This window comes from Salvelinus alpinus, chromosome 6 (assembly GCF_045679555.1).
Source record: "Salvelinus alpinus chromosome 6, SLU_Salpinus.1, whole genome shotgun sequence".
NCBI lineage: Eukaryota > Metazoa > Chordata > Actinopteri > Salmoniformes > Salmonidae > Salvelinus > Salvelinus alpinus.
The window spans coordinates 39,914,255-40,048,675 of record NC_092091.1 but is presented as its reverse complement, the minus strand read 5'-3'; the positions used below and the strand labels follow the sequence as shown (position 1 = coordinate 40,048,675).

The window sequence follows — 134,421 nt, the reverse complement described above, 5'->3', positions numbered from 1 at the left end:
ATAGTTCTTTCCCGGCTGTATGTAATAACATGAAAACATTTCTGGGTTAACAATGTAAGAAATAATACATTAAAAAAACAAAATACTGCAAAGTTTCCCAAGAGCTAGAAGCGAGGCAGCCCTCTCTGTCAGCACCATCATCATCACTCAGTGGCACCTTCAAGGGTCACTCAGATCTTCTGGGAGAAAAGTATCTGGCACTGAACTTGGTAGTAGTAGTTGTGTGTATGTTTAAAGCTAAGGATCCCATCATCTCCTGTTTCCAGACATTTCACTAGATTACATGGGTTGGTTTAACACTAAACAATTTCTTGTCAGCACAAGGCATGTGCAAAATCTAGTAAAATGATACATGCATACATACATTTCTACTGGTGTCAACCTTAGTTATCTATGTTTTCTTTATTATTTAGGTTAGTTCAGGGTGTGACTAGGGTGGGTATGCTAGTTTTCCCTGTCTAGGGTTTTTGTATATCTAGGGTTTTTTGTAGGTCTAGGTATATATATGTCAATGGTGGCCTGATATGGTTCCCAATCAGAGGCAGCTGTTTATCGTTGTCTCTGATTGGGGACCATATTTAGGTAGCCATTTTCCCTTGGGTATTTGTGGGTTCTTGTTTATGTGTAGTTGCCTGTCAGCACTCATTTGTATAGCTTCACGTTTTGTTATTTTGTTAGTTTTGTTCAGTGTTCATTCTTGTAATAAAGAAGAATGTACGTATACCACGCTGCGCCTTGGTCTCCTCCTTTTGACGACCGTGACAACTGGTATCATTTTTAAATTAAGAAAATAAAGATCAACAATATGTAAACAATGTGTGAGTTAAGCTATTCTCTGCTTCAGATGCACAATTCAAGGGGTGCATTGGAAATGTCCATAACGCTAATGTCATCACACTATAGGCCCGTAGTTCCCAACTACGGTCCCTGAGTACCACAAACAGGACACATTCTTATTGTAGCCCAGGACAAGCACACCTGATTCAACTTGTTAACTAATCATCAGCCCCTCAATGAGTTGAATTAGGTATGTTTGTCTGGGTCTGTAACGCTCGTCGTTAGGTGAAAGAGAGGAGGACCAAAGCGCAGCGTGGTAAGTGTTCATGTCTTTTTAATAAGCAACACGGAACACTTGAACAAAACAATAAACGAAGAATAACGAACAGTACCGTCAGTGTTTGGCGAACAAACACTGACACGGCAACAAACACCCACAAACCAAAAGTGAAACCCCGGCTGCCTAAGTATGATTCTCAGCTGCCTCTGATTGAGAATCATACCAGGCCGAACACAAAACCCCAACATAGAAAAACACACATAGACAGCCCACCCCAACTCACGCCCTGACCATACTAAATAAAGACAAAACAAAGGAAATAAAGGTCAGAACGTGACAGGGTCTACAACAAAAATATGTGTTGCGGAGGTACTTGAGGACCGGAGTTGGGAACCACTGCTGTAAGCCTATGTTTGCATACAATTATCATCAGGTGCAAAATGGGTTCACTGTATTTTTGTTTACAACATTTGCTAACATAGGTAAACATATAACCCATGATATACAAGAATGTACCCTTATTCTCTTGGGGCATTAATTGGTACCTCTTCATCTTCAGACAGGGTTTCACAGCTCTCTGTATCTGAGGACAGAAAACATCACAAAGAAACAGGCTTTATTATACTCAAATTAGACACCACTGATTCTTATGTTGCTATATCTCTCTGTCCTCAGTTTTTCTCACTAGGGACTAGAACTGGAGAATCTGTCCTCCCACAAAGTATACCTGCCCTATCCAGAGTAGCCTACTCTGTCCCTTCTCTGACAGCTGGAGCTGCTAACGTTAATCCTTCCTCCCTCTTCCATGGCTGCTAGCTACAAATGCATTTTGAGTTTAGGTTTTTATTTTACAATGATAAATACATCAAGATAGCTAACATTACGTTAGCAGCTCATTTAAGTTAGCCTGCACACTAAGTTCCTGTAGCAAACTAGCTAGCTAATATTACATCGCTCTTTTTATCATTTTCAAAATATATTAACTTACTTGAATAGGTTCTCCCACTGCCTCTGTTTTCTGGGTCTTTAGAAAAACAAAATAATGGGCAATCTTCCCAATGTTCCTAGTGTAAAAAAGCACAGACAGCCATGTGGCTGTAATTTGATGTAGGCTATTACTCTAATCTCATGTCATTATCATGTCACAGCTATTTTACTCCCTTGTTTCTCCGCAATTTGACTGATGTGATTTGGTACACCCAGCACATATAAAAGAATGAAACTTGTTTACACGTAGAATCAATGCCAGTTTCAGTTTATTTGTTATACTTTCTAGCAGAGCTCCATCAGAACACATAGCGTATGTACAGCCTACACCAGTGGAGGCTGGTGGGAGGAGGAGCTATAGGAGGACGGGCTCATTGTAATGGCACTGCACACTGTCACTTTCCTTGCACTATAACACCAGCGGCTATTTACTTTGTGTGTTTGGGATCAGCTTGAATGTGATATCGTACTATATACATCCTATTAGTACAGTAAACAGGCACAGTTTATTCCTTTTTGGTAGTTTATTCCATCATTGCGCTGGGCATGACCTGCAGGGTGTCATTATAACCCTTTAGATGGCAGAAGGTGTGACTCAATACTGCCCTCTGCAGGAAGATAAGTGACACTGTCCAGTAGGACAGTGTCACAAGGCTACATAGACATAGGTCTACACTTCGCTACTTGAGGGAATGCACAGCCATTCTTGATTGTGGGCTAGAATTAAATGCTGAATTAAATTTGTGCATCACACAAGGTAAATAACGGTTTTCCGTCAATGGAATCAATGTAGGGAGGTAAGATGATATCAAAAGGGAATCGCTTAGACCGCACTTTCCAGTAGGACTAGTTATCTCACGTGCTCTGGCAGAGAAGTAGCCTATGTGAGAGCTTTACTAGTAGCCTAAACGTACAGTTAAAGTATCCATCACCAATGAATGAATTAACTTCAGAGATAATAGGCTGGTTTATGCTCATAGTGAACAACATGCTTTTATTAGCCTACTAGAATCTCCTACAAAGAGGTTTCTGATAGGCTTTCAATGGAAAGGTTTAACTTGTTACAGCCTACAGTTCACAATAACAGGAAAAATACATTTCATCACCAAAATAAAATGAATATATCATAAACTTCATGACACTTCATTTAATCTTTGAAGTGTTGGCTAATGTTTTGCTGAAACATATTGAAGCTGTCCTTTGTTTCAATAGCACCAATGACAACAACCTATTAATTTGATGATAATGCGAAGCAAAAAAAGATTGATTTGAAAGCATCCCCGAGGAAGTCCACTGGAGACCGAGGAGTTGAGACATAAAAAGGGGAAGTTAGAAAGGTAAACTTCTCCTCTATTACATTAAAATAATGTCTCAATGTGTTTCGGTGTGCGATTCTGTTGGACCAAATCTCAAACGCAAATAGCGATTTGAAACTGCTCGTCAGAGAGGAAGAAGTGATTTCTCATCTTTGTTGTCGTGAAAGGCAGGGGGACGTGTGTGTGTGTGTGTGTGTGTGTGTGTGTGTGTGTGTGTGTGTGTGTGTGTGTGTGTGTGTGTGTGTGTGTGTGTGTGTGTGTGTGTGTGTGTGTGTGTGTGTGTGTGAGAGTGAGAGTGAGAGTGAGAGAGAGAGAGAGAGAGAGAGAGATTTGGAAGGTGCACACAGCACAGAACAAGCGAAGGAGACGAGACCGAAAAGACAACATGAGAACAAGCGGACATAAACACTCATAAAACCGAAAAATATAAATAAACTCGAATCGTGCGATAAAGGCATTTGGAATATCACGCTAAAACATACATTTGAATTATTCTAATTAATTTGATATATCGCCCAGCCCTAGCTGGAAGAGGGAGAGGAGGGGGATATTCATATAATCTTAGTGTGGTGGGGGGGGGGGACTGAGAGGACCAGCGAGACAGGTTTACACCTCAGTCACACACAGTCAAGGCCAGACAAGGACAGATGACATATACCAACACAGCTACAGCAGCATCTCTTCTACACACCCTCTCTCTCCATCCACCTCATCTGTCTATGTATTGCTTTACGTGCTGTCTATTTCTTGCCTTACATTACACACACACCTCAGGTTTTAGGACTATCTTTTCCTCACAGACAGAACCTTTGACAGTCCCCAATTTCCATGGCAACAGAGGTGGTGAGGTGCTCCCTTACCTGATTCCCAATAACCATGGTTGTGTCCCAAATGGCATCTTATTTCCCACATAGTGCACTACTTATAGGGTTCTGGTCAAAAGTAGTACACAATATAGGGATTAGAGTGCCATTAGGGATGAAAGCCATCCCTCACTGTCTGTCACTCACTGGAACTGTGTGGCATAGACCAAGACTCTCATGGCAGGTGTTTTAATGCAGGGAAACTGAAATCTGTTTTACTTCATTTTTACCAGCATGTTACCTGTGCAACTAAAGGCGACAAAACTCTACTCTACCTTTACACCACACACAGAAATGCATACAAGACCTTCCCTCGCTCTCCCTTTAAAAATCAGACCATAGATCTATCCTCCTGCTTCCTTATTACAAGCAAAAACTCAAACAGGAGGTATCAGTAACGCGCTCAATACAGAAGTGGTCCGATGAAGCGGAAGCTAAGCTACAGGACGTTCACTAGCACAGACTGGAATATGTTCCAGGATTCATCCGATAACATTGAGGAGTTTACAATATCAGTCACCGGCTTCATTAATAAATGCATCGATGACGTCGTCCCCACAGTGAATGTAGTACAGTACCAGTCAAAAGTTTGGACACACCTACTCATTCAAGGGTTTTTCTTTATTTTCACTAATTTCTACATTGTAGAATAGTAGTGAAGACATCAACACTATGAAATAACACATATAGAATCACGTAGTAACCAAAAAAGTGTTAAACAAATCCAAATATATTTTATACTTGAGATTTTTCAAAGTAGCCACCTTTTGCCTTGATGACAGCTTTGCACACTTTTGACATTCTCTCAACCAGCTTCATGAGGTAGTCACCTGTAATGCATTTAAATTAACAGGTGTGCCTTGTTAAAAGTTAATTTGTGGAATTTCTTTCCTTCCTAATGTGTTTGGGCCAATCAGTTGTTTTGTGACAAGGTAGGGGTGGTATAAAGAAGATAGCCCTATTTGGTAAAAGACCAAGTCCATATTATGTCAAGAAGAGCTAAAATAAGCAAAGAAAAACGACTGTCCATCATTACTTTAAGACATGAAGGTCAGTCAATCTGGAAAATTTCAAGAACTTTGAAAGTTTATTCAAGTGCAGTCGCAAAAACCATCAAGCGCTATGATGGAACTGGCTCTCATTAGGACTGCCACAGGAAGGAAGACCCATAGTTACCTCTGTGGCACAGGATAAGTTCATTCGAGTTACCAGCCTCAAAAATTGCAGCACAAATAAATGGTTCACAGAGTTCAAGTAATAGACATATCTCAACATCAACTGTTCAGAGGAGACTGCGTGAATCAGGCCTTCATGGTCAAATTGCTGCAAAGAAACGACTACTAAAGGACACCAATAAGAAGAAGAGACTTGCTTGTGCCAAGAAACATGAGCAATGGACATTAGACTGGTGGAAATATGTTCTTTGGTCTGAGTCCAAATTTTTGAATTTTGGTTCCATACGCTGTGTCTTTGTGAGACGCAGAGTAGGTGACCAGATGATCTCCACATGTGTGGTTCCCACCGTGAAGCATGGAGGAGGGAGTGTTCCTCTGGGTTTGACACGTGAGCTTGTGTGACCTATCACTTCGCGGCTGAGCCGAATCCTACATGTTTCCACTTCACAATAACAGCACTTACAGTTTACCGGGCAGCTATAGCAGAACAGACATTTGACTAACTGAGTAGTTGGAAAGATGGCATCCTATGATAGTGCCATGTTGAAAGTCACTGAGCTCTTCAGTAAGGCTATTTTACTGTCAATGTTTGTCTATGGAGATTTCATGCTTGTGTGCTCGATTTTATACACCTGTCAGCAATGGGTGTGGCTGAAATAGCCGAATCCACCAAAATGCTTTTGTATATATAGTGTATATTTAATCTCCCTCCTCCACTGGTATCCAAACACTGTTAGCGGAATTTGCGTATATTTTCCCTCCACTGGTATCAAAACAGTGTTAGTGCAATTAGTCTTGTGTTAGCTACCGCCCTAAATGCACACTTCTCCATTTGCAAACCTAATAGCTGACACACACACACACACAAACCAAAGTGTGGCTTGAGAATTGTGTTAGGGCCCTAAAGCTGACACCCACACCTCTACTCTCTCTCCACTCAGAGCACAACACACAGCCACACTCTCTTTTTCTCCCCTTCTCTCTATCGCTCCACCTCTATCCATCTCCTCTAAACAAAACATACATGAGATTGACCTGTCACTTCAAATCTCTCTCTCTCTCTCTCTGTCTCTGTCTCTGGGCAATTCTAAGGTAATGGGATTGCGCGGAGACTCCGATACTTTACTTAAAAATGTATGCCACTTGGTTCCTATACTTTGGAATTGTTAAAAAGAAGGATAATTTAAACAGGGTTCCATTGTCAATCCACCAGAAATTGTGTTTTTTAATCTGTATAACAGCAAGCAAGGATATGCATATTCTTGTTACCATTTGAAAGGAAACAGTTTGAAGTTTGTGGAAATGTGAATTGAATGTAGGAGAATATAACACAATAGATCTGGTAGAAGAAAATACGAAGAAAAAAACAACTGTTTTTTTACCACCATCTTTGAAATGCAACAGAAAAGGTACCAGTTCCAGCCATCACTCAGGTTGTAATTCCGATGGTGTCCACAAGATGGCAGCAGTGTATGTGCAAAGTTTCAGACGGATAACTTAGTATGAGCGAACTACATGACATTTAGTGGGAAGTCACCCAGGTACATTTGGGCAAATCGTGAAGGAGACATTTGCATTCATATTACATTTTTCTTCAAGAATATCGTCAATTCTGTATACTTGGACTTTGATTTAACTTTTACAGTATTAGTAGCCATATTATAAGTTCAACATTTGCAAAACAACCAGTTTTCATAACTTCATAACTATGAATATTCTTAAAATTTTTGTCCAAAAGGAAAAGGCATGCTGTCGTGCAAGGTTAGTAGCTACATTTTATGACAGATACAGGGTTTCCCAGCTCATTGGCTATCTAGCTAGCGTTGTTTGACCTCGATTCGTGCTTATTTGACAAAGTTTTTATTTGATTTGTATTTATTTATTTTAATTTTAAAATATATATATATTTACAAATATCAACAGACAAAAGAGGAATAGTCACATGCAAACAAGCATACATACAAACTATTTACATTGCCAGGAATCCTAAACAAACAAATCGGATTCATTAAAAATACACCAAGTTTTAATTGCCTTTTTGTTTTTCATTTTAGTTTAAGTAGTGCCATATTGTTTAAATTAATTTATAAAGTGACAAAAGTTAGGTTTTGAATTAGACCATTTGCATTTGTGAATATTAAATTTACAATTGACAGGTGCAACAAACACTAAACAGAAAATAACCACCCACAACTAACAGTGGGAAAACAGGCTACCTAAGTATGGTTCTCAATCAGAGACAACGATAGACAGCTGCCTCTGATTGGGAACCCTAACAAGCCAAAACATAGAAATACAAAACCTAGACATACAAACATAGAATGCCCACCCACATCACACCCTGACCAAACAAAAAATAGAAACATACAAAGCAATCTACGGTCAGGGCGTGATCATACAGCTGGTGCTATTTTTTTTATAACAAAATTCTGTATGTCAATCCAAAAAAAATCTACTATAAATTCAGGCAGAAAACAAATGCTAAATGGTCTCCTTCTCCATTCCACAGAAATCACATTTATAGTCAATATTCAGCTTAAATTGTAGTATCACAAACAATATTTCTAATCTGTTTATTACTATTCTTTCAGGGTTATTGGAATTTTAAACTTGTCAAGAAATTCCCCATATGAGAGTAGATATCCATCCTTATTCAGTATCTGACCAACCAAAATAATTTTATTCTCAAACCAGTTACGAAAAAAAAGAGACTTCTTTTTATATTGTATATCTTTGTTGTTCCATATAAAGTGTCTGTGAGGGAAAAAATTGTGTTTATACGCTAACATCCAAGCTAAAATTGCCTGCTTCTGGAATTTGGACAACTTTACTGGGATTTTATCAACATCAAAATTACATCGAAGCAAAAATTCTAAACCACCAACAGAGTCAAAAAAATACTTAGGGAAGACATTCCAAATACTGTTCTGGTTCTTAATATACTTCAGAATCCAATTTATTTTAAAAGTATTATTTAGAGTATTGAAATCTAAAACCTCAAGACCTCCTTGTCTTGGGTATTAGTGATAATATCTTTCCGTAGATAGTGAGGCTTGTTCCTCCAAATAAAATTATAAAGAATCTTATCTAAGTACTTTACAATTTTAGGGGATAATTCAAGTGATAACGAGACATAAAACGATCTGGATAACCCTTCAGCTTTGGACAATAAAACCCGACCGTATAACGAAATATCTCTCAGCAAACAGAGGTTCAATTTCTTCTTTGTTTTCTCAATAATGGGGTTAAAGTTTAATTCACTCTTTTGTTTTTCATCCTTGCATATAGCAATTCCAAGATAAATAACCTTATCTTTAATTGGGATACCATATACTTCCTGTAAAACACAATCCTTGAGTGGAAATAAGATTGACTTATTGATATTAATTTTCAAACCCGAAACGAAGGAAGTCTTCAATACAGGAAACTGCTTTAGAAACCTCATTCCTGTCTCTCGAAAAAATATGGTGGTGTCATCAGCCAGTTGACATAGTTTAAATGTATTGCCAAGTGCTGAAACACCTTGAAAATTCCCCCTCTCGATATGAAGAGCCATAATTTAAGTAACCAATAAAAATACAAATTGACTAATTGGGCAGCCCTGCCTAATGCCATGGCCAATGTCAAATCTTTGGGATGTCCCGTGAGCTAATTTTACAGAGCTAGTACAACCACTATATAAAGTTTGGACATCTTTCAAAAAAAAGACACCAAAAAACGTATTGCTTTGAACATAAACTCATGTTCTACAGTGTCGAAAGCTTTATAAAAATCAACAAACATAAGACTATAAAACTATGATCAAGGATGAGGTCATTATAGTCAATCATATCTAAGATCAACCTGATGTTAATACTAATGTGTCGACCATGCATAAAACCAGATTGTTCTTTATCAATTACATGATGCAAGCCTTGTTTCAACCTCTTAGCAAATACAAGGGCAAATCATTTCCCATCATTATTCAACAGGCTAATGGGTCTCCAGTTGTCTATATAAAGAGTATCCTTATTAGGTTTGGAAATCAAAGTAATTACACCTTGCTTTAAGGAACCCGCTAATTCCCCTTTTTCTATTGATTCTTGAAACATAGCAAGAAAGAAATTAATCAATTTATAATTGAATGCTTTATAAAACTCGCTTATTAAACCATAATTTCCAAGGGATCTATTGTCCTTAAAGCTTTTAATACAGTCTTTTATCTCAATTTCAGATAACTCATCACAAAAATCTCTGAAATCATTATCTATCTTCTTAGCAATGTTTGCTACATTGTCTAAGAAAAGATCCATATTGGAAGTTGACTTGGCTGATGTATACAGATTCTGATAAAACTGGGCAACATGCTGAGAGATTTCTTTTGGATTTTCATTGGGAGTATTATTCATCATTAATTTACATATGGAAGTCTTTTCGCCTGCCCTTTTTTCTAAATTAAATAAATATTTTATATTTTTCTCTCCCTCTTCCATCCATTTTTGTCTTGATCTTACAAACACTCCCCGGGCCTTTTCCTCATAGATACAGTCTAACTGCATTTGCAATGATGATAGCTCCAGTAATTCCTGATTAGTTAGTTCAGATTTTTTTGTATAATCCATTATTCCCTTTATGATGTCCTACTCTTTCTCTCTCTTTGCACAAGCAATTTCTTTCCCCATTGAAATAGCTAAAAGCCTTATACCAAATTTCATTTGCTCCCAGTAACTTCCAAACGTATTCATAACACAGGCACAATTCCAGTATTTATCAATAATTCCTGCTACTTCCTTCTTAAATACTTAATTCTCTAGTAAAGTCTTGTTAATTTTCCAGTAACATTTACTAACTTTTTTTGTTGACAAACCATGCATATTTATCGTTATTGAGATCCCTTTGTGGTCTGTTAAAATCAATGGTTCAATCGAGACTGTATCAACCTTGTCAGCCATATTGTCACGCCCTGACCATAGTTTGCTGTGTATGTTTCTAGGTTTTGTTTGGTCAGGGTGTGATCTGAGTGGGCATTCTATGTTGTTTGTCTAGTTTGTCTATTTCTATGTGTTTGGCCTGATATGGTTCTCAATCAGAGGCAGGTTTGTCGTTGTCTCTGATTGGGAGCCATATTTAGGTAGCCTGTTTTGTATTGTGGGTTGTGGGTGATTGTTCCTGTTTCTGTGTTTGTTCACCATACGGGACTGTTTCGTGTTCGTTAGTTAATTCGTTATTTTGTTTCAAGTATTCTAAATAAATATGAATACTCACCACGCTGCGTATTGGTCCGATATCTCCTACTCCTCCTCAGACGAGGAGGACGAAGACAGCCGTTACACATATCTTCAGATATCAACCAGAAATCAATACGGGATTGTAAAGATAAATCTTTGGAACTCAATGTAAACATAATCTTATCTGGGTTCTAATGTCTCCAAATATCTAGGACACCACAAACAGAATTGCTATCCTTAGGAGGCCATACTAGTTGTAAATAAAACCAGTTCTTTGCACCTCGCAAGTAGTTGACCTAAATTATATATTTTTTTATACAATTGCAAATAATATTGTACCATAGATTGGTAAAACGAATAGCCATTAAGCTAACATTAAGTGTCAGTGCGAATTTCCCTGCCATAAAAAAAAATATAATAAAAAAATTGGCTTATACAAACAATGCTATTTCCTAAAGAAATATACAGTTTTATCAGATGAAAATAAAACTCAGTCCTGCACAACTCACTTGATAAATCCAGCAGTCAACAAGCTAGGCGTCAGCGTGAATTTCCCTTTCATTACAAAAGCCTTGGCTCCTGCAATGTATGCACTTTTCCCTTCCTTCCTTGCTCTCTCAATCATTGGCCACAGACGATTTCGAGCTTCTTGGTCAAATGCTGTCAGATCCTCCTTGAACTTCAGGTTGTTCTTCTTTAAATAGTCACTTTTCTTTGCACTTTTCCATGCCATATCCCTCGCTGTCCTGGATATGAATCTCATGATCACAGGTCTTGGTGGATGGTTGTTTTACCCATTTCTCAGCCTACCCAGGCGGTGCACTACATCCAGAGAACCTGCAACAACATTGCGCTCCTCCTCCTGGACTATTGCCCTGCAAATGTCTTTCACTCTTGCTTTGATGTTCTCGTCAGATTTTTCTGCCATTCCATAAATTCGAAGATTCCATCGACGACCATTCCGGTCATTCTCGTTTACCTTTGACTCCATTTCAGTGAGTTTCTTCTCCTGCTTTGCAACCTGAATTTTCAATGTTGCGTTATGCTGCTTCAGCTTTTACTTCCTCAGCATTGAAATCAATCGCTTTCTTCAGGGTAACGATACTGATAGTGTTCTTTTTCACCAAATCCATGATGTCATCTGCGCTCTCTTTGATTTTAGCCGTGAGGATGCGGACGATGTTGTCCTGTAGCTGGCTCATTGATGGTTCACTTCTCAGCTTCTTTGGAAGTTGCTCCATGGTTGTGGTATTCGGGTTTGAATCAAATTCTCTCCCCTTTTTTACACTGCAAGCATATGAGTGAGTTTCAACAATGCCTCTTTTCTCCTTGGAAGTTTCAACATTCATTATCTCAGCAACAGTTTGGTCATGTCCTGATTCCATGCTACTAGCTATGAAGACATTAGCAAGCTAACTTAACTACACACGCTGAAACTTTTCGATAGCTAGCTTGTTCGTTGGAAATCGTCAAAAATATCTTTCAATGGTTTGATTAAATACAAAATTATACAAAATAGCTACATTGTATGGGCAGATATAATTTTCTTGTGAAAAAACAAATTGCTACTGCAGCCTAAAACTATAAACTTTGTGAGAAAATCAAAAAATTGTTCCTCAGCTAGAAATGTTACACACTCTCATGCCGCCATCTTGAGCTCCCCCCCATTTGACAAAGTGAGAGTCGCTCAAGTGATGATCGCCCACGTCATCGGCATGCCATGAAGGCGTCGCTCTCTGACCAAATATGGTGTCCTATAGGATATACTACACCCCTAATGATATAGTGAAGTCTGGTTACGTTCTAGGATCTCTGAGGAATACATACGAACTTGATATGACTGTATGAAACAACGTTTAGGGTTAGATTTTCACAGATTCCTTTCTTTGCAAATTGAACGAGTGGAAATACAAAATCGATCGTGCATGCTATATGGACCTTTTTAGGAAATGAAAAGGGATTTTATCTAACAAAACAACACTTCATGTTATCTCTGGGACCCTTTGGATGATAAATCAGAGCAAAATTTCAGAATGTAAGTTGTGCTGCCATTCTGTTAGAAGGTAACAGATTATTTTATTACAATGGTTAAGATGGATTTTCATTGTGTTCCATCGTGTTATTCACACCCTAGTGGAGCTTTCTGGTACTTAGAAAGACTGTACACAAACAGGAAGTAGAGAATTCGTTCTGCACGCATAGAAGCAGCTAAAAACAACGCTAGGTCTTTCAGTGTAGTTATTTCTTGTCACGCTTCAGCCTCGGAAAATATTTGTTTGTAAGTTCGATTCAAGCATTTAGCTAGTGATGATAATCTTGTTATTGATAGAGTTGCTTACATATCAATGTTGGTTGGTTGCATTTACTCACAAAAATTGCAATGCCTTTCATGTATGCCGTCAGCTTTATTACTTTGCTCGTGCGTCATGCAAACAAATTGTAAAATATACAATACTGTAGTTTTGTTACTGTTTCTAGTGTAATATGCTTTGTTATTCTACAGAGATGGTTGTACATTATTAGAGTAATTAAAGGAGTTAGCCAATTACCATATGAGTAACAATTCATCATATATTGTCCCTAAAATCTTTACTCCCTAGAAACAGTTGTGGGATACATAGACACTCATACACACTCAACTCCTTTCCCCCACAAACAACCATAAACTCCAATGCTCAACAGTTGTTCCATCCCAGAGCTCAACTTATGATAGGACTTGATTTACGAATGCATATACAGTTGCAGCTGTATGAGAAGGCCTGCAAAATTGAGGGAAAAAAACTGGCAAAAAATGGGGAAATTTGATTAACCATTGTCAAGTTCCCTGAAACACACACACGCTGGTCACCCGTTGTGACCATATTCCCAAGCATCTCTGTGCAGTCAGAGCTTTAATGATTTTGTGCCACCAGGGCCACAATAATATGCCCCATCTCTGAATGTCCGAGTGTGACCCCGTCCCCATGGGTTACTGCAGCTAGTACCTGGGTGGGGATCTCCGCCAGAATCCCCACCGACTAGGTACAAGGTCGTCAAGGTTCTCATTAGCAGCTTTCAGAATTTCCTTGTAGATTATGCTCTCCCATCAGGGGGCTTTGGCTGTGTAGGACCAACCCTGCCAGGCAGGCTCACAATCTTGAGGGGGCGGTGCTGCTTTAGTAGGTCTCTGACCACATTCATCTTTCTGATTTGGCTGCGTATAGGCTACTTACAGTAGGCCCATAAAACAGATAAGGACTTCTCCTTAGTGTATGGGTCGCACAGGTGGGTATCAGGGTTGGGAACCATTCCATTATGATAGAACAGTAAATAAATCAACTATATTAATCATTTATTTTAAAATGTATATCCCATATCTGCACAATTGAAAGCTCTCCCCTGCTCACAAACACACATGGGCTCTGGGATTTGCAACACCCATCCTTTTTCACACACTTAAATCCACACTTTTCCAAACACAAAAACACACCCCCCCACCTTCCATCACAATACATCCGCACATAATCAAAATATATATCATTTATCAACCCTACAAGCAAAAAAAGACTTATGGTGGGAGATTATAATACGGTTTTAAATACCTCTATGGACCGAAAAGGAAATCACACTTGTACAAGCTATCACCATCATGCCCTTAAGGAAATCATGAATGTCATGGATATATTGGAGTTAGTGGATATATGGAGGCTTACATATCCTGACCTAGTGAGATATACATGGCGGAGGCTCAATCAAGCTAGTGTCTTGATTACTTTCTTATGTCATTCTCTCTGGCACCAAAAGTATTTTAAAAAAAGTTTAAAAAAAAAGAGTTGATAGGGGACAGAATGAGGTCGGACCATCAGGTAATTGGCATATACATTACTCTTACATAATTCCCACGTGGGCAAGGATATTGGAAATGTAATCAAAGCCTATTGGATGATAACTTGTTTTTAACTAGGACAATAATTTAACTGATCTTTTTCAACATAATAGGTACAGCAGATCCCCTTATTGTATGGGGCACTTAAATGTGCATTTAGAGGCCGTGCAATTCAGTACTCATCTCCAAAACAAAAGCAATTTAGGTCAAAAGAGTCCATGTTGACAAAGGAAATGGAAGGACTAACAGTACAGATAGCAATAAACTGTACCATAAAGGCTCAGAAAAAATTATAGGAAAAACAAAAAGAATAGAGGAACTTATTCAAGAAAGATCCAGTGTAATACAGTATATTATAAAAAATAAAGCAAACTGGATGGAATATGGGGAAAAATGCACAAAATAATTTTTTTATCTTCAACATAGAAATGCTACCAAAAATAATTTACTGAAACTTGTTACAAATGGAGTCACCCATTATATTTTCAGAGAGGAACTAAAGTACTTTAAGCGTATGTTTTTGTTTCAGTCTCCTCCATTTCCACTAACCGAAGCTAATTGTATGGATTAACAGCTGTACAGAAAGACTCATGTGAAGACCAAATTACAGAGGATGAACTTATTGATGCCTTAAGTCTGGGAAAACTCCAGGGCTGGATAGCATACTAGTGGAGGTATACCAAACCTTTTTTTATATACTCAGAGGACCGTTATTAGCATGTTTTAACCACTCCTTTATAAATGGTAGATTATCGGGCACTCAACAAGGTGGTCTGATTTCATTATTACTGAAACAGGATCCAAGTGGAAAATATAAAGATCCAGTCCATCTAAGATCCAGGCCTCTTACAGTTCAGTGTTGTGATGCAAAAATTGTAGCAAAATGCTTAGCGCATAGAATTAAAAAGGTATTGTCTGATATTATTCATCCTAATCAGACAGTGTTTTTACATGGATGATACATTGGAGATAATAAATAATACTGGAAACAATAGAAAACTATGAAATATCTGGGAAACCAGGCCTGGTATTCATAGCGGACTTTGGAAAGGCCTTTAATAAAGTACAATTAGAGTTTATATATAAATGCCTGGAGTTTCAATTTTGAAGAATCTCTTATAAAATGGGTTAAAGTTATGTATAGTAACCCTAGGTGTAAAATATTAAATAATGGCTACTTCTCAGAAAGTAAAACTGTCAAGAAGAGTAAAACAAGGTTGTCCACTATCGGCATATTTATTATTGCCATCGAAATGTTAGCTGTTAAAATCAGATCCAACAATAATCCAGGGTTAAGAAACAAAAGGTGTCATTGTACGCATGTTCTTTTAAATCCACAATTAGAATCCCTCCACAGCTTGATAGAGGACATGGATACTTTTTCTAACCTCTCTGGTTTAAAACCAAATGATGATAAGTGTACTATATTACATATTGGCTCACAATTTTTTTTTTACTTTTACATTACCGTGTAGTTTACTAATAAAGTGGTCTGACGGGGATGTGGACATACTCGGTATATATATCCCGAAAGAAAAATCTCACTCCAATACATTTTAATAGAAAGTTAGCAAAAATAGATAAGATCTTGCTACGATGGAAAGGAAAATACGTGTCTATTTGTGGAAAAATAGCGTCCACTTTAAATTATATGAGCAGAAAAAGATTAAAAATTATTTGGAATGGCAAGCCAGGCAAAATTTATGAATATGAATTGAGGGCAGAAATGATTAAATATTAAAGCATTAGACCTCTCACTAAAGGCGTCAGTCATACAAAAGTTACACTTAAAACCGAACTGGTTTTCTAGCAAATTAGTAAGAATGTCTCAACCCATGTTCAAGAATGTCCGCTCACTTTCGGTTATTTGAAAACGAAATCTCAAATAGCATTATTTAAAAAACAACAAGCCATAGAAAGTTGGTTGCAATTTCAGTTTAATCCACCAGAAAAGATTGAACAAATACAAATTGTGGTTAAACTCAAAAATACTAAATTGATAAAAAAATATATTTTTTCAATAAAATTAAAAGGTATAATCTTAATAAATGATATCATAAATAGGACTGGTGGAGTTGTCACACATGCAGCTAACACAAATATATGGAAATGTCTGCTCTACCCAAAATGACAGCAAAAATGGAAGAGGCAAGTGGAAGGGGGAAAAGTAAGGAAGTTGTCTGTCGGCCCTGCATTACAGACCAAAAATGGTTAAAGAAAATTGTGATGAAAAAAAAATATATATATACCAGTTTCATTTAAGGACCAAAAAATTGACAGCTGTGCCATATAGATTGCAAAATAGTTGGGAAGAGACTTGCGATGTACCGATTCCATGGCACATAGTTTATATTTTGATACGCAAAATGACACCAGATTCAAAAATTTGAATTTTTCAACTTAAATTATACAAAATTCTTGCAACCAATAGAATGTTATATTTATGGGGGATATAACTTTCCCAGTACTGCAGATTTTGCTGTGAGGAGGCAGAGTCATTAGAGTCATCAGCCATTAGGTACAGGAATGGCTGAAGAATTGCAACATTTACCTGGAGCTAATGCTGCAGATAGCAATACTGGGGGATTTGAAAAGTCATAGTCAATCGATCAACAATATAATACTTTTAGCAAAAATGTTTCTTTAATTTACAATCTGTAGAAACTATGAGAATAGAAAGGTTCACGTTTGTGAAGCATCACAGCTGAAAAAAATACATGGCAAATAGAAATCCAATATGGATGGTGTTAAGAGATAGATGGGAGGGGTTGAATGGAGCTGAAGGGTGGGACTAATAGCAAGATAACAAATGTAAACTATACTGTGTCTGTAAATTGTAGATAGGTTCAGAACTTATGTGAAATAGAACAGTTAAAAATATATGGCAAACTGGATGGATATCAGAAATAGATGGGGGAGGTGGAGGTTAGAGGAAGGCCAGGACTAAAAAACAAACTATAACTACAGTAAAATAGATTGTATCCGTAAAATGTATATAGAAAGTATAAGCTGGAAGTAGAAGCCTAAGTGTTGTTGTTTATTTGTTTACTCAAATTAGGGGAGGGGTGGTAGGGTTTGAGGGAAATAATAAAGGAAAATATATTTTTTAAAGATATGTATTGTCACGAACAGGCTCGTAGCCTTTAACAAAGAGGGAGACAACGTGGCGATAAACGAATAACAAAATGAAATGTATTAAATAAAGTAACTATATACAATTAACAATGGTGTGTGTAGTCAGTAGTGTGAGTGGAAGCGTGCATAGATGGTGATAATGAGGGGTGTTGAGAGGTGCCAAAACAAACAAGCTACAACCCAAAATACAGTGTGTCTGCGTGGAGTCTCCTCAATGAGTGGAGGAAAGGTGTACAGTATATATCCCCGGGACAGACCCGAGCCCAGGTGTGTTCCATTTCACAACTACCACCCCCCCCCCCGCCCATAAAACCAGGGAACACCAAGGACCAGGGAACACCACACCACACCAACCAAACAAACAAAATACTGCCCTGTTAAACGCTAACCCACGGCCCCAGCAAACCTTGTCCTCCCCCATACCTCAGCAACCTTTGAGCACAGGAAGCAACCTTTAAGAGGAAAGAAAAAACAATGACAACCATGAACAGAAGACAGAAGAGACAGGACAACACAAAATAAAGTCACGTGGACGACACGCATACACTCGGGGACAACGCGTATGAGAAAATAGGACCAGACGTGTTGAGGAACTGTCCCCACGAGAGAGCGCGTCAGCAATGACATTATCAGTCCCCCTGATGTGCCGCGCATCGAGATGGAATGCCTGTAAAAACAAACACCATTTCATTATCCTCTGGTTAGGACACATCATAGACATCAAGAAGGTGAGAGGATTATACACTGCTCAAAAAAATAAAGGGAACACTTAAACAACACAATGTAACTCCAAGTCAATCACACTTCTGTGAAATCAAACTGTCCACTTAGGAAGCAACACTGATTGACAATAAATTGCACATGCTGTTGTGCAAATGGAATAGACAAAAGGTGGAAATTATAGGCAATTAGCAAGACACCCCCAAAAAAGGAGTGATTCTGCAGGTGGTGACCACAGACCACTTCTCAGTTCCTATGCTTCCTGGCTGATGTTTTGGTCACTTTTGAATGCTGGCGTTGCTCTCACTCTAGCGGTAGCATGAGACGGAGTCTACAACCCACACAAGTGGCTCAGGTAGTGCAGTTCATCCAGGATGGCACATCAATGCGAGCTGTGGTAAAAAGGTTTGCTGTGTCTGTCAGCGTAGTGTCCAGAGCATGGAGGCGCTACCAGGACAGGCCAGTACATCAGGAGACGTGGAGGAGGCCGTAGGAGGGCAACAACCCAGCAGCAGGACCGCTACCTCCGCCTTTGTGCAAGGAGGTGCACTGCCAGAGCCCTGCAAAATGACCTCCAGCAGGCCACAAATGTGCATGTGTCAGCATATGGTCTCACAAGGGGTCTGAGGATCTCATCTCGGTACCTAATGGCAGTCAGGCTACCTCTGGCGAGCACATGGGGGGCTGTGCGGCATTTCTTTGTGGGGCCGCACAGCCCCCCATAAATTTTCAGAGTTTGCTGCTTCAGTGTCTTTAGATATTCTTGTCAGATGTTACTATGGAATATTGAAGTATAATTACTTGCATTTCATAAGTGGCAAAGGCTTTTATTGACAATTACATGAAGTTGATGCAAAGAGTCAATATCTGCAGTGTTGACCCTTCTTTTTCAAGACCTCTGCAATCCGCCCTGGCATGCTGTCAATTAACTTCTGGGCCACATCCTGACTGATGGCAGCCCATTCTTGCATAATCAATGCTTGGAGTTTGTCAGAATATGTGGATTTTTGTTTGTCCACCCACCTCTTGAGGATTGACCACAAGTTCTCAATGGGATTAAGGACTGGGGAGTTTCCTGGCCATGGACCCACAATGTTGTTCCCCGAGTCACTTAGTTATCACTTTGCCAAGGTGCTCCATCATGCTGGAAAAGGCATTGTTCATCACCAAACTGTTCCTGGATGGTTGGGAAAAGTTGCTCTCGGAGGATGTGTTGGTACCATTCTTTATTCATGGCTGTGTTCTTCGGCAAAACTGTGAGTGAGCCCACTCCCTTGGCTGAGAAGCAACCCCACACATGAATGGTCTCAGGATGCTTTACTGTTGGCACGACACAGGACTGATGGTAGTGCTCACCGTGTCTTCTTCGGAAAAGCTTTTTTCCAGATTCCCCAAACAATCGGAAAGGGGATTCATCAGAGAAAATGACTTGAACCCAGTCCACTCCCTGTACCTTTTGCAGAATATCAGTCGGTCCCTGATGTCTTCCTGGAGAGAAGTGGCTTCTTTGCTGCCCTTCTTGACACCAGGCCATCCTCCAAAAGGCTTCGCCTCACTGTGCGTGCAGATGCACTCACACCTGCCTACTGCCATTCCTGAGCAAGCTCTGTACTGGTGGTGCCCCGATTCCGCAGCTGAATCAACTTTAAGAGACGGTCCTGGAGCTTGCTGCAATGCAAATAGTCTGGGTAGCTGTTCAGGAGTCTTATAGCTTGGGGGTAGAAGCTGTTTAGAAGCCTCTTGGACCTAGACTTGCCGCTCTGGAACTCCCACTCTTTGGCCGCCGAGGAATGTGCGAAATAGGGTTTTAGCAGATTTACGTGGCATAGTTGGAGCACTTTCCTGAGTTCAGGAGTGGCAACTAGATTTTTCTCAGCGCGAAACTGTATATGGACCTTGAAACGGAGAACCAACAATTGGCTTCGCCGGAAATCACACACGTAAGATAACAGGGACTGAAGTGACTCGGGAGACTTCCAGTCATCCTGGAGCACCGCTAGAAGCCCACGCACACTATGTCGGAACACTAGGTCATTTGGACTGAAACCTTTGCTCTCCTGTGAAACCTCCCTGGCAGCTAACAGTAACCATGGCAACCCCTCTTCCAAATCCTTATCCATCTCCATACAATATGCTCTCAACAAAGATTTGTGTTTGATGAAATGTTCCAGCACTCCTTGACTCTGTGCGTGATAGGAGCTAGCCAAATTGTGTTTAATATCGAGCTGGTGCTAGAACCTGACCATTCTTAGAGTGAGGCCGAGGGCCAACACTCAATCAGATACTCAAAAGGTTGGCTGAGTGTGGGAATAGGAACCAGCGGTACCGGCTTAATAGCTTGATTAGATTCACTCGTTAATTGACAGGTTTTGATGACTGCAGAAACATCCCTCATTAACCTAGGCCAAAATAAATGTCTCCGTATGCGATTGTAGCTTTTCCTCACGCCCAGATGTCCAGCAACATTATCATGGGAGGTTTAACACCAACTTACGAAACCTAACTGGTACAACAACCTGTCTAATAGCCTCCCCCACAAAACAACTATGAGGCACCCACTTTCTCATCAGGACATCATCCTGGAGAAAATAGCCATGGGCGACATGTTCCACATGTTCCACAGGCACAATTTGGTCACACAACTCTTCTAATGAGTCACCCCGTTGCTCCTTGATTAGATCAGAGTGGGGCACAGATAACGGGATAACAGAGAAAGTAGTGACAGATTTCTTTGTAACATCATTAGCCGGCGCAGTGACCAGGTCGCCACGACTCATGGACCGCATCACCGTGCACGCAGAGAACACCTCTGGGAAACTCTGCTCGCTCTCAACGGGAATCCCTACAAATGACGGCTTAGCGGAAACCACCAGAGATGGAGACATGACAGGCCACACGCTCACCAGCCAAGTTATACCCCGAATCAGTCTGAGCAGAGAAGAGTAAAACAGACTAACACAAACGACTCAGAGGCACCTGTGTCCGTCAGGATCTTCACTGGAACTCGGTTGTTACCGAACACGATCATGCTCCAGTTTAGCTTGTTCATGCTCTAGCTGTAACAGAAGCAGTTTTTTCTGCTGTTCAAAAGGACGACTACTACGGCTAACACGCGGAGTGGCAATTGTAACGAAACAGCGAGTCCTCGACAGAGGCTGCCCAAGTGTTAACGTCAAGTATACCACTCTCCATCAGATTGGCCTTCAATATCAACCTAACAATGTTTTTAGATGTTTAGCACTATTTCAACCTTGTAGTGTTCAGCGATCTTCAACAGCTGTTCTTTAGTACATAATTCTAACAGTTCCTCTGATGAAACGCAAATTAAGTTGTCTACATTACACGCGATAGTCACAAGTAACTGCTAAAAAATAATCATGCTCTTCCCCTCTGCTGAGCACACCAGACCGGACCACAACAAGAGAAACGCCAATCACACTAGGCACCACAGGAGATGATACATAAGGAGCTTCCCCAAATCATACAATAACTCAACCCTAGTCTTCGTGCAGATTCGCAGTGGGTAATTACACACTGTAGCCCACTGGCATGGAAAAATCCCCCAGCATTCACCCCAAGCCATGAATGTGACCCTGAGACAACTGCTCAGTCCACGGACACAAAAACAAATAAAATAACCATGCCCAACGTACTCCGAAGTGGAACACGTCACTCAGCCGAACAGGGGAAAAGAAAGGCTATAGCTCTGGGTAGCAAATAGCACTACGCTTCTCAAATCTCCCACTGAGGTACACAACCGATTGTACTCACCTCCTCCAATGTTCCAACAGCAAGTAGATCAAGAGTTTCTAGCCTGGGCAGGGGCCTGAAAACTAGCCAATGTTACCCTCTCCAACGCAGCACACAATCAACTTACGGCTCATAGCCCGTAATAAAAAGGGAGATAAAAGGAGATAACAGAATAACAAAAATATATTTATTAAATAAAGTAAACTTGGGAAAAGTATGTGAACCCCTAGGCTAATGACTTTTCCAAAAGCTAATTGGAGTCAGCTAACCTGGAGTCCAATCAATGAGATGAGATTGGAAATGTTTGTTAGAGCTGCCTTGCCCTATAACAAAAAACACTTTTTTCAACAAATTTGAGACTCCGGGATGCTGGCCTTCTAAGCAGAATTCTTCTGTCCATTGTCTGTGTTCTTTTGCCCATCTTAATCTTTTCTTTTAATTGGCCAGTCTGAGATATGGATTTTTCCTTGCAACTCTGCCTAGAAGGCCAGCATCCCGAAGTCGCCTCTTCACTGTTGACGTTGAGACTGGTGTTTTGGGGGTACTATTTAATGAAGCTGCCAGTTGAGGACTTGTGAGGCGTCTGTTTCTCAAACTAGACACTCTAATGTACTTGTCCTCTTGCTCAGTTGTGCACCGGGGCCTCCCACTCCTCTTTCTATTCTGGTTAGAGCCAGTTTGCACTGTTCTGTGAAGGGAGTAGTACACAGCGTTGTATGAGATATTCAGTTTCTTGGCAATTTCTCGCATGGAATAGCCTTCATTTCTCAGAAAAATAGACTGATGAGTTTCAGAAGAAAGGTCTTTGTTTCTGGCCATTTTGAGCCTGTAATCGAACACACAAATGCTGATGCTCCAGATACTCAACTAGTCTAAAAAAGGCCAGTTGTATTGCATCTTTAATCAGGACAACAGTTTTCAGCTGTGCTAACATAATTGCAAAAGGGTTTTCTAATGATCAATTAGCCTTTTAAAATGATAAACTCGGATAGGCTAACACAATGTGCCATTGGAACACAGGCGTGATGGTTGCTGATAATAGGACTCTGTATGCCCATGTAGATGTCATTAAAAAAAGTGCCATTTCCAGCTACAAGTCATTTACAACATCCACACTGTATTTCTGATCAATTTGCTGTTATTTTAAAATGGACAAAAAAAAATTGTGCTCATCTTTCAAAACAAGGACATTTCTATGTGACCCCAAACTTTTGAACGGTAGTGTACATAATTTCATCTGACAGTTCCATGAACACACACCCACATGGTGACCACTTGACACACACCATCTCATACATGCCATGCAGGCAAAAAACACAGAAAGACAGATTTAAAAAAGCAACAGCACTTGGTATTTCTGTTCATCAATGAATTTCCCTTTGTTCTTAAAACGGTCTAATAAAAAGTGATAACATAAACATGATCCTCTGCAATAACACACACAGACTGACACACTGCATCAATAGAAATGGAGTAGTTGCTGTCATAACCCCTACTCCAACCCTAACCCAGTCATCCTGAAGGCACAGACACACCAATGAACAAATATAGTCAGAAGTAAAGTACGACCAGGCTTCAGAACCACTCAAACTGACCATAAGAGTTCATGTATTATCAGGTAGGTTATTGAGAACACATTCTCTTTTACAATGAACAGGCAATAAGATGCAGCAGGTAGGAGTGAATCTGTAGACAAAGACAATAACAAATAGCTAAACACTGCCCTCTACTGCCAGCGCACAGACCTGATTTAAAAAAGCATTTGCAATTCATCTATGGTCGGATATGAACCTCCCACATTTTATATATAATCTATACATATGATAAAAGTACCATCTGACAACAACCACCAAGATATAATGCATTGATATTGGATGAAGATGCCTATGCAAAGGGAAAAGGAATCATTGTGCTTGAGATACCGGACTACATGTCATAATTGTGATTTATTTGTTAAAACATGGTTGTCATTTCATGCAATAACACAAATCCAGAGTGGAAGCCTAGGGAGTGTGGGGTATTGTCAGCACAGTGTGTTTTCTATAGCATACATTACATTCACAAAACTGGGGTGTATTCTTTAGGAACCAAATAGAAGCAGATGGCTGAAACGAAGAGCGACGAACCTGAAATTGTCCAATAAGAAGCGCTCGTTTTTGTTGCAAAACGTTAACTGTTGCTAAATGTTTTGCCCTAATGAATACACCCCTGAGCACACCCATCCAGCACTAGAGTCTGGTCTGTGTAGACTGCACTATGGCTCAGCCAGGGGAAGTCAGGGCTCATTGTTGTGGCGTGCCAGTGCAGGGGGCAGGGTGGTCCCACAGGGGCCCTGGAAGTGGAACCTGCAACACACAGAGACACAGGTGTTAAAGGATGCCAAAGGGAATCATTAGTATGAGGCGACAGCAATGTTTCCCAATCGTGGTCCTGGGGTCCCAAAGTGGTGCACATTTCCCCCCCTAACACACCTGATTCAAGTGAGCCAAGGCTTGATTAGTTGATTCAAGTGTGTTATTGCTAGGCAAACAAAGCACCGCTTTGGGTCCCCGGGACTAGGAGAAACTGGACTACAGTATGTGTATAACCTGAAGCGCATGGTGGCGGGTGTTTCCTCCATGTTAAATTCAGCTACAGGTATTCCTCTAGCCGCCACCTGGGGAGCAAACATGGCTGCTGGGTACACTATGGAGGACGTACCTACCTAAAACACACGAGGAAGACGCACATATCATCTTGTGATTATTATTATTTATTTTACATTGAGGAGAAATCTCTTCAGGGTCTCAAAAAAAATGATCACGCATTAAAATGACACAAAGACAGAATGGACAGACACACACACACACGCACTCACCACTAGGCAGAGGTCACAGAGGTCTAGTTCCTCTTCAACGCGAGTCAGGATGTCTGAGTCCAGAGTCTCCCCGAACCAGACCACATTAGGTCTGAGCAGACCACTACAGCCACCATGCTCACACCTGGTGAGGCACAGACACACCACTTAAACGTGTTTCCTACATGACGATCTACAACAATTCATATGATTGTGATCAACTGCCATCTAAAAAGTGAAGATAAGAACAAACTCAAGTCAAGAAATCATAACATTTCTAATGAAGTGATAATGCCAGAGAAGCCTCTGTTTGGAGGATATATCGGCACGGGTGTGGCAAACTGTGCCAATATATCCTCCAAACACCGGCTTTCGAGGGCATTATCACTTTTATACAACGGGTTACCAACATATGTCAATCATTATTTGAGTATTTTAATTAAAAACGTCATTTTGATTAATTTATTCATACTACTTCATCCTTCTACAAGATATAATCCCAAAACAAAGCTAGGGTTGCTAGAGATCTTTTTGTTCAGTATCTATGGATGCGACCCAGTCGTTCGTTCTAAATGTGCTCACTTGTCAGGACACCGTAGCTAGCCAACAACACAGCTACAGTAACACAATCACTTCCATCTGAAGCTGGAAAGACTGCATATTAGCTGCGTTTCGTTTGACCTTTGTTCAATTGAAATTAGTTTGTATATATCCATACAAATGATAGCAGCTGATTCATGATTTCGACTGGCCAACAAATGCTGCCTGCCTGTCTGTCTCGTCACATTCATTACTATGGGACAGCAGAAGATCGAATTTGAATATTGAATTTTTTTTGCAAATGTCAGAGAGACAGACAGCAAGGTTTATACAAATCGCCGCTGTTGAAAACGCAATGTTAGTCGAAAAGAAGTGTGAGAATGTCTAGATGCTTTTTATAGTGGAGATCCAAGTTTATAAATGGCCTGGCTGGGCTGATGAGACAGTGGATTGCGCAGTCAGATGGAACAGAGTAAATAGGTATTTTAATGTCATAGATTTAGCCGGTGGCAACTGGTGGAATAGACACCGGCTGGAATGCAGTTTTAACCAATCACCATTCAGGATTAGACCCACCCGTTGTATAAACAAGATGTAAGCGAGTTTGTCCCACCCATAGATATCCTATTAAGTTATTATTACTAAGTATTCTAATTCAAAATGCCATGGTCCCACCTGGGTAAGTCATGAGGAGGGATCTGAGCATCACTGGTGTTGGGGTCTGGAGCACTAGAGAGAGAGATAGCAATAAATACTGTTACTGTATAGTTACATGTAACAACACCAAGGGATTGCTGACCTGAGTTTGACTGACTTACCCTTTGCCCTCCAGGGCAGCACAGATGGGGCTCTTGTGGTTCACGCCAACATGACCACAGCTCATACAGCGGGTTTTAAACAAACTGCCTGTGGTCACACAGCGAGAGAGTAGGAAATAAAACATGACCACAACTCATATAGCCTGGTCACAAAGACAAAAGAGGAGAGCTTACGTGGCTTTTTGTCGAGCAAAACGATGTACGCGGTTTGTACAATACGTCGAGATGTAGCTTATTAAAGAATGTGAAACATTCCCGCGTCTGTTCACTGCTTTTCATTAAACCACGTATGGACATTTTTTAGGCTACGGCCTAAAATATTAGTTCATATGGGCATAAAATGATATATATCCTACAGAAATTTGATCAGGTATAGAAACATAGGCTACAGTATATGCAAAAATATTCAGATATAGTAAAAAGGCAGACATTTGATCACTACTATAGATATGGAAACAATTGAGATTTTAGAAACACAAAGTAACAATTACTGGGCTCTCATTCTTCACATCAAGTCACATGCACAATTATCAGCTTTTTTTTTATGAGCTGTCATCAAGGCAAAAGGTGGCTACTTTGAAGAATCTCAAATATAAAACATATTGATTTGTTTAACACTTTTTTTGGTTACTACATGATTCCATATATGTTATTCATTGTTGATGTCTTCACTATTATTCTACAATACAGAAAAGAGTAAAAAAAGAAAAACCCTTGAATGAATAGGTGTGTCCAAACTTTTGACTGGTAATGTGTGTGTATATAATAGAACACGTACTCAAATATGAAATATGGCTGACCCCATTTAGTTGACTGGTCGATTGTTTGTTCGATAGGCTGTTGGTCGACCGAGATCTCTTTAGGTCGCAATTTTTTTCTTCTTCATGGTACACAAGACACCTGTCTGATTCGCGCCTGCCTCAGTGGACTAATCCATTGCAGAGGCCACGGGGATGGCACAGTCCATCACTCCAAGATGTGATACTGAAATTGTATATGGTTATATTATGTAAAAAATAATGGTAAAACACTAATAAATCAAATTATTTTATAACAAATGCGCTTTCTCCCGCGATGGATATGGTTGCTGTCCGCGGTTCTGAAACAATCTTCAGTTCGCCGTAGAATTGGAGCCTTTCCCTATGTTGCTATGTGCATAATAGCAAAATGAACCAGCATAATGGGATTGAGAACAATGCGGCGGCGGCAGCAGACGAGGAGACAGCCCTTAATAAGTAATGTTATCATTAGTGGTCTTTGTACAGTAGCCTTGTATAACCACCATCGAACTGTAGGCTTAAGAGTCCTGTTTAGTCTTCATACCGTAACTTATTTAGGCCTATATTTACATATATAGGCTACCGCATCAATCAATCATTCATTCGTTCATGCCATCGCACAGCATACGAGACAGTCATGCTTTGAAATGCAATCAAACATTTCAGTTTTTAAATAAAATATAAAGGGAGCTTTGAATAATTAGCCTAAACAATAAATAAACCGCAATTCACAAATGCATGCAACGGTTTCTAGTCCGCTGTATTAAAGGCTTTATAGATATTTTTTCCCCCGTTAGAACAGACTTCAGCAATATACTTTCACTTATTTAGTGTTGTTTACACTGTTCCAAATGGTTAGAAAATAATATTGTGATCTAACAGCAACTGTTTGGCACACAATACTCACGCAGTGCTTGCTCCTACACCCTCCTTTTTCTTGATCGCCAGTAGTTTCCTCAACTACTTTAAGTCAAATGTCTTCCACGAATCTGACTACAACTTTCCCTCCTGAGAAACCAGTAAACATTTGCCCGTTTCTCAAGATAAGTTTTCACGTCCTCCGTATCCATTTTGCTGTAGACATCACTGTGTTTGGAGTTTGTTATTACCAATTTATTGATGTGTTTATGATAGGCTATAGGTCAGGCCTTATTGGTCACATGCATGCAATGCTTATGTTTTACATAAAGAGAGCAAAGGTTGAGGGAATAGGGATGTTTTTCCTAAACAAATTAAAATAACTTTTTCCAGTTAGAAACTAAATAGCTGAAATTGTGTTACAGCTTCAGCATGGAGAGAGCAATAAACACTTGCTGTGCTGTGGTGCATTTTCACTGCAGTAGGGAGGAGAGCGAGACAACGTAAGCCAGTCACACAGGCACTCGCTGTCATTTTTTTTTTTAACACAGTGTGACCATTGTGCTCCGAGTTATTTGTGTGTCTTAATTATTTAATCAAACAGGTGTGCTTAAAGAATCACACAAGCTCTGTGCATATGTAGTTGCTTCTATTCAAACACATAGGGTGTGGCTCTATATATGGAAAAATAAGTTTAAACATTTCGACCAAGTGATTGGTCGAAAGAACAGAGGGCGACTCTCGGTCGACCAAGATTTTTTTTTTGTCAAAGACAGCCGCAGTCTGACAGCTTGTATGGTATATCTAGAGCCCAGTCTGAGTACCCAAGATGGACCGACTATTACACGGTGGAGTGAAACTGGCCTTCAACAATCTTCTTTAAATCTACACTTTAATAACAACATGAGTTCCCCAATACCACTACTCGCTAGTCAGACACAGATTCCGTCCCAAATGGCATCCTATTCCCTATAGTGAACTAGAAGATGACACCATCTGTAGTGCTTTGGTCAAAAGTAGTGCACTACACAGGGGATAGGGTGCCATTTGGGACACAAGCACAGTGAAAGTGCCATTGCATTATTACCGTGGATCTACTAGCTAACTAGTCAGGACAGTGAAAGTCAGTCTGGGTGACATCGCCATGGTTAGAGTACCGTGTATCTCCAAGACGTTGGTGGATCCGGCTCGGCGATGTAGCTCATCGATGTTCTGTGTGATGACGGTGACACGGCGCCCCTGTTTCTGCAGCCTGGCCTCACACTCTGCTATGGCCACATGAGCCGAGTTGGGGCTCTTCGTCAGCATCACCTCCCTGCGGTAGTGGTAGAACTCCCATACCCTGGACGGGTTCTGACTGAACGCACCAGGGTTGGCCAGGTCCTGATTTGGGGGAGGGGGGGGACAAAGTGAGGATGAAAAACAGAGTGATAGAGAAGAGGGGGGAGTGAGAAACAAAGAGAGAGGGGCGGGACAGGAGGAGGAGAGGGTGGAGGGAGACAAAGGGGAAGAGCAGTGCACTATAAAGGGAATAGGGTGCCATTTAGGATGCATCCTTGGGGTGTTTACCTGGGCTTGCCATTTCCTCCAGAAGCCTCCTTCTCCTCTGAAGGTTGGGACCCCACTCTCAGCACTAACCCCTGCTCCCGTCAAGATGGCGACGTGTTTGGCTTTCGAGAACACCTCTCGGAACGCTGCTAGGTCTGAAAACACACAGACAGACAAAAATATTAAGACAAAAAAGTAACACACATACAAATACAGCAACAAAACTGCAGACCATGTGTGTGGTCTTGTTCTTCCATCCTTATGGGGACCTGAAATTCCTAAAACTCCCCGCAATGATAGTCAAATAAGGAAAATTCTCCCACGTGGAGACAATTTCAGTGATGGAAAAAGTACCCAAATGTCATACTTGAGTAAAAGTAAAGATATCTAAATAGAAAATTACTCAAGTAGAGGTGAAAGTAACCCAGTAAAATACTAATTGAGTAAAAGTATTTGGTTTTAAATCTACTTAAGTATCAAAAGTAAATGTAAGTGCTCAAATATACTTACAGTTGAAGTCGGAAGTTTACATACACTTAGGTTGGAGTCATTAAAAAACTTGTTGTTCAACCACTCCACACATTTCTTGTTAACAAAGTATAGTTTTGGCAAGTCGGTTAAGAAATCTACTTTGTGAATGACAAGTAATTTTTCCAACAATTGTTTACAGACAGATTATTTCACTGTATCACAATCCCAGTGGGTCAGAAGATTACATACACTAAGTTGACTATGCCTTAGGCTAATTGACATCATTTGAGTCAATTGGAGGTGTACCTGTGGATGTATTTCAAGGCCTACCTTCAAACTCAGTGCCTCTTTGCTTGACATCATGGGGAAATCAATCAGCCAAGACCTCAAAACAAAAAAAACTTGTAGACCTCCACAAGTCTGGTTCATCCTTGTGAGCAATTTCCAAACGGCGGAAGGTACCACGTTCATCTGTACAAACAATAGTACGCAAGTACAAACACCATGGGACCACGCAGCCGTCATACCGCTCAGGAAGGAGACACGTTCTGTCTCCCAGAGACGAACGTACTTTAGTGCGAAAAGTGCAAATCAATCCCAGAACAGCAAAGGACCTTGTGAAGATGCTGGAGGAAACAGGTACAAAAGTATCTATATCCACAGTAAAACGAGTCCTATATTGACATAACCTGAAAGGCTGCTCAGCAAGGAAGAAGCCACTGCTCCAAAACCGCCATAAAAAAAGCCATACTACGGTTTGCAACTGCACATGGGGACAAAGATCGTACTTTTTGGAGAAATGTCCTCTGGTCTGATGAAACAAAAAAAGAACTGTTTGGCCATAATGACCATTGTTATGTTTGGAGGAAAAAGGGGGATGCTTGCAAGCCGAAGAACACCATCCCAACCGTGACGCACGGGGGTGGCAGCATCATGTTGTGGGGGTGCTTTGCTGCAGGAGGGACTGGTGCACTTCACAAAATAGATGGCTTCATGAGGAGGAAAAGTATGTGGATATATTGAAGCAACATCAGTCAGGAAGTTAAAGCTTGGTTGCAAATGGATCTTCCAAATGGACAATGACCCCAAGCATACTTCCAAAGTTGTGGCAAAATGGCTTAAGGACAACAAAGTCAAGGTATTGGAGTGGCCATCACAAAGCCCTGACCTCAATCCTATAGAACATTTGTGGGCAGACCTGAAAATGTGTGTGCGAGCAAGGAGGCCTACAAACTTGAATCAGTTACACCAGCTCTGTCAGGTGGAATGGGCCAAAATTCACCCAACTTATTGTGGGAAGCTTGTGGAAGGCTCCCCAAAACGTTTGACCCAAGTTAAACAATTTAAAGACAATAACCCACTGGGAATGTGATGAAAGACAAAAAAGCTGAAATAAATCACTCTCCACTATTATTCTGACATTTCATATTCTTAAAATAAAGTGGTGATTCTAACTGACCTACGACAGGGAATTTTTACTAGTATTAAATGTCAGGAATTGTGAAAAACTGAGTTTAAATGTATTTGGCTATGGTGTATGTAAACCTCCGACTTCAACTGTAAGTATAAATCATTTCAAATTCCTTATATTAAAACTAACCAGACGGCACAATTGTCTTGTTTCTGTTAAATTTACGGATAGCCAGGGGCACACTCCAACATAATTTACAAACTAAGCATTTGTGTTTAGTGAATCTCAAGATCAGAGGCAGTAGGGAGGACCAGGCATGTTCTCTTGATATTCGAAATGTAACGACTACTTTTGGGTATCAAGGAAAATGTATGGAGTAAAAAGTATATTATTTTCTTTAGGAATGTAGTGGAGTAAAAATAAAAGTTGTCAAATATAAATAGTAAAGTAAAGATACCGCAAAAGACTACTTAAGTAGTAATTTAAAGTATTTTACACCATTGGACATTTCCCACATCTCCACGAGGACAAATGCTATTTTAAGTTAAGGGGTTAGGTTTAGGGTTCAGCATTAGGGTTAGCTTCAGGGTTTAAGTGTAAGGGTTAGAGAAATTAGGATTTTTTATGGAAATCAATTTTATGTTCGCACGAGGATAGAAAAACAAGTGTGTGTACTAGACTAACACAGTCCTACCTGAGCTGGGTCTGGCCATGACCGGTCTGTTCTGAGTCTCGTTAAATCGGGCACACAGATGAGAGGTGACGCCTCTGCTGGTGAACTGACGTACAATCATCAGGGTTAACTAAGAAAAAGAACAAGAAAAGATCAGATAAGATGGCGGCCCTGAGGAGGGCGCGCGTCTTACCGGTTCCTGCTCGACCCTGCTTTTTTTTAATGGCTGTTTTTCTGTCATTATTTTGTTTACTCCATGTTTGTGCAATAATTTCCTAAAACGACAAACACTTCTGGATCATGAATCAGAAGCTACACACTTCTCTCAGCATCCCAGATTGGGAATACTACGCCAGTGACAAAGAAGAGGAAGGAAAGGGGGACTCCAAGCTAGGCTGAAAAGACTGCCTACAAGGCCTCTTCCTAGCAATAGGTTTGGGTGGTATACCTTATATACCGTATTCCAGGGTAACTTTGAAAAAGCCACAGAACGGTTTTTAAATAACGTCAAAACTATTCTTTGAAGTTTTTCAAGAAAATGTGAATATTTGTAGATACTTAAGTTAATACCTGCAGTCAACTTGTGCAATTCGTTAGGAGTTAAAAGCAGACTGCGTTCTTCATTTCATCGGTCACAATATTTGACATTATGAAGCTTACCGTAGTTCCCCGGGTAAAGTTGAGCCAGTCACGTTTGTAAATAGCACAACGGAAGACGGCGGGAGCTGGAGTCCATAGTCTCTGTTGTGCGGCGCAAATGAGGCGATGAAGTTGCACTTGTATGCAATTCACTACTAAATGTTTGCCCTCAGATATCTTAGAATTCTGCCAGAAGTCAAAGAGCTCTGATGAGTTCTGTACAGCTGTCTTTTCCCCCTGTGCTTTCTATTAGCGTTTTATTTTCTCTTCCGTTCTTCTCCCCTCTGCTCCGTGTACACGTGGTGCTCTTCCTTTAGAAAAGCATGCATCACAACTTTGTTCATCTGCACAATTTCTCTCATTCCCTTGTAAATGTCCACACTCGCCGAAAATGACATTCGGTAGCTACTAGCTATGCTTGAATAACTTTGAGCTGGATTTGCCTCCAATGTCGTTTTAGAGAATTTGGCACAACGTCCAACCGGCCTCACAAGAACAGACCACCTGTAACCACGCCAGCCCAGGACCCCCACATCCGGCTTTTTCACCTGCGGACTCGTCTGAGACCAGAAACTCGAACAGCTGATGAAACTCTGGAGTATTTCTGTCTGTAATACAGCCATTTTGTGGGAAGAAAATAAATAATCGGCTGGGCCTTGCTCCCAAGTGGGCCTATGCCCTCTCAGGCCCACCCATGGATGTGCCCCTGCTCAATTATGTGAAATCCGTAAATTAGGGCCAAATGAATTTATTTCAATTTACTGGTTTCCTTATATGAACTGTAACTCTGTAAAATCTTTGATGTTTGATAACTCAAACTCGCGACGCATGTGGAAAGGACTACAGACTATCACGAACTACAAAGGCAAATCCAGCTGTGTGGTGCCTACAGAAGCCTCCCTCCCAGACACGCTTAACTCATTCTATGCTCGCTTCTCTCGTTGCTCCAGATGACCAGGTGTGTTCGCTCGCCGATGCTGACACGAGGAAAACTCTCAAACCCGCCGACCCAGATGGCATCTCTGGATGCGTCCTCAGTGTGTGCTGCTGACCAGCTGGCGGGCATCTTCTCGGACATCTAAAACATGTCCCTGTCCCAGACTGTAGTCCCCACCTGCTTCAAGGAGACAACCATTGTCCCAGTGCCTAAGCAAAACAAGGGTGACATGCCCAAATGACTAATCGCACTCACTCCTGTCATAATTAAGTGCTTGGAGAGGCTGGTCTTGACCCACATTAAGGTCAGCACGCCAGGTACACAGGACCCACTCCAATTTGCCTACCGCTCCAAAAGATCCAATGAAGATGCCATTTCCATTGCTATTCACACGACCGTATCACATCTGGACAAGAAGAACACCTATGTGAGAATGCTATTCATGGACTACAGTTCAGCATTCAACACTATTGTTCCCTCCAAGCTCAACACCAAGTTCAAAGCCCTGGCTCTGGACACCACCTTTTGCACCTGCAACTGGATCCTGGACTTCCTGATGGGTAGACCACAGGCTGGATTGGCAATAACACCTCCTCCACACTGCCTCTTAACACAGGGCCCCCACAGGGGTGTGTCCTCAGCCCTCTGCTGTACTCCCTGTTAACCCATGACTGCGTGGCACGACACCAACTCCATCAAGTTTGCCGACGACACCACGGTTGTATGCCTGATAACCAACAACAAAAAATCTGCCTATAGGGATGAGGTAAGTGAACTGGCATGTGGTGCCAGGACAACCACCTCTTCCTCAACGTCAGAAAAACAAAAGGAGTTGATTGTTGACTTCAGGAAGCCAAGGAGGGAACATGCCCCGATCCACATCAACGGAACTGCAGTAGAGAGAGCCAGTAGTTTAAAGTTCCTCTCCATCCACATCACAGAGGACTTGACATCAACCAACACCACCACCATTCGTCAAGAGGGCACAACAGCGTCTCTACTTCATAACGCTGCTGAAGAAATTCGGCATGCCACTCCGGGTCCTCTCCAAATACTACCGCTGCACCGTCGAGAGCATCCTGACCGGTTGCAACTCGGCCTGGTACGGAAATTGCTCCGTCCACAACCACAATGCCCTCCATAGGGTGGTGAAGACGGCCCAGTGCATCACGAGGACCATGCTCCCACCTATCCAGGACATATACTCGTAATGGTGCCTGAGGAAGACCCGCAGCATCATTAAGGGCCCCACAAACCCCAGCTGCTCACTCCCTTAACGTCAGGCAGACCGTATCAGAGCATGAGGTCTGACACCAACAGGCTCAGAGACAGTTTCTCTCTACAAGCCATCAGACTGCTGAACACTTTAACTGGACTGACCACCAGCTCTGATTCTCCGAACCTTAGCACACATGCACTCACTTACACATGCATACACAGCCACACATTCATGCTACACACACATCACAACTGCTGCTACCAGACTCTTATGATTGCTAAATAATGCACCATTTAAAACACTTGACCCCCAATTCCCCCTTCCCTAAAACACATGTAAATATTTGAGTATAAATTGTGCCTTCCTGTATTATATTTATGCTAAAATATTCTACTGAACCAATTACTTGATGTTCATATTCTTATCTTCTATTATTCCTTGTTGTTGCATTGTGGAGAAGGAACCTGTACATACGTGTATCCTTTACATATGACTAATACAACTTAAACTTGAAGAATATGAAGGACACACAAAACAAATTCAAGTAATGTCTCAACAGAAACCTACAGCCAACCGAACTCATATTGATGTTGACACAGCAAATGACAGTGAACTCAATTACCACAGAGGGACAACTACTTTAGGCACGTTACTACCTCATAGATCAAGAGAGCAGGGGGTTATTGTAACAAAACACCACACCGAGTTATCACAAAACCAACTAGCTACTGTACCTGGAGATCTTGCTTGCTCTAATAACTTGGAAACGTTGCTGACATGCGCAGACCTCTCTGGCTAGTCAAGGAATAAATATTCATAGCAAGCTACTGTAGCTCGCTATCTGATTTTCTTTGACCCTTGTGCATTTAAGGGCGTAAGGGAGTCGTTAGTTTTTTATACTCGAAAATCGACCCTAGGCAACAGGGTCGGGTTTTCGAGACTATTTGTTGTTCATGCAACTTGCAAGCAAAGATAGTACTCTTGAGGTGAGCTCTAAATACGACAGATAGCTAACTATCTATGGAATGCAACTCGAGTTTAGCTGTTAGCTAACATTAGCTAGCTAAACTTGTCGTTAGTCTTCAAGCGACTATCAGCATGTATGTTTCGCATATCCAAAGAAGCATTGCCATACAACATTAATATGCCCTGATTAAATACCATAAACTTTCAGATAGATTTAATCTGACACATTTTGCATGTTGAATTTCTCCAAGTCCTTCCTTACCCTGTTTCAGCTGTTTAGTTTTAAGGGGTGTGTGTAATTTTAAATGTCTTCCTCTTCTTCTCCTTTGGGATTGGGTTGTCAGATCGCATCCAACTTTCAGGTGCATACACCGCCACCTACTGTGCTTCTCTGCAGCTGCCACCTACACTCACTACTTTGACCCTATCTGCTCCTGCACCACGCCTAAGGCATGGGAGGACGGGACACCACCCTTCAACACACCCTGTAACTCTTCTGAAGTAACTCTTCTGAAATCTTGTACAGCCAAATAGTTATCTGCAGCTGGCAACACAACTATTTTCTGTGATTTACGTAACATTTTTGCGGTACGGTTGATAACCATTGCTATGAACGCTAAGAAGCCAACCTTACTGAAGCATAAATCACTCAGTGCCCTATCCCTCTGTGCTGGCACATATCTACTACTCAATGGGATCCTCTCAGGATCCGTCACCCTTGACACATCCTCCTCTACTTTCTACACTGCCTCAGCATGTGACACCTTCTGCGCTACTCTGACTCTGGCCACTTCAACCTGCCTATCTCGCACCGGACACTTCCGATCCCCAGCAACATGAGCATCCCTACAGTTGACACACACAACTTTATCCACAGAAACTATACAATCCTCTGAGATGCTAAACTTTTTTAAATTGTATTGGCCGATCGCATCAACTAGGTGCATACATTCCCGCCACCTACTGTACTGGAGTGTCAGTGAGGACACGGCCTCCCTTAGCTTAAGATTGTTAAAATAGATAATGTGAGAAAAGATTTTTGTTATTCTTTACTGGGAGTTACAGGTTTACCGATACAAATAGTTGCCAGAGATTTTTCAAATGCCTGGTATGGACGACACTATCGTCGTTCTCGATTTGGCCAAACATGTATCTTCTGAATTGTCCGTGTCCAGTTGCAGGTGGCGTGTCTGAATGTAGAAAGTGCTCCGTTATTAATGAAGTAATCCAACAATGTGTATGCCGCCATCTTGTCTATTTCAAATCTTCTCTCATTGATTAAGACAGGTGGGTCCACCCCTGACACGTCTCTTGTGCCTCATGGTCCGAGTGGCTCTCCTGCGGACTGGGTTTGAAGTGGATCACTGTCAATTGCTCACTGTCACCCTATGTTTGGGTTGATGTTTACATATTATTGATTTAGTACATAAAAATAATTTGTTTGCAAATGCAACTGAGGCCAACTAAATAATTGTTAGGCTATATTTTGAATCCACCAATGGCACTTTGTGTTACTGACCATAGAAGGCCCTTCACCAAATACAACTATTGTGATGCATAATTGCCATGGCAATTTGGAATTTCCTGTCACTTAGCATTATGTTTAATTACTGGGTGGTTCGAGCCCTGAATGCTGATTGGCTGACAGCCGTGCTATATCAGACCGTTTACCACAGGTATGACAAAACATTTATTTTTACTGTTCTAATTACGTTGGTAACCAGTTTAAAATAACAATCAGGCACCTCGGGGGTTTGTGATATATGGACAATATACCACGGCTAAGGGCTGTGTCCAGGCACTCTGCAATGCATTGTGCCTAAGAACAGCCCTTAGCCGTGGTATATTGGGCGTATAACACACCACCTCTTGCCTTATTGCTTAATTATACAGATACAAAATTGGCCTACAAATGCTTTATATAATTTGCAATATGACAGCTAAATCTCCCAAAGTAACCGTGCCATTCCAAATGCAAAAACCTGAAGAAAAAATAATAATACAAAACACAGTGGAATATAAACTGGTCAGGGGCATGTAAAAGGCTTCTTTTGATACTAAAATAATATCCTACTTTTAAACTAATATCCTACATATTTATATTACTGTGTATATTCTCTTTTCTAGTCGTCTGTCAATGTTGTGCAATGTTATAGCTATAGTAAACGTTTATGAATGATTTATAATGGTTGTAATCCAACCATTGGATCAAGAAATTATTGTAAACCTATGCTGCAAATGAGCGCAAACTTAACCATAATGGTGCAATGCATCTGACTTGACTGTTGATGATTTAATGTCAATGTTTGAAATAAATACATTGTTTTCATGTATTTATTTATTTGTTAGGGACAGTGACAATGATTCAATGTGTATCTATCCCTAACAGATTAAGCTATTATTATATATAGACCTACTTATCTATTATTAACTCTACTGCCTAAAATTCTTATAAACCATCTAATAGCCTAATTAAAAGTCAAAGTCGTAACAGTTTTAGTTAAAAGCCCATCTTTAATCTAAGCAGACTTTAACATCTCTACACTACCAGGGGTTGGTCGGGAGGAGGATCCGGGAGGGGGCGGTTAGGTCATGTAGGTTACCCGGCCTGTCTAATGCCTCCTGCGGTCTCCTCTCCTGCAATGCCGGGACATCCTCTGGGCATTGTGATTGATAGATATGGTATGATTTACTTTTAGACGGGCCGGGGGTCCCTTTTATAGAGCTGGATATTTTTATTTAGCAAATGTAAATAGTGCTCTGTTTCTTTGGCCAACCCAATGAACCCTGGTAGAAATAATCCATCAGCGCTTTATTGAATGGTCATTTGGAATGTCAAGGTAATGAACATTATGGGTAAAAAATTAAAAAATAATAAAAACAAAACACAGTAGAAAATAGTCTTTTGAGCCTAAAATGGAAATTTTTGCAATTTTTTGGAGATCCTCCTTCAGCTTAGTGTATTATATTAGCCTGTCTGGCCCTTACTCTCAGTTAGCCTCCCTAACTCTACCCTACATTATGAGAGTTAGATACGCTAGTCTAGATATGCTATCTGCCTATACATTATCATTAATAGTAGAGATGGGATGAACCTACACTCTTAGAAAAAATGGGTTCCCACCCTTACAATAACCGTTTTTGGTTCCAGGTAGAAAGAACCCATTTTGGGTTCCACGTAGGACCCTTTCCACAGAGGGTTCTACATAGAACCCAAAAGGAATATACCTTGAACCAAAAAGGGTTCTCCTGTGGGGACAGCCGAAGAACCCTTTTGAAACCTTTTTTTCTAAGAGAGTATCAGTGACAAATGGACAAATGTGCTGTAAAATGACAATGTGCTTGTGCTTGCATATAAATGCTCCATTCTAGTTCCATTCTGTGTATTCTGATGATATCATCCACTAGATGGGGTGAGCTTGCTTCCCAAAAGAGAGAGAAGAATTGGAGAATAGCAGCTTTCAAATGGTGATGGTACATGCAGATGGGTATTTGCTTACTGATCTCTTTAAAAATATATATATATATATTTAACCTTTATTTAACTAGGCAAGTCAGTAAACAACAAATTCTTATTTACAATGACGGCCTACCAAAAGACAAAAGGCCTCCTGCGGGGACGGGGGCCTGGGATAAAAAAATAATACAAATAAATTCAATATAAATATAGGACAAAACACACATCACAACAAGAGAGAGAACACAACGCTACATAAAGAGGGACCTAAGACAACAACATAGCAAGGCTGCAACACAGCATAACAACAACATGGTCGCAGCACAAAACATGGTACAAACATTATTGGGCACAGTCAACTGCACAAAAGTCAAGAAGGTAGAGACAACAATGCAGCCACAATTGTCAGTAAGAGTGTCCATGATTGAGTCTTTGAATGAAGAGATTGAGATAAAACTGTCCAGTTTGAGTGTTTGTTGCAGCTCATTCCAGTCGCTAGCTGCAGCGAACTCTTGACAACCATTATAAATATCTGCCATGTAGGCTATGGAGTCAGCTATGATGAAGGAGACAGAGAGGCTAGGGTTAGGTAGGCTGACTGAAAGTAAGGGCCAGACAGTCTCCAGATATCATCTCCAATTATAGCCTACTGATTTACTCTCTGGGGAATGGGCAGGTATTCTCACAATAGCAACTGTGTGTTATTCTGTGCTGTTGCAGACAGGGAAAGTCTGTGTGTGTGTCAGTGGCGTAAGGCAGTTTCCTCGGGCCGCAAGTTACGAGACAGCCCCGCCCCAACCAAAAAACAAAAAAGTGTAGTTTTATAGCTTAGCCTATCTCATGCTATTTTACACATTTTGTCATGAGGCTGAGAGAAAATGTTGCAATTTTAAAGCAAATTTCCTGTCATTCCCCCCCAAAAAGGAATGGCTTATGACGTGTTCATATTCTCGGGGGGTGTGCTGTGTGTGTGTGTGTGTGTGTGTGTGTGTGTGTGTGTGTGTGTGTGTGTGTGTGTGTGTGTGTGTGTGTGTGTGTGTGTGTGTGTGTGTGTGTGTGTGTGTGTGTGTGTGTGTGTGTGTGTGTGTGTGTATTCCACTTTCTCTTTTTGGAAGGGAGGCAGGACCTCTTTTAATCGATAGTGTCACTGCACATCTCACACCACTGGAGGTGGTTTGTTTGTTTCTCACTCTCTCTCAATTAAATTTAAATGGCTTTATTGGTTGGGGAAACACATGTTTACATTGCCAAAGCAAGTAAAATAGATAATAAAAAAAAAGTGAAATAAACAATTAAAAATGTACTGTAAACATTACACTCACATAACTTTCAAAGGAATAGAGACATTTCATATGTAATTTTATGGCTGTGTACAGTGTTGTAAGATGCAAGTACAAAAGGGAAAATAAATTAACATAAATATGGGTTGTATTTACAATGGTGTTTGTTCTTCACTGGCTGCTGCACTTTTATTGTGGCAACAGGTCACACATTTTGCTGCTTTGATGGTACACTGTGATATTTCACCTAATAAATATGGAAGTGTATCCAAATTTGATTTGTTTTCAAATTATTTGTGGGTCTGTGTAATCTGAGGGAAATATGTGTCTCTAATATGGTCATACATTTGGCAGGAGGTTAGGAAGTGCAGCTCAGTTTCCACTTCATTTTGTGGGCAGTGTGCACATAGCCTGTCTTCTCTTGAGAGCCAGGTCTGCCTACGGCGGTCTTTCTCAATAGCAAGGCTATGCTCACTGAGTCTGTACATAGTCAAAGCTTTTATTAGGTTTGGGTCAGTCACAGTGGTCAGATATTCTGTCACTGTGTACTCTGTTTAGTGCCAAATAGCATTCTGGTTTGCTCTGTTTTTTGGGGAATTCTGTCCAATGTATCAAGTAATTATCTTTTTGTTTTCTCATGATTTGGTTGGGTCTAATTGTGTTGCTGTCCTGGGGCTCTGTAGGGTGTGTTTGTGTTTGTGAACAGAGCCCCAGGACCAGCTTGATTAGGGGACTCTTCTCCGGGTTCATCTCTCTGTAGGTGATGGCTTTGTTATGGAAGGTTTGGGAATCGCTTCCTTTTAGGTGGTTGTAGAATTTAACGGCTCTTTTCTGGATTTTGATAATTAGCGGGTATCGGCCTAATTCTACTTTGCATGCATTATTTGGTGTTCTGCGTTCTACACAGAGGATATTTTTGCAGATTTCTGCATGCAGACTCTCAATTTGGTGTTTGTCCCATTTTGTGAATTCTTGGTTGGTGAGCGGACCCCAGACCTCACAACCATAAAGGGCAATGGGTTCTATAACTGATTAAAGTATTTTTAGCCAGATCCTAATTGGTATGTTGAATTTTATGTTCCTTCTGATGGCATAGAATGCCCTTCTAGCCTTGTCTCTCAGGTCGTTCACAGCTTTGTGGAAGTTAACTGTGGTGCTGATGTTTAGGCCAAGGTATGTATAGTTTTTTGTGTGCTCTAGGGCAACAGTGTCTAGATGGAATTTGTATTTGTGGTCCTGGCGACTGGACCTTTTTTGGAACACCATTATTTTGGTCTTACTGAGATTTACTGTCAGGGCCCAGGTCTGGCAGAATCTGTGCAGAATATCTAGGTGCTGCTGTAGGCCCTCCTTGGTTGGTGACAGAAGCACCAGATCATCAGCAAACAGTAGACATTTGACTTCAGATTCTAGTAGGGTGAGGCCGGGTGCTGCAGACTTTTCTAGTACCCACGCCAATTTATACAGTGGGGAGAACAAGTATTTGATACACTGCCGATTTTGCAGGTTTTCCTACTTACAAAGCATGTAGAGGTCTGTAATTTTTATCATAGGTACACTTCAACTGTGAGAGACGGAATCTAAAACAAAAATCCCGAAAATCACATTGTATGATTTTTAAGTAATTAATTTGCATTTTATTGCATGACATAAGTATTTGATCACCTACCAACCAGTAAGAATTCCGGCTCTCACAGACCTGTTAGTTTTTCTTTAAGAAGCCCTCCTGTTCTCCACTCATTACCTGTATTAACTGCACCTGTTTGAACTCGTTACCTGTATAAAAGACACCTGTCCACACACTCAATCAAACAGACTCCAACCTCTCCACAATGGCCAAGACCAGAGAGCTGTGTAAGGACATCAGGGATAAAATTGTAGACCTGCACAAGGCTGGGATGGGCTACAGGACAATAGGCAAGCAGCTTGGTGAGAAGGCAACAACTGTTGGCGCAATTATTAGAAAATAGAAGAAAATAGAAGAAGTTCAAGATGATGGTCAATCACCCTCGGTCTGGGGCTCCATGCAAGATCTCACCTCGTGGGGCATCAATGATCATGAGGAAGGTGAGGGATCAGCCCAGAACTACACGGCAGGACCTGGTCAATGACCTGAAGAGAGCTGGGACCACAGTCTCAAAGAAAACCATTAGTAACACACTACGCCGTCATGGATTAAAATCCTGCAGCGCACACAAGGTCCCCCTGCTCAAGCAGGCGCATGTCCAGGCCCGTCTGAAGTTTGCCAATGACCATCTAAATGATCCAGAGGAGGAATGGGAGAAGGTCATGTGGTCTGATGATTCAAAAATAGATATTTTTGGTCTAAACTCCACTCGCCGTGTTTGGAGGAAGAAGAAGGATGAGTAAAACCCCAAGAACACCATCCCAACCGTGAAGCATGGAGGTGGAAACATCATTCTTTGGGGATGCTTTTCTGCAAAGGGGACAGGACGACTGCACCGTATTGAGGGGAGGATGGATGGGGCCATGTATTGCGAGATCTTAGCCAACAACCTCCTTCCCTCAGTAAGAGCATTGATGATGGGTCGTGGCTGGGTCTTCCAGCATGACAACGACCCGAAACACACAGCCAGGGCAACTAAGGAGTGGCTCCGTAAGAAGTATCTCAAGGTCCTGGAGTGGCCTAGCCAGTCTCCAGACCTGAACCCAATAGAAAATCTTTGGAGGGAGCTGAAAGTCCGTATTGCCCAGCGACAGCCCCGAAACCTGAAGGATCTGGAGAAGGTCTGTATGGAGGAGTGGGCCAAAATCCCTGCTGCAGTGTGTGCAAACCTGGTCAAGAACTACAGGAAACGTATGATCTCTGTAATTGCAAACAAAGGATTCTGTACCAAATATTAAGTTCTGCTTTTCTGATGTATCAAATACTTATGTCATGCAATAAAATGCGAATTAATTACTTAAAAATCATACAATGTGATTTTCGGGATTTTTGTTTTAGATTCCGTCTCTCACAGTTGAAGTGTACCTATGATAAAAATTACAGACCTCTACATGCTTTGTAAGTAGGATAATCGGCAAAATCGGCAGTGTATCAAATACTTGTTCTCCCCACTGTATATATGTTGAAGAGGGTGGGGCTTAAGCTGCATCCCTGTCTCACCCCACGGCCCTGTGGGAAGAAATGTGTGTGTTTTTGCCTATTTTAACCGCACACTTGTTGTTTATGTACATGGATTTGATAATGTCGTATGTTTTTCCCCCAACACCCCTTTCCATTAATTTGTATAGCAGACCCTCATGCCAAATTGAGTCGAAGGCTTTTTTGAAATTAACAAAGCATGAGAAGACTTTGTACATTGTTTTCACTGAGGAAATGTACGAGTCTGCTGTTAATAATAATACAGAGGATTTTCCCAAGTTTGCTGTTGACGCATATCCCACGGTAGTTATTGGGGTCAAATTTTTCTCCACTTTTGTGGATTGGGGTGATCAGTCCTTGGTTCCAAATATTGGGGAAGATGCCAGAGCTAAGGATGATGTTAAAGAGTTTTAGTATAGCCAATTGGAATTTGTTGTCTGTATATTTGGTCATTTCATTGAGGATACCATCAACACCACATGCCTTTTTGGGTTGGAGGGTTTTTATTTTGTGCTGTAGCTAATTCAGGGTAATTGGAAAATCCAGTGGGTTCTGGTAGTCTTTAATAGTTGATTCTAAGATTTGTATTTGATCATGTATATGTTTTTGCTGTTTGTTCTTTGTTCTTTGTTATAGAGCCAAAAAGATTGGAGAAGTGGTTTACCCATACATCTCCATTTTGGATAGATAATTATTCGTGTTGTTGTTTGTTTAGTGTTTTCCAATTTTCCCAGAAGTGGTTAGAGTCTATGGAGTCTTCAACTACATTGAGCTGATTTCTGACGTGCTGTTCCTTTTTCCGTACTGTATTTCTGTATTGTTTTAGTGATTCACCATAGTGAAGGCGTAGACTCACGTTTCCCGGGTCTCTATGTTTTTGGTTGGATAGGTTTCTCAATTTCTTTCATAGATTTTTGCATTTTTCATCAAACCATTTGTCATTGTTGTTCATTTTCTTCGGTTTTCTATTTGAGATTTTTAGATTTGATAGGGAAGCTATACTGTTAAGATTTTCTACTGCCAAGTTTACACCTTCACTATTACAGTGGAACGTCTCTCTCTCTCTCTCTCTCTCTCTCTCTCTCTCTCTCTCTCCCCAGTCATCTCCATTTCTCATCGCCCGCACCACCTACCTACACCGTCTGCCGGTGCATGAGTCTCGTCTCGCGCAGTTCCGCTGGTCGCCAGTGGACGGACGTTGCCCAGCCAAGGAGACCTAAATGGCGGCGTCACCGGAGAATGAGATAGACCGTCGGTCGATCCGGAGAGTCCGGTCCAAGAGCGATACGCCCTACATCACTGAGTCGCGTCTCTCTCTCCACCTGGAGACAGGTAGGTAACACGCGTTCACAGACACGCACACGCACTGTCTGACTGTGTGGACCCAACAGTCGGCTAGATGTGGGGCTCGCGGCTCGACTCACTGTGTTACAGACATTAACCCAAGGAGATGCGTGTCATGGAAAACGATTCGATGTATTTCTCCCATTCTGACAATTGTATCAAATCGAGAGGATTGTTTTATGGCAGACTGACTGTGTAGCGCTGTTACGTTATAGCCCGGGTTAAAGAGCCATGCTGCGTCTTGCTGGTGATGTGGATGTGGTGACTAGGCTGCACAGTGACTCATTCATGCATTGTGTATCAGGCAGCTGATAGAGTAAAAGGTTTCTATAATGGTTACTGGGATGTTGTTTTAGTTAAGGAGGCATCGGTCTTCAAGGTATTTTATGTTTTATAGTAAGTATACCTTTTGATATGTCTTTGCCCACCTCTGGCTAGTACCAAGTATGTTACTGTACTATTCAAATTAACTTGCCACCAGCTTCCTGTAAATTATTGTGATATCAGAGCAACGATAGAGTACAATACTGTAAAATTAGCCTACTATACTGTAAGAACGTAAATGCTACTGTAATTGCAATATTGGTATTTTAAAGTATTTTACTGTAATTAAATGGCATTGGTGCAAGCAAGATGGCTGCTAGGTATTTGTATATTACAACATATTTATGAATATTTTGTGTTCTATGTCTTCTTGCACTTCTGGAGGCCTAAACAAATACTTCCAAACTTGCCATGATTACAAGGTAAAACAGACCAGTAGGACTTGGCAAATTGCTCAACCAGCAAAAGCTTACGACTTGCTGCCACCATGATTAGTCCCCATTTAAATATTAAATTATGTGGTACTACTACCACAAATCAGTTCAATTGGTACAGCATTCTCTCTAACGGGTCCAACAAATATTGCCCCTTACATGACATGCCTCAAAATATGTTCATGAGTCAGCAATTTTTTCCCACCCACAACATTTTCCCACAATGCACAGAACACTTCAGTAAATACACAGAAAACAGAAATACAGTACTTTTTTTGTTAAAATGTATTACAGCAATTGCTAACAGTGTATGTAATTATGTATTACAACATACCAATGATTATTTGTTGTTTTATATCACTTACACTTGTAGAGGCACTGTATATTTATAAGAAAGGGTTTTCAGATTCCAAAAGTACGGTATGGTAATGTATTCTGTGGGGTACAGCATTTCTTACTAACGGGTGCAACAAATATAGCCTTTTACAAGGCATCCCTCAAAATATGTAAATGAGCCAGAGATTCTTTCCCCACACACAACATTTTTCCACAATACACCATAATTCCCAGTAAGCTGTTGTAAATATACAGCAAAACAGGTAATACAGCACTTAACTGTAAAATTGTATTGTAAAATGACAGAAATTGCTGTAATTTTACAGCAGTGTAGCTGAATGCCATTGAACCCCCTTAATGCATTGCTCTTTACAGTACTATAATATAGAATTACAGTAGCTAACTGTACATTTTTTGCTGTAAATGTACAGCAATTTGTTACAGTGTAAGCCTATATTCAACCCAATATCATAGACAACATATTATGAAGAAGAGAGCAGGCTATTCAAAGCCTTTGATATTATTTTCTATGGATAGCCTGTCTTGCAAGGTTAGGCTAACCAACTGACCAGGCATCTTATAGCTAAACTCAATATTCTGCAGTTGGATCCATTGCTGTTTTTAGCAAGATAATGTGACTGCAAGGTTTTTGCTGTCTTGCAGCTTTTCAAATGTCAGAACAGAATGACTTGACTCACTTGCATGAATGCATTTGGACTTGTTCTAGAATCTAGGCTGCATTCTGCCTGTTGAAGTGAGGGTGATGATTTGAAGCATTCAAAAAAGGTGTCCCAGCCAACTGTTGTTTCAGTACCTTGTACTGGTTTGCCTCATTTAAGATGGTCTTGGAAACTGTAAAGAGAAGTTGTAGGCATCCATTGTTGCTATGGTGACTTGGCGTAATTATCCCACCATGATGGTAGCCTATGGAGTCCATAGAGAAGCCAACTGCTTTTGGCTTGAAATCTTGCATGAACTGTTTTGTCTGTCTGAACAGATCCAATTTAAGAGGTTGCTTCTGTTTTGGGGTTTGTGTGATCAACCAATAATAGCTTCTTCTGCATATACAACAGCCAGTAGGCTACTTGCGTCACACGCAAGAGCTGTCCACTCTGTCCCGGTGCTGAAACCGAAGCCACCAGCATTCCAAATCACGCAACAGACAGCCAGATCCCAACAGATTAGCGCAAAATGTTTGTTATTTTCAGAAAATATCACAGAGCACATCATTCGTGTCACCTATTCATCTGAGAGTATAAGGGAAGTGGAACTATAATGTTTGTAGATGTGTGTCAAACGACTTCCTGTATCCTATGTTATAAATCCCAGTCACGCGGTATTCATGTCGGACAGATGCTAACTCTTGGTGGAGGAAACCCGCACGGCTGGCTATTGTTCTGCTCTGCCTGGCACATTTGTCATAGCCAGTACTGTCCTACTACTAGTGTTCAGTTTATTTGCTGAGATTATCGGTATTCCATCGTGGATTATCATTTGATTTGGGGGTTGGGTTAGATCATTTTATGAATTGCTTTAATGTAGCCTAAGCTTGTGGTGATTGGTGAATGTAGTTATTTTCAGTTGACACAAGGTAATAGCCTGCAACAGTGCAGCAGTCTTATGTAGTCAGTAAAGCATGGCTCCATCAGTGCTCCAGGATATTCTGTACATGAACTCACCAACAGTGCTAGCTTGTCTTAAACGGTGCTCTTTCCCGTACTCTCTCACACATTCTCTCTCACCCATGTCATAGTCTCACATGGCAGTGCTCCCTCCAACCCACCTCTCAGACAGTCTAGCTTCTCATAGACACTGTTTTCCGAGAGACACCCACGCAGTGATTTAACCCTCCCCCACATAGACTGCACTCACCAATAGTACCATTAATAGTACCGACATACTGAATCCCAACAGAGTCCCAACACAGCTTGGTGGCAAACATGGCACAGATTTAAGGGAAGGATCTGTCTGAATATATTGCCTGTTAGGGCTTTGGTGGTTGTTAATTGGGTATGTAAAATAGCCGTGTTGGGTACAGTGCACACTAGTCACGTTGGTGTCTGATGTGTGACATCACAGCTCGGAGGCTGTCACAGTCAAACCAGTGCCTCTACGCTCCTCTGTCACGTCTTGCTACCAGACTGTACACGTCAATATTATATCCTTCAGTTTGGCAATGTGGCTTACAAACTATATCACTCACTTTTTATTTTCTCTTCTCATCCTCCCCTTCCTTCTCCCCCTTTGTTTTCTGTAGCCTGTCCCCTCTATATCTTCTGTCTCTCTCTCTCGGCCCATTTCTGTCTGGTTGTAGTAGCACTATATCGTTCTGTCTCCCCTCAAGCGGCCTGCCCTCCCACTCTCTGCTTCCTCATTTGTGTGTTTGTATGTTTAAATCCACAGTTGTTGTAGCATCAACCCACACCTTCTTTTAAAGTGAGTGAGGGTGGCACAGTGCATTGCTATGACTAATATAGCCCTTGCTTCCTCCTCACGTGACATGATTTTATTTAATTTTATTTGGATCTCTTTTAGTCCCCATTTGGACTAATCTTCCAAGAGTCCTTAAACATTAAAATACAATTTATAATACGAACACATTTTCGCATATAACACACTATTACAAACATACATAATATACTAACATAATGACCCAATAAATATTCAATCTAAAAAATATTGATTCTTCATCTACTATAGTCCCACAACATTTCTATGTATTATATTTAAATCGTTTTAAAATAATGTTTAAATGTATATATTGAAAGGTTCCTGGTTTGCTCAGTTAATTTATTCCATTTCTTTATTGCTCTAAATCGAAATGTTCTTTTGCCTATTTCTCTTTTCTGTCTGGATAACGCATAGATGGTGGACAATCTGTTCCTAGTATTTACGGAATGTCTGTCTCTTACCAATTGAATACCGATGTGACATGATATGTGTGTGTGTGAGCGTGAGTGTGTGTGCGTGCGTGCGCACGTGCATGCGTGCTTGCTCTTGTGTGTGTGTTTAAGTGTGTGTGTGTTAGGCTTGCTGGCATTATAAACCACTCCAGAAAGTTTGGTTTTGTGCTGCTGCGTTGCACATTAGTCTAGCCCTCAACCTTTTGCCTAGATAAGATTCTTCTGTAGATCATTCTGTCAACTTGCTGCCATTCTAAATGTTCTGTTCTGGATTGGCATTCCTCTGCTGAACATTCCAGTGTGCCCCCCCCCCCCCTACTGAGACCTATCCTGAATGCAGCTGTGTGCATGCGTGTATGTGTTTGTGCATGTGTGTGCGGGTGCGGGTGTGTGTGTATATGCAGTTCTCCAGCAATGGTAAATCAGGTCAGCTGGGTGAGGGTTTAGTGCTGTTCTGTTCACAAAAAAACATTATTTCCCCCAATGCATTCATTACCCTGCACTGCTCTGCTCTCAGCCCAAACAGCCATCCCACTGAGACAGCCGTGAATGAGAGAGAGGGGTGAGCAAGGAAGAATAAGGAGAGGTAGATGGAGAGAGAGAGAGTGAAAGACAGAGAGGCGATAGAGTGACAGCCAGTCATATAGAGAGAGAGCAGAGGGAGGCAGACAGAGAAAGAGAGTGGGGTAGAAATAGAGGAATAGAGACTGATGAACAGACAGAGAGGGAGACAGACAGACAGAGAAAGAGAGGGGAAGAGAGACAGATGGAAACAGATGGACAAAGACAGAGAGGGAAACAGACAGACAGAGAAAGAGAGGTGGAGAGTGACAGATGGAGAGGCAGAGAGACAGATGTAGTAGAGAGAGAGGCCAACTTCCTATGTATCTATCATCATTCATTCAATTTAGACTTACAAATTACCAACCCCCCGGTCTCAGGCTTGGATAACATTGGAGGCCCGGTCGGTCGCCACAGAGTTGGGTAAAGCTGCTTCTAGTTTTCTTTGCGCCCTTTATGTGGAACAACTTCCGGAGCTGAAATTAGATGTTCTGGTCCCCCTTGGCCAGTTCCAGAGTAATGATCGGAGACCTCTGTGTTGATAAATGTGTCTGTTTTGTAATTTTGTATATTGTATGTGTTTGATGTATTTATGCATGGCTCATCTGTAAAAGAGACCGTAGTCTCAGTATGACTTCCCTGTCAAAATGGTAACTAATAATAATAAAAGAGAGAGGCCATTTAACGAGACTGCAGCAGCAGATAGAGAGAGGGTAATGATGATAATGAAAAGGAAGCATCTTTGAGAGGCTCTCTCTCTCTCTCCCACTGTGTTGACTGTTGACCAGGGCCGAGTTCGTCATCACTGCACAAGAACTCTTCATCACAATGGGCTGAAAGGCCTTCGGCCATTTACTGTTAACATGCACGACTGGATGTTGAATTGCTCAGCTCTGTCTGAGTATTTGCTTGGTATGAGACACACACTCTTAAGAGGACGTATAGATACTTTTATATACGCTCCCATGCACAAACGTACATACAGTTGAAGTCGGAAGTTTACATACACTTAGGTTGGAGTTATTAAAACTAGTTTTTCAACCTCTCCACACATTTCTTGTTAACAAGCTATAGTTTTGGCAAGTCGGTTAGGACATCTACTTTGTGCGTGACACGAGTCATTTTTCCTAAAATTGTTTACAGACGGATTATTTCACTTATAATTCACTGTATCACAATTCCAGTGGGTCAGAGGTTTACATACACTAAGTTGACTGTGCTTTTAAACAGCTAGAAAATTCCAGAAAATGATGTCATGGCTTTAGAAGCTTCTGATAGACTAATTGACATCATTTGAGTCAATGGGAGGTGTACCTGTGGATGTATTTCAATGCCTACCTTCAAACTCAGTGACTCTTTGCTTGACATCATGGGAAAATCAAAAGAAATCAGCCAAGACCTCAGAAAAAAATTGTGGACCTCCACATGTCTGGTTCATCCTTGGGAGCAACTTCCAAACGCCTGAAGGTACCACGTTCATCTGTACAAACAATAGTACGCAAGTATAAACACCATGGGACCACGCAGCCGTCATACCGCTCAGGAAGGAGAAGCGTTCTGTCTCCTAGAGATGAACGTACTTTGGTGCGAAAAGTGCAAATCAATCCCAGAACAACAGCAAAGGACCTTGTGAACATACTGGAGGAAATAGGTACAAAGTATCTATATCCACAGTAAAACGAGGCATATATCGACATACCCTGAAAGGCCGCTCAGCAAGGAAGAAGCCACTGCTCCAAAACGGCCATAAAAAAGCGGTTTGCTACGGTTTGCAACTGCGCATGGGGACAAAGATTGTACTTTTTGGATTAATGTCCTCTGGTCAGATGAAACAAAAATAGAACTGTTTGGCCATAATGACCTTGATGCTGCCACCCCCGAGCTTCATGGTTGGGATGGTGTTCTTCGGCTTGCAAGCCGAAGAACACCATCCCAACCGTGAAGCTCGGGGGTGGCAGCATCATGTTGTGGGGGTGCTTTGCTGCAGGAGGGACTGGTGCACTTCACAAAATAGATGACATCATGAGGCAGGAAAATGATGTGGTTATATTGAAGCAAAATCTCAAGACATCAGTCAGGAAGTTAAAGCTTGGTCGCAAATGGGTCTTCCAAATGGACAATGGCCCTAAGCATACTTCCAAAGTTGTGGCAAAATGGCTTAAGGACAACAAAGTCAAGGTATTGGAGTGGCCATCACAAAGCCCTGACCTCAATCCTATAGAATATTTGTGGGCAGAACTGAAAAAGCGTGTGCGAGCAAGGAGGCCTTCATCCTGACTCAGTTACACCAGCTCTGTCAGGAGGAATGGGCCAAAATTCACCCAACTTATTGTGGGAAGCTTGTGGAAGGCTACCCAAAACGTTTGACCCAAGTTAAACAATTTAAAGGCAATGCTACCAGATACTAATTGAGTGTATGTAAACTGGGAATGTGATGAAAGAAATAAAAGCTGAAATAAATCATTCTCTCTACTATTATTCTGACATTTCACATTCTTAATATAACGTGGTGATCTTAACTGACCTAAGACGGAATTCTTACTAGGATTAAATGTCAGGAATTGTGAAAAACTGAGTTTAAATGTATTTGGCTAAGGTGTATGTAAACTTCAGCTGTATATACCTGCATGCACACACACATGCATGCACGCAGATACACACGCTCCTCTCTCTCTCCTTTTTTGTGTCTCTCGTACACATTCGCACACACACACACACATACACACACACACACACACTATCTGTGATTACATTAGCCGGACCTTGAAGAAAAACACAAGGACTGTCAAGCTGGTCTGCAGTGCAGAGGAGAGGAGTGGAGATGAGCTGCCTATTCACAGCAGCCTAGTCACCAGGCTCTCTATCACTGCTGCTCCTCTTAACAACACAAAGGAAGAGGAAGTCACACTCTTCCTCTCTGGCCAGGGGGTCCAGACTCACAGAGTCAGTTTGAACAAGACCGTGTTTTTAGTCTAGAGATAATTCAGAGCTCAGCTAACTCAGAGATATAACAAGGGATGAAGGTTTACCCTTACAGAAAAACCACATGAATTTCACATGATTTAATGTGAAGTTGACATGATAACATGTGCAACATGTGATAACATGAAAATACACTTGACAGCATTTGAGCGCATGTGGAAAAATTATCTCATGTTAAATAAATGTGACAACGTGGGAATGAAAATTACCATGAAACTACACGTGAAAACCCAGGTGTCAAATGTAGTTAAGAATATTTTACTTTAAAAGGCATAATTGACTTTAATTCAATTTAAACAGTCGTGGTCCCCTGCAGGTTTTGCCTTGCTCCCTGTTTGTTCCAGGGATGTCCCTAAGAGCCTTTCGTAGAATATTGTCATGGTCCCCTAGAAGGTTTTGTCTAGTTGTGGTGAAAATACAGTAAATCTATAACAAGTTACTGTTTGTTTACAGCTAAATTAAGGTGTTCATTTGAAAGAACAGTATGCTGATGTGTAATGATTACTTGGGACTCAACCTCAATTAGAATTTGAACTCGCAACCTTTCGGTTGCTACTTACCTGATGTTCCTGCTGCGCCACCAGGTCTGTGGACAGAACAGAGATTGGCTATACATATATTGCAAAGAATATATTTTTAAACTTTGCCTAATGTATATACAACAGCTTGAAGGTTTTATTTTTATACAATGACAGTATGCTGCTGTATTCTAATTTCATTTAAGGCTATGGTTAGGGTACAGTGCTGTTCCCTAGGGTACAAAAAAGTCAAAGGTACACTTCGCAGGTACACATACAGTGGTTCTTCCTTTAAAAGTTGCGTCATACTGCAGCACAGCTTGCGGCATGATGCGGAATGGTATGGTATCGTTGGAGTGCGTGACGTCATAGTATTTTACTGTCAGCCATTGTTGCCATTAATGCTAGTTTGACCACCAGAGGGCATCTTTGAGAAGCTAATTATTATTATTGAAATTACGTGGAGCTGTAGGCCTAAGAGTCCTATTTGCTGTAGATGTTTTTGCGTAACTTACTTATTGGCATACAGGCCTACTTCAATATACAGTATATCAATCATTCATTAATTTGTGTATATCATCTCACAGCATACAAGTCATGTCTTTAAATACTGCATTTTAGTTATAAAACAAAATAACAATGGGAGCCTTGAATAATTAAACAAGTAATAAACCGCAACATGTCGGCATAAGTGATTGAATTCACAAATGCATTTGACTGTTTTTAATATTGGCTGTTCTAAAGATGTTAAAAACTTTTTTTGTTAGTACAGACTATCTGGGATTGATTATAATTTGTTAGTAAAATATTATTGTATTTGTTGTGCTGTTTATACTGTTAGAAATGTTGCTTAGTTAAATTAATTAATATTATTGTGTTTCTATTCCAGGAAAAATAATCCTAACATTTCCATACCCTAATTGTAGGCTAACCAATACCCAAATGGAGATTCAGTGAAAAGAAAAATCTGATTGATTTATCAAGAAAAATATATTTTATCTTTTTTTGATTGTTTGTCGTCCTCCCGTGTAATTTTTTATCATTTTTTTTTGTTGCATATATTTCAATATATTTTCAATCTCTTTTTCCATTTTTAAATTAAATATACCTTCCGGCAACCCACCTCACCCGATGTGATACGGATCTGCTATTTTTAGACCTTATAGCCAGAACCTCCATCAGAAGCTAACCAGCTAATTAACTACTAGCTATTTAGTCATTGTTAGACACTGCTAGCGGCCTTTACCTTTTGCCCAGACACCTGCCGCTTTTAGCCTGGATAATACTTGCCAGCCTGCCAGTATCGGACTGTTTTTCTCCACTACAATACCGGATTCCTGCCATAAGCCCTGGACCATTACTCCTGATCATCACAGCTAGCTAGCTGCCACCGAGTGGCCCAACCCCAAAGCTAGCCTTGAGCCAGGCCCACCTCCCGGCCTGCTCAGTGGATCCTATGATCACTCGGCTACACAGCTGATGCCTCCCGGACTCTTCACTAACAGGACTAGAATCCACTACACCACCAGATTATTGCCGTAAGCTCTGGACCTTTGCATCGGATCATCGCTGCTAGCTAGCTGCTACCGAGTGACTATAGTGGCTAACGCCCTTGTCCCGAAGCTAGCACCAGTTAGCCGCGAGCCAGGCCCATCTCCTGGCTAGCAAACAAAATTACTCCAGCTACAATACATCTTTTGCCAACTGGCCTGGACCCTCTGTCGACACGGAGCCCTGTTGTTCCATCACGACCGGTCTGCCGACGTAATTTCATCTGATGTCCGGCCAGAGCAGATGCTTCTACTAGCCCCGGCCTACTAACTAAAAAATAATAAAAAAACGTTGAACGCCGTGTCTCCTGCTTGCTAGCGTAGTAACGACTACCTAGCGGCTTCCCTGTATCATCTATTGCTGTTCACTGGACCCTATGATCACTTGGCTACATAGCTGATGCCTGCTGGACAATTCATTAATCACGATACTCCATTTTGTTTATTTTTGTTTATCTGTCGGCCCCAGCCTCGAACTCAGGCCCTGTGTGTAGTTAACTGACCCTCTCTGCTCATTCATCAACATTTTACCTGTTGTTGTTGTCTTAGCTGATTAGCTGTTGTTGTCTTCCCCGCTGTTGTCTTAGCTAGCTTCCCAATCAACACCTGTGATTGCTTTATGCCTCGCTTTATGTCTCTCTCTAATGTGAATATGCTTTGTATACTGTTGTTTAGGATAGTTATCATTGTTTTAGTTCACTGTGGAGCCCCTAGTCCCACTAAACATGCCTCAGATACCTCTTTTGTCCCACCTCTCACATATGCGGTGACCTCACCCAGCATAACTAGTGCGTCCAGAGATGCAACCTCTCTTATCATCACTCAATGCCTAGGTTTACCTCCAATGTACCCGCACCCTACCATACCCCTGTCTGTACATTATGCCCTGAATCTATCCTACCACGCCCAGAAATCTGCTCATTTTATTTACTGTCCCCAACGCACTAGACGACCAGTTTTGATAGCCTTTAGCCGTACCCTCATCCTACTCCTCCTCTGTTCCTCGGGTGATGTGGAGGTTAACCCAGGACCTGCGTGTCCCCAGGCGCTCTCATTTGTTGACTTCTGTAACCGGAAAAGCCTTGGTTTCATGCATGTTAATATCAGAAGATTTAGACCCCCAACTACAACATTTTCCGTCAAGATAGAACTGCCAACGTGGGAGGAGTTGCAATCTACTGCAGAGATAGCCTGCAGAGTTCTGTCATACTATCTAGGTCTATGCCCAAACAGTTCGAGCTTCTAATTTTTAAAATGAATCTCTCCGGAAATAAGTCTCTCACTGTTGCCGCCTGTTATGACCCCCCCTGATTGTCCCCCATCTATTTTCAGAGTTCGCTCTGTTAGGTGACCTAAAAGTGCTTTCCTCACCATCTTAAATAAGCATGCCCCTTTCAAAAAATGTAGAACTGAGAACAGATATAACCCTTGGTTCACTCCAGACCTGACTGCCCTCGACCAGCACAAAAACATCCTGTGGTGGACTGCATTAGCATCGAATAGTCCCCGTGACATGCAACTTTTCAGGGAAGTCAGGAACCAATACACGCAGTCAGTTAGGAAAGCAAAGGCTAGCTTTTTCAAACAGAAATTTGCATCCTGTAGCTCTAACTCCAAAAAGTTTTGGGACACTGTGAAGTCCATTGAGAATAAGAGCACCTCCTCCCAGCAGTCTACTGCACTGGGGCTAGGTAACAGAGTCACCACCGATAAATCCACGATAATCGAGAATTTCAATAAGCATTTCTCTACGGCTGGCCATGCTTTCCTCCTGGCTACCCCAACCCCGGCCAACAGCTCCGCACCCCCCGCAGCTACTTGCCCAAGCCTCCCCCATTTCTCCTTCACCCAAATCCAGACAGCTGGTGTTCTGAAAGAGCTGCAAAATCTGGACCCGTACAAATCAGCTGGGCTAGACAATCTGGACCCTCTTTCTAAAATTATCCGCCGCCATTGTTGCAACTCCTATTACCAGTCTGTTCAACCTCTCTTTCGTATCGTCCGAGATCCCTAAAGATTGGAAAGCTGCCGCGGTCATCCCCCTCTTCAAAGGGGGTGACACTCTAGGCCCAAACTGTTACAGACCTATATCCATCCTGCCCTGCCTTTCTAAAGTCTTCGAAAGACAAGTTAACAAATAGATCACTGACCATATCGAATCCCACCGTACCTTCTCCGCTGTGCAATCTGGTTTCCCAGCTGGTCATGGGTGCACCTCAGCCACGCTCAAGGTACTAAACAATATCATAACCGCCATTGATAAAAGACAGTACTGTGCATCCGTCTTCATCGACCTGGAGAAGGCTTTCGACTCTATCAATCACCGTAGTCTTATTAGCAGACTCAACAGCCTTGGTTTCTCAAATGACTGCCTCGCCTGGTTCACCAACTACTTCTCAGATAGAGTTCAGTGTGTCAAATCGGAGGGCCTGTTGTTCTCGGGCCGACTCTTTTCTCTGTATATATCAATGATTTTGCTCTTGCTGTGGGTGATTCTCTGATCCACCTCTATGCAGACGACACCATTCTGTATACATCTAGCCCTTCTTTGAACACTGTGTTAACAAACCTCAAAACGATCTTCAATGCCATACAACACTCCTTCCGTGGCCTCCAACTGCTCTTAAATGCTAGTAAAACTACATGCATGCTTTTCAACCGATTGCTGCCCGCACCCGCCCGCCCGACTAGCGTCACTACTCTGGACGGTTCTGACTTAGAATATGTGGACAACTACAAATACCTAGGTGTCTGGTTAGACTGTAACTCTCCTTCCAGACTCATATTAAACATCTCCAATCCAAAATTAAATCTAGAATCAGCTTCCTATTTCTCAACAAAGCCTCCTTCACTCACGCCGCCAAACATACCCTCGCAAAACTGACTATCCTACCGATCCTCGACTTCGGCGATGTTATTTACAAAATAGCCTCCAACACTCTACTTAGCAAACTGTATGCAGTCTATCACAGTGCCATCCGTTTTGTCACCAAAGCCCCATATACCACCCACCACTGCTCTCGTCGGCTGGCCCTCACTACATATTCGTCGCCAGACACACTGGCTCCAGGTCATCTATAAGTCTATGCTAGGTAACGCTCCGCCTTATCTCAGCTCAATGGCCACGATAACAACACCCACACATAGCACGCATTCCAGCAGGTATATCTCACTGGTCATCCCCAAAGCCAACACCTGCTTTGGCCGCCTTTCCTTCTGCTGCCAATGACTGGAACGAATTGCAAAAATACTGAAGTTGGAGACTTATATCTCCCTCACTAACTTTAAACATCAGCTGTCTGAATAGCTTACCAATCGCTGCAGCTGTACACAGCCCATCTGTAAATAGCCCATCCAAACTACCTACCTCATCCCCATATTGTTTTTTACTTTTTTGCTCTTTTGCACACCAGTATTTCTACTTGCACAACATCATCTGCACATCTATCACTCCAGTGTTAATTTCTTCAATTGTAATTACTTCGCTACCATGGCCTATTTATTGCCTTACATCCTCAAGCCATTTGCACACACTGTATATAGACTTTTTTCTTTTGTGTTATTGACTGTACGTTTGTTTATTCCATGTGTAACTCTGTGTTGTTGTTTGTGTCACACTGCTATGCTTTATCTTGGCCAGGTCACAGTTGTAAATGAGAACTTGTTCTCAACTGGCCTACAGGGTTAAATAAAGGTGAAATAAAAAATTAAAAAATTAAATGCTTGTCTCAGAGCAGCACAAAACTGTGCTGAAATAGTTGACCACACGCGGGTAGGCTATTGCTTCAAATCCTATTATAACAATTGGATGGCTTTGGGAGTTTCAGTAAGCAACAATTTGTTGCCTTCTTTAGCCTACTTTATTCCAATATTTCTGTTATTCAGTGATATTTATTCCCATATTAATGTGTTATGGATCCATCCAGATGTGGTTAGAAAACAGTGCATTTGGTGGGCTATGCAAAGAGATGGATGAAGTGACATGCCTCGAAAACATCCATTAATACATTTAAAGTCCCTAAACTCGGCAAGAGTCTATAGTCCTGCTGATAGCCTATCAAGGGTGGAAGGCTTCTTTTGTATTCCAATTCATTGGAAAGGCTGCTAACCCATTACCACCTGGCCCACAACGTTGTTACTTATTCTCCACCTTACTCTCTTCCAGATTATTCTTTCTATTGTTGTTATCTATTCGGTAACATTCCACAAGTAAATGCATTGAATAAAACACCTACATTAAATTGCTCAGGTCTTGAAAATATGTGAAACCTTTTCATTGTATTTTGTTTGTCTGTGCTTAGTAGCAGAGGCTTCATGGCTTTACCATCAACCAAAAACACAGCATCTACAGTGACCGAAATATATTATTTTATTTAAAAAAATGCATTTTAGTTATAAACTAAATAACAAAGGGAGCCTTAAATAATTCAGCAATAATAAACCGCAATGTCAGCTAAAGCAATTGAATACAGAAATTAATTCAACTGTTTTTAATCTTGCCTGTACTAATGACTTTAACACCTTTTTTGTTAGAACAGACTATATGGGATTGATTATAATTTGTTTAAAATGTATTATTGTATTTGTTGTGTTTACACTGTTCCAAAGGGTCAGAAACAAAGAGTGAATGAAGAATGAAAGTGTTGTGGCGGTTTAAGTGTTTGATGGTTACTGTTACGTCCGTCGTTAAATGAAGACCAAGGTGCAGCGTGGTAGACGTACATTTGTGTTTAATATTAAATGTTCCACCAAAACACAATAAACAACTCAACGAACGTAAAGCTAGGAGTGCAACACAAAAGACAAGATCCCACAACTGAAGGTGGGAAAAAGGGCTGCTTAAGTATGATTCCCAATCAGAGACAACGATAGACAGCTGCCTCTGATTGGGAACCATACTCGGCCAAAAACAAAGAAATAGACAACATAGAATGCCCACCCCAAATCACACCCTGACCTAACCAAATAGAGAAATAAAACGTCTCTAAGGTCAAGGCTTGACAGTTACGCCAAATGCAAATTGAGTATCTCCTTTATTTATCTGTCTGGCAAATGTTTTAAAAGAATATCGCACTAATGAGCTGCACTGTAAAGTGGTTATTGTGCATTTTCCAGTAACTGGAAACTTGTTGCCAGTCATTAGTGTGAATTTGTTATTTCTTAACTGGAAACCATATGTCAGCAAGTTATTTTAAACTCACAATAACTTACTGGCAAAATGTTGCAAGTAACTTATTGTGCCTAAACTGACTTTTGTGTTGGGAACATTATTTTCTGATTGGCAGCATACTGCAGCAGTGGCAGCCTATCAGAATATTGCAAGCGTAGCTTTCAGCTAGCTCTTTTTGGTTACCCATGATAGGGAATATCACCCCAGTTAACCTTGTGACTCGAAAGTTCTAAGTATTAATAATGGCCCTTACTGTGTGAGGTCTTTTTGCATGTGGTGACAGAATTCTATTTTCTGCACCCCTCACTGCATCAAGACTGCAATATCTGCTTCATATGAGGCTTTGTAAAACATATCCTTTCTTCCTGTAGTAGTAGTAGCAGCGAGAATCTATAGTATTATTGATAATTGTATAATTATTATTACATCTATATTACATACACTACCGGTCAAAAGTTTTAGAACACCTACTGATTCAAGGGTTTTTCTTTATTTTTACTATTTTCCACATTGTAGAATAATAGTGAAGACATCAATACAATGAAATAACACATATGGAATCATGTAGTAACCAAGAAAGTGGTTACTCAAATATACAAATCAAAATATATTGTATATTTGAGATTCTTCAAATAGCCAACCTTTGCCTTGAGGACAGCTTTGCACACTCTTGGCATTCTCTCAACCAGCTTTATGAGGTAGTCACCTGGAATGCATTTCAATTAACAGGTGTGCCCTCTTAAAAGTTACTTTTTTCCCTTCTTAATGCGTTTGAGCTAGTCAGTTGTGTTGTGACAAGGTAGGGGGGTATACAGAAGATAGCCCTATTCGGTAAAAGACCAAGTCCCATATTATGGCAAGAACAGCTCAAATAAGCAAAGAGAAACAGTCCATCATTACTTTAAGACATGAAAGTCAGTCAATACGGAACATCGGAAGTGTACGGAAGTGCAGTCGCAAAAACCATCAAGCGCTATGATGAAACTGGCTCTCATGAAGACCGCCACAGGAATGGAAGGCCCAGAGTTACCTGTGATGGAGAGGATAAGTTCATTAGAGTTATCAGCCTCAGAAATTGCAGCCCAAATAAATGCTTCACAGAGTTCAAGTAACAGACACATCTCAACATCAACTGTTCAGAGGAGACTTCATGAATCAGGCCTTCATGGTCGAATTGCTGCAAAGAAACCACGACTAAAGGACACCAATAATAAGAAGAGACTTGCTTGATTCAAGAAACATGAACAATGGACATTATACCGGTGGAATTTTGTCCTTTGTTCTGAGGTCCGAATTGGAGATTTTTGGTTCCAACCGCCGCATCTTTGTAAGACGCAGAGTAGGTGAATGGATGATCTCCGCATGTGTATTTCCCACCGTAAAGCATTGAGGAGGAGGTGTTATGGTGTGGGGGTGCTTTGCTGGTGACACTGTCTGTGATTTATTTAGAATTCAAGGCACACTTAACCAGCATGGCTATCACAGCATTCTGCAGCGATACGCCATCCCATCTGGTTTGCGCTTAGTGGGACTATCATTTGTTTTTCAACAGGACAAGGACCCAACACACCTCCAGGCTGTGTAAGAGCTATTTTACCAAGAAAGAGAATGATGGAGTGCTGCATCAGATGACCTGGTCTCCACAATCCCCCGACCTCAACCAATTTGAAATGGTTTGGGGATGTGTCGGACCGCAGAGTGAAGGAAAAGCAGCCAACAAGTGCTCAGCATATGTGGGAACTCCTTCAAGACTGTTGGAAAAGCATTCCAGGTGAAGCTGGTTGAGAGAATGCCAAGAGTGTGCAAAGCTGTCATCAAGGCAAAGGGTGGCTATTTGATGAATCTCAAATATAAAATATATTTTGATTTGTTTGACACTTTTTTGGTTACTACATGATTCCATATGTGTTCATTTATAGTTTTGATGTCTTCACTATTATTCTACAATGTAGAAAATAGTAAAAGTAAAGAAAAACCCTTGAATGAGTAGGTGTTCTCAAGCTTTTGACCAGTAGTGTATATTATCTGAAAGAGGCTTTGGTATTAGCCTGTCTGAGGGACTGTGCATGTGAAATAGGTTCACTCAGGTTTCCAGCCCTATCTCACATGCACAGTCCCTCAGACAGGCTAATACCAAACTCCCGTGTATTTGATACAATAGTGGTGAACTAACAAAGTGAGAGTGTGGTATGAGTATGTATTACACTGAACAAAAAATATAAACGCAACATATACAGTGTTGTATACAACGCATCAGCGGGGGCAAAGTACCTGCCCTCCAGGACACCTACACCACCCGATGTCACAGGTAGGCCAAAAAGATGATCAAGGACAACAACCCCCCGAGCCACTGCCTGTTCACCCTGCTATCATCCAGATGGTGAGGTCAGTACAGGTGCATCAAAGCTGGGACCGAGAGACTGAAAAACAGCTTCTATCTCAAGGCCATCAGACTGTTAAACAGCCATCACTAACATTGAGTGGCTGCTGCCAACATGACTCAAATCTCTAGCCACTTAATAATAACAAATTTGATGTAATAAATGTATCACTAGTCGCTTTAAACAATGCAACTTTATATAATGTTTACATACCCTACATTACCCTACATTACTCATCTCATATGTACATACTGTACATACAGTACTCTATACTATCTACTGCATCTTGCCTATGCTGTTCGGCCATCGCTTATTCATATATTTATATGTACATATTCTTATTCATTCCTTTACTCTTGTGTGAATAAGGTAGTTGTTGTGAAATTGTTAGATTACTTGTTCGATATTACTGCATGGTCGGAACTAGAAGCACAAGCATTTCACTACACTCACATTAACATCTGCTAACCATGTGTATGTGACCAATACAATTTGATTTGATTTAGATAGCTAACGGTTAGATACGGTCTAGCGTCAGTTTGCAAAGTCACAAATCACATCGCAAGATAGCAGCTAGCTTTATTGCATTGATTTGCTTTGGAATGTCTAGCCAGCGTATTATGTAAGCTAGCTAGCTAGATTTTGGTTTAGGTAAACAAATGTCATTCCCTAGCTAGTTACGTTAGCTAGCTTAGTTAGCTTTGTTACCTCTGCTCGACTTCTTAGTAAGGTAACCAATTAAATGTTACCCCAGCAGCCTGTGCTTGTAGTTTGCACATCCAGATATTGAGCATCACACCATGACTAAACTTTACAGTTCTATTTGACACAAAAGTATAAAGCGATGGTTATTCGCAAGCTGATGTTCTATGAACAAATTATGTGAAATTTCACATGAAATCATGCTTTTTTCATAAGCGTAGTTTTGTGTCACTGATCTACAAATACTACGCCATAAAGTCAAAGTGGAATTATGTTTTTAGAAATGTTTACAAATTAATAAAAAATAAAAAGCTGAATTGTCTTTAGTCAATAAGTATTCAACCCTTTTGTTATGGCAAGCCTAAATAAGTTCAGGAGGAAAAATGTGACTCGTTTCTGGAAACTAGGCGTATGTCGTGCTTCTACTTCACAGGAGAGCCATTTGAACGTAAACCTTTTTTATCAAAATGCATTTTTGTTGGCAGAAATGCCTTCTTGAACATCTTGTATGCCATCTGTAAATACGAATAAAATGGTTAAATTACGAGCCTAGTTGGTTTAGCCACAGAAAAAGACAGCAGCCTTCCGACTAGCCATGATTGGCTGAGATAATGAGTGGGCTGGACATGCCGAGAGATGAGTTCGGATTGGTCTGCCATGTAGCCCGCTTCTGTCTATAACATGAGCTAGTCAGTATGTGTAGGTAATCCTTTCTAATGCATTTAAAAAAAAAAAATAGCACGTAGTAGAACTGCATAAGTGTTGCTCTCCACTTTCTGGAGGACCGAGTTTTGAAATCAGTGGAATTAAAGTACGATAGGAGATGGAGAAAATTCTGACGTTTGATTGCAAATATGCAGACAGAGTCGAAAAAAGAACACACAGAATGCTGTTGTATAATACACCTGTCTCCGGATTACATCTTCAAACGAAGGGCAACCATGGCATCCGTGACAGAGAGGGAGCAGCGTCCGTCCATCTAAGATAGTCTAGCTGGGGGTAAGATAGTCTAGCTGACCCGGTGCATTATAGCTCAATAACCCTGCATCAACAACCCAACTTAAAGATAACAATTGGTTGTTTGTGACCCAACTTGCTGGGTCAAAATAACGCAATGTGTGTTCTGTCCAATATCTACCAAATTGGGTTGTTTTTAACACAGTATTTTTTATAGTGTTCTTTTATTTCCGCTAACCGACCTAGTCATGATTGTGGTAAAGTTTTGCTTACAGCTTAGTATGAAATGTAGCCGTAATGCTGAGGCTGCATTGGCACGAGCTACGCTCCTAAGCTCTTGATGGTTGCTAGGTAGCACCATCAAGAGCATTACACTTTACCCATCTCTTCGCAAAGAAATGTTATCTACAGTGCATTCGGAAAGTATTCAGACCCCTTGACTTTTTCCACATTTTGTTTTGTTACATTACATCATGTCCAAAATGGATTAAATTAATTGTTTTCATCCTCAATCTACACACAATACCCCAAAATGACAACGTGAAAACAGGTTTTTAGAAATTTTAGCAAATATATTAAATAATAAAAACGGAAATACCTTATTTACATAAGTATTCAGACCCTTTGCTATGAGACTCGAAATTGAGCTCTGGTGCATACTGTTTCCATTGATCATTCTTGAGATGTTTCTACAACTTGATTGGAGTCCACCTGTGGTAAATTCAATTGATTGGACATGATTTGGAAAGGCACACACCTGTCTATATAAGGTCCCACAGTTGACAGTGCATGTCAGAGCAAAAACCAAGCCACGAGGTTGAAGGAATTGTCCATACAGATCCAAGACATGATTGTATTGAGGCACAGATCTGGGAAAGGGTACCAAAAAAATTGTGGACATTGTGAACACAGCGGCCTCCATCATTCTTAAATGTAAGGAAGTTTGGAACCACCAAGACTCTTCCTAGAGCAGGCCGCCCGGCCAAACTGAGAAGCGCCTTGGTCAGGGAGGTGACCATGAACCCGATGGTCACTCTGACAGAGCTCCAGAGTTCCTACGTGGAGTTGGGAGAACCTTCCAGAAGGACAACCATCTCTGCAGCACTCCACCAATCAGGCTTTCCTGGTAGGGTGGCCAGACGGAAGCCACTCCTTAGTAAAAGGCACATGACAGCCCGTTTGGAGTTTGCCAAAAGGCACCTAAATCATGAGAAAAAAGATTCTCTGGTCAGATGAAACCAAGATTGAACTCTTTGGCCTGAATGTCAAACGTCACGTCTGGAGGAAACCTTGCACCATCCCTATGATGAAGCATGGTTGTGGCAGCATCATGCTGTGGGGATGTTTTTCAGCAGCAGGGACTGGGAGACTAGTCAGGATCGAGGGAAAGATGAACGGCGCAAAGTACAGAGAGATCCTTGATGAAAACCTGCTCCAGAGCGCTCAGGACCTCAGACTGGGTTGAAGGTTCACCTTCCAACAGAACAATGACCCTAAGCACACAGCCAAGACAATGCAGGAGTGACTTCGGGACAACTCTCTGAATGTCCTTGAGTGGCCCTGCCAGAGCCCGGACTTGAACCTGATCTAACATCTCTGGAGAGACCTGAAAATAGCTGTGCATCGATGCTCCCCATCCAACCTGACAGAGCTTGAGAGGATCTTCAGAGAAGAATGGGAGAAACTCCCCAAATAGAGGTGTGCCAAGGTTGAAGAAGACTTGAGGCTGTAATCGCTGACAAAGTAAAGGGTCTGAATACTTATGATATTTCAGTTTTTAAATGTTTTAATACATTTGCAAAAATGTTATCCATTTTAGAATAAGGCTGTAACGTAACAAAATGTCGAAAAAGTCAAGGGATCTGAATACTTTCCGAATGGACTGTACATTCAGGTGAGTGATGCTCATGATAATCTTGTCTAGTTAGGTTATTTATTAGCACTGATCAGAACATTTTTGCCAGCATGTTAGCTTAACAAGGGGATTATTTTGCTCTTCCCTCATAGTCACTTAGTAGCCTAAGCCTACTCTCTCACAAGCCTGTGACTTGTCTTAATCAATCAAAGACATTTTGTTTCACTGAATCTCTGTCTATTCATTTGATAAATGATCTGGTTGGCCAAATAAGTGGAAGTGGTCTAGCTCATCTATTCATTTGCTCATCTATCACTGATCAGAAACATTTAGCATGCAATAATGTAGCCTAACATGCTGACTAGACCGGACACGTCGCGTGCGCGAGCGTCGCAAAATAAATGTAGAAATCCATGTAATTCAATTATTGCACCCACACTGCTCGCGCGCGCCAACGAGCGTCTGCGATGCCAAGGGCTAAAATAGAACTCCTTTCTATTTCTGACGCAGATCGCGCTGAAAGTCCTGCCTCTCCCATCTCCTCATTGGTTTATAGAAGCAGATTATACCTACGTGGGTGATTGAAAGACGAACTGTTTTGCCGGTCATCGTGGTAATACTATGAAAGTTTAGATGCCGATCACCATATAAGTTCAAAGATGAAGGAAGGAGGAGAGATGACTAGAAACGATTCGGTTGGCCGTTTTATGTGTGGATTAATTGTCGGAGTAGAGGACCTTGTGCATTTCAGATAAAATAACAACTCAATGTTATCCCAGGTTAAATTAGCTAGCAACAGCAAGCTAGCTAAATAGACAAATTAGCTAGCAAGTGCAAGCTAGCTAGCTAAATTGCCATAAATGTTAAATGCTTTTCGACCTGTCCCCAAATTAATGTCATTGGTTCAGAGTTTGTTTTGATATTTTAACCTGCATGTCGTGATCGCTTTTGGTGTGGGGGGACAAAATACATTTATGCACGATAGCGCACGATGGCGCACGCGCGCAGCCGGTTTGGGTCTATTATTTTGCTCAATGGCATATAGGCAACTGCAAAAGCCCGCTGAGTTAGTGAAATATGAACATGAGACTCACATGCTTTTGAAAATATAGATTTCTATTATTTTCTATGGGTATCATGGTGAAGATACATTGAGAGTAAGACCCTACGCTTGCTCCCTAACAAAGCACAGTGAGGGTAGAAAAGAGACGCAATGTGGATTCAAAAAAGTGTTTCAAAATGTTTTAAAAAATGATGACAGCGGTTTCACATATTACCGTGGCGCAAATTGTGTGGGTAAAATATTATTTGTATTTTATTCTGTTACTTCATTTAAATTCTTAGCCTACTATAAAATATGTGTGTTGACTTTAATCAGGGTAGCCTAAGTGTGTCTTGTCTGTTTATTGATTTCATGTGCATGGCGCAGCCATGTAGCCTATAGGCTGCACAGACAGTAACATAATTAAACTCAAAATATGCATAGGCATTCTGTTCTTTTGAAAATGCATTTTATTAGACTTATAATGTTTCGTAAGACCTGCCTAAAACAAATGAATAATGGTGTATATTCAATGGATTTATTCAAATATACGTCCACCCGCATATACCCACATCTACTCCCACTCTTAAACTTGCCAGCATGTGCATGGGAGATTTAAAAGGCTTATCCCGGCACGAATGTGGTAAAAATGGGACTGTATGAATTGGGTTCTAAAAAAACATTGCCAGATTTTTTTTTACAGGCAATTTACCGTAAAGTCTGTCTGTAAAGGCGACAACAGAGAGATGGTGTTAGTCATCGCCATGGAATAGTGACATGGACAATCACATTGACACACGCAAACACACACATCCCAGCGCTGTGTTGTCCTGCCACTTTGCATTTACTTCAGCACAACGAGAGAGAAAGAGAGAGATGGAGGGACTAGGAAGAAGAGAGAGTGAGAACTGAGGCCGATGAAGTGAGAGATGGAGGGACTAGGAAGAAGAGAGAGTGAGAACTGAGGCCGGTGAAGTGAGAGATGGAGGGACTAGGAAGAAGAGAGAGTGAGAACTGAGGCCAGTGAAGGGAGAGATGGAGGGACTAGGAAGAAGAGAGAGTGAGAACTGAGGCCAGTGAAGTGAGAGATGGAGGGACAAGGAAGAAGAGAGAGTGAGAGCTGAGGCCAGTGAAAGGAGAGATGGAGGGACTAGGAAGAAGAGAGTGAGAACTGAGGCCAGTGAAGTGAGAGATGTAGGGACTAGGAAGAAGAGAGAGTGAGAACTGAGGCCAGTGAAGGGAGCGATGGAGGGACTAGGAAGAAGAGAGAGTGAGAACTGAGGCCAGTGAAGTGAGAGGGGATTTTGATGATGATTTTACATTCTCTCCCTCTTCCATTTATTTGCATTTTCACTTCTAGCAGCATCACACGTACAGCTCTGTTACTTCTTGTCTGGAGTGTTGACTGCACAAGATGAATGAAAAGCAGAGACAGTGAGAGAGAGAGAAAGAAAGACCATTTGAGTGTGTGGGTCAAATCAAATCAAATGTTATTGCTCACATACACATGGTTAGCAGATGTTAATGCGAGTGTAGTGAAATGCTTGTGCTTCTATTTCCGACAATGCAATAATATCTAACAAGTAATCTAACAAATTCACAACGATTAACTTATACACACAAATGTAAATGGATGAATATGTACATTAAAATATATGGATGAGCGATGGCCGAACGGCATAGGCAAGATGCAGTAGATGGTATAGAATACAGTATATACATATGAGATGAATAATGTAGGATATGTAAACATTATTAAAGTGCCGTTATTTAAATTGACTAGTGATACCTTTATTAAGTCAATTTATTTAAGTGGCCAGAGATTTGAGTCTATGTTGGCAGCAGCCTCTCTATGTTAGTGATGGCTGTTTAACAGTCTGATGGCCTTGAGATAGAAGCTGTTTTTTTGTCTCTCGGTCCCTGCTTTGATGCACCTGTACTGACCGTGGTGAACAGGCAGTGGCTCGGGTGGTTGTTGTCCTTGATGATCCTTTTGGCCTTCCTGTGACATCGGGGGCTGTAGGTGTCCTTGAGGGCAGGTAGTTTTCCCCCGGTGATGCGTTGTGCAGACCGCACCACCCTCTGGAGAGCCTTGCGGTTGAGGGCGGTGCAGTTGCCATACCAGGCGGTGATACAGCCCGACAGGATGCTCTCGATTGTGCATTTGTAAAAGTTTGTGAGTGTTTTTGGTGACAAGCCAAATTTCTTCATTCTCCTGAGGTTGAAGAGGCGCTGTTGCTCCTTCTTCACCACGCTGTCTGTGTGGGTGGACAATTTCAGTTTGTCCGTGATGTGTACGCCAAGGATCTTAAAACTTTCCACCTTCTCCACTACTGTCCCGTTGATGTGGATGGGGGGGGGGGGGGGGGGGGGTGCTTCCTCTGCTGTTTCCGGAGGTCCACGATCATCTCCTTTGTTTTGTTGACGTTGAGTGAGAGATTATTTTCCTGACACCACACTCCGAGGGCCCTCACCTCCTCCCTGTAGGCCATCTCGTTGTTGTTGGTAATGATTGAGTTGGAAGCGTGCATGGCCACGAAGTCATGGGTGAACAGGGAGTACAGGAGAGGGCTGAGAACACACCCTTGTGGGGCCACAGTGTTGAGGATCAGCAGGATGTAGATGTTGTTTCCTACTTTCACCACATGGGGGCGGCCCGTCAAAGTCCAGGACCCAGTTGCACAGGGCAGGGTCGAGACCCAGTGTCTCGAGTTTAATGACGGGTTTGGTGTGTGTACATTTGTGTTGATGCATGTGTTTTTGTCTTTGAATACTGGTAGACATGCCTAATACATCATGCATTATCTGGTGGGGATAGTATTGAGGCCACAGAGCAACTCAGCTAGTTCTCAGATCTTGATGTTTTGAATTATTTCCTTCCCTTAGCCACTGCTGGCTGTCTCCTATAGAAGAAGAGTGTTAACACTGTCAACGAATCAGGAAGAGAGCAGTGTAGTAGAGGAGAGGTTTGGAGAGTAGAGGACCATGTCCCTGATACTGACCCAATTAGACACTAAACACTTCTCAACCAATTTATAGTCTGCAGTAAATAAGGTGGCATGAGAGAACATTTGCATATTTTACTCAGCTACACTGTGTGTGTGTGTGTGTGTTCTCTACATGACTTAGTGATCATTTCCTGGTGTGTCATCATGCCATGCCATAGATACACACGGTGTGGCATGGCTTAACCTGACCACGCCCCGAGTAGGGTACAGCCATAAGTTACTCCCGTTACTCCCATGTAAAATTGCCTACTGTATGGACAACGGCTGTATTCTTTTTTTGTGTCATTCTATAAACATTTTGGACATGCTTGGTTGGTCAAATATAACATACTTCCATGTCGTCCTAATCAACAAACTGAAGAGTAGGATTTTTTTTAACTGATAAAGGGATAACTAATGTAAACTGTATTGTGTCTGTGTGTACCTTGTCTATGTATGAGCTGGAAGTAGAAGCCTAAGTATTGTTGTCCATTCGTTTACTCCAATTAGGGGAAGGGGGAGAGGTAGGGTTAGAGGAAAATAATAAAGGAAAAAATATATATATGGGGGATTGGAAATTATGCAAACAATTACATTGATAGAACCCACAATCTATCTGCAATATTAAAGCTGATCTAGCCCTAAATAAATAAATATATATACATTAAAACTACATCATACCTAAAAAAAAGTCCATAGATGACATATGAATAAAAAAATGATTCCCTCGTTATTTCGAGATCACAACATTTTATCTGATGATCAGGAGATGACAAAAGGGGTTTTGTCGAGATCACAATATATCTTTCTCGTGTTCACGACATAACAAAAGTTGTTCTGAGATAATCTCTATAAATAGGAGTGGACGTATTGATGATAGATTGACAGTATGGCTAAGCCCCCGGTGGATCAGTGCATACGTTTTAATTGATTGCTACAGTTAGGGATGGTACATTTCATCCTAACATCATGCTTTCATTTGTGTTTGGAGCTCATTGTCCATTTATAAGTTAGAATGTTAGCAAGCTAAATGTCCCTTACCGTGAGCTAAGAGCTTGTGGGGGAGCTAAGCCCTCAGAGGCTGATGTCAGGATGCTGCTTTGTAGGCTGTTTCATATGTAAGGCTCCTTGCAGGCAAATTAGCTGTCAGCGCTTCATAGGTCGATGCATATAATCCAAAATGGGTGAGCTCCATTCCTGGCAGGCTGATCAGATTCAATAGCAGCCTCAGAGGCTGATAATAAATCAGGATGCTACCTTGTAGGCTGTTTCATATGTAAGGCTCTTTGCAGACAGCCTAAAAGGCAGCGTCCTGATTTATCAGCCTCTGAGGCTGCTATTGAATCTGATCAATCCCCCATATATATATTTTCCTTTACTATCCTTTATTTTTTTCAATGGTGCCGGAGAGGATGGCTGCTGTTTTATTGGCTCTTAACCAACCGTGCTATTTTGTTTGTTATTTATTTGTTCTAACTTATTTTGTACATAATGTTGCTGCTACCATCTCTTATGACCGAAAAGAGCTTCTGGACATCAGAACAGGGATTACTCACCTTGAATTAGACAAATCATTTTTCTTGAATGAGTCGGACGAGAGGGATTTACTCCAAACACCCGAACAGGCACCCATCCCTGTCATTCACAGGAGAAAGAGACAGAGATTTCGCGGAAGTAGATCGGGGTGCCTTCTGAGGATCAGGCGACGAGTGGCTAATCGGCCTTTGCCATCCGTACTATTGGCCAATGTACAATTGGTGGATAATAAATTGTACGAACTAAAAGGACGTATATCCTACCAACGGGACGATAAAAACTGTGAGACTCTGGGTTCGAGCCCAGGCTCTGTCGTGACCGCGAGGTCCATGGTTCGACGCACAATTGGCCTAGCGTCGTCTGGGTTAGGGAGGGTTTGGCCAGTAGTCTCATCGCGCACTAGCGACTCCTGTGGCGGGCCGGGCGCAGTGTGCGCTGACCAGGTCGCTAGGTGTACGGTGTTTCCTCCGACACATTGGTGCGGCTGGCTTCCGGGTTGGATGCGCGCTGTGTTAAGAAGCAGTGCGGCTTGGTTGGGTTGTGTTTCGGAGGACGCATGGCTCTCGACCTTCGTCTCTCCCGAGCACTACGGGAGTTGTAGCGATGAGACAGTAACTACTAACAATTGGATACCATGAAAAAGGGGGCAACATTTTTTTTATCATAAAAACTGTAATATCTTATGTTTCAACGAGTTGTGGCTGAACGACGACATGAATAACATACAGCTGGCAGGTTATACACTGTATCGGCAGGATAGAACAGCAGCAGGTAAGACAAGGGTCTATGTATATTTGTAAATAACAGCTGGTGCACAATATCTAAGGTTTTGCTCGCCTGAGGTAGAGTATCTCATGATAAGTTGTAGACCACACTATCTACCTAAATAGTTTTCATCTGTATTTTTCATAGTTGTCTACATACCACCACAGACCGATGCACTAAGACCGCACTCAATGAGCTGTATACCGCCATAAGCAAACAGGAAAACGCTCATCCAGAGGCGGCGCTCCTAGTGGCCAGGGGCTTTAATGCAGAGAAACTTAAATCTGTTTCACCTAATTTCTATCTTAAATGTGCAACAAGAAGGAAAAAAACTCTAGACCACCTTTACTCCACACACAGAGACACGTACAAAGCTCTCCCTCGCCCTCCATTTGGCAAATCTGACCATAATTCTATTCCCCTGATTCCTGCTTACAAGCAAAAATTAAAGCAATAAGCACGAATGACTCAGTCAATAAAAAAGTGGTCAGATGAAGCAGATGCTAAGCTATAGGACTGTTTTGCTAGCACAGACTGGAATATGTTTCGGGATTCTTCCGATGGCATTGAGGAGTACACCACATCAGTCACTGGCTTCATCAATAAGTGCATCGATGACGTCATCCCCACAGTGACTGTACGTACATACCCCAACTAGAAGCCATGGATTACAGGCAACATCCGCACCGAGCTAAAGGGTAGAGCTGCCACTTTCAAAGAGCAGTACTCTAACCCGGAAGCTTATAAGAAATCCTGCTATGCCCTCTGACAAACCATCAAACAGGCAGCGTCAATACAGGACTAAGATCAAATCGTACTACACCGGTTCCAACGCTCGTCGGATGTGGCAGGGCTTGCAAACTATTACAGACTACAAAGGGAAGCACAGCCGAGAGCTGCCCAGTGACACGAGCCTACCAGACGTGCTAAATTACTTCTATGCCCGCTTCGAGGCAAGTAACGCTGAAACATGCATGAGAGCATCAGCTGTTCCAGACGACTGTGTGATAACGCTCTCCGCAGCCGATGTGAGTAAGACCTTTAAACAGGTCAACATTCACAAGGCCGCAGGGCCAGATGGATTACCAGGACGTGTACTCTGAGCATGCGCTGACCAACTGGGAAGTGTCTTCACTGACATTTTCCACCTCTCCCTGTCTGAGTCTGTAATACCAACATGTTTCAAGCAGACCACCATAGTCCCTGTGTCCAAGATTACTAAGGCAACCTGCCTAAATGACTTCCCGCCTCACCCAATGTGGTACGGATCTGCTATTTGTATACGTTATAACTGGAACCTCCATCAGAAGCTAGCCAGCTAACTAGCTACTAGCTAGTAGTCACTGTTAGCCACGTCTAGCGGTCTTCACCTTAAGCTCGGACACCAGCCAGCTTTAGCTCGGTCTTCAACATCTCCACTCAATGTTGTTTCTAGCAGTTGCCCCCTAAAAGTGTATCATCTGGGTTAACTTGGTTGACTTAACAAAAACAGATCAGATATAGGTCAACCTCACTGACTGAGGTCTACTATACGGGTGTCATCCCAGATTATAATTTAACAAATTACTTATAATTAATGTGTATGTTACCCATTAGGACAACCTGAACCTACTAGCCATCCAAGTGGGAGTATAAACCCACTAGTACACAACAGAGTACATGTACTATCTGCATAAGTACAATGTAATTACTATGTGTTACACAGGATTTAGCTAGTTAAAATTAAGTGTATCTTGAGGGGTACTTACTTGTAATTAATGTCTACTTATATTGTACATTACACATCCTGACAACCTGGCCCTCATTTTAAGGAAAGTGCCATCTGAGTTGGAGGATAAACTCACTAGTACATCACATGTAATAAATGTATAAGTACAATGTAATTACTAGGTGTTACACATTATTTAGTTAGTTGAAATTAAGTGTATCTTGAGGGTTACTTACGCGTAATTATTATGTGTACCTACATAGTACGTTACCTAGATATATCGTTACCTATTAGCAAGTGAAAACAAACAAAAGATGATCTTATAGTTCAGTCAACTTTAATGCAACCTGTAAAAATAACTTTCATTTCTTACAAAGAATAAGGATGTTTGTTGTTGGGTTAATTAGAATAAACAAAGATATAGGCTTACTCAATAACATAAAATAACTATTTTAATAGAGGTGACTAAAATCTGCAGCCTATAATATTGTGAGTTGCCTAGTTAGCTAGCTAGCGAAAACGGGAGTGTCTTGTTCTACCTTTTTTAACATTACAAGTAACAATGGAAGTCGACAACATCTGTGTCTTCATCTGCTTCTTTCTTGTAAGCCTTTCCCATTCTGGAGTCTGAGAACTTGTGGGAATCTGTGGTTGAGAAAAAATATGTATGACAATTTAGCAAAGACACTCTACAATTAGCCAACTGTAGTAGCTAGCTATCATCAGAGAAGGTATTGAAACCTTCCTCCAATTTGTCTGTTATCATCATTATCATGATTTCTAGCTATCATTTAGGATTTAGACCTAGCTACCTAGTTGTGTTATCCAGCAAGCATTATATATAATAATCTGCTTGCTAATACTAATAAACTATCTGTTAACATTGAAATGGAACTACTCATAGATGTGTTGACACAAATAGATAGATAGCTAGCTAATGTTAACATGCTGGGTGTCTCACTTAATACCCTTGGATACCGTACGGACACCCTGAGAACAAGGTTCATGTAAGATAAGACCATCGAGCCCAGCTAGCTAACTATTTGCCATATTTAGGTAGCTGGCTAGTTAACATTAGCTTTTAAGGCATGGAAAGTTTATTCTGTAGATGTTAATTAACTAAGTTAGCTAGCTACCAAAAACGGCAGCTGACGTTTGCTAGCTATGATTTAGAATAGGTAGTTGGCTAGCTCATGTTTTCCAGCTAGCAAGCTATCGTTTGCTAGTTAGCCAACACTAAGATAGCTAGCTAGCAAACTCTAGCTAGCTAGATAACTACCTATGCTAAATAGACCAGCACAATTACTGCATCCAAAAAGCAAAACAAAGTGAATGGAAAACCTCTCTTCTGTTTTTGTCTCCTCTACAACACTTATTTTGCAGCAATGTCTGGATTTTCCACACAACCTTCTTCTTGATCCCGGTTCTTTGCGTACTGTCACTATGAGTCAGTGTCAACACAAATTGTGGACACATTCGAGGTCGTTGTTATTTCAAACTCGTTGCGCAGATGGTCATATCTTGAAGTGATGTCTTAATTCCTGGGATGAATAAATAAGTGCACCAATGCATCCTAAAAGTGAGAATGTTCTTCAACCGTGAAACCCTTGCAAGGTTACATGATGAAATAAGAGATTGTCTTATGACCATTTTAGTGCATTTATGAACTATTATTCAACCAAGCTTATAGGCTCACAATTTGGCAAGCACTGAATGACTATCTCACAATTTTAGCCATAACTGTTTATTCATGTGTTAAAAATGTTTGATTGATGCTTAATTAAGTAATTCACACATTGTCAAGCCCTGCCCTCCTTAGTTACTGTTGCTTTCCAGGTCAAATGCATGTGAAATTATTTACCTATGTAAACATTTTTAAAATTTAAACCTCCCATTTTTGCCATAGCACTCATACGCTTCCATGCATTTCAAACGAAAGCTGGAACTGGGCATTACACTTCAGAGTCCTTTATACCAGAGTTGTGTCAATGAGGTGGTTGGTTTTAAATTGGTTAACACTTGATTTGTGCAGTCTGAAAATATCCGGATTTTCAATTAACTGTGCCCATCCCTAAAAGGTAGAGGGTAAAAAGTGAACCTGTTTTAAACCTCAAACAGATCTCTCTCTCTCTCTCTTTCTCTCTCTCTCTGATGCAGAACAAGCTTTACAATCTTAACCTCTGCCTACCACCCTCAGCTAGACTCATGTTCTCATCTTAAAGCCTAAATTAGCCACACCAAGTTAGACGGTAAGAAGATTAATCTCTTTGGCCTGATTTATGGCATGGAGGAGATGAAAGGAAGTATTTGGTCTGTTTTACACAGTCATGGGGGAAGATGGCAGCGGATGGCAGCTCAGAGCTTAACATAGCACAGTGACGTCATCTTTCTGGAAACATGAAGTACTGATGCTTCCGACCAGAAAACGCCTTTTATTGGTCAAAGTTTAATACAGGTGCGTTGTGTAGTTCTTAAACCCAGTGCAGACTGGCATGCACTACACAGACACGATAGTGGAAAGAGGAATACAGTTTACTCCTGTTCAATGAAAAAGCTCACTGTGCAGACTGGTTTGCTACAGGAGCTACCCAGTGGTGCCACTATTGATTGTGGTGTTGGCACAGACCTGCAGGATGGCACATCAATATCCTACCACCTAACCCCACTGACTGCACACACACAAGCGCACACACACACACACACACACACACACACACACACACACACACACACACACACACACACACACACACACACACACACACACACACACACACACACACACACACACACACACACACACACACACAAGGTCACTGCAGGGTTACAATAACAGACAGGGTCAAACACCACAGCCACAGGAATAAATGTGATTCCAGTATAATCAATAGGATGTGAAGCGAACGTCATGTTTAATTTACTATATGACAAAATGAGAGACTGATGATCGCAGACGGTAAGAGGGGTTTAGTTACGCCCACGTACTGATCAAAAGGGATCAGAACATAACAAGATTCCCACTCACAAGCCCTCCCTCACTCTCTCGCTCTCTTTCTCTCTCTCTCTCTCAAACACACTTTAGCCTCCTTGTCACATTCGCATCCTTTCTCCTCACCTCTCTCCTCTCTCCCTTTTTTAAATCTCTCTACTTTCTCTCCACCTTCCTACTTCCCTCTCTTGTTTTGATGACTAATCCCCTGTTACACTTCTGTTCTTTCCAGTCCTGTTCTGCAGGAGTTGAGATCAGAGGAATAGCACAGAATATTGATTTCCACTCCTTTCCTCCTCCCCACTTCTGGGTATTTGTGTTTCTTATTGAGCTAAAGGAATACAATACAGGAGTCTATAATTAGCTATTATGCTGCCTCATGCAATCTCCATAGTCTCTAAAACCTCTTGTAGACAGAAACAGGATCTACAGTGCTTGATTTTTTCCACATTTTGTTACGTTACAGCCTTATTCTAAAATTGATTAAATAAAAAATGTTCCTCATCAATCTACACACAATACCCCATAATGACAAAGCGAAAACAGGTTTTTAGAATTTTTTATATATAGAAAAAAAAGAAAAAACGTATTTGCATAAGTATTCAGACCCTTTGCTATGAGACTCAAAATTGAGCTCAGGTGCATCCTGTTTCAATTGATCATCCTTCAGAACTTGGAGTCCACCTGTGGTAAATTCAACAGTTGACAGTGCATGTTTGAGCAAAAACCAAGCCATGAGGTCGAAGGAATTGTCCATAGAGCACCGAGACAGGATTGTGTGGAGGCACAGATCTGGGGAAGTGTAGGTTACAAAAACATTTCTGCAGCATTGAAGGTCCCCAAGAACACAGTGGCCTCCATCATTCTTAAATGGAAGAAGTTTGGAACACCCAAGATCCTTTCTAGAGCTGGCCGCCCGGCCAAACTGAGCAATCGGGGGAGAAGGGCCTTGGTCAGGGAGTTGACCAAGAACCCGATGGTCACTCTGACAGAGCTCCAGAGTTCCTCTGTGGGGATGGGAGAACCTTCCAGAAGGACAACCATCTCTGCAGCACTCCGCCAATCAGGCCTTTATGGTAGAGTGGCCAAACGGAAGCCACTCCTCAGCAAAAGGCACATGACAGCCCGCTTGGAGTTTGCTAAAAGGCGCCTAAAGACTCTCAGACCATGAGAAACAAGATTCTCTGGTCTGATGAAACCAAGATTGAACTCTTTGGCCTGAATGCCACATCTGGAGGAAACCTGGCACCATATCTACGGTGAAGCATGGTGGTGGCAGCATCATGCTGTGGGGATGTTTTTCAGCGGCAGGAACTGGGAGACTAGTCGGGATTGAGGGAAAGATGAACAGAGCAAAGCAAGGAGAGATCCTTGATGAAACCTGCTCCAGAGCACTCAGGACCTCAGACTGGGGTGAAGGTTCACCTTCCAACAGAACAATGACCCTAAGCACACAGCCAAGACAATGCAGGAGTGACTTCGGGACAACTCTCTGAATGTCCTTGAGTGGCCCAGCCAGAGTCTGGATTTGAACCCGATCAAACATTTCTGGAGAGACCTGAAAATAGCTGTGCAGCGATGCTCCCCATCCAACCTGACAGAGCTTAAGATGATCTGCAAAGAAGAATGGGAGAAACTCCCCAAATACAGGTGTGCCAAGCTTGTAGACTAGAAGACTAAAAGCTGTAATCACTGCCAAACGTGCTTCAACAAAGTACTGAGGAAAGGATCTGAATACTTATGTAAATGCGATATAAGTTTTTTATTTGTTATACATTTGCAAAAAATGTAAACTGTTTTTGCTGTGCCATTATGGGGTATTGTGTGTAGATTGATGAGGGGGGAAAAAACAATTTATTCCATTTTAGAATAAGGCTGTAACATAAGAAAATGTGGAAAAAGTGAAGGGTTCTGAATACTTATCCGAATGCACTGTAAACATGGTATTGTAACATATGCTTACTGACTTACTTGTGTATTGTGTATTTCATATTTCTTGTTCTTATTTCTTGTGTTTTTTTCTAGTAATACATTATTGATTATTTAATTGTTGGGTTTTGAGTTTGCAAGAAAGTCATTTCACTGTACTTGTGCATGTGACATTTAAAATGTGACATTTTAAACTTGAAACTTGAAATGACCGTATAAATTACAGTTTTCCATTAAATGTAGCGTTAATGACAAGAGGCACATATCTAATAGATTAAGTCGAGTATGAGATAAGCTGTTCTGAGGCAGCAGTGTGTGAGGATTGTTTATTGGTCTTGACCCTAACTATGGTCAGAGAGAACTGAGATGACTCATAGCTTGGCACAGCCAGCACTAACAAGACAGGTCACACAGAGAGGCGATCTGAGAGGAGCAACGAGGATATAGCACACACACACACGCACACATATACACGTCCACACGCACTGCGGGAGTGAGAGAGAGGGGGAGCGAGAGAGAGAGGGAGAGGGACCACAGATGAGTAGCTCAGTGGAGGCAGAGGGTTTTGGCATGGTCCTTCTCTGTGAGCTCCTGGATGCAAATAGACCTCATGCATGAGTGTGTCTGTCAGGTATGAAGCCACACACACTCACCTCATTAGCCACACACATACTGCATACACACACTCGGCCCAGCACAACCCCCTTTTCCGTCATGCTGCAGGTGTGCTTGTCACTTCAGAGAAGCCACACTGAGTCAGCGAGCAGAGCCTGAACAGAGACTAGATGACATAAACAGTATAGACAAGCAAAACGTTATCTATGTGTGTGTGCATCTGAGAGAGAGATAGAGATCTTGTTTTGTTTAGTGTCTCTTTAAGTAGACTTAATGGGAATAGGGGGTTATTGCGTTGAACAGAAAGAGGACGTGTTTTTAGTGCTCTCCTGACAATTTCGGCGAAACTTCTTTACATTTTTTAAATCTTATATTTTAAATCCTCGTAACACGAACAGCAATTTTCTTGGACAATTTCAGGCGTATCTACATCCATTTATGAATCGACATATTCCTAAAACAAGAAGAACATCTTGCAACATCTTGGATTATGTGACTGTTGGTAAGCTAACTAACATTCGTTAATGTATTATCTGCTACTGTAGTACTGTAGCTAGCATAACAGTTAAGTGAATAATATGGAGAGCTAGCCCACTCAAAGTTTCTTTATATTATTTGTAGCCTGTATGTGCTCATCAGTTAACTCAGTTTCTTCTATATGACAGGCGAAATAGCTGTCCATTGAACGTTGAACGTCAAGTTTAAGTTTATTTTTGGTATGTTGATAATTCTCTTCCATTGGGTTACATAAAACACTGTAAAATACCGGCAAAGATGTTTAACTCCATGTTAACAGACTCAAAATGGGTAATGTTACCTCACTTATTTAGCCAGTGAGCCAGCCATGACACAGTGGGACCTTATTCATTCATCCTGCACTACCGAGAAGCATCGGGACTACTTTATATGAAGACTTAAGTTTCTATCATATCCTTGGACTAAAATGATTGACACTCACGCGCAAGCCTGACATCATGTGCAAAGAGCCTTTGGGTAACGTAGCACATATTCAATGGTATCTCTTTTTCTCACGTAGCCTGTCCATTTCTGATCTTTGATACTTTTTTTGGTTTATAAACTACTATAGACTACGTTAACGCTAAAGGTATGGGCCATTTTGTTACTTGGTAGCTACTAGCAACAGTTCATCTACAACTATTTTGGACTGTCCATACTGTAACTTTAACGTTAGTCTCAGGCTAGCGTTAATGTTTTATGTGGAGCTATTCTTTGCTATTTTTCAAACGAACACTGTGATATTTCACATATCATCTTGCTAGATATGCCTTTTGTTTTGTTTGTGAGGAGTAATAGCCGAGAGAAGGCAGGAGACACTGTTTTGTTTAGCGTCGCTTAGGTTAGACTGCTCCCTTTAATGGATCAGTCGTCCACCAGGCTACACTCTACGATTAAGGGGAGGTGCGAGAGGAAGCGTTGGGTGTCTCGGTTAGGGAGACAGGGGAATGGGGTTCAGTGTTTTACTGTTAGGATAGATTTATGTTTGTTTGTTCCAACAGTTCTCTACATATTTTCCTCTCTACCAAATATGAATGCGGTCCTTGTGGATACTAAACATATTTTAGACATGCCTTTATGCTATAGCTTATTCCATGTTTACATCGTTGGTTAAATGACTCCAAATGCAAAACTGAAATTGACTTTGTGTAATGTCCGTGGAGTTTGTAAACTATCCAAGCCTAAACAAGTTATTACTAGGCTTAAACAACTTCATTCACCTATTGTGTTCCTTCAAGAAACTCACTTGTTGAAGGATGAGCTACTGAAAGTACGCAGGAGATGGCAAGGGCAAGTAATAGCATCCACTTTCTCCTCTCATTCTCGTGGTGTTATGGTATAAATTCACACATTTGTTCCCTTTCAAGTAGATAATATTGTAACTGATGCAGCTGGTAGATACATTTTGATACAGGGAACTCTTTTGAATGAGTGTATTAATCTGGTTAATGTTTATGGTCCTAATGCTGATTATGCCAAATTCTTTGGGAATGTATTTCTATCGATGGCCTCCCGTCCTGGTAAAGTCCTAATGGCAGGAGGTTTTAATTGCACTCTTGATCCTCATCTAGACCGCTCCTCTGGTTTAGACACTTCCCACTCGCAGAGTAGAAAGAAATTACAGCTTTTCATTAAGGACTTGAATCTATGTGAACCTCGGAGGACTCAGAACCCGAGTAAAAGGGAGTATTCATGTTACGCGTCGACATTTGAATCATATTAAATCACATTCTCGTATAGGAAGTGGATATGATAGTATTGTTCTGAGTGACCATTCACCTGTGTGATTATTCTATCAGGATACACACAAAACTAGTAAAAGGATCCTCTAGATGGCGTTTGCATCCCAGATGGTTACAGGACCCAGACTTCTTACATTACGTTGGAGTGCTTATAGATGTTTATTTTACAGTGAACACTGACCAAACATCAGTGAGTACGAGGTGGGAGGCTTCAAAGCATATATTAGGGGGCAAATTATAAATTTTACCAGTTTCAAATCAATGAAATCTGAAAATGAGAGAGATGGACAGCAAAATCAGAGAATTGGAGAGGGAAGCTTTTTTGGATAACTCAGTAGAAGTAAACAAGGAATTATTTGCTCTTAAAGCTCAGTATGAAGAACTCTCCACCTCAAAGGCCGCAAACAGCTTAACGGCATTCATGAAATTCATAATTTACAAGGACAATTATCAATGGATACTGTAGAAATAAACCAAACATTTGCTTCCTAATATAACACACTTTACAACTCTGAATCTTGATTTTCCCTTTATTTCAGAAGACAAAAGAAATTGGATGGTGTTGAAATATCTGATGCTATTTTCAATATGAAGGGAGGTAAAGCGGCAGGTCCAGATGGGCTCCCAATAGATATTTAATTAAGGACAAACTTCTAGGTCCACTTTTGAATATGTATGCTGAATCCTTTCAGCAAGGGTGTCTCCCCCCTTTCTAAGGACTGCTTGAATCACTCTAATTCTGAAGCCTAATAAATCCCCAACAAAATGTGAAAGTTACAGACCGATTTCTCCTCTGAACTCTGACTCTAAAATATCTGCTAAAGCCTTAGCCAGGAGATAGGATAGAGTGCTCCCATATCTAATACACAAAGACTAAAATGGCTTTGTGAAAAGCCATCAAGGTTTTCACAATGTGAGGAGAGTACTAAACATGTGTGAAGGGTCCCCTGATACTGCCATACTCTCACTTGATGCAGAGAAGGCATTCGATCGAGTTAAGTGGTTATTTATTTGAAGTGCTTAAGAGATTTTGGTTTGGGAACTACTTCTGTAAATGGATTAAGATATTATATACGGACCCCACTGCAGAAGTTGCCACTAACAACTTGATTTCACAACCTTTTAAGCCTTTTCGGGGCACGAGACAAGGATGTCAGGCCAATCCAAGACTCTTTCTTTTAGCTATAGAACCCTTTGCAATTGCAGTAAGGGCCCACCCGATTTTTAACATCGTGTGGCCCTGTATGCCGATGATACCCTTTATTCATTCCTAACAGATCTAAAGAATTCTATCTCTTCCCTCTCCAATTGAATTAATAACTTTGGTCCGTTTTCTGGGTTTAAAGTTAATAAAACCAAATCTCCCATCCTTTTCCTCCAGAAGCAAGAGAGACTGAATCCAGTTTTACAGCATCCATTTGTGAATACAGAACAAGGTTTCACGTATCTTGGTATTAAAATCACACCAGAAATGAGCTCCTTGAGTTCAACAAATGATGAACCCATGGTAACAAGTGTAACAGAATCCATCGACAGATGGACATCATTGCCTATATCTAGTATTGGTAGAATAAATATTATTAAGATGAATATTCCACTCAAATGTCTTTATCTATTTCAATCAATTCCTCTGGCTCCACCATTTTATTTTTTCCCAAAGATCAGCAAGATACTCTCAAATTTTATCTGGAGCAACAGAGAACCAAGGCTTAGCCTTTCTCTTCTTCATTTGCCCTATGACAGAGGGGGGTTGCAACTTTCAAACCTACAGTGGTATTACTGGCTGCACAACATAGAGCTGCAATGTTTTGGTTCTCCAAGAAACCATACTCACCCTGGCTGTAGACCGAAATGTTGTCCACAAAAGGCTTAACTTTGGATGGATATTTGTACTCTGCTCCCTTTAAGAAACTAAAGAAGAATACTACGAATCCCTTTGTTAAAAACACCCTAACTATATGGCACAAATTACAGCATATCTGGGCGAATTCCCTGTATTATCCAGTTTTACACCAATTTGGGGCAATGATCATTTCACACCTGGTAAAAAAAAATTACTTGGGGTTTAAAGAATGGGCAAGAAAAGGTATTGTTAAAGTAATGGACTTATACAATGAAAAAGGGCCCATTTTCATTTGAAGAACTAAAGGGAAGATTTAACTTACCACAAAAGCATTTTTTCAAATAGTTACAATTGAGAAGCTTTGTTTTTTCTAGTCTAAAACAATCTGCCCTACAACCTCCTTTGACCACTTTAGAAACGCTCTGTTAATATGTGTTATGGGAGAGGTCACATGACATCATTATATGGGAAAATGGTAGCTACACATAAAGACAACTCTGATAGTAAGAGACTTCAGTGGATACAAGATATATGCAGGAAGATATTTCAGCAGAGGACTGGGGTATGATATGTTCTAGAGCTCAGATACAGACAATAAACACCCGCCTGAGATTGTTGCAATACAATTGGATAATGAGATCATATATCACCCCTGTTAAGCTCCACAAATTTGACACTAATATCCCAGACCTGTGTGTTAAATGTAACACGCATTTAGGCACCTTGTATCAATGCCTGTGGGAATGTGCTGAGATACAAAAGTTTTGGAGCTCAGTACTCTGCTATATCTCTGAGATTACCTCTACCCGAATACCACTAATCCGTAAACTTTGCATCCTAAATCTTTACCCAGGGAATATCACTTTACATGAGAGAGAAAATAAAATGGTTGACCTCTGCCTATTACAAGCTAGACGTTTAATTGCTTCCACTGGAAGTATGTCAGTTCCCCCTCACTTGGTCATTGATAAAAAATTATTAACTTGGCTCTTGAAAAATGTACTTATATTGTGAAAAAGAAAGCCCCAGAGTTTCATGATATTTGGGATCTGCTTTGTGAGTTTTTGCAAACCGGTGATACTGTAGAAGCATGGAAGCTGTGAATCTGTATATTCTCAATTTTTTTCTGTGAATATTGGCTATAGTTGAAGCGTAATCTGCATTATCTGCGACTGCATATTCTACTTTTTATTTATTTTTATTATTGGAAATGTGAGGACCTTTCTATTTTTGTATGTTTCTGTTAATGTTTGGTAGTTATGCTTTTGTCTATCTTAGGGTTGTTGGGGTATGTGTGGGGGAAATAAACTAGAAAATTGTATTTCTGTAATTGTTGATTGTCCTATTTGGAACTAATAAATATATTTTGATTTCCTACATTGTTTTCACGCCCATCCATAAATATAGTCACTTCCGTTCGATCTCATTAATCTCACCCTTACTAAATACACCCTCGCCCTCACCATGGTGCGTTGTCTCACAGATGAAAGTGTGGGATCTGCCTGAAATAGATCCAAGGAAATAGATCCATGTTGGTAAACAGTGTTATTGTTATCACTTGGTTATTGATTATGCTTTAACATTCATGACGGGAGAATATAAATAAGCCAGACCTCCTGCCTCCGTTCATAGTTATGATGTAGGCTGGTCAATAGAGGATATATGGTCCTATAGGGCGGGAATATGCCTACGCATAATGCAGACAGATGACTATATATCTATGGAAATGACATGACTGATGAGCCAGGATGGTATTGTATTATATTGTGTTGTACTGTATTTAATTTGGGATATAATGTTGAAAACCTACATGAAGGTCAGGTCAATTTCCTTGTCGTATCTGTGTCACATTTGAAATAACAAGTCCATAACCAGTCAGTGTAACGGATGTGAAATGGCTAGCTAGTTAGCGGGTACGCGCTACTAGCATTTCAATCAGTTACGTCACTTGCTCTGAGACTAAAGTAGGGTTTCCCCTTGCTCTGCAAGGGCCGCGGCTTTTGTGGAGCGATGGATAACGACGCTTCGTGGGCGACTGTTGTTGATGTGTGCAGAGGGTCCCTGGTTCGCGCCCGTGTCGGGGCGAGGGGACGGTTTAAAGTTATACTGTTACATCAGCAAATCTTTGGATCAAGTTAAATGTATAAGCAGACCTTATTATTGTTGAGGCATGCTGCATACTGTATACGTTTTACCAAATCTCTACTCTTCTCTACCACTCTGCCAATAGGTGCCAGTACTACCACTGAGCTCTGAGCAGTCCATGCCCTGATGTTATCCTGAGCAATTGATAGTCGAGAAATGGCAGAGATGATGATGATGATGATGATGATGTCGTATAGCCCTAACCAAGTGGTATTGAGTGCTGCAGTGGTAAAGAGGCTACAACAATATTAAAGTACTGAGGATTATGTTTGCTGTTCATCACTGGCGGAGTTAAAGGCTCTATGACTCACAGTGCTTCAACAGCCAGTCAGCATCAGCCAGGAGGGGGGACTTTTTACCATGTTGTTATGTCATCACACACACACACACACGGACACGCACGCACACACACAGCACATACTTGCACACACTGTGCTAAATGTCATACAAGTATGTGGGCACACACACACAGACACACAGAACACATAACACATATACTTGCAACATGCTTGCTGTCATGCAAGCACACGAGCACACACATGGTTTAAACAGTGTCCTCTGTTTAACTGCCCCATCTTTTTTTATTTTATTTTTTATTTTTATTTCACCTTTATTTAACCAGGTAGGCTAGTTGAGAACAAGTTCTCATTTGCAACTGCGACCTGGCCAAGATAAAGCATAGCAGTGTGAACAGACAACACAGAGTTACACATGGAGTAAACAATAAACAAGTCAATAACATGGTAGAAAAAAAAGAGATCTTGACCATTTACATGAGTGATTACAGAGTGAGTCAGCTTTGAGGACTTTGCTCTCCTCTCTGACTGTGCACCCCTGACTGCTACACTCAAAACCATGACTGGGTTGGAGAGAGTGGTGGGGGGAGAGGTAAGAGAGAGTGCTTCGGCAATGTAAACATATGTTTCCCATGCCAATAAAGCCCTTTGAATTGAGTTGAGTGTGAAAGCGTATGTGTGTATGTGCTTGTTCGCGTGTTCATGTGTGTTAGATAGGCAGCATTGTCCGTGTATTGTTCCCTCTGAATGAATACTGCAGAACGAGCCACTACTGTGACTGTCCTCCATTTACTATCAGCTATCGCCACCTGCTTTTTATAACACGAAGCTACTGCTGCAATAAGTGATTTCTATAGCTGTCAGCAGGGGGCAGTAATGCTGCATGAATGAACTGGTAATGGTCCACCTATCACTCTTATGATAAACCTCTACCATCAACCAAGTCTACAGCATGACAACCTGCCATGGTGTGAGTCAGATGAGACCATATTTTCTCGGATGGGGATATGTATTAGATGTATACACTGCAATTATTACCTTTGTTCAGATGGCATTCGCTATAGAAATAGCTGATGAATCATCCATGTTGCACCCTCTCCTCTTCTCCATCTTCTGTTAACAAGGAATATAGAGAAGGATTGAAGGATGAATCATGAATGATGTCGCTGCAGAATTGCATTTTCTCCCTACACTCTTTCTCTCTATCTTCCTCTCTCCTAAATAAAATCAGAACAATGTGTATTCATGGTACTCCATTTTGTTTATTTTTTGTTTATCTGTCGGCCCCAACTCAGGCCCTGTGTGTAGTTAACCGACCCTCTCTGCCCATTCATCGCCATTTTACCTGTTGTTGTTGTCTTAGCTGATTAGCTGTTGTCTTACCCGTTGTTGCCTTAGCTAGCTCTCCCAATCAACACCTGTGTTTGCTTTATGCCTCGCTTTATGTCTCTCTCAAATGTCAATATGCTTTGCACACTGTTGTTTAGGATAGTTATTATTGTCTTAGTTTACTGCGGAGCCCCTAGTCCCACTCAACATGCCTCAGACACATCCTTTGTCCCATCTCCCGCACATGTGATGACCTCACCCAGCATAACTAGCCCGTCCAGAGATGCAACCTCTCTTATCATCACTCGGTGCCTGGGTTTACCTCCACTATACCCGCACCCCACCATACCCCTGTCTGTACATTATACCCTGAATCTATTCTACCACGCCCAGAAATCTGCTCCTTTTATTCTCTGTCCCCAATGCACTAGACGACCAGTTTTGATAGCCTTTAGCCGTACACTCATCCTACTCCTCCTCTGTTCTTCGGGTGATGTGGAGGTTAACCCAGGCCCTGCGTGTCCCCAGGCACTCTCATTTGTTGACTTCTGTAACCGAAAAAGCCTTGGTTTCATGTATGTTAACATCAGAAGCCTCTCAATCTCACACTCCGCCAACCCTGATGTCCTTGCCGTGTCTGAATCCTGGCTAAGGAAGGCCACCAAAAATTCAGAGATTTCCATACCCAACAACAACGTTTTACGTCAAGATAGAACTGCCAAAGTGGGAGGAGTTGCAATCTACTACAGAGAGAGCCTGCAGAGTTCTGTCATACTATCCAGGTCTGTTCCCAAATAGTTCGAGCTTCTACTTTTAAAATTCCACCTTTCCAGAAATAAGTCTCTCACTGTTGCCGCCTGTTATAGACCCCCCCCCCCCCCCCCAGTCCCCAGCTGTGCCCTGGACACCATATGTGAATTGATTGCCCCCCATCTATCTTCAGAGTTCGTATTGTTAGGTGACCTAAACTGGGATATGCTTAGCACCCCGGCCGTCCTACAATCTAAGCTAGATGCCCTCAATCTCACACAAATAATCAAGGAACCTACCAGGTACAACCCTAAATCCGTAAACATGAGCACCCTCATAGATATCATCCTGACCAACTTGCCCTCTAAATACACCTCTGCTGTCTTCAACCAAGATCTCAGCAATCACTGCCTCATTGCCTGCGTCCTTAATGGGTCGGCGGTCCATCGACCACCCCTCATCACTGTCAAACGCTCCCTAAAACATTTCAGCGAGCAGGCCTTTCTAATCGACCTGGCCCGGGTATCCTGGAAGGATATTGACTTCATCCCGTCAGTAAAGGATCCCTGGTTGTTCTTTGAAAGTGCTTTCCTCACCATCTTAAATAAGCATGCCCCATTAAAAAATCTTTGAACTAAGAACAGATACAGTGGGGAGAACAAGTATTTGATACACTGCCGATTTTGCAGGTTTTCCTACTTACAAAGCATGTAGAGGTCTGTAATTTTTATCATAGGTACACTTCAACTGTGAGAGACGGAATCTAAAACAAAAATCCAGAAAATCATATTGTATGATTTTTAAATAATTAATTTGCATTTTATTGCATGACATAAGTATTTGATCACCTACCAACCAGTAAGAATTCCGGCTCTCACAGACCTGTTAGTTTTTCTTTAAGAAGCCCTCCTGTTCTCCACTCATTACCTGTATTAACTGCACCTGTTTGAACTCGTTACCTGTATAAAAGACACCTGTCCACACACAATCAAACAGATTCCAACCTCTCCACAATGGCCAAGACCAGAGAGCTGTGTAAGGACATCAGGGATATAATTGTAGACCTGCACAAGGCTGGGATGGGCTACAGGACAATAGGCAAGCAGCTTGGTGAGAAGGAAACAACTGTTGGCGCAATTATTAGAAAATGGAAGAAGTTCAAGATGACGGTCAATCACCCTCGGTCTGGGGCTCCATGCAACATCTCACCTCGTGGGGCATCAATGATCATGAGGAAGGTGAGGGATCAGCCCAGAACTACACGGCAGGACCTGGTCAATGACCTGAAGAGAGCTGGGACCACAGTCTCAAAGAAAACCATTAGTAACACACTACGCCGTCATGGATTAAAATCCTGCAGCGCACACAAGGTCCCCCTGCTCAAGCAGGCGCATGTCCAGGCCCGTCTGAAGTTTGCCAATGACCATCTGGATGATCCAGAGGAGGAATGGGAGAAGGTCATGTGGTCTGATGATTCAAAAATAGAGCTTTTTGGTCTAAACTCCACTCGCCGTGTTTGGAGGAAGAAGAAGGATGAGTACAACCCCAAGAACACCATCCCAACCGTGAAGCATGGAGGTGGAAACATCATTCTTTGGGGATGCTTTTCTGCAAAGGGGACAGGACGACTGCACCGTATTGAGGGGAGGATGGATGGGGCCATGTATTGCGAGATCTTAGCCAACAACCTCCTTCCCTCAGTAAGAGCATTGATGATGGGTCGTGGCTGGGTCTTCCAGCATGACAACGACCCGAAACACACAGCCAGGGCAACTAAGGAGTGGCTCCGTAAGAAGTATCTCAAGGTCCTGGAGTGGCCTAGCCAGTCTCCAGACCTGAACCCAATAAAAAATCTTTGGAGGGAGCTAAAAGTCCGTATTGCCCAGCGACAGCCCCGAAACCTGAAGGATCTGGAGAAGGTCTGTATGGAGGAGTGGGCCAAAATCCCTGCTGCAGTGTGTGCAAACCTGGTCAAGAACTACAGGAAACGTATGATCTCTGTAATTGCTAACAAAGGATTCAGTACCAAATATTAAGTTCTGCTTTTCTGATGTATCAAATACTTATGTCTTGCAATAAAATGCTAATTAATTACTTAAAAATCATACAATGTGATTTTCGGGATTTTTGTTTTAGATTCCGTCTCTCACAGTTGAAGTGTACCTATGATAAAAATTACAGACCTCTACATGCTTTGTAAGTAGGAAAACCTGCAAAATCGGCAGTGTATCAAATACTTGTTCTCCCCACTGTATATCCCTTGGTTCACTCCAGACTTGAGTGCCCTTGACCAGCACAAAAACATCCTGTTGCGTACTGCATTAGCATCGAACACAAAAATTGCATCCCTTAAAGTCCATGGAGAATAAGAGCACCTCCTCCCAGCTGTCCACTGCACTGAGGCTGTCACCACCGATAAATCTATGATAATCGAGAATTCCAATAAGCATTTTTCTACGACTGGCCATGCTTTCCACCTGGCTACCCCTAACCCGGCCAACAGCTCTGCACCCCCCGTAGCAACTTGCACAAGCCCCCCCTCCTGCTTCTCCTTCATCCAAATCCAGATAGCTGTTGTTCTGAAAGAGCTGTAAAATCTGGACCCCTACAAATCAGCTAGACATTCTGGTCCCTTTCTTTCTAAAATTATCCGCTGAAATTGTTGCAACCCCTATTACTAGCCTGTTCAACCTCTTTCGTATCGTCTGAGATCCCTAAAGATTGGAAAGCTGCCGCGGTCATCCCCCTCTTTCTAAAGTCTTCAAAAGCCATGGCTGCAGGGGCAGTATTGAGTAGCTTGGATGAAAGGTGCCCAGAGTAAACGGCCTGCTCCTCAGTCATAGTTGCTAATATTTGCATATTATTAGTAGTATTGGATAGACAACACTCTGAAGTTTCTAAAACTGTTTGAATTATGTCTGTGAGTATAACAGAACTCATATGGCAGGCAAAAACCTGAGAAGTTCCACTTCCTGTTTGGATTTTTTCTGAGGTGGCAGATTTTCAACCAAGCTCTCATTGAAATTACAGCGAGAAATTGATGAGTTTTCACTTCCTATGGCTTCCACTAGATGTCAACAGTCAATAGAACTTTGTCTGATGACTCTAATGTGAATGGGGGCCGAAGGAGACAGGAATTAGTCACCACTGCCACGAGCTGACCATGCTTTGACCATGCGCGTTCAGGTGATAGGCAGCTCCGTTCCATCGCTGAACTGAAGTCAATCTAATTCTCCGGTTGGAACGTTATTCAAGATGTATGTTAACAACATTCTAAAGACTGATTCAGTACATCGTTTGACATGTTTCTACTGACTGTTATGGAACTTTTGGACATTTCGTCACGTTATAGTGGACGCGCTTTGTGACTTTGGAATTGTTTACCAAACGCGCTAACCAAAGTAGCTAATTGGACATAAATAACGGACATTATCGAACAAATCAAGCATTTATTGTGGACCTGGGATTCCTAGGACTGCATTCTGATGAAGTTCATCAAAGGTAACGAAACATTTATCATGTATTTTCTGGTTTCTGTTGACTCCAACATGGCGGCTAATTTGGCTATTGTTCTGAGCGCCGTCTCAGATTATTGCATGATTAGCTTTTTCCGTAAAGTTTTTCTGAAATCTGACACAGCGGTTGCATTAAGGAGAGGTATATCTATAATTCCATGTGTATAACTTGTATTATCGTCTACATTTATGATGAGTATTTCTGTTGAAACGATGTGGCTATGCAAAATCAATTGATGTTTTTGGAACTAGTGAATGTAACGCGCCAATGTAAACTCAGATTTTTTATATAAATATGAACTTTATCAAACAAAACATGCATGTATTGTTTAACATGAAGTCCTATGAGTGTCATCTGATGAAGATCATCAAAGGTTAGTGATTAATTTTATCTCTTTCTGCTTTTTGTGACTGCTATATTTCGCTGGAAAAATGGCTGTGCTTATTGTGGTTTGGTGGTGACCTAACATAATCGTTTGTAGTGCTTTCGCTGAAAAGCATATTTGAAATCGGACAGTTTGGTGGGATTAACAACAAGATTACCTTTAAAATGATATAAAACACATGTATGTTTGAGGAATTTTAATTATGAGATTTCTATTGTTTGAATTTGGCGCCCTGCACTTTCACTGGCTGTTGTCATATCGATCCCGTTAGCGGGGTGCAGCCATAAGAAGTTAACAAACAGATCACCGAACATTTCGAATCCCACCGTACCTTCTCCACTATGCAATCTGGTTTCCCGAGCTGGTCATGGGTGCACCTCAGCCACGCTCAAGGTCCTAAACGATATCATAACCGCCGTTGATGAAAGACAGTACTGTGCAGCCGTCTTCATCGACCTGGCCAAGGCTTTCGACTCTGTCAATCACCGCATTCTTATCGGCAGACTCAATAGCCTTGGTTTCTCAAATGACTGCCTCGCCTGATTCACCAACTACTTCTCAGATAGAGTTCAGTGTGTCAAATCGTCGGGCCTGTTGTCCGGACCTCTGGCAGTTTCTATGGGGGTGCCACAGGGTTCAATTCTCGGGTCGACTCTTTTTTCTGTATATATCAATGATGTCGCTCTTCCTGCTGGTGATTCTCTGATCCACCTCTACGCAGACGACACCATTCTGTATACATCAGGCCCTTCTTTGGACACTGTGTTAACAAACCTCCAAACGAGCTTCAATGCCATATAACACTTCTTCCGTGGCCTCCAACTGCCCTTAAATGCTAGTAAAACTAAATGCATGCTCTTCAACCGATCGCTACCCGCCCGCCCGACTAGCATCACTACCCTGGACGGTTCTGACTGAGAATATGTGGACAACTACAAATACCTAGGTGTCTAGTTAGACTGTAAACTCTCCTTCCAGACTTACATTAAGCATCTCCAATCCAAAATGTAATCTAGAATCGGCTTGCTATTTCGCAACAAAGCCTTCTTCACTCATGCTGCCAAACATACCCTCATGAAACTGACTATCCTACTGATCCTTGACTTCGGCGATGTCATTTACAAAATAGCTTCCAACACTCTACTCAGCAAATTGGATGTAGTCTATCACAGTGCCTTTTGTTTTGTCACCAAAGCCCCATATACTACCCACCACTGCGACCTGTATGCTCTCGTTGGCTGGCCCTCGCTACATATTTGTCGCCAAACCCACTGGCTCCACGTCATCTATAAGTCTTTGCTAGGTAAAGCCCCGCCTTCTCAGCTCACTGGTCACCATAGCAACACCCACCCATAGCACGTGCTCCAGCAGGTATATTTCACTGGTCATCCCCAAAGCCAACACTTCCTTTGGCTGCCTTTCCTTCCAGTTCTCTGCTGCCAATGACTGGAACGAATTGCAAAAATCACTGAAGCTGGAGACTTATATCTCCCTCACTAAATTTAACCATCAGCTGTCAGAGCAGCTTTCCGATCACTGGACCTGTACACAGCCCACCCGACTTCCTCATCCCCATATTGTTATCTATGTTTTTGCTCCTTTGCACCCCAGCTACTGTGATTGTTTGGTTGCGGGACGTGGGACAAAGGGCCAAAATGCAGGACTGTCCCACACAATCCGGGACATGTGTTCACCCTAGTTGCCATACCAGGCGGTGATATAGCCAGACAGAATGCACACAAACCCACACACACACACACACACAGACACACTGAGCAGTGATAATCCCCACTCCACTGTAAGTGTGGAGCTGTGATAGCAGTACTGCATGCTGGGAAGGCGACATGCCTGGAGGAGGGTTTTGAGATCCACATTAGCAAACGCACGTACACACACACAAACAATCTCATTAGCTTGGCAGTATAGTATTTCTAGCTCCCTACTGGGCTGTAAAGCTATTTTGTGTGTGTGTGTGTGTGTGTGTGTGTGTGTGTGTTTGTTTAGGAGTAGAGGAATCTGGATAAACACTGGAAATGGAAAATCTGCTTCTTTAGCAGTTCGGGCCCCTGCACTAGTGTAGTGAATAGGCCTACAGTATGTGTTTGTGCAGTGAAAGATTGGGTGTAGGCCTATAGGATGTATATGTTATGTTGATGGCCTTATAGGTATACCTCCACTGTTGTTCAGATTTTATTTAATATCAGGGCTTTTTGTGTTCATAGTGATATTCACATTAAGTATTGTGTGTAGGCTGTAGCAACAGAATAGTCCGTTCTCAGTAGTGGGTGGAGATTAAATATACCGTAAACACGCCCATACAGTTGAGAGGTAGTTTCAAATGTCGTGACGTAGAGGATTCATAAACAGGGATTGGACCATAAAATTAGGAGTTAGAATACGAAATAATTAATTTAAAACTATATAAGTAATTTAAAAGGCAAACAAACTAAATAAGTAATTTAATACGATCTCTATGGATTGGACCCGTAAAGAAATGGAAAATAACATTGAATAACTGGATATGAACAGAGCATAGCCATGTAGCTACCGATAATACAGATTGACAAATCTCGCAGCTCTGACGTCGTTGGCCCCCATGCGCAAAGGGATTGGCCGAATTGGACAGCGACTATTTTAGGTCTGCTGCGCTAGAGCAGAAGGTAGAGACTGTTTCAAACTCCCCTACCTCCATCTCTGGGAGCTAGATGGAACCAGGATCAGCGGGTCCAACCCACATTGCCTAACCATGGCAGGTCCTGCAAACGCCGGTATGAGCCCCTGGTACTCCTCTGGATCTCGTAACGACGCTCCCTCCCCACTCCCAGCCCTTACCGAGGAGAAGCCGCGGAAGAGGAGAGCATTTTGCCTGCCTCGGATGAAGTCCAAGAACCGCAACGACAGTGGCAAGCAGCGGCAGCAGCTAGAGCAGCAACCCGTGGCAAACAACAACAATATGCCTTTCATAATCCACTGCCAGATCGGGAAGGAGATCAAGCACATATGCAGCAACTGCCGTGGCGCAGACCCTCGGGACGGTGAGTGGAGGGAGAAGAGTGTTGAGGTTCTCACAGCAGCAGCAGCAAGAGGGAGATGTTTTGATCTCCTCCATTTCATGTTGGCGCTGCTCCTCCAAATCGACCGCTCCCTTGCCTTGCACACTGCCTGTAACAATATGCCCCATCGCGGGCGGTTTTTCTCGATGGACGGGCTGCGGAGACTTTTTCCAATCCTAATAGCACTACTCGGAGTCAGACTATTTATGTGGCTGTATGAGTGTATTGGTTGTTTTTGATACATTATTGGATATAGGCGTAGGTTATAGCATTAGAATAGTCTGTTTATACTTCTGCTGGGTTTTTACATGTAGGCTGTTACTATTTTATTATGCAACAATGTATCCACTCGGCTAGATGCAATTATACTGTATCATCAAAGCAGACAGACAGCACTACTTTGAATAGTTCACTGAGGTTGTACTTTGTAGGCTATACAAACACAGGGCACATTGATTCACCAAGATAACAGACATGCTAGTCAACTGAAATCATGTTGATATGTGGTTTTATCAAGTAGCCCCAATCCAGAATATCTATAGTGATTGAGAAGGATCTAGAATCACCTATAACTGCAGATAAGATAAAGTAGTAGGTTGCTACTGTACTGTGACCCACCCTCCTATGTCCCTGCCAGAAGCTATTCCAGGAGATGGATTCGTTTTTCGTTCTCTCCTATTATACACAGTATGACCAAATTCCCTCAATGTGCACATATCACCAAGAACACTCCCACCTTCATCATGATGTGGTGCAAATGTGAGGTCAGGGGGCAGTGCCATTGAAGGCATATAACACTCTCACTCACACACACTTACTGCTTGTGCAGACTAAGAGGTGTGTGTGTGTGTGTGTGTGTGTGTGTGTGTGTGTGTGTGTGTGTGTGTGTGTGTGTGTGTGTGTGTGTGTAAGAGCGAGACAGTCAGTATTTTTATTTGAATTTGAACAAGAACAAAAATTCCAGCCTGTTGGGAGTTTAGAGGTGAGTGGAGGTTAGAGATGGAAAAATTGAGTAAGGACTCGAAGTGCAGAGCATTCACTGTATTTACTTTAGAACAGTCTGACATCTCCCTCACAGGGCAGAGATCATCATAGCTCAGGGAGAGAGCGATGGAGAGATGGGTGAAGAGAGATGTGAAAAAAAATAAAAAAAGAGAGAGATTGAGAAGTTTCAATGGCACTAAACTGGGCTGTGTATGTACATCATATTGAGAAAAAATTTAAACCTCATCTGGTAACATTCCCTCTTCATCATTCCTTGTGTAATGATGTCTATTTCCATGGTGTCTTTATGTATTAATTAGAATGATTCTTTCAATTGCTCCTCTGAGTTCCACATACTTTGAATCGTATTGTTTTATGGATTATGTGACTGGTTTCTCTCCTCTTCTCTCGTCTTTTCTCCTCTCTTCCAGTTGAGGAGGTGGAGCGAATAGCGGCAATGCGATCTGATTCGCTGGTCCCTGGCACACACACCCCTCCCATTCGGCGGCGGAGCAAGTTTGCCACCCTGGGGCGTCTCTTCAAGCCGTGGAAATGGAGGAAGAAGAAGAGCGAGAAGTTCAAGCAGACGTCTTCTGGTGAGAACCATATCTAACCTTTAACCCTAAGCCCTAAACCAGGGGTGTCAAACTCATTCCATGGGGGGCCTAGTGTGAGCTGTTTTTGTTTTTTCCTTTCAGTTAAGACCTAGACAACCAGGTGAGGGGAGTTCCTTCCTAATCAGTGACCTTAATTCGCCAATCAAGTCTAATGGAGGAGCGAAAACACGCAGACACTCTGCCCCCCGTGGAATGAGTTTGGCACGTTCCCTAAACCCTAACCCCGAAGCCCTAGGCCTTGCTTTCTACCTCTCCCCTAACCCTAAAATCTACCACCCTAAGCCCTAAGATCTAACCCTTGTATTCTACCTCTCTGCTTGCCACCTAAGCACTCCCCCTGCCCCACAGTAGCCGCACTCTTATGTCATAAAGCTACAACATTTAGTTGTAGAATAGATCACTGTCTCACCAGCTCACCCCCTAGGAGGAACAGTATGACTCCATTATGTTGACAAATGTAGGTACTATGAGGCATGAGGCAGAAGGCAGTGCTAGGTGGCTATATGCTACAGTATATGATGGTTGTAGGCTGTACAGAGCTGGGCAGATAGGGGCTGTACTGGTTGATGGTTATATTATGTAACAGGGGATCAGCAGTTATAGCACATATGTGCCATGAAACATCAGAGCTAGGTGCAGGGTGTATGATAGTTATATTATGGTTATGTAACAGGGGATCAGCGTGAATGCTGTAGGTCAGCTGTAGCTGTATATTATCGCCAACCGGATCAGTGGGGCCAACGATAACACAGGAGACTGGAGCTACGTCCAGGCTATTCTTTAAAGTTTAAACAGTGGGATTATTACAGTGTGTGTGCGTGCGTGTGCATGCGTGTTAGACATCAGCAAGACCAGACAGACTTTAGAGCATAATAGTCCCCTTAAGCCTTTTTATAAATGATTTGAAATTAAAAGTACCAAATACTGCTACAGAACATTTACACAAGATCAGTCTTGTTCATCAAAAATGTAGAGAATAGCTGTGAAATTGTGAAAATTCCCTGCAGATTCAGTTTGATGGCAGATACTGGAGTTCCAGCTAACAATGTCACTTGAATTGAATAATGATCCAAAATTAAATTAAGATATCTAATATAATGTTATACCATTGTTATGGTATAATATCTACACTGTAAAACATTTCCTGTAATTTTTACAGTAAATTACTGGCAACACAGTAGCCAGTAGGTTACTGTACATTTACAGTAGATTACTGGCAGCACAGAAGTCAGTAAATTACTGTAGATTTACAGGACATTTACTGAAACACACATTTCCAGCATATTACTGTAACAGCTGACTACAGCAACATGCTGTATTTCTAGAATTTACATTGCATTACTGGAAGCACAGTAGTTAGTAAACTGTTAGATTTACAGTGCAGGCAGCAAAACAGGTGCACAGTACTATATTGTACAATTTTACAACAGTGTAGCGGAATGCCGTTGAGCCCCCTTAATGCATTGCTCTTTACTGTACTGTAATATAGAACTGTACATTTATTGCAGTAAATTTACAAAAATGAATTACAGTGTTATAGTTTGTTATGCAAGGTAGTCCACACACACACACACACACACACACACACACACACACACACACACACACACACACACACACACACACACACACACACACACCAGTGGGGCGCCGTCTTTCTAATCTCCTGCTGCTCCCCCAGCTGTCGGTGCAGTTTATGCTTTTTTTCTGAACAGAATTATTGTGGCATGTTAAAATAATGGCATACATTTTGGCATAATTCAAACAGTCACACATATTCTCGCAGCCAATATACTGTATGTTGACTGTTACACTAACCGTGCAGTATTTTTTTCACAGGACCCTAGCCATAACTGGGTTATGATTCAGACAGAGACCAATGTATCAGAAAAAGATCGTGGTGATTCTGCTGGCCAGTTATAAGCACAGTGAAGTTGGTGATGAAGTAGAATAGAGTAGAATTCTGCACCATATGATGTCAGTTAATGTTGTTGTGATGTCATATCCTGTACCCTCAGTCCTGGAGAGGAAGATGTCGACCCGGCAGAGCAGAGAGGATCTGATCAAGAGAGGAGTGATGAAGGACATCTATGACAAAGGTGAGGGGTCAGAGGGAATAGAGGAGAAGACAGCAGAGGGAGGTTGGAACGCAGAGACTTTTGGCAAAACTGTTGTAGTTGTTCTTTGTCGCGTAATCAAAAATACTTTGGGCGGAAATGAAGTCAAGTCATACAGTCGGCACCACAGCATCCACATGGATTGACTCCAGGCCAGATATGTACTGTGAACATGTTATATATACAGTGGGGAGAACAAGTATTTGATACACTGCCGATTTTGCAGGTTTTCCTACTTACAAAGCATGTAGAGGTCTGTAATTTTTATCATAGGTACACTTCAACTATGAGAGACGGAATCTAAAACAAAAATCCAGAAAATCACATTGTATGATTTTTAAGTAATTAATTTGCATTTTATTGCATGACATAAGTATTTGATACATCAGAAAAGCAGAACTTAATATTTGGTACAGAAACCTTTGTTTGCAATTACAGAGATCATACGTTTCCTGTAGTTCTTGACTAGGTTTGCACACACTGCAGCAGGGATTTTGGCCCACTCCTCCCTACAGATCTTCTCCAGATCCTTCAGGTTTCGGGGCTGTCGCTGGGCAATACGGACTTTCAGCTCCCTCCAAAGATTTTCTATTGGGTTCAGGTCTGGAGACTGGCTAGGCCACTCCAGGACCTTGAGATGCTTCTTACGGAGCCACTCCTTAGTTGCCATGGCTGTGTGCTTCGTGTCGTTGTCATGCTGGAAGACCCAGCCACGACCCATCTTCAATGCTCTTACTGAGGGAAGGAGGTTGTTGGCCAAGATCTCGCGATACATGGCCCCATCCATCCTCCCCTCAATACGGTGCAGTCGTCCTGTCCCCTTTGCAGAAAAGCATCCCCAAAGAATGATGTTTCCACCTCCATGCTTCACGGTTGGGATGGTGTTCTTGGGGTTGTACTCATACTTCTTCTTCCTCCAACACGGCGAGTGGAGTTAGACCAAAAAGCTCTATTTTTGTCTCATCAGACCACATGACCTTCTCCCATTCCTCCTCTGGATCATCCAGATGGTCATTGGCAAACTTCAGACGGGCCTGGACATGCACTGGCTTAAGCAGGGGGACCTTGCGTGCGCTGCAGGATTTTAATCCATGACGGCGTAGTGTGTTACTAATGGTTTTCTTTGAGATTGTGGTCCCAGCTCTCTTCAGGTCATTGACCAGGTCCTGCCGTGTAGTTCTGGGCTGATCCCTCACCTTCCTCATGATCATTGATGCCCCACGAGGTGAAATCTTGCATGGAGCCCCAGACCGAGGGTGATTGACCGTCATCTTGAGCTTCTTCCATTTTCTAATAATTTCGCCAACAGTTGTTTCCTTCTCACCAAGCTGCTTGCCTATTGTCCTGTAGCCCATCCCAGCCTTGTGCAGGTCTACAATTTTATCCCTGATGTCCTTACACAGCTCTCTGGTCTTGGCCATTGTGGAGAGGTTGGAATCTGTTTGATTGAGTGTGTGGACAGGTGTCTTTTATACAGGTAACGAGTTCAAACAGGTGCAGTTAATACAGGTAATGAGTGGAGAACAGGAGGGCTTCTTAAAGAAAAACTAACAGGTCTGTGAGAGCCGGAATTCTTACTGGTTGGTAGGTGATCAAATACTTATGTCATGCAATAAAATGCAAATTAATTATTTAAAAATCATACAATGTGATTTTCTGGATTTTTGTTTTAGATTCCGTCTCTCACAGTTGAAGTGTACCTATGATAAAAATGACAGACCTCTACATGCTTTGTAAGTAGGAAAACCTGCAAAATCGGCAGGGTATCAAATACTTGTTCTCCCCACTGTATATCTCTCTCTCTCTCTGCAGACGGGGCGGTAGTAATGAGAGGAGAGGAGGAGAAGATGGAGAACGGGAGGTCTCCAGCATTAGGAGGGTCTGATCCATCGCCATGTGATGGAGCTGAGCTGATGGATGGAGCAGGGTCAGCCATAGGTACGTCTCAGGCCTTCTATCAACACTCTCAAGCAATGGTTCATAGTCTCTCACTGTGCTGTTACATGACATCTGATTGGTCAATGTTGTTCTCAAATCGCAGGCCTTCTCCCAATATGCTCACCTACTGGTTCATTTCCATTCACCCTGTTCTAACATATCATCTGATTGATTCATTCTATGTCCAGGTACAGTTGAGTTCCAGATGTCTGGAGAGGGGGCGTGTCCACAAGACCACACCCAGAATCCCAGCCAGCCTCCACCCACTAAGAAGGTTATGGTGTATCCAGGCGAAGGGGCTGGGGCAGAGTCATCACATCACACCATAAAACATAAAAAACAACCCCCAGTGCTACCCCCCAAACCGTTCAACAGGCTGCCCAACCACATCACAGGTCTAGCCCTGTAATCCTCTGTGTCTATGCGCGTATCCCTGTGTCATTCTTTGCGTTGACTTTGCTTACTGTTTTTACTGTACCCCAGCCCACCAGCGTGCCGCTTGTGTGGGTGTATCAATGTGTGTATCTGACTCCGAATTTTTCTCTTCTCTCTTTTCTCTCCTCTCTCTCCCTCTAGACGGTATGCCAGTGAAGCTGCCCTGTATGTCCATGAAGCTGTCGCCTCCTCTACCTCCTAAGAAGCTGATGATCTGTGTGCCTGTGGGTGCGGGGGGGAGCATGGAGCCCTCGGCCCTCACCTTTCAGAAGTGCCCCCCTCCCTCCCACCACGTGGGGTCCCTGGGGGGACACTCCCTACACTACGGGACCCTCCCTGTGCCCCTACACCCCCCCAGCCGCATCATCGAGGAACTCAACAAGACCCTGGCCCTCACTATGCAGCGATACAAGAGGTGAGGATTAAGGAGAAGTGTGTGTTTGTGTGTGTGTGTGTGTGTATCCATGCCTCCATGTGGATGGATTCAATGGTTCACATATCCAGTCTGCCTTGTACTCTATTCCCATTGGTCCTGCCCTGTGTCTACACTACAGCAGTGAGTTGGATGGGGTCGTTAAGGAGCTTGTTTATCATGTGACTAAGGGTTTCTAATCAGTAGGGTTAAATTGGGAGTTACCACAATACAGATGTAGGATCTTAATTTGATCACACTTTTGCAGGAGAACTTTCCTGCAACAGGACATTTAAAACTTGGTGTATTTGAGGTTTTTAAAAGGCTTCTGACATGATGTTCCCTTACGGAAAATGAATCAACCCCTACAACCCCCCCTGGAGAGCAGCATGGCTGGTGTTGACTTCAGCTTCAGATATAGAGCTGCACAAATTCCCAGAGCCTTGGCTTTACCTCTGGGTGTATGTTTATCATTGGCTGGTGTCTAACCAGTTCAGACCATTTTAGAGCACCACACACACACCATCTCCAGCTGTCCACAGACACATCACACACGTGGAGAACACTCTGCGATCGACCCACACACTCTGTGACTGATGTGCCAGCGCCAGATTGGCCTGCCATGATCCATCACTCTAATTGGTGGGCCGGGAGGTGGTTATGGACTCAAGCACATAATAGATGTAGGCATCCTATTCCTTTTGTAGCCCTTTTTGATTTACTCATTTGCTGTCTAAATGTTATGTAAGGCACACCCAAACTGAGTTTGTAAAAGCAACAGAGATCATTATTCTCCATTATGGGAGCTCCACAGTTGCTTGCTTGCTGATTGGTGATGCTGCCTCAAGGTTAATTTGTGATTGGTTTGCAGTTTGTTTTTGCTGTGCATCTTGTCTCCCCTATAGTTGAGACAGGCTGTGTGATTTAGGTGTGGTAATGTGAGTCTCTAAAGCCTACCATGTCTGTTACATTCCTCCCTTACATCTCCGTTACATCCAGTCAGTATAAGTCATGCAATGCTTCCCGGCAGAGCGAGGTACCAACATTTATTTTAGGAGCCACTTACTGTGACAATTAAGAGAGCTCTGGCTTGTTTTTCTACAGTGTTTCAGTCTTGTTTTCTCCGTTGAGTTGAGGTGCCGTTTACATGAGTCCCAGAGGTTATAGGTCGTAGCTCCTTTCATAGTAACTGATGGTGGAAACAACCTGACATTACCTAACTACTCCCCTGTCTAACACCACACACGCAAGGATGGACAGACACACAAACGCCCACACATGCCCACCATCTCTTGCTAACCTTTTACCTTTCTCACTGACCTCAGCTCGCTGCACCATGCGGTTCCCACGGTGATGATAGCATGTGACTACAACAAAGAGAACCTCCCCAACGAGGAAGACTATCAAGAACTACCTGGTTCGTACAGTGACGAGGATGATGAAGAAGAAGAAGATGATGATGAGGAAGAAGAAGATGATGAAGATGAAACACTCTTTACAAGTAGGTGTTTGTTTATACATAATTGGTTTGGGACCGTGGTGGCCGTTTGGTCTCTGCTTGGTGCCCCTGCTTCCTGGTAACAGCCTCAATGGCTGCTGGGATATGTGGTTTAAGAGCTCTCCTTTCATTGGACCCCTCCATTCAGAGCTGTGGTTCACGTCCCTGATTTGAGTGTTGAGTGTGACCAATCAAAGCGCCGAGGTGACAGTGGCGTGTGAATGAGAGGTGTTGCGTAACCTGTCTGTTATGTCATGAAACACACACATACACCATGGCTGGTCCTCAGATCCCTTGTTCCAGTAGTTCCCTTCACTCTTTCTCATAAGCAGTTGTCTGAGTGATTGATTTGAGGCCCGTTATGTCGATGAGGTATTTATACACACCTCTCCTCTCTGTAATAGGGTGATGTAAACAGAAGAGTGGGTTGGAAACAGTGAACACACTCCCATCCTGTAGCTCTCACTGGATAGGGTAACTGTTGTGACAGTTGAATTGCTAGTGCATGAGTTAGCCGTGGTGCTAGTAATTCCAATTTTATCAAAATGTTATGGACAAAGTTTGCTGATCTTATTCTGGCCTCTCTAAAAAAAACAATTTTGTGTGTGTGTTTGTGTGTGTGTACATGTGTACGTGTGTATAGGTACCCTGGCTCTGAAGGTGTTGAGGAAGGACTCCCTGGCCATTAAGATCAGTAACCGTCCGTCACAGAGAGAGCTGGAGGAGAAGAACATACTGCCCACACAGTCAGACCAGGAGAAACTGGAGTTCAGGCAGCAGATAGGCACCAAGCTCACACGGTGAGAGACACGCACACACACATACAGATGCACACCCTCCCTATAGCAACGGAGAGACTTGAGTCACGTTATCATATAGGCACCAAGCTCGCATGGAGAGAGTCATATTCACGCATACTAACACACGCAGGCTCATCTGCGCTTACACATTGCATACAGTCAAAACGATTGCCAAGCAACAAGCTATTATGGTGAGAGATGAACTCACGTGTGCTTGAAAACACAAACACACACACACACACACACACACACACACACACACACACACACACACACACACACACACACACACACACACACACACACACACACACACACACACACACACACACACACACACACACACACACACACCTCATCTCCCAGTCAGCGCCTGTACATCCTGCTGTGGCCTGGTTGAGATGTGACCTGGCTACTTAAGACAGCATGATAGATGACACCTCATAATGGAGAGAGGAAACTGAGCTGGAAGTGAGAGGAAGTGGAAAAGGTAGAGGGACGGAGGATGGAAGGAAATTGATGAGAGGTAGAGGATGGAGGGAGAGTAGCAGAGAGCCTGTCACATTTTGTATCTTGAATATGCCAGTGAGAGGGCAGACATCTTCAAGTGGGATTTTACCCTCACAGAGGACAGAACATGAATACAGGAGGGTTGTGGCAATATCGATCATGTATATTAACCCTGGATTGCTGATGCATTGAGAGGCTTTGAAGCCACTGGTTGGCCATATTGGCACCGCCCAGTAGGAGCGGTCCTCCATATGAATACATTTAATTCTACAGTATTTCAAAAAAATGAAATACATATTTTTTTTTACACTTTTTTCTCCCCAATTTTGTGATATCCAATTGTCCCTTCACTGCAACTCCCGTACGGACTCGGAATAGGCGAAGGTCGAGAGCCGTGCGTCCTCCTAAACATGACCCCCGCCAAGCCGCACTGCTTCTTGACGCAATGCTCGCTTAACCCGGAAGCCAGCCGCACCAATATGTCGGAGGAAACACTGTACACCTGGCGACCGTGTCAGCGTACATTGCACCCGGCCCGCCACAGGAGTCGCTAGAGCGCGATGGGACAAGGACAACCCGACCAAACCCTCCCCTAACCCGGTCGCCGCTGGGCCAATTGTGCAGCCTCATGGGTCTCCCGGTCGCGGACGGCTGTGACACAGCCTGGGATCGAACCAGGATCTGTAGTGATGCCTTAGACCACTGCGCCACTCGGGAGGCCCTAAAATTACATGTATTTCTTTGTTGTTGTAGTGGGGACAGTAACATTAGTAATCTTGAATTTTTTTTACTTTAAGTAAAATGTTTATATAGTTTTTGTTTATGTTTAGTGCACATAATATAATTTAAAAGTATGCATTAAGGTGTCTGTAATATAATAATAAATGTAGCAAAAACTAATGTAGACACTCATAAATGCATTTCTATGCTTCCAAAATATTTTTTTGCCAAGGTGGAGACACGGTGGCTTTAACCCAGCGCCCCCTATCAGTCATCTAATGTATATATAAATCATTGGGCGCAATACAGGAAGAAAACAGAATTCACAAATAATTTCCTTCCTTCTATTGCCTCCCACTCTCATTTGTCACACTCACTACAACTTGCCTTCCCCCTCTCTCCCTTCCCTCCTTCCCTCCCTTTCTCCATTTATCTCCGTCTCCATCTCTCTGCTTCCCCCTACTCCTTCCTCCCTCCCCTCTCTCCATTTATCTCCATCTCTTTCCCTCCCTCTCGTTGCTGTATGAATCATTGTGTCAGACTGTTGGGGTGGTAAATACATACATGTAAGTCTGAGGCAGTCACGGCTCATAGAAAACCTGCTCTGACATCAGCAAATAAAACACAATAAAACACATTAGGAAATGGTCCAGACTGACACTAGTTCTATTTCCTCAGGAGGTTGAGTCAACGGCCAACTACAGAAGAGCTGGAACAGAGAAACATACTCAAGCGTAAGTAGCACAGACTAGATAGGCAGAAGACAGACTTCCATGTCTTACGAAATTGACAAAGTGTCTTTTCTATTCTAACCGGTCTCTCCCTCTCTCCCCTATCTCAGGCCACAATGACCTGGAGGAGCAGGAGGAGATGAGAGAGCTCAAGAAACGCCTGTCGAGAAAGGTGAGAGAGGGGAGGGTGAGAGAGGGGAGGAAAAGGCTAAGAGAGGGGAATTGGGTATCAATTTCCATTACGTGACAGACCATTGGAAATATGAGTGTGTGTGTGTGGTGACCCTCAATCACCACACAAACACAGCTGGCATGTCCAACGCATAAATGACATAAGCGACAGCTTAGGTCCCTGCGGCCGCTAGGGGGCCCCAGACCCAAAATACAGTTATTTTTGTACAAAAAAAATTGGAATGCAGTCGTGTTCTCTTCGACAGACTATCCATTATATTGACCAGATAGTCTAGTGGCCACTCTAAAGATGAACATAAATGTCTTAAAAAATGGAAAGCAGTGGGGATGAGGCAAGTTCAGGTGGAACCATTCTAGCCAATGAGAGGGCTATACGCTTTTGAACAACTGGCACAACGCCGATATATAGGTTTTATTCTCAAAGTTGCCGGGACGTCACGTGTCCTACTTATATCAGTACACTCGTAACAACCTAAGAATTCCAAAACTTCTATTCGATCAAATAAGCCACACGTAGCAAATAAGCCAATCCATTTCTTTATAACCAATAACGCCACCTGCTGGAGAAGACAGATTTTGGGCCCAGTTATCCCTCTCACTTTGCCTCTTCCTCTCTGTCTCAACTTACTGTTGAGAGTTACAATAGTAGAATACACAAGGTGCAATTTTTTGGGTTGTGCATCAGCAGTGTTTCTCTTGTTATGTCAGTCATTGCCAGACACCAACAACATTTTGCTTAGAGCCCCCAAAAGACTAGGGCCGGCCCTGCACACGCACACTCTGATAACCCTTTTTCCCTTGTACCCAGTTGAGTCAGAGGCCCACGGTGGAGGAGTTGAGGGAAGCTAAGATCCTGACCCGCTTCAGTGACTACGTAGAGGTTGCTGACGCTCAGGACTACGACAGGAGGGCAGACAAACCCTGGACACGACTCACAGCTGCTGATAAGGTAATAACACTCACATGCATGTGTGCGCATACACAAGTGCACAGTCACGCGGATACTGTTTTCTCAGACTGATCTCTGGCTCTGTTTGTCCCTCGTAGGCTGCCATACGTAAAGAACTCAACGAATTTAAAAACACAGAAATGGAAGTGCATGAGGGTAGTCGCCATCTCACCAGGTATGTACTGTATGTCACAGCCATACTACAAGCTGCAAGACAACACAAAGACACTAGCCCCATACCTCAAGCTGTATACAGTAACTATATGAAGAGTTTAATTCCAAAACGCTATATATCAATTTTCAGAAATGTTGACAAATTAGCTTTTATTGTTTAAAGAAATTCTGAAAGAGATTGGTGTGCTTTTTCACTACCTAATCATGGCATGGGGTTGTTCAATGACAGATATGTATTTGTTTAAAATGTATAACTTGGTGGTTTCATTTCAGAGACATTTTAGTTTTTTTGCTAAATGCTATACAGTAATCCCTCGTTTATCGCGGGGGTTACGTTCCGAAAATGACCCGCGATAAGTGAAATCCGCGAAATAGAAAACTTTTTTTTTTTTTTACAATTAGCAACTATTACATGTATACAAATACAGTGACTCACGTGTAGGCCGTTTCGTCGACATTATGGGTTTAGGAGATGTTCGAAATTACAAGATAATTTGGCCAACTTAATGTAAATTTGCCAAGCTGTTTTATGTACGTACACATAACTGCACGAGACGACAAAATGATAGCACAATTCGTAGCATGTTTTGATACAAGAAGCGGGAGTGAGTTTTTAGCGAATCAGAATGCAGAGCACAATGCACCAAAAAAAAAAAAAAAATGCATTATGAAAATCCGCGAAATAGCGAATCCGCGATAAGTGAACCGCGAAGTGGCGAGGGATCACTGTATATCAACAATAAATAGTCCTGCTAGGTTTTACACAGTCAAATGTAATAAATAACGGGGGAAAATTATAAATAAATGTACAAATGATACATTTGTGACAGCAATATTTAAATGTTTTTTAAATAATTCAATACAGTAATATGAGATCTGTATGTAAAACATTTGTCATTTAGCAGATGCCAGAGCGGTTTACAGTAAGTGCATTCATCTTAAGATAGCTAGGTGAGACAACCACATATCACAGTCAAATATACAGGATACGAACATTCCATTCCATCTAAACAATGAAAATAGCATTTAGCAAAAAAAGCACATTTTCATACACATCTAAAATCTATTAATAAAACATCTGAGAACAGTAATATTTTACACACACGTGAAGGTACCCATAAGCAATCATTTCTGATGAGAAAACACAAATGTTTAAAATTGGTGGATATAGTGTTTTGGAAATAAACTCTTCAATTAGCTCTCTCTCTCTCTCTCTCCCTGTCTGTCTCTCTGTCTCTCTCTCTCTCTCTGTCTCTCTGTCTCTGTCTCTCTCTCTCTCTCTCTCTCTCTCTCTGTCTCTCTCTCTCTCCCTGTCTTTCTCTCTCTCTCTGTCTCTCTCTGTCTCTCTGTCTCTCTCTCTCTGTCTCTCTCTGTCTCTCTCTCTCTCTGTCTCTGTCTCTCTGTTTCTCTCTCTCTCTCTCTGTCTCTGTCTCTCTGTTTCTCTCTCTGTCTCTCTCTGTCTCTCTCTCTCTCTGTCTCTGTCTCTCTGTTTCTCTCTCTGTCTCTCTCTCTCTCTGTCTCTGTCTCTCTGTTTCTCTCTCTGTCTCTCTGTTTTTCTCTGTCCTGTAGGTTTCATCGACCGTAGTTCTTCTTCTGCCATCTTTTACAAGAACCTCAAGTGCTGGATCGCAAACTACTGCCTTTGTGTACCACACCCCTTCGCTTCCAGACCAGAACACAACAAGACCAGAACTGGACCAGAACCACACTAGAACCAGAGTAGAACATGTACTGAAACTGACCGGAAACGTAATCTGAACCTGGAGGGGTGTGTGTACAGAACTGGGCAGCTGACACTACTCCAGGCTCCAGTGTTGACCCAAAATATGTGCCAATAACTGGAGAGGGCAGGCTGGACCAATCACAACAGTATCTTGGTCCTGTGGTCATGTTGGGGTTGCGGAGAGGGAGCATCGTACACATGGAGAGAGATTGATGGAAAGCACTGGACGGACTGACTGACTGGGTTCTCCTCTAAATGGAGATTATATGGACTAAAATGTATTGTTTTTAACAGCCTTTTATTATCCTTTTTAATTCTGAAGATAGTTCATGTGTTTACTTTACTGCACTTTAGTTTTTGACGGTACTCTACGGAAGGGTTATGGAACTTTATTCCTATATCTGTGCCAACAAGACTTTGGGATTGTGGGAGATTGAGTTTGGGAGGGCATCCGTAAGGAATACAGAGAGACATCCTACATCTGATTGGTTAAAAAAGGATTATCCTCCAAGGGTTGTTGTTCCTGCCTTTTTAATACTTTTTGGTACATTATTAGTTTGACTATTTTCCATTGTGGGCTGCTGTTTCCAAAACAGAGGGACCAACCCCTTTTAATCTGATAGTACTGCTGAATAGGATTCTGTAATAAGTGTGTTGCGGTTAAAGTACTACTTACAATACCGTACATGGTATGTGCTATTCTGAAGGAAACTGTAGTAGGAGAATATGATCGGAATATTTACCTCTAAAAACGTTGGAATACAACGCAAAACTCTCCTGTCCATGTTGTGTTCATGTTGGGATATAGAAATGTGAACCAAGCAATAATTGAACCTTTCTTTCCTCCGTCTGTCTCTTTCTGGGCTGCATTCAGGTGAACAAGTACTGGGAACATTTCAGAGAACTACCCGCTCAATACCAAATACACTTTGAAATGCTGTTGTGACCTTGAATGCAACCCAGATCATCATTATTACTGTTGAGGGTTCTGCAACCCTCTGTATAGTGTCACTGTGCCTGTTGTATTCTTTACAGGGATGAAAACATTGCCAAATGTACTTTGTTTGAATGACATTTGATCAAGTATGTTGTCAATATAATGTTTCAGTAGGGTGCTCCATAGACTGGTAAGTATCAGTTATGAATGGAATGGAATTGTTCAATTTCTCACTGTTCTCAAAACAGGAATTGTATGGTTCCGCCTGGTTTGGCCTCATAGTGGAGAAGCTACATTAGACCACCCTTTGGCTGTGAATGAAAGTACAGTACCACCTTTTGCTCACAAAAAGCCAGACACCTCAAAATACAAGGAAAAACATTATTCTTGTTTTTTTACAATGAACACATGCAGTTGATGAGTTGGTCTTGATTGTTTAGTCTGAGAACCCTTTGACTTGTGGTGTATCCTGGTTGTGTGTGTGTGTGCGTGCGCGTACATGTTCATTAGGCACAAAACAGGAAAATGTTTTACAACGGGGGGCTTAACACGACCCAGGACTCAGTGTTGTCTCCCTGTGCCTCTCTCCTGTATCCAAACTAACAAAAGAGGACACTCTTTGTATAATATATGTACATTATACAAAAGAAACTTAAATATTTAAATATGTTTTTCTTTTTTGTACAGAAGGAAACTGCATGTGATGATTGTTAACTATGTGTTCATCTTCTATAGCCCTGTTTATACCTGGTTCTAACTTGGGTCCTTTGTCAGGCGTAGAAAATCAAAAGACACATTGTGATCTGATTGTGATCAGATCATTCTGCCCGCTTCCGGAGGTAGTCAGGCATGCATTGTGTAGACAGATCTGGACAGAGAAACCATTTAAATCATCGTTATTCTGCCGTCTAAAATCATTGCCAGGTGGCACCATTGACTGATTACATCAACATAACTTACAATAAATAAATATTATTTTGAAAGAATAACTGTGAAATAATTTGCATAAAGGAAGGAAATCTGGTCACAACAAAGACATAGTGGACAGATAACAGACATTTTAATAGCCTGTGTAGGCATATTTCTGGAAATGTGGGCACAATCAGAATGTAGACAAGATCAGGACAACGAACCTATGAAAGCACCAGGTATAAACGGGGCTTGTGATGTATGCAGTTTCTTATCTAAAGGAAATATATATTTTAAAAAAATTAAAAAACGTTCATAACTGCTTTTTTTCTTCAACCTCTATTCCATACATACAGTGGTGTACGAAATGATTGACACCCTGGATAAAGATGAGCAAAATTACTGTATAAAATAAATAATTCAAATATGAAGATATATTGTATGCTCCAAAAATTGGGAAATTATATTATTTTATACTAATGCAATTGCTCAGAGAAAGATTTTGTTTAACAAGTAAAAAATATTTTTTCAAAATCATTGACACCCATGTTTTTAATACCTTTAAATACCTCACATTGCAAAGATAACAACACTGAGCCTTTTTCTAAAATATTTTATACACATACACCCATGTGTATAAAATATTTTAGAAAAAGCCTCAGCGTTTGTAAATTCACTCAGGCCATCTACTCCGATTTCAAAACATTCCTCTGAGTGTGCCAGAGCGCAGAATAACTGAGGAGTTTACAAACGTGCATCACCTGTTGAATATGACTGGTGTCAGTAAACGTCGGCAAAAGAACGTAATTCAATTGTTGCCAGCAGCAGTTACAGTCAAAAAGAGTCTGTATTGAAAACATGCCCATGTCAGGGGAGATACCTATTTAGACCATCCCTAGCTGCTGGGCTGCTCAGTCCTGGCCCTGGTGGTCTGCCGTACTGTTGGTTGTCACTCTGGCCTTGGCCTAAACACACCTGAAACAATAAGGAATGTTTCACTAATAGCCTAAAGATGAGTGGGGTGTGTTGGGTTGGGGCGCTGCAGGGCCATGGACCCCTACGGGCAGGACGGGGTGACCGAGACTTATTTTGTGCAAAAAGAGCTCTACAGAATTATTAGGCCTATGATATTATATGGAGGATGTACTGTTTGTGTGTGTTAATCTGTAGGTGTATGTGTGTTTTTATTAAACTTTGGTTTTTCAAACTTTTCCCTTGAGACATAAAAAAAGATGGGAAGGAAGTTGTTGGGGAGAGAGTTGAGTTATTGACTAGACTGGTGGGGGGGGTCAGGCGTGCAGGCGGCTCGGGCTGGCTGGGTGGTCTGGCTACAATTTGATATAGAGGATGTCTTAATATGGACAATCAAAAGTTACATCTTTGTACTTTATTTGTAAGAGTTGTTAGGCTATTGGTTAAAGGTGCAACACAATATTGATTATTGAATTATCATTGATCTAGTTCAGTCTTAATCACTTAAACATATTTAATAATGATATCTTGCCCAGTGGTGGCAAAAGTACTCAATTGTCCTACTTGAGTAAAAGTAAAGATACCTTAATAGAAAATGACTTGAGTAAAAGTGAAAGTCACCCAGTAAAATACTACTTGAGTAAAAGTCTAAAAGTATTTGGTTTTAAATATACTGAAGTATCAAAAGTAAATGGAATTGCTAAAATGTACTTAAGTATATTAAGTAAATCATTTCAAATTCCTGATGGATAGCCAGGGGCACATGCCAACACTCAGACATAATTTACAAACAAAGCATTTGTGTTTAGTGAGTCCGCCAGATCAGAGGCAGTAGGGATGTTCTCTTGATAAGTGTGCGAATTGAACAATTTTCCTGTCAAAATGTAACGAGTACTTTTGGGTGTCAGGGAAAATGTAGTAAAAGTAAAAAGTACATTATTTTCTTTAGGAATGCAGTGAAGTAAAAGTTGGCAAAAATATAAATAGTAAAGTAAATTACAGATACCCCAAAAAACGACTTAAGTAGTACTTTAAAGTATTTTTGCTTAGTACTTTACACCACTGCTCTTACCTAGCTTGATGATTGTTGGCATTTTTTCTTACTTTTTGTTCTAAATAGAGACAGCTATAGGGCCATGGGTCATATTAGATTGTGTAGAAATGCAGGAAATTAGCTGCCCCCCAATAAAAATAAAATATATCACATTTAAACAGACCACAGCCAAGTTATACCCCCCCACACTTCTAAAACCAGACTTGCGCCCCTTACTGATAGTGATGCTAATGTTAGCTAAACAAACACTGTTAGCTACCTACATTAAGAGCTGTTTTAATGAAAACATTGAGAAAACAGGATTGTAATGTATTTGAGAAAGTGTTTGCTATTGCCATAATGTATTTGGTATGGTGTTTCATTTTTCAGCTTTCTTTAGAGCTGTCACTGCATTGTAAAATACTCTATTCTGATTTCTGTTCTTTACTTTTCAGAGAAAGTAATATATCTGCTGCATCACGGGTTGTAGGTGAAGACCTTAAGGGAGGCTGCAGAAAATAACTAAAGGAAACTTCTAGGCAGGGAAAAAAACACGTTGGAATAAATACGATTTAGAGTTAAATCCTTTGATATTGTTGGAAAGATTTTTTTACAATCATGTTTTTCTTCATTGTATTTTGAATAACTTGTAGAAAATACACTATGACACTGTCAAGAAGCATTATGACTGTTATAATAATTGTATTTTTTTATTTCATATAAGCCAGATAGGCCTATCACATACATGCCCTTATGTCAGTCATCAGTCACAAAGAGGGTGTCTTGTCCTGCTCCTGCATTTATACCAGTCATCATCAACATGGTATTGGGGTAGGTGCATGTTTGACATCAATGTGTGTGCAATTACAATGATATTTTAATATGTAACATTTTTTTAAATGTTATTTATAACATAAACATACAGTTTACAAGCAGGCTATGGTGTAATGGATTGCCGCGTTCACATGCTAGTCGGAACTAGGAAACCAGATAGCAAATCAGACATTTGAGTTTCCTCATTCCGACTAGCACTTGAACGCGGCATGTCACAACAGATCTATCTAGATGTGTCTTGACAGTGTTATGACCAAATTATGACAAGTTATGTCAGCTGTTACAGCAGTGGTGGGTTTGGCGTCGAAATGACCCGGAAGCCAGCTACACCAATGTGTCAGAGGAAACACTGTTCAACTGATGACCGAGGTCAGCCTGCAGGTGCCTGGCCCGGCACAAGGAGTCGCTAGAGTGCGATGAACCAAATAAAGGTCATCTCAGTCTCTGGCCTTAAAACTAATTTAAAACATATGGTTTGAATTGAAGAGGGCAGCCCATAAGCACATAGGATATCAAGGATCTGGAAGGATTCTGTCTAAGATCCCTCCCAATATGTTCTCCAACACTTAAAACACTTTAGAAAAGGCTCAGTGTCATTATCCTATTGAAAACAGAGGTGTCAATAATTGTCTCTTTTTTCTCTCAAAGTATTACTTGTTAAACAAAATATCTTCCTCTGAGCAATTGTATGTGTACAATTTTTTTTTGCATACAATATAGCTCAGTATTTTAATTATTTATTTTACGCAGTTATTTTTATCAAGTGTCAATTTCAAATCCCACCGTTTATAACATCACCAACAGTGAGAACTGAACTGAACTTCACTAACTGAAACCAAACTGTTTTCATAATAGAAATAGAAGAGTATTATATATCTGGTTTCAATTCACTCAACTTTCTCATTAAATGCATGTTTATTGACATATAAATACATGATTCAGCTGTTTTTTTTTTTTTTTTTTTTTTCCCAGGTAAGTTGACTGAGAACACGTTCTCATTTGCAGCAACGACCTGGGGAATAGTTACAGGGGAGAGGAGGGGGATGAATGAGCCAATTGTAAACTGGGGATTATTAGGTGACCATGATGGTTTGAGGGCCAGATTGGGAATTTAGCCAGGACACCGGGGTTAACACCCCTACTCTTACGATAAGTGCCATGGGATCTTTAATGACCTCAGAGAGTCAGGACACCCGTTTAACGTCCCATCCGAAAGACAGCACCCTACACAGGGCAGTGTCCCCAATCACTGCCCTGGGGCATTGGGATATTTTTGTTTGTTTTAGACCAGAGGAAAGAGTGCCTCCTACTGGCCCTCCAACACCACTTCCAGCAGCATCTGGTCTCCCATCCAGGGACTGACCAGGACCAACCCTGCTTAGCTTCAGAAGCAAGCCAGCAGTGGTATGCAGGGTGGTATGCTGCTGGTATCTTCTGCTAGATGTTCACATGTCAAGCAAAGCCACCTCCAACTTCCTTCCTTTAGGACACGTTCAAGGAATGGGCTTCATTTCAAGGAGTCTGAATTGAGTAGGTTGGAGGAGTTGACAAGCATGGTTGGAATTGACAAGACAAGGCAAACAAATCTGAGACCAGGCCATAAATATAGTGGATTGCTGCTATGATCCAAAACCTGTCTACTTAGTAAACCTCCCTAAGCACAGGTTTAGGACCAGTTTCCCCATATAAACAACCATAGTAACCTCAACCATGACAGGCCCTGGAACAGCCCTTTGTACTGTACAGTCATTCATTCTATCCATTGAGTCCAAACTCAATGTATGTTGTGTTAGTGGCAGAGGTCTGGATGTTCTCCTGTTAACCCTTTACACTCGTGGGAATTGGCCTAAATTGAAATGTTTCTTACAGAAGAAATATGAAAATGGTAGCAATTGAACAGTTTGGAGATTATGGAAAAAGTATTAGACCAAAGTGAGGACAACAGTTCACCTGACACAATACTGAATCCAAATATAACACTTTTAACTTTATGTGCATTTTACATATAGTACCAGTCAAAAGTTTGGACACACCTACTCATTCCAGGGTTTTTCTGTATTTTTACTATTTTCTACATCGTAGAATAATAATAATAAAGACATCAAAACTATGAAATAACACATATACGGAATCATGTAGTAACCAAAAAAGTGTTAAACAAATCAAAGTATATATTTTAGATTCTTCAAAGTAGCCATCCTTTGCCTTGATGAAAGCTTTGCACACTCTTTGCATTCTCTCAACCAGCTTCATGAGGTAGTCACCTGTAATGCATTTCAATTAACAGGTGTGCCTTGCTTAAAGTTAATTTGTGGAATTGATTTCCTTCTTAATGCGTTTGAGCCAATCAGTTGTGTTGTGACAAGGTAGGGGTGGTATACAGCAGATAGCCGTATTTTGTAAAAGACCAAGTCCATATTATAGCAAGAACAGTTCAAATAAGCAAAGAGAAACGACAGTCCATCATTACTTTAAGACATGAAGGTCAGTCAATGCAGAACATTTCAACACTTTGAAAGTTTCAAGTGCAGTCGCAAAAACCATCAAGCGCTATGATGAAACTGGCTCTCATTATGACCGCCACATAAAGGGAAGACCCAGAGTTACCTCTGCTGCAGAGGACAAGTTAATTAGAGTTAACTGCACCTCAGATTGCAGCCTAAATAAATGCTTCCCAGAGTTCAAGTAACAGACTCATCTCAAAATCAACTGTTCCGAGGAGACTGTGTGAAATCAGGCCTTCATGGTCAAATTTCTGCAAAGAAACCACGACTAAAAGGACACCAATAATAAGAGAAGAAACATGAGCAATGGACATTAGACCGGTGGAAATCTGTCCTTTGGTCTGATAAGTCAAAATCTGAGATTTTTGGTTCCAAACGCTGTGTCTTTGTGAGACGCAAAGTAGGTGAACGGTTGATCTCTGCATGTGTGGTTTCCAGTGAAGCATGGAGGAGGAGCATGGAGGAAGTGTGATGGTGTGGTGTGTGTGTGGGGGGGGGGGGGGTGCTTCGCTGGTGACACTGTCAGTGATGTATTTAGAATTCAAAGCACATTTAACCAGCATGGCTACTACAGCATTCTGCAGCGATACGCCATCCCATCTGGTTTGCGGTTAGTGTGACTATCATTTGTTTTTCAACAGGACCATGACCCAACACACCTCCAGGCTGTGTAAGGGCTATTTGACCAAGAAGGAGAGTGATGGAGTGCTGCATCAGATGACCTGGCCTCCACAATCACACGACCTCAACCCAATTGAGATGGTTTGGGATTAGTCGGACCGCAGAGTGAAGGAAAAGCAGCCAAAAAGTGCTCAGCATATGTGAGAACTCCTTCAAGACTGTTGGAAAAGCATTCCTCATGAAGCTGGTTGAGAGAATGCCAAGAGTGTGCAAAGCTGTCATCAAGGCAAAGGGTGTCTACTTTGAAGAATCTAAAATATATTTTGATTTGTTTAACACTTTTTTGGTTACTACATGATTCCATATGCATTATTTCATAGTTTATGTCTTCACTATTATTCTACAATGAAAAAAATAGTAAAAATAAAGAAAAACCCTTGAATGAGTAGGTGTTTCCAAACTTTTTACTAGTACTGTATGCTGTCCTTTGCGTCACATTTGTTGAAAACTAAATCTGAAAATACTCTTGATACATTCCGTAACACGATAAGAATATTCCTGGAAGATGTGGGGTAGGTACAACATAAGACAAATAAATTACAAGGGTTTGAGTGAGAGGACTAACTGGTGTCTCCAAGTGGCCACACCTTTCTTAAGTGCACAGTTTCTAAGTAATTTCAATGCACTTTTATGATTTAAAGAAGAGTCTTGAGCTATAAGGTGAGCTCTCCTAGCTGTGCCATTCAGGAACTAGAGCAAGCACACTTGTAGTTATTTCGTTTGGAACACTCCATCCCCGCAATTACTGTTACTTACTCAATCCAAAATGGTCAATTATAAATCGCAATCTGGGTCAGGTGGGCATCATTTCAAAGCCTGTTCCATTGTCAACATGACTAGAAAAGTTATAAAATACGATATTACAGTGTTAGACAAAGACATTATAAAAGGCTTTCACAATGCAATTCAATGAAACAGATCATCATTTTGGTGCGCATAGAAAGGAGTCATGAGCGCGCCGTGGCAAATTTTCTTCACAATAGAGAAACCGAGGATCATTCTGTTCAGAATAACCCAGGGTATGACGGCATGTCATCTTGTAACTGTACATCAAACATAGTGATCATAAACTTTGACACTGTACAAGACAAGTTTTATGACATGGAAATGTGAAGTGCACATTCTGGACTCAAGGGTGTTTGTTTGGCTTGCTTGTATGACATCAATTTGGTATTACATTTACATTTACATTTAAGTCATTTAGCAGACGCTCTTATCCAGAGCGACTTACAAATTGGTGCATTCACCTTATGATATCCAGTGGAACAACCACTTTACAATAGTGCATCTAACTCTTTTAAGGGGGGGGGGGGGGGTTAGAAGGATTACTTTATCCTATCCTAGGTATTCCTTAAAGAGGTGGGGTTTCAGGTGTCTCCGGAAGGTGGTGATTGACTCCGCTGACCTGGCGTCGTGAGGGAGTTTGTTCCACCATTGGGGTGCCAGAGCAGCGAACAGTTTTGACTGGGCTGAGCGGGAACTGTACTTCCTCAGAGGTAGGGAGGCGAGCAGGCCAGAGGTGGATGAACGCAGTGCCCTTGTTTGGGTGTAGGGCCTGATCAGAGCCTGAAGGTACGGAGGTGCCGTTCCCCTCACAGCTCCGTAGGCAAGCACCATGGTCTTGTAGCGGATGCGAGCTTCAACTGGAAGCCAGTGGAGAGAGTATTCATTATAAATCCTCAAAGTTTCATTTTTCTAAATATACTGAACAAAAATATAAACGCAACATGTAAAGTATTGGTCCCATGTTTGATAAGCGGAATTAGAAGATCCCCGAAATTTTCCATATGCACAAAAACTTATTTCTCCTCAATTTTGGGCAAAAATTTGTTTACATCCCTGCTAGTGAGCATTTCTCTTTGCCAAGATAATCCTGCCACTTGACAGGTGTGGCATATCAAGAAGCTGATTAAGCAGCATGATCATTACACAGGTGTAAGTTGTGCTGAGGACAATAAAAGGTCACACTAAAATGTGCAGTTTTGTCACACAACATAATGCCACAGATGCCTCAAGTTTTGAGGGAGTGTGCAATTGGCATGCTGACAGCAAGAATGACCACCAGAGCTGTTACCAGAGAATTGAATGTTAATTTCTCAACCATAAGCTGCCGCTTACGTCGTTTTAGAGAATTTGGCAGTACGTGCAATAGGCCTCACAACCGCTGACCACGTGTATGGCGTTGTGTGGGCGAGCAGTTTGCTGATTTGAAAGTTGTGAACAGTGCCCCATGGTGGCGGTGGGGTTATGGTGAGGGCAGGCATAAGCTATGGACAATGAACACAATTCTGCAGACCACATGTAACTACGCCAGCCCAGGACCTCCACAATCGGCTTCTTCACCTGCGGGATCGTCTGAGACCAGCCACCTGGACAGCTGATGAAACTGAGGAGTATTTCTGTCTGTAATAAAGCTCTTTTGTGGGGGAAAACTCATTTTGATTGACTGGGCCTGGCTTCCAGGCCCACCCAAGACTGCACCCCTGCCCAGTCATGTGAAACCCATAGATTAGGGCCTAATTAAATGTATTTCAATTGACTGATTTCCTTATATGAACTGTAACCCAGTAAAATATTTTTAATTGTTTCATGTTGCATTTATATTTTTGTTCAGTATACATAGGAGCCTCTTAAATTTACAGCATTTCCCTCACTCAGATAACAAAACATTTGCAAAAGTTGCCCAATTAGCGGGAGGGATGGGGGCAACTTCTTGTCATGCGAGGTGCTCAAGTTCAGAACCACTGTCAGTCAAAACCCATACAGCGCTGCGAAGCGCAGAGCCAAAGCTCTAACATCATGTTACTGTACAGCCATTGCGTTTCCAATTTAGGCGTTTAACATTGCCCAAATCTGCCATTTTCCTGCAACGGGGTACTGCCCTTTCCCACCTGGACAACGGGAACAGCTATGTGAGAATGTTGTTCATTGACTATAGTTCAGGTTTCAACATCATAGTGCCCTCCAAGCTCAACACTAAGCTAAGGACCCTGGGACTGCAACCGGATCCTGGATTTCCTGACAGGCTGCTCCCAGGTGCTGAGGGTAGGCATCAACACATCCGCCACGCTGACCCTCAACATTGTGGTTCCTCAGTGGCACTTCCAGTCAGAGGCTGAAAAGATATGGCATGGGCCCTCAGATCCTCAAAAAGTTCTACAGCTGCATTGAGAGCATCTTGACCGGCTGCATCACCGCTTGGTACATCAATTTCTTGGCATTCAAGCGCAAGGCTCTACAGAGGGTAGTGCGCACAGCTCAGTACATCACTGGGGCTGAGCTCCCTGCCATCCAGGACCTCTATACCAGGCACTCATCACATACACTGCTGCTACTGTTTATCATCTATAATGTTGTCTAGTCACTTTATTCCAAGTTATATGAACATATCTACCTCAATTACCTTGTACCCCTGCACATCTACTTGGTACTGGCACTGTCTGTGTATATAGCCGTGTTATTATTACTTTTATATTATTTCTCTATGCTCTTTCTCTCTGCATTGTTGGGAAGGGCCCGTAAGAAAGCATTGCACTGATAGTCTACATCTGTTGTTTTACGAAGTATGTGACAAATAAACGTGATTGATTTGAGTCCAAGCGTATCCCAATGTCAATGACCCCATCAAGAGGGTCTGGCAGGAGATCGGTGATCCTATACAGAGTGCATGGGGGTGCCACAGTACTTGTGCCACAGGTCAATGGCTTTAGTCACTATTGCGTCAGTGTTCTCCTGGGGCATCTGGTAGTAGAGGAGAAAAACAAATCAATGTGATTGGCAGACAAAAAGGGGAGAAAAGTCTCAAACCTCCAGGAGATCATATGATGATGACGTCACTCACGTTGCACAGGATGCTGACCACTCCCTCCGGTTTGCTGGTCCCCATCACCACGATCTTGTAGCTGAGAAGGATCTCCATGGCAACGAAGACCAGGATCTTACAGGACCCGCTGATCACCTTGTCCCACACCCTGAAAGAGCAGAACACATGACATGAGTCAGAATGCCAGCATAATAGAAGAGCGATGGGTGTCCTGAAAGCTTCATAGCTAACATGGTACAGGACTTCTCTAACCAAGTCCCAGACCCACGCCACTCACAGAACAGCAAAGTGCTTCATGTAACAAATGTGGTTTGTTGATGCAAAGATTACACCTCTCACGCCTTTGTGGCTGGGTTGTTGAGAGAAACAAGCCTCAGTGTGCCTAACCTCTGCAGGCTGGACTCAGGCAGGCAGCCAGCAAAGCAGCGTCTGAACCACAGGCTGTATGGCAGCATGGCGAGGGCCCCAGTATTCTTCAGATGGTTCAGTAGCCGGGGCTCCTCCACACTCAGGTAGTGCTCCAGACTCTTGGGCTAAACCAACCGGACACAGATAAGGGGGGGGTTAGATGTGTTGAGGACACAGGGTTAGATGTGTTGCGAGATTGCTGCAGTGTACACATCTGCTACATGTACATTTTTTATGTTGGATATTTGACTAATCAAAACAACAAAAACAACAGTAGCAGTAACGACAACAACAACGAGCAATGCAGCACCACACAACAAGTGTAGTCCAGACCACCCCTTTCATCCCCTTACCCAACCACCCTTCAATGCACAACTCACCAGGTGGGGAATGGAGTCTCCAAACTTATTGTTGAACTGGTTGACAAAGCTCTTGATCAGCCAATAACAATCCATAGGGTCTTCTACGATCTCCTCCATGGCTCGAGCTATGGACAGGAAGTCCTCATCCTCCTCGTCCTGAAACAGAGACACACCCGTCAGTCTCACACATAAATAGCCTAACCTACTGATTCTACTGAGAACAAAGAATCAAGTGAAATCAAGTTCTGAGTAGGACCAGGCAAGTTTCAAGTACTAATGTCACGTGCACAAGTACAGTGAAATTACTTTCTTGCAAGCTTTAAACGCAACAATGGAGTAATCAATGTCAATGTAGTACTAAAAAATAACCTAAGGTAGGACAAAAACACACAAGTAATAAAAATAAGAAGAACACGAGAAGTAAGTAAGCTGGATACAGTGTCAGCTCCAATACAATATTTACAATGTGTAGGGATACTGGCAGAGGTAAGTTGCACGTTCAGAACAAGGGTCTGATTTCATTTCATCTCCCCTCTCCAACTGTTTACATTCTGTTTACTTTAAAATATGCAAAGAAAGGCCCCGTGCAGTCAAAAACGTGATTTCCCTGTCGTATATATACAGCGCCCTCCATAAGTATTGGGACAGTGAAGCATTTTTTGTTATTTTGGCTCTATAGTCCCAAGAGTTTGGATTTGAAATCAAACAATGACTAGGTGTTGAAGTACAGACCGGCACCTTTCATTTGAGGGTGTGTTTATCCATTTTGGGTGAACTGTTTAGAAATTACAACACTTTTTGTACATTGTCCCCCCATTTAAGGGGAGCAAACGTATTGGGACAAATTAACTTACATGTGTATTAAAGTAGTAAAAAGGTAAGTATTTTGCACGCAATGACTGCATCAAGCATCAATTTGTTAGATGCATTTGCTCTTTGCTTTGGTTGTGTTGCAGATTATATTGTGCCCAATATTAATTAATGGTAAATAATGCATCGTCTCATTTTGGAGTCACTTTTACAGTAAATAAGAATGGAATACGTTTCTAAACACTTCTACATGAATGTGGATGTTACCATGATTACGGATAATCCTAAATGAATCGTGAATAATGATGAGTGAGAAAGTTAGACGCACAAATATCATACCCCCAAGACATGCTAACCTCTCACCATTACAATAACAGGGGGAGGTTACCATTTTTTGGGGTGGGTATGATAGTTGCAGACGCACGACTTTCTCATTATTCACTATTCATGATTTGATATCGCGATAAAAAAAACAGCTGTATTGGACCTTTACATCATTTTTCTTTTTTTTTAAAGGCCCCTCTTATTCTCTCTCTCCTCTTACCGGGGCTGAGGTATCAGAGCGTCTGGGCAGCACTTGGCTCTCCAGCTGGAACATGCGTAGGTACACCAGCGTCTGGGGAGTGGCCATGTGGACAAACCTCATCACCTTCAGGGCCTCCAACACATCCTGGTACTGTTCCCGCCTGTACCCTGCCACCAGGAAGTGGGAGTCACTGTGGGGAGGAAGGATACCTAGAGACAGACACAGGGTGCGTCACATCAGCAAGTCATGCCAGTGGGTTGGTCTGTCAGATGGATCGGTCTAGTGTATGCGTGTCTGGTGAGAAATAGGGTTTTCTATGGGCTGAGAGGTGTGCTGGTATGTGAAATATGCTCTGAATCCTGTGGGTAGTCTGTGTTAAAAGACTTACCCAACAGCACTTTCCATACATGGATCCTGTACATTGAGGGCAGAGGGAATCTCTGACTGAAAGTGCTCAGCTTCTCCACATCTGACAAAGGAACACAAAAAAGGCATATGAACAGACTTGGAGGTAGAAGCAGAGCAGCAGTGATAATAACAATGATGTACCTGTTGTAACTGTAGTAGTATTGTAATGTACATACCCAGTGGGTTGTCCTTCAGTAATATCTCCAGTGATTTCTTCTCCTCCACCCCTCTGAAGCCCACCTTTTCATAATAGGCAGAACGGAAGTTCCTCTGAGGGTCCTCAGCCATACTGTCACCTGGAAAAGCACAGTTTTAAAGAAGGGTCATTTAATGATAGTGTCTCCTGAAAATGACATCAAAACCACAGCACACTTACTTTGTGAGGCACTGGCAGGCTTAGATCGCTAAAGATACTTAGCCTAACTCTATCATCTCTATGGACACTGGAGTTAACATTAAGGGCAACTCCACAATAATGGAATTACGCTAAGACGCCGATTTTTCACTTAAAAATGTATACCAACTGTCTCCCGAGTGGCGCAGTGGTGTGCTAGCTGTGCCACCAGAGACTCTGGGTTCCAGCCCAGGCTCTGTCGCAGCCGGCCGCGACCGGGAGGTCCATGGGGCGACGCACAATTGGCCCTGCGTCGTCCAGGTTAGGGAGGGTTTGGCCGGTAGGGATGTCCTTGTCTCATCGCGCACTAGCGACTCCTGTGGCAAGCCGGGCGCAGTGCGCGCTCACCAGGTCGCTAGGTGTACGGTGTTTCCTCCGACACATTGGTGCGGCTGGCTTCCGGGTTAAGCGAGCAATGTCAAGAAGCAGTGCGGCTTGGCAGGGTCATGTTTCGGAGGACGCATGGCTCTCGATCTTTGCCTCTTCCGAGTCCGTACGGGTCTTGCAGTGAGTGGATGAGACGAACTACCAATTGCGGAGAAATAACATACGCACACCCACACACACACAACCGTTCAAAAGTTTGGGGTCACTTAGAAATGTCCTTGTTTTTGAAAGAAAAGCAGATTTTTTGACCATTAAAATATCAAATTGATCAGAAATACAGTGTAGACATTGTTAATGTTGTAAATGACTATTGTAGCTGGAAACGGCAGATTTATGGAATATCTACATAGGTGTACAGAGGCCCATTGTCAGTAACCCTCACTCCTGTGTTCCAATGGCACGTTGTGTTAGCTAATACAAGTTTATCATTTTAAAAGAGTTAGATGCACTATTGTAAAGTGGTTGTTCCACTGGATATCATAAGGTGAATGCACCAATTTGTAAGTCGCTCTGGATAAGAGCGTCTGCTAAATGACTTAAATGTAAATGTATGTAAAATGTAAAAGGCTAATTGATCATTAGAAAAACCTTTTGCAATTATGTTAGCACAGCTGAAAACTGTTGTGCTGATTAAAGAAACAATAAAACTGGCCTTCTTTAGACTAGTTGAGTATCTGGAGCATCAGCATTGGTGGGTTCGATTACAGGCTCAAAATGGCCAGGAACAAAGAACTTTCTTCTGAAACTCGTGAATCTATTCTGTTCTGAGAAATAAATACACACACAGAAAATTACTGGTCCCCTCCCCTCGTGTCAAACACTTGGCTTTAGGAGGCAGGCATTACCAAGGATTTACTGCTGTCCTCCCAATCCACACAGAAATGCATACAAAGATCTCCATCGCCCTCCATTTGGCAAATCTGACCAGTGCATCAACGGCGTCGTCCCCACAGTGACCGTACACATATCCCAACCAGAAGCCATCGATTACGGGCAACATCCTCACTGAGCTAAAGGCAGATTACAAAGGGAAACCCAGCCGCAAGCTGCCCAGTGACATCAGCCTACCAGACAAGCTAAATGCCTTCTATGCTCGCTTTGAAATAAGTAACACTGAACCATGCATGAGAGCACCAGCTGTTCCAGACGACTGTGTGATCAGGCTCTCCATAGCCGATGTGAGTAAGACCTTTACACAGGTTAACATTCACAAGGACGCAGGGCCAGAGGACTACCAGGATGGCAAGGTTTCTGTTAACCGGTAAATGCTGGCTTAAAAAAGAAAAGCCAATAAATAAAATTGATGGCCAAATTGCCACCCCCCCCAAAAAAAAAAAATCCATTGCAAAATAATGCTTTTTATTCATTGACGGAAATAAAACTGCTCCAACATCAAAGACAAATATACTTCATAGGCTAATAAATCCACAAGCTGCTTGGAAATTAGTGTCGGGTGAGTATGTTTCTATTTTTACTCACGCAAAAGACGCAAGGTCATCATAAGGGACTTCAGCTAAAATGTACCTCCCGACTGGGCAAAATATTGTATTGATTATCCCGGTTTCCAGTGTGCTCGCCGAGGGGAATCTTTCTCCAAAACAGGGTAAAGACGGCCTCAAGCTGTGCCTTCTTGAGGACAAAGTTACGAAGCTGATAAGCACACAAGCTGCACCCATGCGTTGGACAGTTTTGACTTCCCAACAGCAGGGGCTCACTTTGAGGAGGCATTGAATGTCTGCCGCAAACACAAGTAAATTTGAGGCAAATTATTGTGTTCGTCAGGCCCGGTCCTAGCAGTTCTGCTGCCGCCCTAGGCAACATCAACATATGCCACTATTGTCATGTATAGTATAAAGATTTGGAATGGATTGATAGACTAGAATAGGGTAAAGATTTGTATAATGCGTAATTGGTGCATTTCAGTTGAGCTTATTTCAGTGGAGCTTGGAAATTAAACGAGTAAGTACTTTCATAAAAACATGACGCGGGCTTCGTTTCAAATGAGCATAAGATTTATCTCAATGAATTTTGTTTATTTACACTACCGTTCAAAAGTTTGGGGTCACATAGAAATGTCCTTGTTTTCCATGAAAACATACATGAAATTAGTTGCAAAAAGAATAGGAAATATAGTCAAGACGTTGACAAGGTTATACATAATTATTATTTCAATTAAAAATCATTGTGTCCTTTGCAGCAATTACAGCCATGCAGACCTTTGGCATTCTAGTTGTCAGTTTATTGAGGTAATCTGAAGAGATTTCCCCCCATGCTTCTTGAAGCACCTCCCACAAGTTGGATTGGCTTGATGGGCACTTCTTACGTACCATACGGTCAAGCTGCTCCCACAACAGCTCAATAGGGTTGAGATCCAGTGGCTGTGCTGGCCACTCCATTATAGACAGAATACCAGCTGACTGCTTCTTCCCTAAATAGTTCTTGCATAGTTTGGAGCTGTGTTTTGGGTCATTGTCCTGTTGTAGGAGGAAACTGGCTCCAATTAAGCGCTGTCCACAGGGTATGACATGGCGTTGCAAAATGGAGTGATAGCCTTCCTTCTTCAAGATCCCTTTTACCCTGTAGAAATCTCCCACTTTACCACCATCAAATTACCCCCAGACCATCACATTGCCTCCACCATTCTTGACAGATGGCGTCAAGCACTCCTCCAGCATCTTTTCTTTTTTTCTGAGTCTCACAAATGTTCTTCTTTGTGATCCGAACACCTCAAACTTAGATTTGTCTGTCCATAACACTTTTTTCCAACCTTCCTCTGTCCAGTGTCTGTATTCTTTTGCCCATCTTAATCTTTTATTTTTATTGGCCAGTCTGAGATATGGCTTTTTCTTTGCAACTCTGCCTAGAAGGCAAGCATCCCGAAGTCGCCTCTTCACTGTTGACGTTGAGACTGGTATTTTAGGGGTACTATTTAATGAAGCTGCCAGTTGAGGACTTGTGAGGCGTCTGTTTCTCAAACTAGACACTCTACTGTACTTGTCCTCTTGCTCAGTTGTGCACCGCGGCCTCCCACTCCTCTTTTTATTTTGGCTAGAGCCAGTTTGCGCTGTTCTGTGAAGGGAGTAGTAACCAGCTTAGTACGAGATCTTCAGTTTCTTGGTAATTTCTCGCATGGGATAGCCTTCATTTCTCAGATGAAGAATAGACTGACGAGTTTCAGAAGAAAGTTCTTTGTTCCTGGCCATTTTGAGCCTGTAAACAAACCCACAAATGCTGATGCTTCAGATACTCAACTTGTCTAAAGGCCAGTTGTATTGCTTCTTTAACCAGCACAATAGTTGTCAGCTGTGCTAACATAATTGCAAAAGGGTTTTCTAATGATCAATTAGCATTTTAAAATTATAAACTTGGATTAGCTAACACAACGTGCCATAGGAACACATGAGTGATGGTTGCTGACAATGAGCCTCTGTATATATTTAATTTACAACATTAACAATGTATTTCTGATCAATTTGATGTTATTTTAAAATGGACCAAAAAAATTGCTTTTCTTTCAAAACAAGGACATTACTAAGTGACCCCAAATTTTTGAATGGTAGTGTACATATCGAATTTGATTGTCCAATATCAGTTTTCCAATTTGCCACTGCTGTGATGCTGAATCGCAGCGGGATGGGGAGTGGGGATCCCGGGCAGGCCCGGTGATGGCTAGACAGGATCCAGCTTTTGTCAAATCAACGTCAAAAGTAGATTTTTGTTGTTGTTGCATTTTAGCTAATTCTCCTAACCTGCAGCGTAACTTCTCCTAATCAGCTACGAAAAGTCAAATCTGACATCAATTTGACAAAAGTTGGAACACTTCTAGCCATGACCGGCCTGCCCTGGTGTTTGTAGACAGCCATGTTTTATTATTTATTAGGCCTAAATAAAATGTTCACGCCTAGGCTAAATTAAATTAGAGAGGCCTAGATGATATTAGAAAAAATGCTGTTTTGTTATTTATTAATGAAAATGTTCATACAAATAGCCTAAAGGACAGGTCGTTCGCAAATTATATTATATTTGGAAGTTGCGTTTTATTATTGGCTGTGTGCTTAGGGTCATTGTCCTGTTGGAAGGTGAATCTTCGCCCCAGACTGAGGTCCTGAGCGCTCTGGAGCAGGTTTTCATCAAGGATCTCTCTCTACTTTGCTCCGTTCATCTTTCCCTCAATCCTGACTAGTCTCCCAGTCCCTGCCACTGAAAAACATCCCACAGCATGATGCTGCCACCACCATGCTTCACCATAGGGATGGTGACAGGTTTCCTCTAGACATGACGCTTGCCAGTCAGGCCAAAGAGTTCAATCTTGGTTTCATCGGACCAGTGAGTCTTGTTTCTCATGGTCTGGAGAGTCTTTTGGTAAACTCCAAGCGGGCTGTCGTATGCCTTTTGCTGAGGAGTGGCTTCCATCTGGCCACTCTACCATTAAGGCCTGATTGGTGGAGTGCTGTAAAGATGGTTTCCTTCTGGAGGTTCTCCCATCTCCACAGTGAAACTCTAGAGCTCTGTCAGAGTGACCATCAAGTTCTCGGTCACCTCCCTAACCAAGGCCCCGATTGCTCAGTTTGGCTGGGTGGCCAGCTCTAGAAAGGATCTTGGGTGTTCCAAACTTCTTCCATTTAAGAATGATGGAGGCCACTGTGTTCTTGGGGACCTCCAATGCTGCAGACATGTGTTGGAAGCCTTCTCCAGATCTATACACTGCCTTGCAAAAGTATTCACCCCCTTGGCATTTTTCCTACTTTGTTGCAACCTGTAATTTAAATTGATTTTTATTTGGATTTCATGTAATGGACATACAAGATAGTCCAAATTGGTGAAGTGAAATGAAAAGAATGACTTGTTTCAAACACTCGAGTGGTTTAGGAGGAAACATTTAAATTTCTTTGAATGGCCTAGTCAAAGCCCAGACCTCAATCCAATTGAGAATCTGTGGTATGACTTAAAGATTGCTGTACATCAGCGGAACCCATCCAACTTGAAGGAGCTGGAGCACTTTTGCCTTGAAGAATGGGCAAAAATGTGGAGTGGAGTCCAATCAAGTTGTAGAAACATCTCAAGGATGATGAATGGAAACAAGATGCACCTGAGCTCAATTTCGAGTGTCATAGCAAAGGGTCTGAATAATTTTGTAAATAAGGTATGTTTTTTTATATACACTGCTCAAAAAAATAAAGGGAACACTAAAATAACACATCCTAGATCTGAATGAATGACATATTCGTATTAAATACTTTTTTCTTTACATAGTTGAATGTGCTGACAACAAAATCACACAAAAATTATCAATGGAAATCAAATTTATCAACCCATGGAGGTCTGGATTTGGAGTCACACTCAAAATTAAAGTGGAAAATCACACTACAGGCTGATCCAAATTTGATGTAATGTCCTTAAAACAAGTCAAAATGAGGCTCAGTAGTGTGTGTGGCCTCCACGTGCCTGTATGACCTCCCTACAACGCCTGGGCATGCTCCTGATGAGGTGGTGGATGGTCTCCTGAGGGATCTCCTCCCAGACCTGGACTAAAGCATCCGCCAACTCCTGGACAGTCTGTGGTGCAACGTGGCGTTGGTGGATGGAGCGAGACATGATGTCCCAGATGTGCTCAATTGGATTCAGGTCTGGGGAACGGGCGGGCCAGTCCATAGCATCAATGCCTTCCTCTTGCAGGAACTGCTGACACACTCCAGCCACATGAGGTCTAGCATTGTCTTGCATTAGGAGGAACCCAGGGCCAACCGCACCAGCGTATGGTCTCACAAGGGGTCTGAGGATCTCATCTCGGTACCTATTGGCAGTCAGGCTACCTCTGGCGAGCACATGGAGGGCTGTGCGGCCCCCCAAAGAAATGCCACCCCACACCATGACTGACCCACCGCCAAACCGGTCATGCTGGAGGATGTTGCAGGCAGCAGAACGTTCTCCACGGCGTCTCCAGACTCTGTCACGTCTGTCACATGTGCTCAGTGTGAACCTGCTTTCATCTGTGAAGAGCACAGGGCGTCAGTGGCGAATTTGCCAATCTTGGTGTTCTCTGGCAAATGCCAAACGTCCTGCACGGTGTTGGGCTGTAAGCACAACCCCCACCTGTGGACGTCGGTCCCTCATACCATCCTCATGGAGTCTGTTTCTGACCGTTTGAGCAGACACATGCACATTTGTGGCCTGCTGGAGGTCATTTTGCAGGGCTCTGGCAGTGCTCCTCCTGCTCCTCCTTGCACAAAGGCGGAGGTAGCGGTCCTGCTGCTGGGTTGTTGCCCTCCAACGGCCTCCTCCATGTCTCCTGATGTACTGGCCTGTCTCCTGGTAGCGCCTCCATGCTCTGGACACTACGCTGACAGACACAGCAAACCTTCTTGCCACAGCTCGCATTGATGTGCCATCCTGGATGAGCTGCACTACCTGGGCCACTTGTGTCGGTTGTAGACTCCGTCTCATGCTACCACTAGAGTGAAAGCACCGCCAGCATTCAAAAGTGACCAAAACATCAGCCAGGAAGCATAGGAACTGAGAAGTGGTCTGTGGTCACCACCTGCAGAACCACTCCTTTATTGGGGGTGTCTTGCTAATTGCCTATAATTTCCACCTGTTGTCTATTCCATTTGCACAACAGCATGTGAAATGTATTGTCAATCAGTGTTGCTTCCTAAGTGGACAGTTTGATTTCAGAGAAGTGTGATTGACTTGGAAAAACATTGTGTTGTTTAAGTGTTCCCTTTATTTTTTTGAGCAGTGTATATATACATTTGCAAGAAATTCTAAAAACCTGTTTTCGCTTTGACATTATGGGGTACTGTGCGTAGATTGCTGAATATTTTTTATTTTATTTAATCCATTTTAGAAAAAGGCTGTAACGTAACAAAATGTGTAAAAGGTTAAGGGGTCTGAATACTTTCCGAAGGCACTGTATGTCTAAGCTTCTAAGGTGACTTCTGCTTTACAAAATATTGCGAAGAAGTCTATCAGTCAACTGTATTCTATAATTACACTGAACAAAAATATAAACGCAAATGTAAAGTGTTGGTCTCATGTATCATATCTTCACCTGCGGGATCGTCTGAGACCAGCCACCCAGACAGCTGGTTTGCAAAACCGAAGAATTTCTGCCCAAACTGTCATGGTATGGGCAGGCATAAGCTCCGGACAATGAACACAATTACATTTTATCAATGGCAATTTTAATGCACAGAGATACCGTGACGAGATCCTGTCGTGTCATTCATCCGCCGCCATCACCTCATGTTTCAGCATAATACTGCACGGCCCCATGTCGCAAGGATCTGTACACAATTCCTGGAAGGTGAAAATATCCCAGTTCTTCCATGGCCTGCATGCTCACCAGACATGTCAACCATTGAGCATGTTTGGGCAGCTCTGGATTGAAAAACAGCGTGTTCCAGTTCCTGCCAAAATCCAGCAACTTCGCACAGCCATGGAAGAGGAGAGGGACAACATTTCACAGGCCACAATCAACAGCCTGATCAACTCTATGCAAAGGGAGATTTGCAGCACCGCATGAGGCAAATGGTGGTCACACCAGATACAGACTGGTTTTCTGATCAACACGCCTACCTTTCTTTTAAAAGGTACTGTATATGTGACCAGCAGATAGAATAGAATACAACTTGATTGTCCATCCAGGATGGCCATTTTTCTTCGGCATCACCTTCCATTAAAATAATTACACACACCTACATTCTTACATCATACACATGTAAACCAGTCAGTCCATCATGTTGCATACACTAACAACATAGTTGCATATCTGTATTCCCAGTCATGTGAAATCCATAGATTAGGGCCTAATGAATTCATTTCATTTGACTGACTTCCTTATATGAACTGTCACCCAGTAAAATCTTTGAAATTGTTGTGTTCCGCGCATGTGATAAATAACATTTTGATTTGAAATATAAACGCAACATCCTAATTGGCAACACGCATGTTGCGTTTATATTTCAAATCAAAATGTTATTTATCACATGCGCCGAACACAACAGGTGTAGTAGACCTTACCGCGAAACGCTTACTTACAAGCCCTTAACCAACGATGCAGTTAAGAAAAATATTTACTGAATAAAGTAAAAAAATAAATGAGCAACAATAAAATAACAGTAACGAGGCTATAGGTACCGAGTCAATGTGCGGTGGTACAGGTTAGTTGAGGTAATTGAGGTAATATGTACAGTACCAGTCAAAAGTTGATGTCTTCACTATTATTCTACAATGTAGAAAATAGTAAAAATAAAGAAAAACCCTGGAATGTGTAGGTATCCAAACTTTTGACTGGTACTATACATGTAGGTTGGGGCAAAGTGACTATGTATAGATAATAGATAATAAACAGCGAGTAGCAGCAGTGATTATCTTGTTTTTTGTTCAGTGTAATTACAAAACAATAGAAATGCAATTGTGTATTGCTGCTGTTTGTCTGCTATCCAACAGTCCATGATTAGCTCTGTTGACCATGTGAGAGAGCATTTTTAAGAGAAAATGGGTTGAGTCATGCCAATTAGGATCGGGATGACATGTGGCCCATTGTTTCACTTGTCATCAATGACATGTGGCCCATTGTTTATCTTGGTACCTGGAAAAGACCACATGGGCAATTCCAATAACTGTCAGTCAAGGCGATCTCATGAAAATAAGCTGCCACCCCACTCAGCATTTTCTTAATGCTTCCTGATAGTTAAAGACGCAAGAAAGTATACAATTTCTTCAATTATGAGTATTTTAATAGCTTAAAAATATTATGGGTGATGTGTTGGTCATTCAAAGGCTATTTTTACTTGGGAAATAGGATGACTGTCCGGGACCTTTATGGGTTAAGGTTCGTTTTAGGTAAGGTTTATAGTTAAGGTTAGGGGTTAAAGTTAGGCTTATGTTATGGACGTCCCAAGCATCCATGATATCCCTAAACTTGAGTTTCTAGTATTTTCTGTGACAGTGTTAAAATTACACTTTACTGAAAACCATTAAACTGTTGGATGAATAACGTAACAGAAGTATAGTTTACTGTTAAAATGTGCTTTATGTCAAGCTTATTTTGCCTCCTACCTTGTTGTACCCGTGGGCCTCACCGCATCCACGCCCTTTCCAGCTTGCAGTCACCGGGGAAGGAGCTCTGAAGCCGGGCGCGACCTACACGACTGTCTGCAACCAGCTAGCTATCTCTCTAGCTAGATACTGTAACCACTATTGGTACATCTTCTTCTCATATGCTTAAATCAACGTCTCTATGAAATCAACGTCACTATGCAAGCAATGAAACCCAAGCTAGCAATACCAAAGATGTTCGAATAACACAAATTACATGCCCAGCAATGAGAAAGTGAAACGCAGGCTATTGATCCATTCATAACATGTTGACCATTTCCTCATCGACAGCACGTGCAACCAGTAGATGGCAATGAACATTATATTATTTGCTGTAGTTACAGATATCTTCCAATAGAAGGTGTACTGTAGCTGGGTAACAAACATCCAATGTTTACTTTTATTTAACCTTTATTTAACTAGGCAAGTCAGTTAAGAACACATTGTTATTTACAATGACGGGCTACACCACGGTCTACTGCCATTCTACACTGAACAAAAAATATAAACGCTACATGTAGTGTTGATCCCATGTTTCATGAGCTAAAATAAAATATCCCAGAAATGTTCCATATGCACAAAAACTGTATTTCTCTCAAATGTTGTGCACAAATTAGTTTACATCCATGTTAGTGAACATTTCTCCTTTGCCAATATAATCTTTCCACCTGACAGATGTGGCATATCAAGATAATGATTAAACATGATCATTACACAGGTGCACCTGGTGCTAGGGAAAATAAAAGTCACTCTAAAATGTGCGGTTTTGTCACACAACACAAGCTTTGAGGGAGCGTTCAATTGGCTGACTGCAGGAATGTCCACCAGAGCTGTTGCCAGATAATTTAATGTTTATTTTTACATTTACATTTAAGTCAGTTAGCAGACGCTCTTATCCAGAGCGACTTACAAATTGGAAAGTTCATACATATTCATCCTGGTCCCCCCATGGGGAATGAACCCACAACCCTGGCGTTGCAAGTGCCATGCTCTACCAACTGAGCCACACGGGACCATAAGTCGCCTCCAATGTCGTTTTAGAGAATTTGGCAGTATGTCCAACCAGCCTCACAACCACAGACCATGTGTATGGCGGTGTGTGGGCGAGCGGTTTTATGATTTGAACGTTGTGAACAGAGTTCCCCGTGGTGGCGGTGGGGTTATGGTGTGGGCAGGCATAAGCTATGGACAATGAACACAATTGCATTTTATCAATAGCAATTTGAATGCACAGAGATACCATGACGAGGTCCCGAGGACCATTGTCGTGCCGTTCAAACGCCGCCAACACCTCATGTTTCAGCATGATAATGCACGGCCCCATGTTGCAAGGATCTGTACACAAATTCTGGAAGTTGAAAATGTCCCAGTCCCAGTTCTTCCATGGCCTGCATGCTCACCAGACATGTCAACCATTGAGCATGTTTGGGATGCTCTGGATTGACGTGTACAACAGCATGTTCCAGTTCTCGCCAATATCCAGAAACCTCCCACAGCCATTGAAGAGGAGTGGGACAACATTCCACAGACCTCAATCAACAGCCTGATCAAATACATGTGAAGGAGATGTGTCGCGCTGCATGATGCAAATGGTGGTCAGACCAGATACTGACTGGTTTTCTGATCCACACTCCTATCTCTTTTTTAAGGTATCTGTGACCATGGATGCATATCTGTATTCCCAGTCATGTGAAATCCATAGATTAGGGCCTAATGAATTGATTTAAATTGACTGATTTCCTTATATGAACTGTA

At 41.9% G+C, this 134,421-nt stretch overlaps 3 protein-coding genes across 7 annotated transcripts; 1 reads left to right on the top strand and 2 right to left on the bottom strand.

Annotated features, from left to right (window-relative positions):
* Nucleotides 1-23,172: 23,172 nt before the first annotated feature.
* LOC139578679 (NAD-dependent protein deacylase sirtuin-5, mitochondrial-like) lies at nucleotides 23,173-36,170 on the bottom strand. Of its 3 annotated transcripts, none has more exons than XM_071406610.1 (9): nucleotides 36,033-36,170; nucleotides 32,031-32,139; nucleotides 29,476-29,609; nucleotides 29,064-29,289; nucleotides 26,270-26,357; nucleotides 26,127-26,180; nucleotides 24,933-25,056; nucleotides 24,664-24,779; nucleotides 23,173-24,420 (listed from the first exon to the last, which is right to left on the bottom strand). In XM_071406610.1, the coding sequence occupies exons 2-9, from the start codon at nucleotides 32,128-32,130 to the stop codon at nucleotides 24,351-24,353; spliced, it is 912 nt and encodes a 303-aa protein (XP_071262711.1). In that variant the 5' UTR covers nucleotides 32,131-32,139; nucleotides 36,033-36,170; the 3' UTR covers nucleotides 23,173-24,350. The 3 variants fall into 3 exon arrangements, with proteins under 3 accessions (XP_071262711.1, XP_071262712.1, XP_071262713.1); XM_071406611.1 differs by having other exon boundaries at nucleotides 35,539-36,040; XM_071406612.1 differs by lacking the exon at nucleotides 36,033-36,170 and adding an exon at nucleotides 32,670-32,891.
* Nucleotides 36,171-44,716: 8,546 nt separating this feature from the next.
* On the top strand, nucleotides 44,717-111,633 carry phactr1 (phosphatase and actin regulator 1). 3 transcript variants are annotated; one of them, XM_071406607.1, is made up of 13 exons: nucleotides 44,717-44,945; nucleotides 96,192-96,356; nucleotides 98,396-98,476; nucleotides 100,307-100,432; nucleotides 100,621-100,827; nucleotides 101,009-101,282; nucleotides 102,605-102,780; nucleotides 103,421-103,577; nucleotides 105,486-105,541; nucleotides 105,649-105,710; nucleotides 106,539-106,679; nucleotides 106,778-106,854; nucleotides 108,423-111,633. In XM_071406607.1, the coding sequence occupies exons 1-13, from the start codon at nucleotides 44,834-44,836 to the stop codon at nucleotides 108,436-108,438; spliced, it is 1,650 nt and encodes a 549-aa protein (XP_071262708.1). In that variant the 5' UTR covers nucleotides 44,717-44,833; the 3' UTR covers nucleotides 108,439-111,633. The 3 variants fall into 3 exon arrangements, with proteins under 3 accessions (XP_071262708.1, XP_071262709.1, XP_071262707.1); XM_071406608.1 differs by lacking the exon at nucleotides 44,717-44,945 and adding an exon at nucleotides 80,005-80,194; XM_071406606.1 differs by lacking the exon at nucleotides 44,717-44,945 and adding an exon at nucleotides 94,312-94,758.
* Nucleotides 111,634-116,808: 5,175 nt separating this feature from the next.
* On the bottom strand, nucleotides 116,809-132,962 carry tbc1d7 (TBC1 domain family, member 7). The gene is made up of 8 exons (XM_071406613.1): nucleotides 132,628-132,962; nucleotides 122,960-123,079; nucleotides 122,764-122,844; nucleotides 122,394-122,584; nucleotides 121,058-121,195; nucleotides 120,657-120,802; nucleotides 120,288-120,417; nucleotides 116,809-120,187 (listed from the first exon to the last, which is right to left on the bottom strand). Exons 2-8 carry the CDS (start codon nucleotides 123,069-123,071, stop codon nucleotides 120,101-120,103), a joined length of 885 nt encoding a protein of 294 aa, XP_071262714.1. The 5' UTR covers nucleotides 123,072-123,079; nucleotides 132,628-132,962; the 3' UTR covers nucleotides 116,809-120,100.
* Between the last annotated feature and the right edge of the window lie 1,459 nt (nucleotides 132,963-134,421).

What these genes read in the sequence shown, in the direction of transcription:
- tbc1d7 (XM_071406613.1), bottom strand. Translation starts at nt 123,071, where the DNA reads ATGGCTGAGGACCCTCAGAGGAACTTCCGTTCTGCCTATTATGAAAAG. An exon ending in GCTCTGATACCTCAGCCCCG is followed by an intron (nt 121,196 to 122,393) that starts GTAAGAGGAGAG and finishes TCTCTGTTTCAG; the next exon opens with GACGAGGAGGATGAGGACTT. An exon ending in CCTGAGTCCAGCCTGCAGAG is followed by an intron (nt 120,418 to 120,656) that starts GTTAGGCACACT and finishes CTGCTCTTTCAG; the next exon opens with GGTGTGGGACAAGGTGATCA.
- phactr1 (XM_071406606.1), top strand. Translation starts at nt 94,470, where the DNA reads ATGGCAGGTCCTGCAAACGCCGGTATGAGCCCCTGGTACTCCTCTGGA. An exon ending in TGGAGCAGGGTCAGCCATAG is followed by an intron (nt 100,433 to 100,620) that starts GTACGTCTCAGG and finishes TTCTATGTCCAG; the next exon opens with GTACAGTTGAGTTCCAGATG. An exon ending in GACTCACAGCTGCTGATAAG is followed by an intron (nt 106,680 to 106,777) that starts GTAATAACACTC and finishes TGTCCCTCGTAG; the next exon opens with GCTGCCATACGTAAAGAACT.
- LOC139578679 (XM_071406610.1), bottom strand. Translation starts at nt 32,130, where the DNA reads ATGATTGTACGTCAGTTCACCAGCAGAGGCGTCACCTCTCATCTGTGT. An exon ending in CATGGCCAGACCCAGCTCAG is followed by an intron (nt 29,610 to 32,030) that starts GTAGGACTGTGT and finishes GTGTGTTTTCAG; the next exon opens with ACCTAGCAGCGTTCCGAGAG. An exon ending in GCTGCCCTGGAGGGCAAAGG is followed by an intron (nt 26,181 to 26,269) that starts GTAAGTCAGTCA and finishes CTCTCTCTCTAG; the next exon opens with TGCTCCAGACCCCAACACCA.